The sequence below is a fragment of the Corapipo altera genome, unplaced genomic scaffold (assembly GCF_003945725.1).
Source record: "Corapipo altera isolate COAL_440 unplaced genomic scaffold, ASM394572v1 23, whole genome shotgun sequence".
In the NCBI taxonomy this organism is placed as follows: Eukaryota; Metazoa; Chordata; class Aves; order Passeriformes; family Pipridae; genus Corapipo; species Corapipo altera.
In genome coordinates, this window is record NW_020884878.1 from 12,018,121 (window position 1) to 12,162,299 (window position 144,179).

Here is a 144,179-nt window from a genome sequence, read left to right on the forward strand (position 1 = left end):
GCTCCATTGTAATTGTTGTTGTTAGCACAGAATCAGGTGTATTCTTGCCAGTGCACCACAGCAGCGTGTCATGGATACTTCATTGCAGAGAAACCTCTGGTGCATAGAGACTTGATACCAGAGCAGGGTTGTTGATAGTTGTTGCTTGTAGCAGTGGTAGCAACTATGTTGTCCAAGAGATGTGTTTGTGTTGTACCTTTCAAGTACTTCCTTGTGGTGGAAAAATACACTGAAAACAATAATTGTCAGACCCTTAAAAAAATTACTTTTTCTGCATTAATATTAGGAACACTTCAGAAACCACATAGATGGCAGTCATGATCTAGACAAACTTCAGTATTTTGTCTTGTTTTTATCTGAGACTGTTGAGCCACCACAGGAAAAGTAATACTTCAGCAGAGCAGTTATTTGGTGCCCTACAGAAGAACAGGTAGCAAGCAGGTTCATTAGTTCTATTGAGACCACATCATCATTCACTATGAACGTATCCTGGTGTACTCTGGAATTGAATAAACTTTTAAAGCCATCTCTTGGGGAGAGACTCTGAAGGCAAGAGGCAGAGCTTCTAACCTGTATTGAGCTAGGCTTTTTTTTTTCTTACTTTTAGAAAGGAATTTAGAGATAGATATTCCTCTCACCTAGCCTGCTAACAACCCCTGGGTTCTTCAGCAAGTGCCTGGAGGTTGTGGTGCCATTCATCACAAAGGTGACTGTTTTGCATTTTAGCATGTGATTCAGTGATGTTTCAAGATGGACTATGGTTTTAAGCTAATAGTAATAAGTATTCTTCATCATTCTTGACAAAGGATAAATGAAGATTAATCCTCTGTTTCAGTTTTGTTTTTCTGTGAGCAGCTGCTTCAGATTCCAATGGTATGGTAAAGAATTTGCTTCAAAAAGCGGATGTTACAAATAACATAGCAAAGCAGCTTTCATTATATTTTTAAAGTCTATATTACAAAGACATGTCATCATGTGTGGGTTTTTTCTCTACCCTGTGTTTATGCCAGCCTGTATTCTCATTTTGAAGATGTTTATTATTGATTGATATTGCAAAGAGGGATAGTCATATCTGCACAAGGTTGTTCTCAAGACATTTTGTATGAGTGTGTCTAAGCTTTCTCTAAGCTGAAAGAAAGCAGTTTGCATGTCTGGGTTTTTTGCTTTCTCTTTCAGTGCTAAGAGAGATGGGCATTTCACCTAAAGCATCCTTCAGTTTGTCTTGCAGTTCCAAGCTGCTCAGAGTTACCTTTGATTATAGGCAGAGGGCATCCTATTAGTGAGGTGGATTATTTCAGTGATACTGTGATGTTGCAGAAACAGGTGGGCAAGCGAGGCTGTTTCCAGTTAGGAAGTGGTTCTGCAATACAATTGTGATAAAAGTCATCAGCCCCCTAATTCTACCAAGTAATTGCTGTTGATGAACTCTTCAGCAGAGAAATATATGAATAAGAAGGAGTCTTTCCTTTAATCGAGAGTTTTATAGTGATCCATAACTGTCTTCATTTTCTATAAGAGGGCTACTGGTTTTCATGGTACCTAAACTGTTTTCAAACAGGTTTGCTGTTCTTCTGAAGCATCTATTTAGACTGGCTGAAAGAACACTAGACTTCAGGGTATCAACTTTACGCAGTTTAATTCTGTCTCTATGAAGTATCTCATAGAAGAATGTAATCTAGTTCACTCATACTGTACTGGGAGAAAAACAATTTCTTCTCAAACAATAGTTACATTATTTCAGGATGATGAAAACCTCTGCCAGAGCTATAGTTTCATAAATAGTTTCCTTCAGAAATGTCCATGTAATTGGCATTTTGTTATAAGCACAACTGAGTCTCGTTCCTACTGGCACAGAATGGTTGACACACCTCAAGCCAATGCTTTGTTAATAAAGTACTTGCTCAGTAATAATTTGATTTAAAAGTTTGTTGCCGATGTCTGGCCCTGACTGACTGACTTAGCAGATGAGTGACTCAGGAAATAAGAAAATTCTGCTTTGCAGTGGCTTTTATGGCTTGCAGTCTGTGACCTGTTGTCTTCAAGTGTTAGTCACCAGCAGCTGTGCAAGTGCAGCACTTCTGTGATGAAAGCCAGTAACTCTTTCTCTTGTGGTGCTGTGTCTCATGATCTGCAGCAGTGGTACAGGAAAAGTATGAGTTGTACTGTGGATGGATGACCTAGAAGAACATCTTTTGTTTTGATGCTTAATTGGATCTGTAAGTTGCAGCTACTTTTTTTCTCTCCCACCTTTCCTCTGAAGGAAAGTATGTGCACTACATGTTGCTGCACTGTGACTATCTCTGGCTAGTGTATGGATCCTTAGCTTCTCTAACTTGCATCAGTGATGGGAACAAAATATCTGGGTGTATAGACTACTTTGATTCTCATCTTAAGGTGTCTGGGTAGTTCCAGAGTGTGTGCCAGCTTGCCCTTAACACTTTGTTCTTACTTGTGTCCTGTCTTCAGAGACAACATCATAATTTTTCAAGTAGTTGTCAGAGGGAAGAAACTTATCTTAAGGTGAAGGGAGGGAGAGTGACAGAGGGAAGAGGGAGAGAGGTTAAATTAAATTTTCAAGAGGTGGCTTCATGTTTGTCTCCTCTTACTTTCCCCAGTGGGAAAAAATCTGTGTACAAGAGAGGAATAATCTTTCCAACTTTATGCAGAGTGCTATATGTGTGCCTATCCCTACCTTGTTCTTCTGCACAAATGGGTGAGAATTGGTCTTATAAAGCTGGTCTTCCTCTTTCTGTGGTGCAGCTGGAATGGCTGCACTTCGCTCTTGCATATGCCAATGCTGTTGTTTGGTTATAGGCAAAGTGATTATTTCCCCTTTAGTAATAGGAATGATTTCAGCACTTTGTTTTATGAATCCTCATGCCTCAGGGCATGCATTTTCACACCTAGCAGTGCAAGGTTTATTTTCTTTAGTGTCTGACCTGTTCTTCAGCTAATCCGGTGTGAGAATCCAGAATTAGTTGTTTCACATGGTTCCTTGACAATTTTGCAGTTTGTGTAAACAAAACATATCTGGCAGCTGGTCCACAGTATCACTGTTCTTACCTGTCTTTCCATAAAGAAAGATCTACTGTATTTAACTTAACTAAAGAAGTGCTTGTTACAGGAGTGTGGGCCAGAAGAATTTTTGACTTACTTGAAGGAATGCATATGAGAGGGAAAGGCACATGTGACACTTTCTTCATTGGCACTTCTGAAGTTCTGCTATGTGAAGTGTTGAAGAATGTAACTGATAGACCTCACTCTTTTAATTGTAAACAGCCTTGATGATATTACTCTCGAACCAAAGTGCTTGTCTTAGGGTGTCATTTGGCTTCCTTGCTATTTTTTGACGTTTGATGTTCATGTTTCCTCAACCTTCTTTGGAAATGGAGCTTGCTCAGCAAAGCATTAAACTGAATAAAAGGAAAGAGGAATGTTACTTGTTAAATGGAATACTTTGGTTTTGATGAGTACACATCAGAGAGGAAGTATCAACTTGCACATCCCTTAAAACTTGGAGTAACCAGTTTGACATATTTTCACCCTATTTTAAATTGCCACTTAGCTTTAAAAGCACAATTAGCAAAATTAATCTTCACTGTTCTCCTGTGTGGGACATTACTATACTGGCCTCAAGTATTATTTTCAAGAGGTTCATAAACAAAAAATTGTGTACTCAGATCACACACACTGCAGTCTTTTGAATATTTTGGGTAAAATACCTGTCCTGAAAGGACCTGTCAGTGACTTATTCTTTGCAAGGCAAATAATTGCATACAGTGAACTGAAGTACAGTTTTGTAGCTTTGGAATGGGCCTCTGATCTCTGAGAGCCTTTCACACAACATGTTAAACTGTGCACCAAACTAACCAGCCTTGCATTGGTGTACAAAACCATCTGTCTTTTCTGTGTATGCAGCTTATACACTTTGATTTCCAGAGAGATGGAGTGGTGCATGCAGCTTACACTCTTTGATTTCCAGAGAGATGGAACAGTTGCAGAAAGTGCAGTCCTATGGAGTGTTGTGCTAAAGCTATCTTTGAGAAGGGTAATTTTGGTCATAATATCTGACTTTACTATGAATTTATAATGATACTGTGGCTATGGTAATAAAGTGTGGGATTTGGAGTAAGTCTGTAACAAAGGAGGTTTGGGCTGAAATATCATGTTTATATTTGGTCAGTTTAGTTTCTTGTTTAGTTTGTAGCTTGAAACTGAAGCTGCACAAGCCCAGCCTTCAGACAGGCTCTGAGCCTTCCAGAATCCGGACCTGTGGCTGGGGTAGGAGGCAGTCTGGGATTTCTGGTTTGGGCCCTTTCCTGGGGGGATGCAGCTGACCATGACTGTTGAACCAGGTGGCTGCTCTTGCTACAAAGTGTTTGAGCAATGGAGGCTGTGGACAAAGAATTTCAAAGCCTGGTGTTGGTCCCTCCAGGTGCTTATGCTGAGAGCATGTACTGCCCCTTTCCCTGCTTTTTGCTGTACTCTGATATAATGTGTGCATGAAATTCACGCTGTAGCAAGGAACTTATCCTTGCTTACGAAACACGGGAAAGACTCTGCAAGCCATATTAAGTCATAAATGTGCTCAGCCCTGATAGACTCATTTGTTTCCTGCTGCAGCTAACAGTGGAGTTTCTTGTGCATGACCAAAATATTTCTTACCTACCGTAAAACCTTCTCATTCTAGTTCTGTTCAGAAACGTTACATTCCAGAGTGCCAGATTAGCCAGCTTTCCATGCAGTATATCCTAGGCTGTACCAAAAATATTATAGTGTACAAACTTTGAACCTTTATATTTTTGGGACTTAAGTTTAAGTTCTCTTATTTTGGTTTTTTAAACTGTACATCAGATGTTTAAGATGAAAACATTTCAGTCAAACTTTATAAACTGATCAGCTTCATTTTTAAGGGATGTGAAAATTTTATGATGGACTTTCTGATGCATGTCAAACTGTGCCATTTGCCATATGGTCATTGAATAGCTAAATAAAAGTATTTTTTGGTTGGCAAATAGTGAGTAATAAGGTTTCATTATTATACTGTAGCTGTATTATTGAGAGGTAGTAGTATTTTTTTTTAACTGGGAATTGTATGCCTTTAATATATGTATTTGGAAGATGGGATTGTCATTGTTTTTTCAAATACCTCTAAAGCAATGGTGCATCAGGGAGATAAAAAACCAAACCAGAGGTTTGTTTTCTCCTTTGTTATGTTTCAAGGAACCAGCATATTTGGCTAGCATGTGTCAAAGCTATATCTAGAGTTGTGAGGATAAATTGAGCGGAAGGTGCACAGTTTAGGCAAAACCAAAGGCGTGTGAAGAGGCATAAAGGTGCTCTTAAGAGAAGATGCATTCAGAAAGTGACACTTTAAATTGTTGTCTGATCTGAAGATGAGTATACCTGAAGTATCAGGAGAAGCTTTAGTGGTCTCCTTTTGGTGGACTTTGGGAATGGAACTGACACTACAAATTTAAGATCAATGAATTTGACAACTATGATCAGATGAAAATTAAGCGGGCTGGTAACCAGGTGGCGTCTCTGGTGTGATTTGTCTCCATCAGGATGCTAAGAACTTTTCCAGTAGTGCTTAAACAGTAAAACAAAAGTGAATGGTAGTTGAGAACAAATAAATGTCGAGCACACTCCCAGCACACTGTATAAAAAACATAAATAGAAAAATAAGTGCTCCCTTGATGCTTCTGTTATTTTGTCTGGTCTCTTAACTTTCTCTTGAAGAAGTTGTAGTTTAAGAATCAGCAGTTAACTGGAAGTTTCAAGGAGAAAAAAAGTTCTAAGTTTTCGTCTTTCTACTTGGTAGGACATGTTATAGGACAGTATTGGTCCTTATAGCTTACTGTAGAATGGCATTGTACTGAAATTTGCTATAATTAAAAGATAATGCTGATACATTTATACTTCCTGAAATATATATATTTCCTGAGGGAAAGCTTTTCCTCTACAGTAGCACTGACTTCTGCATGCCCTGGTTTTTCTGTCCCTTTTCATTACCTCTAGGGACAGTGCTAAAGGTGATGAGCGCTTTTCTGACTGGTAACTTTTTACCTTTCTTCTTTCTAAAAGTCTATTTTATTTATTGATATTATATGTTTGGATTATTCAGACATTGTTTGCAAGGCATGACCAGGTCTTTTCAAGTCCAAGATTTTTACAGCACTCTTCTCACTAGAGGAAGAACTAATACATTTCAGTAAAATAAGTTTAGTGGCCCTGGGTAGAGTAAAGGATGACCAGTTTCTTAGGTTAGCCCTAAGAAACTGGGAGAGTGATGAAAATGGACTTTCATACCTGGGATACTTTCAGACTTGGGATGGCTGGAGCCTTAACAAGGTCTGAGTGAAATCTACAGACAAAATGCGAATGGTGATCAAAGACATCATGAAGGACATGTAACTTCAAACAAATAAATTAATCCAATATCAGTATTCATATTTGAAACCAGTTTTTTGGTAAAGTGAGTATCAGAAGTATATCTTGTCATGTTCAGAAAGCTACATAAAGCTTTGGAATCAAGTGCTGCTTATTAAGGAGGAAGGCGAGAATACTGACTTCAGGTTGGTGTTTTAATTCTTTATATCTTAAAACACATGAGACTTGATTCTACAATGAACCAGGCTGGAAAAACATAAATTGAAAAGTAAAAAAAAGTACTACATGACTTATGATAAACTTGAGTACTGGATGCTGTGTTTGCTTTGATTAGTTTCTATTTAAAATTCAGGCAGTGGCTGTCTCCACTGAAACGGTACTGAAATAAAATGATTTCTAATATTTCCTGTCTTTGGTTTTATTTACAGATGACATGGCAGAGCTTCTCCTTGGGGAGTCCAAACTAGAACAATTTTTGAAGGAAAATACTCTTAAACAGAGTAGTAGTCCACGGGGCCCCCAGCCAAAACTGACCGAGGTCAGGAAACATCTCACGGCAGCTCTTGATAGGGGAAATCTAAAGGTATGTAAATCAGCCTGAGCAAGAATTAGAAAAGTTAAAATTGTAGTATTGAGGAAAGGTTCCTTAAATTGTATTTGGAGGTGCAGAAATTGAGGTTAATATCTGAGAGCATTTTCTGTCAGAACCTTTTGATGCTCTTAACCATTCTGGCCCTTCTTTTACTTAACTATTGTTGTAGCTGCTACATCAACTTATCTCTTCTGTACTCAACATCCATCGTTTGAGAGATTAAAAGAAGCTTGTTTTACAGTCATCTATAACATTTTGTTTCCTGTGGTTTCTGGGAGTATGAATTTCTCTTCCTTTTCTGTCTTTATTCATCCATTAATCTTCTTTTTCATGACATTTATTCTGCCCTGATACTTTGAAATCGTGTGAATTAAATATGTAGACTGTGGAACATATATCATTAAGTTTTGATGCCATGTTGATTTTCAACTGTGCTTATGGTGTTAGAGAAAACATTGGAGGGGTTGTAATGATAGGCTACCTTTAAATAGTTTTTTGTGGATTCCCCCCTACCTCAAGCTTCTCAAATATTAGAGGGGACAGAATTTTGTTGGTTTGTTGCTCTGTTAAAAGAAATATCCTACATGAATATATGCAGAAAACACATCTAATAATTATTGGAAGGAATTAGGTGTGTTTTCTGAGGAAAAACCCTTTCTTATTTCTCTTCTTTCTAGCCAGAATTCCTACAGGAAGCTAACCTAATTATGGCCAAATTAAACTATGTGGAAGGTGATTACAAAGAAGCTCTGAATACATATGCCAGAGTTGGCATTGATGACTTGCAGCTCACTGCAGTGCCACCGTACAGGCTACGGATGATTGCTGAAGCATATTCTACAAAAGGTGAGATTGCTCTTTCCAGTATCATAATGTGTTTTAAAACTTAATTTATATCTTGTCTGAAGTTGAATTTTTTTAGTGTGAATATCATCAACACAGTAGTGGAGTACCATATTCACAGATGAAATAAGAGGATGGCTTGGGTCCTTTAATTTATTCAGAGTTTGTGCTAGGTTGACAGGACATGTACCTCAGTTAGTATTCTGACTGTGCTGTCACCTGATCAAGTTTTTTGAGTGTGTGTGTATTTAAAATTCCTTCCATATATAAATGTCACAGTAACTGTTGCTAAATACTAAAAGCATTATAACTGTTGCTGAAAGTTAAGAGTTACAAAAAGCAGTGCAGTTTTGTGGTTGCTGTGGGCAAAATGGAGAACCTTAATTCCCTGTCATGCCTTTTACTGAATGTTAAAATACTCAGCCTAAGCTATGTCACATAACTAAATTGCCACTTAATTGAGAAAAGTAGTAATGCATGACTTGGAAGTTTTATTTTTGAAATTTTCTTACATGGATATAGTTTTTTAAAAACAGAGGTGAAGTTAATTAAAAAGTATTTTGTTTTTTACTGGTCTAGTATAATTGTAATGCTGGCCTTGTGTCTTAAGGTGGCAGTGCCACTTCAATTTAGAAAACTGTAATAGGCTTCAAGCTGGGTCAGTGTGTTGAGGAAAGTGTCAGTTTGTATGCCAGAGGTTTATTAAAATTTACTGAGCTAAATGTTTGCTTTGGTCTGTTGTGTTTAAGCTTGGGTTGGGTTGCACATGTACTTTTTGTTAAGGCAAGAGGAGTGTCAAAGGCAGCAAACAATTTGTGAGAGACTTCAATAGTGTTAGCTGACAACTGATCAAGGATTGTTTCTAATGTTAGTCTTGGAAGAGAGTGACTGATTTCCACCAACACAGTCCTCTAGTAAACGTTAGACAAGCATGAATCACGCTCTGTAGAGGTGTCAAGGAAATAAGGGAAGTAACTGGTAGCAGAGACAAAAGGATGCTTCATAAGGTCTGGTCACTATTTAGATCACAGTGGGAAGAGAGTATATGGGGAGTTCTTCTACATGATGTGAGTCTGCCCAGTTTTCTCACACAACATCTGTGTGGGCTTCTGAGCAATGTCTGGTTTGGGTACACTTCCACTCAGCCTTGTGGATTTTGGCTGGTTTTTTTTGTCTTGTATTGTTTTTTAAGTGTGTGAGGATGTCTGTTGAATTTGTCATGTTCTTTCCAGGAAAATGCAATCTTGGACTTGATCAACTTTAAGTACCTAAATTTGCTTATATCTCCAAGGAATCCCAGTAATTCAACTGAATCTTTTCCCAGAGCTCAACTCTCTGTTTTATTTGACCTCATAAGGATATAAAATGGTTGAAACATAGTGGCATAAATTTTGCAGAAAATATTAATATTAATATTAATAATTTTACTTAATTTAAATATAATGTATGCAAAAATAGAAAAATATGTATCTTTTCTACTCTGGAATATTTTGTTGGTTCAGATTTAGAGATTAAAAAAAGAGAGAAGAAAACCAGCATATGAAGCCTTATTTATCTTGATTGGATTTTGCTAGTTTGGTCACTTCTACTGGGTGACTCGCTACCAGTTTACCTGAGCAAAGCAAGCAAACTGTTGGGGTTTTGTTGTTGTTTTGTTTGTGTTCAGAAACATCCTTTTCTGTTTCCAGTTTAAATGGAATTGAAAGAGATCTTAAAGATCATCTAGTTCCAAACCCCCTACCATGGGTAGGGGCACCTTTCACTAGACCAAGTTGTTCAGAGCCCCATCCAACCTGGCCTTGAACACTTCAGGGATGGGGCATCCACAGCTTCTCTGGGCAACCTAACCTGTTCCAGTGTCTCACCACCTGCCATAGAGAATTTTCTTCCTGATATGCAACATAAACCTGCGCCTTCTTTCAGTTTAAAGCCATTTCCCCTTGTCCTATCCCTACCTGCCTGTATAAGAAGTCCCTCTCCAGCTTTCTTGTAGGCCAGTTTAGGTACTGGAAGGAGCTCTAAGGCTCCGTTGAGCCTTCTCTTTTCCAGGCCAAGCAACTCCAACTCTCTCAGAAGATTCATAAGTTTTAATTTCCCTTATTCCCACGGTAGAAGATTGCAAGAATATAGTCCTTTGTATGTTCTAGAATGAGGTGGTAATCGCAGAGCAGTCTTTAATTTAGTATTCAAAGTCTAGACAGGTTTAGAGTACTTAACAACTAAATAACATATGCTTCTACCCAATAGTGTGCATTTATTTCTCACTCTCTTTCCTCCTTCTGGCTGGATTTTCATCTTTCTCCTTGTAAGAGTGGACTATAAACTTTACAGTCTGAATTTGGAGTCTCTTCAGAGGTGATTGAGGTTTGTAGCTATTACGAGTTATTCTTACAGGGATTTTGTGCTTCACTGGGATTTGTATTTCTTCTTGTAGGTTCAAGGATAACTGGATTATATAAAGATAAAACTCTTCAGGCTACGTAGATTTATTTCTTTGGCAGTCATAGCACCATGATATTTAGCAGTGAGGGACTATCTGCAGCTGTTTGCAGTGGCCCAGCTGCACTATGCAGTGCTGCAGCCTGCAGACAGTGAAAGATACCTGATGGATTTGCCCCATTTCAGTCCAGTTCCAGTGGATTTGCAGTCTCATATGCTGTTGTGTAGTGGTCTGATACTGCTGTTTTTACCATTGATAAAAGCATAGGGCAGATAACTAATGGTAGTTTTTAATTGCCTTAAGGGTTTTTTTCCTTATTTAAGGTGGGACCACTTCCAGGTGCTTACCTTCTCACTCAGGTTTCATTCTGTAACCTCAGAGATCGAGTGGGATGCTTGAGTTGACACGCTCCCTCTTCTACAGTTCTTACAGGATACTTAAATGAGCATGTTGCACTGTAACCGTTGACAGTTCCATAGCTCTTGCATGAGGAACATACAAACTATGTCTTTCTGTTGTTCACAGCACAGGAAGATTCAGCATTTGTGTATGGATGCAGTGAAGGGCAAAATGTGTTCAGGGGCAGGTTCAAGCTAAATTTTGCTGGAGTTTTATCTAGTGATGGCTAGAAAGAAGGGGAGGAGGAACAGCACTAGTGACAATGATAGGGAGAAAGAATGGAATTGTATCGTGGACGGGAAAGAGAGATCCCTAAAGATACGCTCAACTCTTGGGGAGATGTGTGTGTTTATGTATGTGTATATATATGTGCTCATATATAAATATATGTTTGTATGTATTTATGTTGTTAGAAAGTAAGTTGTGAGAAAAATCCAAAGAGGGGAATTCTACCTCTTCAGACTCTCCAGAGTTGAGTGTGTGTGAATGCATTACCCATCAGGGTTGTTTGTATACTTCACTGCAAAATCTTCATTAAATTACAATAGTCTGCTTTACAAAAGTCTTTGTTAGGATAGTCCAGGAAATTTAGTGTCATTGCACTCCTGAAATCTTCAACTTGGAATAACTGTGAAACCAAAGAACTAAAGCTATCTGCTGCCTGCAGCACACTCACAAAGAAGTCCTCAGATTTTTTATTGCATAAATGAGTTAAATGCATATATGTCTTTCAAAGAATGCTTTTAATTTGCTGTGCTGTCTATAGCTTTAGTTGTGGACAACCTGGTTATAAGACTATATGTGAGAAGAGGCATAATATGGAGTGATAATAAGTTAAGCTAAAGATTCAAAGACTCTAAAGCCCAGCAAGGAAGATAGTTATTATTTTCTTGGAAATGTGTAGGTAGAGAAATGCTGCTTCAAATCTTCCAAAGAAGGTTTCTCAATAGATTTGTCAAAATGCAACGTTGTAGAATTTCAACAAAATTTCAAGAAAAAACTATCAAATTACCTTTGAAATATTTTCTGTTTCCTTTACCTGTGACTCTTTGTCAGCCTGTGATGTGAAGGGAATCGGAGGGTCTCAGTGCCTGAGCGATGTTGGAAAGTGGTTCCTGTCTGTTGCTCCTCCTAGAGAAAGTGTTCAAAATTGTTAATGTGGTGATAAAGGCATGGCTGTATTTTATCGGGCTGAAGAGCTTATAGATAGGTTGTTTGCTTTTAGTTTTTTCCTGGCTTCTGGCAACAAAAAGTGCTGCTAGTGGTGATGCATTGTGTTTGATCCTGAATTAGAAGAAGATGTAAGATGGTGTGATGAAAAGTTATCTGCTACTGTGTCTGTTAAAACAGCAGGGAGTAGACTGGCCATGTGAATGCACAACACAAAGCCTCAGATACTTGGTTAGAATAGGCCGGGACAGCACTGTTTACATATCCCTCATTTAAAAATTGTGAGGAGATAGCTACCTTACAGTACACTGAATGTGATATTTTTGTGCCTTTCTTCACCATTTCCTGAAATTCACAGGTTAAAAACAGAGTTGTAGGAGAGGATAATTTTCTTTTATGTAGTTAACTTTATGGACTAACATACTTTTTTGACCTCACACTGACTTTTTTATGTGTGTGTGTTTGTGCTCATAAAATACAGTTCTGATTAGACCTGGTGATTCCTTTACTTTAAGAAAAGATCTAATTTGATGCTGTGCTTCTGAGTAATGGCTCTGTATGGGTATGTAGAAGGTGTTATGTGGGATAGAATATTAATAAAATCACAGGGTTTATATTAAATAAATAATTTTCAAAGATTCAGAGCCTTACTTGGAGACATTCAGGGGGACATTTAAAAAATATAATACAAAACATAAATTGAAAAGATGGAGCTTTTCAAATCAGTGGTCCACTTAGTATTTGCAAAAACATGAGAATGCTTGTTTGGATCTGTTGGTGAGCTTTTCCCCCATCTGCTTGTAAATTCATTTGACACAAAAGCAAAGGAGAAGCATCCGATAAAACAATTTGCTGTAGCAAAATGCCTGTGGTTGGAAGTGCCAGCTTATTTCAAGAGTGTGTGATGAGGGAGAGAAAAATAGGCATAGAAGGATGACATTGCTGAGGAAATGGGCAGGTTTGCATGACTCTGTTGTTCCAAAGTGTTAGCCTGAGGGCAGGTGTATGAACATTGCTGGAGCTGGCTCCCTGAAGCTGTTGCCTGTTAGTCACAGGAGCACATCATACCTTTTAGTATGAAGTTTTAAGGAGCAGTACAATAAAAAAACCCAGATTTTTTTCCTTCTGCCACAAAAATAACTTGATCGTCAGTACTGGTTATTAGAGCTGTGTTATCCAGTTGGAGCTGAGCTAAGAAACGAGGCTGGGCAGGGGGAGGAGAAAGGCAGGACAGTCTTGAGATTGTGGTGGCAAGTCTTGGTTCAAAGTAAAATGTGGATTTTGCACATTTCTGGCTGTATTATATACTTGATATTTGAGTATCTATGTAGGAAGGACTACCTTCTGATAGATGGAGAAGGTTCCCTTGCTCAAGAGGTTAATTTTGCCTCTTTAGGGTCTATTTGTTTACTTTCTTCACTAGATCAGCTTAATTGGCAATGCTGAATTCAGAGACTGAGGAAGATCATGAAGAATTGAAATAAGAGAAGTTATAAATCCCTAAAGAAGTAATGAAAGAGTGCATTTGTCTTTTTTTTTTTTTTTCACATTAAGCATGTGTAAGTAGCTCCAACTTTTCCTACTTCCTTTTCTTACAAGACCAATCAGAAAAAAATTCTGTATATACTGTTACCATACGGAAGCATATATTTAGAATCCATTTTAATGATGGCTGAAGTTAATATTCCCGTAGGGATGTGGCCTCTGGGAACAGGACAATTAAGTTTCTACAAGTTTTCAGCAGTATATGAATGAGGTAATATACTGGAAAGCACACATAGGCATTATTCAAATACTGTACATGGCAGTGTCTCTCCTATGTTTCTAAGCAATTTTGTTTGCTTGTGGAAGCAGGGATGAGATGCATGCACAGTGGGATATTGAGTTGTTAATTTGGGGAGGTGCAACTTGTCAGGAACTCTTAAATAGCAAGTTTATATTTAAATAGGAAATAAGCTGATCGAAATTTTAGGTAACATAACTCTGATACTGCTGTGTAAGTCAAAAGACATAATTGAAAAAATGAATTTATAATACTTGGCTTTACAAATTGGTGTCTCTTTGTAAAAATGCTTATAGAGGAATATAGCAATATACAAATCTGACATTTCTTAAAGTCTGCAACTTTGTAGTCTTGATTTTAGTAAAGAGAATGTGTTTATAATTAATACAGTGTATAGATTAGTAGACTACTCCAGATATGTCAAGATGGCTGTGTTGTATTACAGTAACAAATTAAGTATGTGAGGGACGTTGTCTGTAAGTTAGACTGTGTTATTACAGAATTGTAGCCTTATTGCTGCAGACTGTTTTACATCTCATATTGCCTGTTTGAATAACTGTGTTTACATTTAGATGGTGTGTGTTGAGAAAGGTGAGACTATCTTTACTGCTGCTGACCCATATTCAAATTTAATGTTGCATTTACCAAGTTAAATGATTGGCTATTAATTAGTTCTGTTTACAGAAACATGGAAATACTCATTAGGTTCAGTGGAAGTGTCAGGTGCATGTGAATTGCTAATCTGCAGTTAGGAAAAGATGCTGTGCTTAACTTTAATCATATACAATTGTAATGGGATCTTGTGCGTTGCTAGCCTGTGTCAGCAGACACCAAGCAGCTCTTCATGGAAGAATGCTAAATGAAAGCTGGTTTAGTAATTATGCTGGGGATCTCTAGCCTCATTAGGCAATGGGTCAAGAACTCAGCTTGGGTTCCCTCCTCCTGTCTTGCTGTGCAAACGTTGCAGGCAGTTTCCAGACCATGGCTGGGAACCCTGTGCCATGGATTCTTCAGCCTTTCTCCATTAAAGCTTGTCTTTCCCCAGTCTGTGTTTATGACTTCTGCTCTGCTGGAGCAGGGACTAGGGGGAACCCAGACATTTATCCCACTTTCCTCAGTGCTGCTTTTAGCTGTGGTATTTGAAATACAAACACTGAATTAAAATAATATGCTTCTTATTAAAATAGAATTCTTTAGGACTTGAGCAGTTTGGTGGTATCTTTTTCTTATTCTTAGTTTCTTCCAAATCTTTAGAATTTCTTCAGAATCCTTCCTTTGGCAGAGTGAGGGGAGGGAAAAAATGTTGTGCACAAATTAAAAATTAGTGATACTGGCCTTTTTTTTCTCATGGCACAGGAAGAATGGGTATCATAGTGGAGCCAGAAATGCTTGTAGGAGCAATCCTGAACATTTACAGCAAAACTGTAAATTCCATAGTTAAATCATCTCCTTTCTCCTGAGTGAACAGCTTCCTTAGCTGTGCTAATGTAATGACATTGCAGTATGAGCATGTGGGACAAAAAGCTGTGTTCAGCTCTGGAAAGTTTTGCCTATGTTGCTCTGTGTATCATCTAGAATGGAATTTAATTCTCTGTGAGTGGTCTGTGTTTAAAAGAGTGGCTAGCTAGAGGAACTTCCCTTAAATTCAGATATGCTGGAGAAGAGGATATTGACCATTTTCCTGATGCCTTTTCTGGAAAATATGTATGGAACTAGCCACAGAGATCCTGCATTCTGCCAGTTTTTGGGAGAGCTTCCCACCCGAGTCTTGGCATAAGGGGATGGGCAGTTGAAGGTACTTGAAAAATCAGAGAAATTAATTGTTTGTATTTCCTTGGATAATCTGTAGCAATAGGCAATTCCTACTAAGATAGTGCATCTGCAGTAATTATGAAAGTAAGAGGTAGTATATTTGCCTATTATCTATTATTTTTCTCTTTTCCTTTATAATAATTACTTTGCAAATATCAGTAGGGAATTGAAGAGGGAAAAAGACATACTTTGCTTTCTAAAAAAATTCTCTGCAAGCAAGTCACAATCTTTGATTGAAGACTTCTAGAAATAAGTCCTTCCCTGCAGTGAAATTAGCGGTGTTTGTTTTAAGTTCAGAAATAAACCGTGGGAGTTCCTTGACAGCAATAACTTAGATTGTTCCAGTTTCTCTTTTAAAATTACTAATAAGTGTTTGCCATAGTCTGTATAATTGTTTGTTCTAAATACATAGGCTAAACATGAAGTTCTTTAAAAGGAGATGAAAGGGTTTTTTGTGTTACAGCATTTGGAACACTTTGCATATCATATGGGGAAGACTAAGTTCTGTGTACTCCAATACACTTGGATTTTACATGTCCAGGTAAGGAAACCAGGAAGCAAACCCAGGAATCTGTATCTATTGAAGCAACTCTCTCTCTTGAGAAAATGTGTTTATTGACTTAAGTATAAAACAGTAGTTCACTGTTTTTCATCTGTCCTTGGACTTGCCTACTGGAAACAGTAGATAAACCATGGAGTCCATTATTACTTGTGGGCTCTAAAATTTATACAGGCAAGGTACTGGCTGGCATCGTGGATAATCCTCAGATATACAATGCTATCAATGTGATAGACCTTAGCCTTGTGGTTTTGTTGTGTTTTTTAAGTTATCTCAGTAATGGTCTGTGTGGTAAGAGTACTTAATAAAGATCTGAACTGTACCGTTGATTCCCTTTTGACCTTAGAGTAATTTTTAGTTTACTCTGTATGGTGAAATGGGAGTGCTGATTGGTTTTACTGGGAACTTTCTACAGAAGACTGGTTTTCTGTTTGTTTTTTAACATAAAAATGGTTGATTAGCTACGTGTGTAGGACTTCTTAAGTATAGTTAGTTACCTGTTGTTACTGAGGCATCATGTTTTTGGGCAGTGGTCAGTTTGTGCATATGTGGTGGTAGGGCCAGCCTGGTCTTCTATTTGTGAAAAATGAAATAGTTTATTTGGCATAACCTTGGCCACTGATTTGGGGCTATAGACACAAGAATGCCACTTGGAATAAGTGATAAAACTGTCTAGTGTTTACTTTCTCAATATTTTACAAAATATGGGTAATTTATAAAGTTTTTGAAAATTTGAAGAAAACCTTTACAAGTTATCATGTAATTTAAATGTCAGGAATATTCTTTTCTTGTCCAAATGTTGTTTGTTACTCTTCTGCTCTTTTGACAAACAATTTTAGAGTTACCTTGCAAAACATGTAAGCTTAACTAGTATGGACTCGTATTCATTTCACTGCTTCTCACTTTCTTTTCCCTCAGGAGTCATCTTGCTTGATATCAGGACTAGTATGTATGAGATAAGTGTCCTCCCAGATTAAAACTGACCCAGTTTGTTGGAAGCTTTTATTTGAAGGTGGTTTTAACTGAAAGGGCTTAAACTTAAGTCATGAATATCCAAGTCATCTTGTGATGCCAATTGTTGTTATATTCTTGAATGCAGAATAAAACAAAATAATGAATAAAAATTAAATAAATCAGTAGCTATGACCTTTACAACAAATGCAATAATATTTTGTAGCAGTAATGTGTACCTATTTTCTGAATATCTCAAAGCAGTTTGTAAACAGTTAAAGAAATGCCTGTCTTTTGGGGGGAGAGTAGCAGAGATTCCTGCCTGGCAGGTGGGGGAAGAAACAGAAAGGTGAGAACTGACTTGTCTGATTCAATGAGAAGTCTTCAGCAAGTAATTTAGGGCAATATGTGGAGTTTTTTTAAGTTCATGTATTCTCAATTCTATTATATTACCATGTGCTTTTTCTTTTTCTGGGGGGGCTAATGTAATGATCCCTATTTTAATTAACTTCTATCATCTCTCAGTATTCTTATGAAATGGGCATTATTATGTGGTTGTTATTCCTGTGTTGCTTTGTATATCTGTTTAAAATTAAATGGTACTTTTATGTACTTTAATACATTATTTGTTAAATTTCGTCTGTTTTTAGGAAAAAAATTAAACGAGTAGTCTGGAGTGACTCAAATTTTAACCTGTTACAGAATCAGAATTTATTCAGGATTTTTCATCTAGTTAATATGTTTTCATTTTTAATACAGTATTGAACTGCAATTATTCCTTGAGTCATCAAAAGAAATACAGTGTGCAAACCATTCTGTTAAGTGGTCATTTCAGGATAGTTCACCAAATAAAATTCCTCCTCTAAAGCATTGCATGCTTAAACTATGCTTTCCTGGGTTGTAATAAACATACCAGAAAAATATAGTGAATAGTAATTATATGATAGAGTTTCTCTAAGAAAGAGTATTCTGTACTTCATCAAAGAACATTTAGAATTTAGTACTTCCCTGCTGCATTACTTAAAATTTCTGGCAGAGCACTGAGATATTTTCATATCTTAAAGAAAATTCTCAGCTAAAATGAGAGAATGTCCTTATAGTGAGTCTTTCAGATTTAAAAGATTATGGTTGTGGCCATAAAATATAAAAATAGAAAGAATAAATCTGAATCAAATCAACAAATAGTCAGTTGAGTTATATGTTTCATATAGGGGATGGTACCTCTGGGGCATGGGCTCTCAGTGTCATGGGAAGGGAGGAGTGGGGAGGAGTGATCTGTGTGCCAGCTATCTGGTGCTTTCGGTCATTTGACGTTTTTACTGCAGCTCATTTATTGTATTCTGTGGTCAGCTCTGAGATTGAAGGTGTTTGTGTAGGACACTGCAAACTTTCTATCCAGTATCAACCTTACATTTAGATCTTCTTATCAGAGGGTCTGTTCAAGACTACTGTAGTAGCAGGATAACTGACTTTTTTCTATAGTGTAATCTTGCTGTTTTGGGAGCTCTGACTTACTGTTAGTAAAATAACCTCTCAGATATTTGTGATTTGATTGAAAAATTGAACAAAAAAAAGCAAATCAGTGTTAGCTACTTTAGACTATTTGCAAATATATTAAATTTTTAGAAGTATGTTAGGTGAAAACTATGACATGTGAGAAAAATCTGTTGTAAAACTCAGGATTTGCAGGTTTTTAAGAGACAGACTACTTGTGTATTTGCCACGCTTTAGGGATATGTAGGTTTTGAAAAGTATACTGGATGTTGTTTTTTCTTTAGCAGAGGGGTTAGCTGGAGTCAGAATTTTGTCTTAATTGGATGTATAGCTAGCAAATAGAGCTGTAGGTTATATGTTGTTTGTACTGGTAAAGGGGTAAATTGGAGAGTAAAGGTGGCCAACAAACTCTGATACAGACTTAAGGCATCCTCTCAAGCCAGAAATCTCTTTTTTTATACAAATGATATATACTTTTACAGACTAGTATTGAAACTTAATAGATGTTCTGAAATAATCTGGAGGCAACAGATATTGTGTAGTTTTGAGTTTATCAATAAAACCCCTCAAAATTACATATCTTCTGAAGCTAGGTTTTTCTTTTGTAATTGCAATGAAACATAGTGTCCCCACCTTGTATTGATTGACAGAAATCCTGTGATAAACTATTCTCCAAATTGGATTTGTGCTACCTGGCATTCTACAGACTTCTGCCCAGTGTATAACCATGTGTTTTGTTGGTTTTTTTTAGTTTCTTCAGCAATGGATTCTCAAAACTTTCAACAATGAATTGAGAATACAGTCATTTAAATTGTGCATTATATTAATGTGGGAGCAGTTGAAGGCACTTTATGACCAGCATTTACTGCTGACAAGCTAAAAGAATGACCTGAAATACATCTCTTAACATGTGGAAAGTGCTAGTTCAAACACAATTCATTATTCAAATAAATGTTAAATGAGATAGTTGACTTGCAGAATATGAACTGGTGATCTGTTGCAGATCATAAACAGAAGAGAATTTTTACTTACATGTAAGGGAAAACACCAAAGTTTTTTTTTTAAGGTATCTTATATGAAAACCAGTAAATCTTTAATCTTCCCTGCTGAGTGCTATTGAGGCCTCAAGTGGAGCCGTGTATCCAGTTTTGCACAGTGAGTCAAGATAGAGGGAACCAGTATGAGAGTGTCAAGAGGAGATAAAAATGATTAGCTGTCAAGGAAGCATGAAAAAAGAAATGAGTGAGAATTGACATTCTTTATTACAAGCATGTCTCTCTCTCTAGATGAATACTGAAAAAATGTTTTGTAAAGAACAGAATAATCTCTCTTTGAGGATGAATCGAAATAATAGTCTAGAGAGGGAGATCTAGACATGAGGAGAAAATACTAATTGGGAGAATAGTTGAGCTCTATAATAATTTGCATATCAAGGTCAAGGCATCCCTATTGTCAGAAGGTTTTAAGAACAGGTTAGGCAAGTATCAGAGGTTGGTTGATTCTTCGATCAGATGAATGGATTAATATTCTTGAAGTTCTTTCCAGCTCTTTAATTATCTTGAAAATAACTGTAATAGAAGTGACTTGTGTAGGATATATGATTAATTAGTAAGAGCTGTAGGGTTTATATTTTAGACAAGCAAAGATTTTTTTTTTCCTTCAAAGCACCACATAATGTGTTTGTTCAATAAGACCTGAGCAGAAAAGACGTACATGGCCTTGATGAGAGTGAGCTACCTCTTCTAAATTTAAGTACAAGAATTACACTTCCTAACACCTTGATTTCTTAAAATGTATTTGTTTTTATAGATGCTTTTGCCTTGCACAGTAAATAAGTTGATATTACCTTGAGTGCCTTTATTCACTGTGCATTGGTTTGTATGATCATTCTGGAAAAATGAAGACAAATCCAGTGATGTAAAACTGGAATAGAAAGACACTAGGTACTTTTGTGGTCGATTGTCATAATGTCTTCTAAATAAAAATTGCTTTAAAAAAATTACTACTTCTTGATTTATAACTATTAATTGTTATTACATGTTATTTACATAGTTATTAGTGTCTGTATCAGGGGACCATACCTTCATTTCCTTTGTTTCTTCTCCTGGCTAAAGAGGCTTAACCTGGACTATGTTTTGTGCATAATATTATATGACATTAGCTTATAATACTTCATTTGAATTTTTTTTTTTGCCTCCCAGGTCTCTGTCTTGAGAAGTTGCCAATTTCTTCCTCAGCTAGCAATCTCCATGTGGACCGTGAACAAGAAATTGTTACATGCTACGAGAAGGCTGGGGATATTGCTCTCCTGTACCTTCAGGAGATAGAAAGGGTAAGCTGGAGTGGTTTTCTTAATTGAAGAATTGTGTGGCTCATCTTTGTGGGGTGAAGTCACAGCCCCACAATTGAAGCTTGAGGGGTTTGGAATATTACAAAGTGTTGGGCCGTTTTCTATGAGAGCAGTAAAGCTAATTAGATAGTTCCCATGGACACAGCCTTGAGTTATAAAGAGTACAAGGTTAAAGCTGTTTGGCTGAGTGCAGGTGCTGCGTGCCTAAATGTTTTTGCAAGAATATGTTTATATTGTATGCGTGAGAAAGCTGAAGGGAGCGTTCTCAATAAAAAGCTGCTGCTACGCTGAGCAGGCAGACATCTCTCTGTCTCATCACCCTATTATTGTATGTTGTGTGTCTTTCTTCTCCCACGGACCAAGACCTACCGACAGATACCCAACGACAATCTTTGATTGATGTGGTGTTACCAACAACTTGGTAACTCAACAAAAACATGTCTGATATTTCTTTTCATAGGACTTCAGTGCACACCTACAATTGGACAATAAATCAGTGTGCCTTAATGGCTGTCTGGTAGCTATCCTTCTAACTGTTATCTCATTCTGACCTCTTGGAAGACAGTACCAGTAGGCTAAAAAGGCACAGAGCTCTGAGTTACTGTGTATATTCAAGATACTGATCTGAGGCCTCTTGTTACCCGGTGGTAGTTCATTCATGCACATGGGATTATGGTGTCTTTCAAACACACATGTTGGAATATGTGTATTGCATTTATATACTTACTAGATTTTCAGGTAATTCGTAAAAAGAATTTAATTAAAAATGAAGCTGTGAAGATTGAAAATTAGTCTTGTTGATGCTTATTTGAAACCAATAACATAATTGCACCTAAATTCTCTTTTATATACTACTTGAAGGTAAAATTCAGACCTAACATTGTACCTGTCAGCAGGTACAATGACGTATCAGTGTGGTTTCCAGAACAGTAACTGACAGTGTTTGCTTCACCTAATAGGCACAATCCCTGGGCAATGGAAAAATCGTGATCTGATAGCCAGATAAACATAGGATTTTAAAATGTAGATGAACTTCAGATAAGTCTTAATAGTTCTATAAATTGAGTCAGGACAGTGTTCTTGGATTTGATAGCACATTTGTCAGTTTATCTCAGTAATATATTCCTTACTGTACATATGTATGGCACTACAGTTACTGTCAAAATCCAACGTACTAGATATGTAGGAGACTTGAATTTCATTGATGAAAGCTGTTATATTTGAGCTTCTTAATGTTGTAGACAAGATATAACTTCTGGACAGTTCTGCAGAATATTAGGCAAGTTACTGCACCTCCCTTCCCTTTTACAAGTTATGGATTATGAATTATGGAAAGTTAAGCTTAGGCTCTTCATTTGGTGTTATTTTAAGTGTTTTTTTAGAGAAAAGAGAATTTGTGTTACTCTTTATTTCTAGTAGTTACACACTGCTGCTTTTTATTTAGGCTTAAAGAGACCTTTGAAAAAAAGCAATACACTTGGGGCTCTGTTCTTTGTGTTGTGAATGGTGTTAGAATGAAGTGAGCTGGCAATATCCATCTGACCCTCTTTTTTAGACCTATTGCTTATGAGCCTCAGGGCCTGTCACTTGACATCTGTCTTTGAAGGGGTTATAGGACACAGTTAGGATCATGCAAACAAAAGAAATGGGAAAGAAAACTTTGATGTGATGGGGAGAGCAGTAATTCGCACTGTTATTTTAAAATAGATACAGGTTTGTATTGTTTTGTTATTGGCTTTTAGTATCTGGTACAGTGAATATGAAGGCAGACAAAAGCTGATAGCTCTCCATTTTGACAGCATTCTTAATGCTGATGTCATCCAGTTAAGTTATTTCTAAATTGTTTTTTGGAAGTCACTCTGGAGATAGCTTTTAATCTTACTGCTCTCTGCAGTAGTCTTTTTTAACCTGTTTTAAATTTTTGAATATCATCACCTCCTGCTAACTGAATAAGGTTGCAAATATGCTTTTTTTTATTCTTCTCTTTGTTTACCATTCTTCACAACAATTTTTGAAAAACTATAATAAAATCTTGCTTAGCAGTATTTCTGCTTGGTGAATAAATTGACTTTAAGGGTATATCCAGGAATGAAAAGGGTGGCAATGGAGGTAAGGATAGAAACAGTCCACTAGCCACTAAAGTATACATAGCTTGATTTTTGTTGTTTTGGGGTTTTTTTCTAAATACATTTTTTCCCTTTTTCTTTTGTTTTATTAGGTAATTAATGCCAATATACAAAACAGAAGCCCTAAGCCAGGGCCCACTGCACATGAACAAGAACTTGGTTTTTTCATGGAAACAGGACTGCAAAGAGCACATGTTTTATATTTCAAGAATGGGTAAGATTTGATTCTTCTTTTATTGTTTGCTTTTTTTTGAGGTTTTGTATTTGTGATTTACTGGTCATCATTGTTTGTAGCAATTGTGGATTCTGTAATCATGAGGTCTCTTATTAATATAAGTAGTAACATTTTGATTGAAATAGTAAGGCTGTTCATATTGTATTTATTTACATGTTGTAAAATTATTTAATCAAAATGTATTAAGCAGAAAGCATTTTATAGTTTAACTTACTAAATGTAAGAATTTAAAATACCTTATCTTTAACTATTTGAAATTTGTTATTGAACACTGTTAGAAAGTAATTGACAACATATTGAAACTCTTGATTTTTATAATTTTGATTTTATAATTTTTTTCCAAATCTCTTCAGTTATGACTTATTTTAACATTATGCTGCAGGATAAATGTACATGAAGATCAACAGTATGTATATGAGTATACAATCTCCATTGTATCTGCTCTATAGATCCCTTTAGAGTCTGCATGGGAATTCCTTTATAATTTATTTTAAATAAGGCTTTCCTTAAAAGCCTAAAAATAAATGCAGTTACCACACAAAATGAGAAACGGAGTACAACTCTCCATTTTTAATAACTTCAAAACTTGGCACAAATGGTTTTTAAGTACATTTCTGACATTTGTTGAAATTACATAGTTAAAAAATTTGTTTGTGGGACTTCTTATTCCATTAGGAAAATGTGGTTGGATTGAAATATTGGAACTCTTGGTAGTACTGTTTTGCACCAAAAATGTTTTTTATTCTTTGAAATACATAAACCAGAGGTGAAGGAAATCAAGCAGTGTCTGTAAAGAGTTCGAGATTTTAATGTACTGATGGTAGGGTGAAAAAAGACTATCCAAGTTTTCAAAGTGTTCAGGGGGGCTTTCAGCATGGAAATGAAGTAGTGCTGCAATAACACATGATATGAGAGTTACACTTTAGTTCTCTTTTCATAATTTAATCGCAGGAGGAATGGAATGTTCTGAAAGATAATTTTTTTCATTTACCAGAGCTAAAAATAAGATCTCTGTTTTCATGCCTGCACAAAAAATAAATAAAATACATGTATTGAAAAAATCCCTCTGGCAGTCATGGTTAAGAATAAGCTAAAACTTCCACAGTTTGAAGAATTTTGATGGAAGGCCAGGAATGGAAATGGTGCATTTAATCTGACATGTTGTATATAAAAGCAATCAGCAACAGACATAGCAGATTGCTATTAATGAGGAAAACAAAAATTAACTGCACAAAAAAAGTCATGCAGTGGGTTGCTAAGGAACATCCAGCCCATAGTAGTGTTTTTCCTAGACCATAATCAGTTGGTCTAGTGTGAATTTGAAAGGTGATTGTAAAGGTGATGTGCATTTTAATCTTTCACAGTGAAGCTGCTAAATCTTGTGAACTCCTACATAAGCATATAGTCTTTTTTGCAGTCTTTAGTACAATGATTCCTTGCAGTTTATAAGCTAGTTACACATTATATATAAAATTTTTAATTCTTCTTCCAGTTTCATTGGCCAGTGGTACTTTTTTTGTGGTATGAGAGGGAGCAATGTGTTAGGAAAAATACCTCTGTGACAATCATTATTTTATATATTCCTACCATTATATCCTTTAGTTTCCTTCTTTAATTCAAAGGCAATCACAATTCTTTCAATATTTCCTAATATGGTCATTGTTCCAGGCTACTTTTTATGTTGCTTTTAGGGATCCCTTTTTTATTTTTTTAGTTTTAAACTTGGGTTTACCAGAACTGAAAAGAACTTTAAATAGATTTCTGCTGATAAGGACAAATTTAATTTATAGCCTGCTTTTTAACACATCTATTTTAAGGATGTTTTGTTTTGGTTTTGAATGTGTTATCCCTCCTGATGTTAGGTTTGTAGAAAGTAGATTTGAGATCTTCCCATTGCAATGTACTTCAATTTTGATCTAAAATTGTAAAGATTATGTAAACATTTTCAAGGAGAGGGAAGGTAGACATCTTTAATATAGGTAGTTTAGAAATGGAAGCGCTTCTTTTAAGTAAACTGATTTTTGCAATTGAAGCTGGAGATGTTGAAAGGGCAGGAGGAGACAGGGAACCACTAGAATTTTGACTGCTTATGAATGTTAAGGGAGAAGAAGAAAATTGTGCCAGTCTGTTTCTACGGACAGACTAAACTGCTCTTTGTATTGCAGTGCAGTGGAATCTCTGATTTGTGAAGGGAACCTGACAGAGGATCTGAGTCTGAAGTAAAAGCTCCTGTCACCAAACATTAACCTGGCATTGGTGTGAGTCAGTTCAGATGTTACCCTGTTACCAGCACAGTGGCTGTAGTACTTCATTCATTGGAGCATGATGAAGGATCTGAGCAGATGTTTACAGATCTTTTGCTGTTTTTTTGGACTTCGGTTCCACTCCAATGAGTGCTAATGAATCTCTCAAAATCTACTGGAGGATTTAATTTGTCTGACATCCTTTTGTTATGGAGTGGGTTTTTGTTTTTGTTGCGTGTCTAGCAGTCAGTTGGCTAATCAACTCTTTTAATTACATTTCTTCCATTAGACATGGAATCATAATTTTTGTGGGGGTATGTCAGTCACACACAAGAAAAGAAAACAAGATAACTTTTATTCCTATCTGGAAGACCATAATTTCAGCAGTAACATAGGGAGTATTGCTGCCCGCCAAGAAAGCTGGTTGAACCACTTCAGCTTTCCCCTTTGTTTGCTAACTGTACAGAGATTTTATTTTAAGTCAAGTTATCAAGCTTTTTAGATGATTAAATGATTATCTTTCAGGTATGCATTATCTTGTATGAAAAACTAGGAAGTGTTTGAAACTTAACTTAGCCTTACTGCTAAGTGGTGATATTTTGAAAATACATGGAAATGCAATTAGTTTAAAAAAAAAAAAAAAAAAGAAATGGAATTATTCTGAAGCAAAAGAGTGTTATTTTAGTGCTCTGTTAGAACACAAAACTGAAATTAATGGTTTCTTCTGAAGTGTACAGAATTTTATTAAAGAATCAAACTACATACTCATTTTTCACTTGAGAGATGAGGAACATTTCAACTTGGAAATGAGAAACAAAGAAGTTCTGGAAGCTGTTCTAAAACTTAAAGTAGGGTTTATGTGTTTTTTAAAAAAAATTTTGAAATATATAAATTTACATGTCTTTCAGGCTGATTACATGACTTGTCTAGTAATTGCTTTGTAATTTCATATTGAAGGAGCTCAAAGTCGTGATGTTTTTCTCAGAAAACCTATGAGCACAGGAACTTTGACATTAGCATTTAGCATAGCTGTTTTCAAGTACAGTGCCCCTGAGGAAGAAAGGACAGCCGTTTATGTGCCCAGTGATTCCTCTATCCTAGTATTTGTTTTGTATTCATGTTATGAGATTTTGTCTTGTTTATGGTTTTTATTTTTGAGGTAGTAGTAATAGTCACAAATGTACTGGAAGTGTATGCTCCTAAAGCAAAATTGCATTCTGTTTGAATTCTAAAATCAGATGTCTCTTATGTGAAAACCAGACTTTCCTGGCTTTCAGAGATATTTTTCGTGGCTTCTCCTTTATTTCACACCCCCTCCAAGGATATTGCTCTGTCAGAGTCCAGGATCTAGACTGCAATTTGGTCTAGTCTCCATGTATTTCACATGCTGAATCAAAGGCTGAGGAACCTGGAGCAGATCTGTACTCCTCATGGTGCTGTTAACCTGTGCTGACACAACTGCAGTGAAGGAAGACCTTCCAAGCCTTCTCCAGGAAGTTGTTTGTCATAGATGGGCTTTTGCTCAATTAACCCAGGAAAAAAATCAAAAAATCAACCAATTTTCCTTCATATAATTGCTGTAGTTGATTTGTATTGACTTACAAAATGTTTGACAAGCACAACAAAAAGCCTTCCTTAGAGTTTAAGACTTGTCTATGTAGAATTTCTTTTATCTATTTTTCTTTTTTCACTTTAGCATATAATAGAAATAGCATAGGAATATAGCTCTCATGCTAGTAAGTGAGGAACACTGGATGGAAGGCAATCCAAAAATCCATATATTCCTATACAGTGCTCACAGCCAGGGATTTTACAGTGAAGAAATGCATGAGAGAAGGATTTATGTAAATGCTTGACATAAATGCACATCAAGACACTGTATGATCAACTCTCTACTGTATTAGAATACAGTGCTAGCTACCTGTCACTCTCTGAATCTCTTGAGATCTTGTTGCATATCCTACATCAGTCTCAAAACAAGTTGGTGATTAAGTAAAGAATAGAAAGTAAGATTAAATTCAAAAACATTGAAATCCCATGAAGTATCACATTCCTTATATATGAGATATCACTGCTGTATTGGAAAGCAAACAAAATCATTTCCGTTGCAGTTTTCAAAACAGGTTTATTCTGGATGTACCTGCTTTCGTGTTTGTGTGGTGGTGTCAAGAGAAACAGTAAACAAAATGGTTAGTGTCCAGACATTGTAAAGTGGAGTTACCTGCTCTCATCTTCTTCATACCTACACTCCTAACATGCATTTTTCTTGTTTGCCTTTTGCTGGTTCAGGTACTTGTTTGGTTCTTCTGTGGAGTCTTTTCATTCTCCAAACCAGCAGAAACCAAAGAGCAAAGAGATCATAGTGTTCTGTCATATTAGTGAGAAGAACTGATTCACTGCAAGGTGTGATAATGGCTGGTGTGGCTGTCAGAAAACAGATAGGACCATGCAAGTGAGAGTAGGAAGATATCAAGAAGGAAGAATGGTGGAAAAAGAGAACACTAAGAGAACGGGGAGGATGAGATCTTCCTCTTTAGGCGGTGAACCATTAAGTCGACTAAGTACGAGTGAAACTGCAGTCTAGGCAGTGTGTGTTTTCATTTTGAATGCATGAATGGAAGAATTGCTGCTTGATTGGACTGTTTCAAGTACTTAGGCTTGTGTAGCTCTAATGGCACACTGAAGATGTTTCATTTATAAGCCCAAACGTCAACTGAGAACTTTTAAGCATCAAGCAAACATGATCTTCTGTAGTGAATTTGAGATACCTGGGATTTTTCTTTCTGCATGAGTTAACAATAAAATGAGAAGTGTGTCACAATGATTTTTTTTTGAAGTAGGCTTTAAAAAAAAAAAAGAAGAGTAGTTTAGATTCTGGCAGATAATTAGGTGTTTTCTACATTTTATTCGAAAAGTAATGTCCAGTGATAATTAATGTTTAGTGGAAATTATGTGATATTGTGGGAATATTGAAACTGTAAGTATGAAACAAAGAGAGGGAAAACAGAACTGTCTGAAATTGCAACTGTATTGCCTCTGGGAGATGATATCTAAATGTTTACCAGGATGTTTTTCTAGTTGTGGAGTAAATTATGCTTCCCTTCCACCCTCTTAAAGCTGAGGGAAACCAGACATAGACATTAGTCACAACTATCTGAAGCGTCTCTGTTGTGCATAGTACTTAGTCTTGTCCATTTTGTCAGCCTTTAATAAAGTTATTGCAGAGAGCCATAGAATGTCAGTCCTTTTCATTTTTCTTGTAGCTCTTCTTTTGAGACTGTATAAAGCAGAGGGTAAGTGACAGGCCTTGATATTAGGATGTTCTGTTGCTACAGAGTTAGTCTCTTGATTTGTCACATTTCTTGCTTTTTAAAGTAACTTGTTTCAATGTAAAATCATTTCTTCTCTTAATACTGTGTAAATTACTCTTAATTACCTTAAAATAATTAGCTAGAGTGTCTGGATTTAAATAATTATTTTTTGTAAACATGTCAATCATACTGAAGTTACTGAAATGTCATTGTTCTGATTGGCATGCGTACTAAGAGTTTTGTCTGCTCTTACTCCTTGCCTTTAAAACAATTCCTTTTTTTAATTTCCTTTTTGAATCCTTGGAAGAAATACACGAACTTTAAATCTTACAGTATCAATGAGTTTGCAACCATTGCATTTCTTTTTCTTTATATAAATATAGAGAGGAAGACAGAGAGAACAAAAGAGAAGGTGCATTTAGAACATGAGCTCAATTCCAAAATGCAGTTTCCATTTTACTGCTTTGATCAAGCCCTGTAGATCTCATCGTTCTTGGTTTTTCTCTTTTTAAAGGATGAATATTTTAAAAATGTGATATAGTAAGCCTCAGCAATGAGATAATAATATAATTAGCTTAGCCTATTCAATGGTGTGGCTGCATGGCTCTGGATATACTTTTCTCTCTTAAATGGGAGAAGTACGTACAATTTAGCCACCAAATTGCAGAGCAGGTGAGGTTGGTCTAAGATCGCTTACCAAAATTTATTCTAATTGCGTGTTTAATCTTTAAAAGGCAATGGTAGACTAAATATTTGGGCTTTTTGATTGATAAGCATAAGGAAAATGCCTCACAAACAAAGCCCTTCTCACACTAATGGAGGACATACTACCAAAATACACTGTAAGTACAGAGTAAATTAGTCTTATCAACCTTTCTGAGGTTAAATTTAAAACATTTCTTTTGTAGCCTGTTTTGAATATGTTGTGATTAGATCTCACTACCTTTGTTATAAGGAATAGCATTTGGTTTTTTTGTTCTAACATCACTCAAATGTAGATTGCTTCTTGTTAGCAGTTTCTTTCATTTTTTTCTACTTTTTGGGTGTGTGTTTAAAACTACAAAAATAATAAGTTGTTTCTAGGGTATGAGGTTTTTCTGGACCACTAATGCCAAACCCCTGTGTTGTCTGATGCCAAACATGCTTTTTAAAACCAATAGTCTTCTTGGTGGTGATGGTGACACGTATGTTTGTGCCTAAAGTTTTCTACTGCTGGCCTTCTGATTCTGTGTTGGAAGTTGGTGCCCCTTAATTTTCTTCCTGCACTTGACTTCTATCATATCTACAGTTACTAACTTCTGTCCCTGTTTAGGAGTGAGCACCTTTGCATGGGTGCAGTTAAAATATTTTCATTATTCTCAACAGAAATAGTGTTTGAAATTTTCAAAGGAGCATAAAAGTTGATCTTGTATCACAGTAATTAATTAGGTTCTAACATGAATTGTTGGGGTTTAGGGTGCAAATACGTAGACACAAGCATGCAAACATGCCCTAAGGGCATCAATCTGCCTAGGCTTTCAATAGATCTTGGTTCTCAACCTAACTGGCAAATTGCTACTGAAAGAGTCAAAGAAGATTTAATGCAGCAAACATTCTAATTGTCTTTAAAACCGAGGAAGGTGCAATTCTGACCGGAGGCAGTCATATAAACCCATGCGTGTAACTTGCAGTGTCCATCTGTGGATTGTCTTTGTCTTGACTGAAAATGTGTCAACTCTGAGTGATCTCAAAGTCGTTTACAGACACTGTGGAACTATGTTTTGTAAGTTAATGTGCCCTTTTGCTCTGGCATTCAGTCAGCACGGCGGAACTGCTAACATGAAGGCACATCGTAGTGAAAAGCAGGTAAAAGCTGTGTGTGTCCTGGGCTAGGCAGGAAAAGTATGTGCCGGAATAGCCGCCACTCTTCTCCCCAATGTTACAGACTGTTAACAAATACAGGAAATGTACTTTGCTAAAAGCAGCGTGTGGAGACCTACCATATTGTCGTGGTATATTTTGCTTCATTTCTTGTCTCTCAAAGCATTTAACTCAATTTTGGGCTGATTTTAGATTGTAGTTTTGAAGTCTGTTTTTTAGTATATTTCACGTAGAAGATGCTTGACAAATCTGTATTGTGTTTGTGTTGACTTGTGCAGTGGATCAATGTTAAATGCTTTATGAAGCAAAAACTAATTCTATATTTTAACTGCTTTTTTTCTTGTACAATCTTACTGCTTCTTCCATGATACAGTAGAACTTCAGTCACAAATTTTAGTTCCTTGTAGATGCTTATGAAAATGTAATAGGCAACTAATAACAACCTGTCATGAAGTTTTTAAGGGCTTGTGAAAGTTGCATATTTTTTCATGAAGTATTTTTTTGTTGTTCTTGTAACACATCAAAAGGCATAAACTTCATATGGAAAAAAATACCAGTTCCTAGAATTTGATAAAGGCATTGTGGTTTGAAGTTCTACTACATAGTGTATGTTTCATCTGCACTGGGAAGATAAAGTTTCAAGCTGACAAATTCTTGCTCATAACTCTTTTTTGACAATTTAGCAGAGATCATTTCAGGTTTTTGGCAAGTCTCTTTTGGTTTTTGTTTTTGTTTGGTTTTTTTAAAATCTTGTTTTGAGGACACATCTGTCACTTTGAAATACGGTCTTTGAGAGAGAACTCTGTTCATGGGAAATATGCACTTAAGGCAGAGGACTTAAAACCGGGATTCCAGTGATCTGCTGTTGGCTCTCCAAAATATTTGACATGTGGTATTAGTGAATGATATGTATTTTGGCTTTCCAAAGGTGCCAAATGTATGAGGCTTTCAATGAGTTTGGGGGATTTCTTAAAATTTGGGCTACTGACTTTCTGTACTTCATTAGTATATGAAGTTGGTGTATTATACATTAGCTGTTGTGGCCTGCCCGTGTGAAATATATAAATAAACATTATCTTTCAAACAGTCATTTCCATGCTAGATATTTACACAAGATGAATTTTCTTTAGTATATACTGACTGGTCACTCTGTGGTCAAGCTCTGCTTTAGCATGTGGGCTTTTTACAAACAGTTACTATTTCTTGTGTGACTGGTGATTATTTCTTTTTAGTCAACTGGTGATATAACTTTCAACCTGTACACACAGTTTTTGTTATTTGGAAATGCTAGTTCTTTTTAAACGAGCTTTTATATAAAAGTATTTTAGAAGGTGAACTTGTGCTAATGAAAGATGACATCTGTGCTAGTGAAAGATGTGGTGGACACTAAAGTTTCTGAGATACACTGATAATTATGTAAAACAGAACAGAGATGAATGCTGTCATGTAATATGAAGAGTAAAATAAATGAGTAGGTCTCTAGGTAAAGTGATAGGAGTTCTGCAGTTCTATAGCAAGATCTCTTGCATCAGCACTGGTTTCAGGTATTCTGCAACTAAATTTAAAGAAAGTATTTGTATAAAAATGCTGTCTTTTTTGAATTTGTACAGAGTTGCAATTCAGAAGATCAGTATTTTAAATATATTTATAAATAAAGACAACAGAGTATGGAAGGCAATTTCAACATCAAGTTTATAGTACAGTGCTGTAGAGCTTTTAATTACAGAAAGTTTACACAATATGTAATATTTCTTTTTTGAGCTTGTCTTGGGTAAATGTTATGTAGCTTGCACATAACATCACACCTTAAGATAATACAACTATATGACGTAGCAGCAATGATTTAACACAAAATATACTTTTGATAAAATGATTTTGTTTTGTAACTAAACTTCAAGTACTGAAATGGCTGTCCTGTATTTTGTGTTGAGGTGGCAGAATTCAGTTTTTCAGCTCAGCAAAAAGCCAACCCAGTTCTTCACCAGTTCAAAGACAAATGGTATTAATATAAAATAAAATATTATCAACTGCTTTTATGTGCAATAAAAAACCCACAACTGATCTAGAGATGAGAAAAAGATAAAGCTGGAAGACCATTCAAAATAATCCATTTTTTTATAAGAAAGTTCAGGTCTGCTAAAATTATTAGTATGAATGATGCCTCTGAGGGTCTTGAATCTTTGTAAAAGGTGTTTAGGCAGCAGAAGTGGAAGAAGCATAGACAAACTTGAGTTGCAGAAGCTACATCAAAAGACAGCTAGAGTCAAAAACAGAACACTGATCCCCCAGTCCTTGTCTGGCCACACAGGGCACCTTAATGTGTTTGTGCTGTTTCCCTTCTGAAAAGGAGCTCAAAATTTTACATTACTTTCACTGACAGTTACAAGATCTACTTCTTTTTTATCTCCCTATTTTAAGGTGTCAGGAGGCAGCTAAAATGGATTTTTTTCCCCCAAAGTTTCTACTTTGCAATCCAATGTCATTGAAAATTAAAAACTATTGTAGTAGTGAGACCAACTTCAGTTTTGTTTTTTTTCTCTTTTTGAGGTGGTTGCTTCTTACTTTTTTCCTTGCTTTCCCTTGAACTATCTACTGATCATGAAAATGTTTCTCTTTTCAATAAACTGGCAGGGAATGTTGTAGTAATCAGTAGTGGGGTTCCCAGATGAATACAGCTATCTGTCTATCTCACAGAAAGGCAATGAGGCTATGCAGGGGGGAAAAAAAGAGAGCATGTATTTTAACAATTTTATCAAATATTATATTACGGTGTTACTACATCCAAGTTGGAATGCTGTCAAATTCTATGTTTATATACAGGAACTTGACAAGAGGAGTTGGTAGATTTAGAGAGTTACTAAGAGCTGTTGAAACAAGAACTACACAAAACCTGCGAATGGTAAGTTATAGTAAACCATATTCCTATTGCAGCATCTGAATTTTGGTAGGCAGGTAAAGCATAAGTAAATATAGTGGATGAGTTAGAGATGAATGGACAGATACATACCATATTGATAAGGACCTGTTACCCACCAGTTTGTAAGGTTACATATCCTGGCTTAAGTGAATGCAGCCCCAGTCAGCACACAAACTATAACTGTCTGTACTGGGTTGACCTTCTCTGGCTGCCAGATGCCCACTCAGCTGCCCTTGGACTCCCCTTCCTTAACATGACAGGGAAGAAATAAGCTAGAAAAGCTTGTAGGTTGAGGCAGAGCCAGGCCGTTTGCTTACTAATTACTGTCACAGGCAAAACAGACTCTTCTTGGGGGACATTAACTTCATTTAGTTGTCAATTAAGAGAGAATGGGATGGTGAGAAACAAAGACAAAAACTAAAACGCCTTCCTCCCACCCCGTTTTCCCAGGTTCAACTTCAATCCTTGACTCCTGACTCTTCTACCTCCTCTCCCTACCCTCCCATTCCCTGAGTGGTGCATGGGGGGTGGAGGGTTGTGGTGAGTTCCTCTCTGCTGCTCCTTAGTCCTCACACTTTTCCCATGCTCCAGTATGGGATCCCTCCATTGGGCTGCAGTTCCTTCAAGGAATATCACCCTGCTCCACCATGGTCCTCTTAGCAGGCTGCAGTGTGGACCATCTGCTCCACTGTGGTCTCTCCCCTGCAAACAACTGCTCCAGGCCTAGCGAGAAAGTAGAGGTTATTGAGAACAAAATGTCTGAAAATATACCTGCATGTGCTCTGCTCGTAGGAGCAGCAGTTTGTGTTGTTGATACTTCAGAAGTATCTGGATTTAACTGATATAATTGAAAAGTTGTTTGGTTTTGCCATTATTTTCTTTGTGTTTAGAGAATTAAACTGGGAACTTTCACTTCTTAAATAGCAGTATACCTGTTTTTTTGGATGTTGTAAAATAACAGAAAATATATTCTACATAACTAACCTTCATTAAAAAAAATCTGAGCATTTTTTAAGAGTTTGTATTCAGCATTTCTAAAGAAAATATTTATCCTTCACTTTTACAGACAATAGCGAGACAACTCGCGGAAATTTTGTTAAGAGGTATGTGTGAACAGAGTTATTGGAATCCACTGGAAGATCCTCCTCACCAATCACCCCTAGATGATCCACTTCGAAAAGGTTCAAATACTAAGAATTATGCACTCAGTAGAAGACCACGTGTATACACTGGAGAAAAGTATGGCTGAGTTTATACCTCTTTTGTTTCTATAATTGCAGTTGTAACTCAGTGCACCGGTTAATTTAGTTTTTCTTTTTCAATATGTAGAAGGAATTTAGCAATATGAATGGGAATGTTTCCCATGCTATCTTGTGTATATATGTATATACATATATATTCTCTGAAGAGAACTAGGGAAGGAAAATGTTTCTGTAAGCAGAAGTTTGTGCTGTATACATGAGACTGTTTGTTCTCAGTTGTAAAATTTTTTATTCTTCTGTCATGATGTATATGGTAAAGTCATTATTTTTATTATACCTGGGCTATAAAAGAAAACATTAATTGGATGGCAAATCAGAGACTGCACAATTTAAAAGTTGTGTGATGCTTGTAGACCCTTATTCTAGGAAAGATTTAGAAATTCAAAGAATCAAGTTGGTCCATGAAGCATTTTGAAAAAACAAAACATATCTAGAAATTTATCTAGCAGTTTCAAAGGTAGTTTATTTCCCAAGGCAGATACTTTTAATCATCTTAGATTAGTTTTGGCACTTCTTTGTGATACCACCTTTTTGTTGAGTTTTAATCTTTCAATGATTCAGATAAGTGATGCATTATTTATGGATCATTTTTGTGTGATATATCTGATGTTGTATTCTAGAGTAGTTTTGTGTATTTCTTCCTTCTTGGAAATGTAACCTTTTTTTTCAAAACCTATCACCATTAGGGTTAGTATTAAATGTAGATAGCCATTTTCTTGAATTTTAAATTTTTCTTAGAAGTTAATGACTCTGATTCCCCAGACACCCCTTCCAGCCTCAGCTCCTCTGAGATTTTGCAAAATCATTGTGATGTAGGGATGTCTTTTGAGGACACTATTCTCTGTTCCATAGGACATTTTTGACTGTTTTTCTTCAAAGAATTTATTATTGTTACTGGTTTTATTTATATTGTTGTCCAACTGGATTAAAAACCAGGCATTGTGTATTTTATAATTTCAATTTTGCCTGACTACGTCTAGGATGTGAAGTCATTAAAAGCAGTCTGTTGAGCTTTAGGAAAAGATGCAGGCATGGAGTTGAACAATCAATCTGCTGAAACAGCTACTGTGTTTCTCTCCGAGTACATATTTAACAAACTGCACGTACAGACAACCTTTTTGGTAAAAAGGAAATACCTATTTTTATGAATGCACCTTGATCACTGCACACAGAAAGCATGCATTTATTGCCCAAACAGGAGGAAATCTCTTTTATGCAGGATCATGTATTCTCTTTTTCAAACGACTTGGTATCATGCAGCAAATCCTAAAGAACACTGTTCCTCTCTTACAATATATATGTCTTGTTAGTTAATATGAAAGTTTTTTTCCATAAAGCGACCTTGTTATGTGCAAAAGAGTTTGCTTCTGTGGCAGATTGATTAGAGAAGTAGTCGTACCTTAAATAATGGAAAGATGTTTTTAGTGTTCGCAGGATCTTTATATCGTAACAGAATTGTCTGCAGTATGACACTATTTTGAGTTGGTTACTGTATTTATTGCAGATTTCCATTAATGGATACTTAACACAGCAACAAGCCCACATAATTATGTTGCTTTTATTACTATCAGTAGAATGACCTTTATCTTCAAAGACTTGAGGCAATTCTCCTTTCTTGATCCAGAATACTTACAGCAGGTTTCTCAGACTCAGTCTTTCAAACTTGTGATCTCCATTCTCCACTCATCCTTTGTAGCATCATGCCTCCTGGCAAAAGTGGGGCTTTGTTCAGTTTAATTTTCTCGTTCGTGGGTCATGCAGGCGAGGAGTTCCGCAATTTCAATGGAGCATGTAATTAAGTCCTTTTCTTTTGTCACATCAGACTGGCTAACACTATATCATATAAAACACGGCTAGCCAACTATCTCATCTCCAGTAGTGATTGAAAGTAAGTACTAAAGACAGTGAATAGCAAGATAGATATCTAGGAAGCTTCTTCCTAGGTATTCTTCTGACCATCAGCTCTGAGTCCACGATGCACTTTTTTTTCTAAATATGTTGCCTGATATATTAAATAACTGCCTTGTGTTCTTTTGAGGATGGTGAATGTGATTTGACTAATAGCATTTATGGTTTTGTAGATCTCTGTGTTAGCTGCCTCTTCAGTTTTGTTTAACCAGTTCTTCAACTGAGGATAAATTTCATGCTTTGCCTTTGGTTGATAGGCATTTCATGCTTGTGATTCCTCTTTTGTTCTACCCCGTTACATTGAAATTACTTTACTCATATGCCTGCATCTGTCAGGAGACACAAAAAGTGCCCAAGTTCAGTCAACTAAACTTAGATAGGTCAAAGAAATTTCTCAGTAATTTCTTCATGGAGAGGATGTTCACTGTTTGAGACAAACAACAACTTATTTTCAAAAATATGTTTTAAAATTGTAGGTGAAAATAATGTTTGCTTTTATTTTGATAAGTCACTTTTTAGGAACTTCTCTTGGGGGCAACTTCCCTTTTTTTCTGATAAAGTAATTTCTCCAGCAGCTCTTTCCAATCATTATTCTGCTTTCTGGGAACCATTATCAGTCAGTCAGGTAAAATCTTCTTCCAGGTTATTAAATTCTGCAGAGAAGACTGGATAGTTAAATGAGGAGCTCTGATGCCACCTCATCACTCCTCATTTCATTTATCCTAGGTGGTTCTTATTCATGAGTAACTGTGTTTTGAAATGTCTTTGTTATGTAAAAATAAAAACGTCTTCTAAGATTTAGAATATTCGTCAAAATCTGACAAGCAATTGCATTGATTAAAAAATAAAAATACAACAACAAAACAACTGCCCTGGGGTCTTAGATGTTGTATATTACCACAATACATTCACAATGTTGCTTTCAAACTGTCTGGAGTTCAGATGTCTTTTAGTTTCCATTTCCTTTCAGACATTTAATTACTGCTTATATTTCTAGTGCTTAAAAAAAATGAAGAAATCAAAAGATGTTTAATGTTGGACAAGTTTTGTTTCCCTTCCATAATGTATTGTAGTTTAAACACCCTTGGGACTATAGGAATTGCTTATTCACAACAACAAATTATTTTCTACATTTAAACAGTTAATTGTGGAATTAATGGTCTGGATTAACAGGAAATAGTACTTGTGCTAATTCAGAAATACTTTAGAGGAAGAAATCTGAAGAGATGAAACACAGTCACTGATTTGTGTGGGTTTTTTTCTATATATGTGAGAAAGGGTGGATGAATTCCTACCAGACAGGTATCCAGTGCAGATTCCTGTTGTTTGTCCACCACCTTAGAAGAGCATTCAGAAAGCATCCAGTGTTGAGAGAAAGCAGTGAAGTTTGCAAACTAGTCCTATGCAAACCTTCAGTATTATGTCATAAGGAAGCGTACTTCATTAAAAACAAATAATTGAACTTCTTGGAAGTAACAATGGTTATGCCAAGTGGGCGAAGATTGTCATGGCTCTATTGAAAAATATTCATAGCTGTCGAATGCATCAGGAAGAAAAATCTCAAGCATACCTGATGAAAGACCAATAGAAATATTTTTCCACATATTGTCTGAAATATAAAAGTTATCCTGTTCTTTTATGAGAGTTTTCTCTTGCTAACCTCTGAATCAGTGATGTAGATTCAGATCAGATAAATTAGGTACCAGAGGCTAATTAAAGGATGGGTTTATTTTTTACAGTTGTCAAATTATGTTCAATTTTGAGATATTTGAATATGTTCAACTCTGACAGCTCTGGTAGTTTTATTCTTTTACTGTGTTTGGCTAACTGTTCTGAAATGCAAAATTAGAACGTTGCAAAGAAATGCATTTTAACCAATTGTTTTTTCTATGCAAACTATTTTCTCTTTGCTTTTCTGGAAGTTTTCCAGTTTTTACATTGCTTTTAATATATGTGTATGAACTACTCCTGAAAGTAATGTGTTCTGATTAAATAATTAAATTCTTGTTTTGAACAGCATCTTCTGTCCTCAAGAAAATACAGAGGAAGCCTTACTGTTGCTGCTTATTAGTGAATCTATGGTAGGTAAAATAGAGGGACTGTGTGTGTTTTCCTTGGGATTTTTTTAAATGAAAATAAAACTCTTTTTTTTTTTTTTTTTTTTTTTTTTTTTACCATGCCTTTCTTTGCCTTGTCTTTCATTTTCTGTTAGGAAAGCAGGCAGTTACTTCTGAAACTCAGGCTTCTGTTCCTCTGAGCCAGCAAGATGAGGTCTGCAAGTGTTATGGAGTTTTTCTCCTTTGGAGTGGCTGTACTTAGCCTCCTTCTAAGCATGGGCAAGTGAATAAGCCAGGTCTTTCATTTGGCACTACTGTTACACCAGCTGGTTACTATTCAGACAGAATCAAAATCTAAGTTATTTTTGTTGTTAAAAGCAAATCAAAGACTACTAGATGAGCATAATAAACGTTGTCAAAAATACTTTCTATTGTGCATAAAACTTCAGTCACTTAAATTTGTAAACGATTTTTAATGATAACGACATTCAGTCTTTGCTATTGGATTTTTTTTTAAGTCCTCATAAGTGATTCCTTTCAATGGCCTGCTTGTGACCTTAATCAGTCTTCCATACTTTCTTCTAGTATGATTTTGCTAGTCATCAATCAACTGCCACATACTGGCATTTTCATACCATGTCAGTTTTGTTCTCTGATAAAATTAAATGAAGGCTGAAGCTGAAGCTTTTGCGGTTTTTTAACCGGAGGTGTGAAACCTCTACAGTCTCAGGCATCATGCAGTCTGTCTCACTGCACATCAATGAGATGTAGTCTTTTAAGTTCTATAGGTGATTCAAATGCCTACGTGCTTTGGCATAATTTCTGATTTGCTACAGTTAAATAGGATCAGAGCATTTTAGTGAACATTGTCCTAGTTGAACTATTTTGAAGTGGCACACATTTACATTGTAGTGCTAACTACTTTTCTTATTCCTAGTGATGTGCCTTGCAATATTCATGACAGAATCTAGAAATTCTGTCTAGATTTTGATTCTCAGAGTACAGAAAAATAGACTGAGCAAACATTTCCACATATCATACGTTGATTTTATTACAGTATATACTTAGCACTGAGAGGTGCCTCTGTAATGTGCCTGAGCAGCTTGTGGAGATGTACAGAATTCTGATGTGAATTATGGTCATGGTGTGAAGTCAAAGCAGTCCTGGTTCTGCAAGATCTGACTGCTTATTACTATGTTCGAATGTGTAGTTCCTTACATATCATCATTAAGAAACCAAAAACTAAATTAAAAGTACTGCCTTGTTAAGTTTCATTTCAGATTACTTACAACTTTTCCTTTTTGAATCAGATCTGCCTGATTATGTCAAGTGCTGTCACTGTAGAGCATAACCCTTAGCAAGCTTTCAAATTTATTTTTTTTGATTATTGCAGGTTATCTCAGGTAAAAGAGTTTGTTTCAGGGGAGTATAAAATCTTTGACACGACTGACTTACTTTGGCTAAGTCATTTGTTCAAATTAGTTTTGGAGGGGGGAAAGGGGAAGATTGAGCATAAAAATATTCATCATTACAAACTTACCTTTCTGAGAGTTGAGACCTGTTACTTCAGCTTCCATGCATGCTAACTTTCTAGGTGTAGTAGTTGTGAAGTAGTATGTGATTTATGATTTTGAAACCACTACTTGGGAAAGAAATAAGAACACTTACAGAAGATTGAGTAATCGCTGGTGTTTTGAGATGCTCTTGTGTTATTAAACTAATATGATCCCTTCCTTTCATTGTCTGTGAATTAGTGAAGAAAAAGCCCCATTCAAGGCCAGGTTGGATGGGGCTCTGAGCAACCTGGTCTGGTGGAAAGTGTCCTTGCCCATGACAGGATGATCTTTTAGGTCCCTTCCAACCCAAACCATTCTGTGATCTGAAGGACTGATACGTTCATGTTACAGTGCATGTGTGTATTGCATGTCAGCTGAGTTGTGGTAACAGAATCACAGAATGATTAAGGTTGGAAGGGACTTCTGGAAATTATTTTATTTGAACCCCTTGCTCAAGCCAGCCCACCTGGAGCAGCCTGCATCTCTGTCCAGACATCTTTTGAATATCTCCAAGGAGAGAGACTCTACAACCTCCCTGGGCAGCCTGTGCCAGTGCTCATTCACCCTCACAGTAAAAAAACTGGTTCCTGATGTTCAAAGGGAACCTCCAGTGTTTCACTGCCTCTGGTCCTGTCACTGGGCACCACTGGAAAGAGCCTGGCTCCCTCTTCCTTGTATCCTTCCTTCAGATATTTCTACAGATAAGGTTCCCCTTCTGAGCATTGTCTTCTCCAGGCTGAAGAGTCACAGCTCTTTCAGCCTTTCCTCATAGAAGGAAAGCCTTTCCTCCAGTCACTTATTCATACTAGTGGGCATTTGTTGGACTGTCTCCAGTAGCTCCATGTCTCTTGTACTGGGCAGTCCAGAGCTGGAGGTGTGGCCTCACCAGTGCTAAACAGAGGGGAGGCTCTCCCTTGACCTGCTGACAATACTCCTTAGTGCAGCCTGGGCTATCAATAGCCTTCTTTCCAGCTGGGGCGCATTGCTGGCTCCAACTCAACTTGGTGTCCACCAAGGACCCCCAGATGCTTTCCTGTCATGCTGCTTTTGAGCTGGGGAGCCCCCAGCATATACTGGTGCCTGGGGTTTTTCCTTCCCAGGTGCAGGACTTAGCACTTCCAAGTCTTTGTTGAAGCCTTTGATGAGGTTCCTCTCAGGTTCCTCCAGCCTGTTGAGGTTCCTCTGGATGGCAGCACAGCCCTTTGGTGTATCAGTTCTTCGTCCTAGTTCTGTATTATCTGCAAACGTGCTTGAGGCTACATCCAGATCAGGAACAGGACCAGGCCCAGCATCAGTCTCTGGAATACATCACTAGTTACTGGGCTCCAACTAGACTTTGTGTCACTGATCACTACGATGTGTAATTCTTAACCAGTGGTAAAATGGCTGAGCATATCCTTTCTTCTGCTGTCGTTGAACTAAGTTGTACTGCTCAGATGTGTTACAGGCTTAAAGTGTGTGTGGTAACTGGCAAAGTGACTCATTGCAGTTTAACTAATTGTCCCTTGATTGTGTCTGAGACTGTGGCAGTTCTGAAATACTGATGACTGAAGTTTGTATGTACATTCTCTATTATAATTATGAAGAAAATGATTGTTCAAATATATAAGATATCTTTAATAATTACAAGACATCCTCTCCTATAATACTGCTTTGGGATTGGCAGCCATTTTTTCACAAGAAGTACTAGTTCATAGCTTGTTCTGTACTTGCAAGGAATTGAGTCAAATAGTGATTAAATGTGGAGTTAAAAAGAAGTTCTTGAAGCTCATTAAACATTATGCAGCATAGAAAGGAAAAGCAAAAGACCTCTTGATCAAAAGAAAGCAAAATTTCTGATTTGGGGTGTGTCTGCAGGGGGGTGTGTTTTCAAACAAAACTGTGGATTGATTATTCAGTTGATAATTCCTGAAATGTCTGTGCATTTTAGGCTCCATGTATCTCTTTTAAAATTTTTTCAGTATTTAATTATTCTGATTTTAATGATATATTGAGGATGTTCAGAGCTTAAAATGTTATCCTGTTAAAGCAGAAAAAAATTTATTATCCCTTATTGTGTGTCATTCCTTGCATTTGGAAAAGGGGGAAATAAGATGCATAATGTATTTAAGTAAATGTATTAAGGGGGCCATGCCCTGTGTAATTAAAAATAAAGAAAAGGTGCGATGAGGAGAGAGAAGGATCTTTAACTTCTGACTTCAAATTACCAGATATACTAACATTTGTACCAATGGGAATATTAAACACCAAGAAAACTAGAAAAAGGTGAAATAACAAGATAAGGTATTTTCAGAGGCTTGATGGTGTAGTGGGAGAAATACTGGATATTTCAGTATAGGTACTAGCTATTGGGAGACCTGAATTTTAGTCTTTGCTCTTTAACAAGATTTCTCTGTGAACATGGTAAATTCGTTTAATCCATTTCTATCTCAGCTGTCTTCCTTCACAAAAGGCACAGTTTAATTAAGGAATCAGATTTACAATGTACCTTTCACAAAACAGGATTGAAAGTACAAAGCCTTACTGCAAACATGGCCTGATTCCAAACCTGTTTTCAGAACCAGGGTCAGTTTTCACTTCTCAGTAGTAAGCCCTGAAGGTGATTGTGGGTTATCCTGGACAGGTTATCTTCCACAAGTGAGAGGCCAGTGTCATAATGTTGTGAAGAGAAAAGAAATTTATTGCCTTATTTTACAAAAGCTGGAGTACAGGATTTGAAGATTCTTCTAATATGTTTTACTAGCATACAAAAATAAAAATAAATTTTAGAAGATGAATATACATTATATTAAAACCCCCACCTTATTGTGTTTTTGACAACTCTTCAATAATTTAAATACATTACTTAATTTATGTAATTAGAATGAAGTTAATAAAAATAGATTCAGGTAAAAACATCAGTCTTTCCACTAATGTATAAAATTGGTGATTCTTTTTATCTATAAATTAGTAGCAGATACTGTCTCTCTGTATCACTTATATCAACTGGTGGCTGTCAGTTTGAATAGAGTGGTAGTTACTTGAGTGAAAATATAACTTGAATTAGAGTGGCTGACTTTGTTTCTTTATTTGTGGTATGTTTAAGGCTAACCGTGATGCTGTACTAAGCAGAATACCTGAACACAAAAATGATCGTATCATCAGTTTGCAAAGTGCGTCTGTCGTCTACGATTTACTTACTATAGCCTTGGGAAGACGAGGCCAGTATGAAATGCTCTCAGAGGTTTGTCAGTAATATTCAACTGTGTTGTCATTGCTGTTTTCTGTTAATCATGTTAATTGTGGTAGTAATGAAGGGATAAACAACTACGGACACTGTAATTTAACTACTCTGTTAATACTGGAGGTAGTTTCAACCACAGAATGCTTACTGTCTAAATTTACACAAGTGACTTGAGGTGGTCAAGCACAGAAGTTGTGTGGAAGATGTGGTAAATGTTTAATGCTGCGGAAATTCGCATGATTTTTAGGTGGGGATGCATGGATCTACTTAAAAGGGTACACATTAAATGGAGACAGCAAGAATGAACAGCAAAAAATAAAAGCTGTTGTGGCTATAAAAATGATAGATATAATTACCTAGAAAAAAGATTTGTGATGTTTTATTTCAGAAAAAAACTTTCTTTTACAACTCTTAATATTTGGGGTGATCCATAGTCCTCATAGTTTATAAAATGGTTTTGAAGTTAATCAAAAGGAAATGTATTCTTTTTCAGGCATGTGGGAAATGTGTTCTCACTCTCGGATGTCTTATGTTTAATTATGTAACTTGCATGTGTTTTGTTAGATTGTGGCAGCTTACTTCTTCGGGGAATGGTCAAGTACTGTTAACAGTTTTATACCTGAGAAACAACTACAGCTTTTTGGGCAGAACAGATCTTTCTGCTGCTCAAACAGTGCTCACCCAGCAGCAGGGTACTGTTGCTGACCACAGTTAATTATTGGTATACAGAAAGAATACTTCAGCATATGTGCTAGGAAGGCATATCCAGGGATTAATTTGCTGGGACATGGTTTCTCTCTACCATAATAGAGAACTTCTATTGAGGTAAAAGTGAAAAGAAAGTGCTCCAGTTCTTTTCTGATCTATGTTGATAGTCACCCATTAACCTGTGTCTCCTGTGATGTTAAGCTCTCAATTTGAGTGTTCTTATTCTTGAAAGCACTTCATAGCTGCAAGTCACCATACAAGTCAGTTTTAATTAGTACAATGGAAGTTTGTTTCACAGGACAAAGGAGTACTAAATCTCATACAGGACTGCAACCCTACAACATAATCTAATTAGGAATATTTCCATTTACTTGCCGCAACAGACACTATCACCTTCCGGTGATTTTAGGTGGTAGCACCAAAGCTGCAAGAGTTGACACTTCATATATATTTCAGTCTAGAACTTCTGAAAGGATAGACATCAAAAAATATTGTAATAAAACCCAAACTTGATAACTCTGATTTCTTTTTTCTTCAAGCAACTAGCAGCCATTCCATTTTATATAGTAGCTTAGCAACTGGGCAAGGGTAGTGCAGCCCTGGGTTCCAATTCTGATTCTTTTATTTTGTCTGGTGTCAAGATGGCTTTATGTAGGGATTTTTTGCTATGGATTTTTTGTGTTTAATTTTAGAATGTAAAACAACCATTGTATTCATGGGAACATCACAGGTTCCTGGGATTCCTCCACTGTCTCCTTTGGGAACATTTTGGGTAGTATTTGTGTTACAATAGATGCCGCTTCTTGCTGACAGTTCTTTGTACCTTTCTTAAGAGAGAGGTTTTTGGCTTCATCAGGAGAGCCAGTGGTATCTCTGTTCTTAGCCATGTGTCTTGAAGTCCAGGACAATATCCTGAAGGGTGGGAAGAAAGTCTCATAGTCCCCTCACATGGAGAAAAGCACAGAGCTTGCTTCCCTCACTGGTTGTGTGATTGGTTTAGCCCCTGTAGCTAACAGATGAGTACTGCCTGTTCCTTTTCCTTCTGTGTTTTGAGCACAGTTGAATGTTCTAAATAGTGGACTTTGATTTCAGTGCCTTTTAGGAGTTGCTTGTGCTAGTGGTGATCTTGGTTACAGACAAAAGCAGATCCACAAGTACATGGAAAATAAGACTCCATATTTGCCAAACTGCTTAGTTGAGGGTTTTTAGCCATGGCTTAGACTTTGACACCAGAAGTCTAGCTAAGGCTTGTTTTAAGGTGTTTTCTTGTTCTTTTTTTTAAATCTTTGTCTAGCATCTTTGTAGTTATATTCAATCAAAATTGTATGTATGTTCTTTTAACATGTTCTCTTTAAAAAAGAAAAAATAATTCCATTATGTTGGAAAAATACTTTCAGTTCAGTATAATTAAAACATATTTGTTATATGTCCATTAAGTATCTTTTCTGAACATGAAAAAAATCATCTTATGAAGATCTGGTGTAATAGACAATACTTATTTTAGCATACAGATATTCTAGATATACAGCTGCAGCAGGGTCTTACCGGGAAATGGTTAGAATATCTCATTTGTTGTTTTCTTGTCATCCAAAGCACAGCAGAAAACATAGACTTCAAGAAACTCTTACATTTTAGTGAGTAGAGGATATCTACCTTCAAATCCTGCAGCCCATAGTCTGTAACCTTTATAATCTAAAGTATTGCAATAAACACAAATTCAGAAATGTAGAACATTCTGTTTGGTTATGTAATAGGCATTTAACTTTTTATTGCTTCATTCTCTGTGAGCTGATTATGGTTGCTCTAAAGGAGCTGTTGTAGCTTCGAATTAGAAATCAGGAAGTTATTCTAACTGTAGAAATGGAATTCACCCACCAGTTCCAATATCTTATTGTCATCTTCTGGTTTAGCTATAGCTGATTACTTATGGAAGTAGACAGCTGTTATATAAAAACATTAAATGATAAAAAAATCTGTCCTATCCTTGTTAAACTGTTCTAATGCTGAGTTATGTTCTTAATTGAAAAAGTCTCATTTTTTTGTTGAGTTTGCATACAGTGGGCTTTCAGTATCTTAGGGTGGCTTCAACTAGATGAAAGAGCTTTATATGGTCGTAATTCTTTCCTAAACCAAAGTTCTCTGTTTGTCATCAAGTTGGTTTTTAAGCTTTGAAGGATACAGCATATTGAGCTTATAAATATCCTATCAGAAGAGATGCTTTCCAGACCAGAAATTTTCCTAGATTTTTGTCCTTTCGTCTTTCAACTCTCTAACTTCAAGCATATTCTTTTCAGGATACCATAGTGCTAAGCAACAAAATTCTGTAATGTGTTCAATGTTATCTGTTCATGGAGTGATTTGTGGTTATTTACAAGGCAATATCAACAGTTGTGTTTTCCTCAGAAGAGGGATTGTGCTGAATATATTTTCAATTAGTTAAGTCAGTTGCTATTATCCTGAACATTATCTTACAATCTCCTTAGGTACTATTGCTTGATGTGGATTTCTTGATAGAGCCTTTAGCTCTTTGAAATTACTTGTTGTTACTTTGTTCAGAAGAATCCAGTTTATGAGGTGTTCATGTTGTTGTGTAGGTCACAAACATCTACATGTATCCCTTACCCCCCCCCCCCCACATAACTGCCATTTCTGTCATCTTACAAAGAAAAGAAAAATCCTGTAACTTGTCACATTTCTTACTGAACAAAGCCAGGTAAATAGACCTTGAAGTCGAGCAAAAAGAATGGTAGCTAGATCGTTAGTACATGAAAATCAAGCCTTTTAGAATAATCTAACCCCTAAACTATCAATTTCTTCAACCTCATTGTCTTCTAGTTAGAATTGGTAATTAGTTTTTAATTAGGCAAGGCCAAGAAAACAAAATTTTTATTTTTCTGAGTTTAATCCAGAAAAGTGTTTTACCTTTCTACTCTCTGGAACTGCCCTGATTAGTAAAAATGGACATAGCAAAATGAAATAATTCTTATTGACAACAGCAGATATAAACCATCCAAAATTAGCATATAATGCTAATTTAATGTATTTAGTCTCAGTATAGTAATAATGAATTTCCTTTTGGCATTCAGTTATTTAGTTTAAAATCTCAGCAGAATATGGAGTGTGAAGTTAAACTTTTTAAAAACAGAAATAATACTGCAAGGTGAACCTTTATACACCACCTCTCCTTTTAAATATTACTTATAAGTACTCTGCTTGTTAAGTTTAGGAAGAGGCTGTGTACTTTTTTTCCTTTTCACTTAAGACTTATCTCCTGCCTTTTACAGATGGTATCTTTAGTAAGCTAATATTTATCATTCCTTGTTTCAGACTACATAATACAATACCAGCAGGAGTATTTAAACAAACATAATAACCAGGAAAACAGTTTTCTGTTAAGTTTTTTTTTTCATATAGAATCTGGCAGCTGTTTTCATGTATTTGGATGATTTAAATTTTTAATTACATGTACATTAGATACGAGTCTATAAGAAAATCTTTATACTATATCTTATTAATAATTGAAGAATGTACCCTTAAATAACAATTTTCCCCCCCATAATTAGTGTTTAGAAAGAGCCATGAAGTTTGCATTTGAGGAGTTCCATCTCTGGTATCAATTTGCATTGTCCTTGATGGCAGCAGGAAAAGTAAGTTTAAATTTTTTTATGTAATTCTTGTATTGATGATGTTTGATAACAACATTTGACACTTCCATCATTTTCATCTGTAGTGTTTTTGAAAATAATTTTAATCCTTAAATCACCTAAGTACACTGTGCTCCTGAATTTATACCTAGTGCTGTACAAAGAATGTTGTTATTTCAATAGTTTCTAACTAAGGAAGACTGAAAAGTGGTGATAACAACTGTCTTGCCAACAATCTTAAGATCAGCTGATTGAATGGAAGCAGTGAATTATATGAGATCCTATTATACATTGAAACCTGTTTAAATATGGTTTTGATGAACGAATTTTATACCACGGTACAAATTAATGCTAACTCTTGATGCTCTTGCTTTTTTTTTGTCCTTTGAAAATTTCTATCTGTCTTTTAATGTTGCTGTCTTTGAGACTGTATTCTGGGCAACTGATGGATATTTTTAAAATTTTATATAACCTAGGAACTTATGTTATCAGATGCAATCCTCTATTTTCAGTTATTTTTGCTTTTCCCTGTCATGTTAAAGAAAATAAATCACATTAATTATGTAATGTAAACAACTAATTTTCTAAAAGATCATTCTCAATGGGGATAATTTGCTTATTTTCAGTATAGGGGAAAGGAATGTATTTTCCTTAGAAAATATTTTAGCAGGACATCGGTTCTGAAGAGGCTTGGTTCTTCCTCCTATTCTCTATATACTTTGAGTTATCTTCTAAATTGTGATTAGATAGAGGCAAATAAATTAAAAAAAAAAAAAGGAGGAACAGTGCCAGTCTATCTTAGAGCTATTCCTAATTGCTGTCGTAACTCCCAAAGAACACCAAAACCCTGCTTGTCGTCAGGGCTCTGTCTTGTTCCTTCTCTTTTGTTTGCCTGGCTCAAAGGCTGTGAGGTTACAAGCCTAGCAAAGTTTTAAGTGCATCTCAACTGTTTCCTGAATTTGTACCATTGGAATTACATTCTCGGCAAATGTTTCTCTGGGGATGCTTAATGATAGTTCATAGGGGTTAAATAACAAAAGCAATGCCTAAAGTCTTGTGTTGCACTGGCATGAGGAGTTGTGACAGATTCTCAACAAAATGGGTAGTAATGTCTCCTTCACATAGGAAAAATAAAGTAAATTGTGTTTCACAGATAGAAGATTCCTATTTATGCTTTCAGTAATTTCAATGGAAAATGTTTTTAACAGTCTGCTCGAGCTGTTAAAGTCTTGAAGGAATGTATACGTTTGAAACCAGATGATGCAACTATTCCACTCCTTGCTGCAAAACTCTGTATGGGATCTCTCCACTGGGTAAGCTTTGCCACTCTGTCTTTTCATCAAGAGCTGTATTAAAATCTTGGTTTAGGGACATAGCAAATACTTTCTCACATACATCTCTCTCTGCATACACTTGGGCATCTCTAAAAGTATAGCACTTATATGTATATGCACATGTACATCCCTGTTTGAATGGCTAATTTGAAATATTTGACAGCGATGGTTATGTTTATCAAGGTAGCATATTTTGATACTGATCTATGACCTAGCTTAAAATGTATAAAAATTGAAGTGTTCTTTGAAGACAGGTTATAAATGCAACTTAGACTTCTCTTTCCTCTGTGCAAAAGGAAAATAACTTTTTGGAAGATAATGAGACAAATCTCATAATCAAGAAACTCTTCTGTTGGTACCATGTTTGCAGGCAGCTGATGTTCATGAATTCATAGTAGAGACAGTGTCTTTAAAAAAAATGTTACTTGAGTTGTATTTTAGATGACTTTGAAATTAGTGTCTCTGAACAAAAACATTAAGGTGATTGAACATCATCATGTGGTTTTCAAGATATATGTGTAATTTTTAGAAGAATATATTTAAAATATTTAAAAAAGGAGGAAAAAAGGAGGGAAAGGTCACAATCAGAAACTGAGAAAATAGAGTAGTAGCAGAAGCATGACTTGTTGAGGCTGACAAAAATACAGTCTTAATTAAAGTGGATCCTAGTTCTGTAAATTGTTCCCTATGGATTGAGTCCATATGGAGTAGTTTACTGTACTTAGCATTTACATTTACTGGAATGGATTCAGATGTTATTTTTTTCTTTCTAGATTGTTAAATAGTGTGCTAGGATGGATGTGCTATTAAACCTTAATTTTTTTACATTTCTCTGTTTATGAGTTTGCATGCATTCAGCAATAAAGTATTCAAAACAGAGTTCTGCATGGATATGCTGTTTTTTACAGGAGACATAGTTCTTGTGATGGATTTTCCTAAAGAAATTGTTTATGGGCCAAGAACTCTTATTTATAAAAAATGCAGAAATGGTAGATGGCATATATGGACCAGAAATACTTTTTTTTTAATTTAAAAAAAAAGAAAAAAAAGAAAAAAGGTAAAAACACTGTGACAGAGTTTCTCTCTACCATAAGAATGAGTGTTTCAGCTTAAAATCTGTTTTCTTTACTCACTATTTAGTAGGACAACTAAGTCTAATGAGAAGTGAAATGGTCCTTGAAAGCAATCATGGCTGAGATTTTAACAGACTCAGTGTGCATAAAATACATTTTGTGCATTCTTCACATTCTAATGTAATATTTAGCTAGTTTTAGACTTACATGGATGTTTTATAATGTTTTCAGTTGGAAGAAGCTGAAAGATTTGCCAAGGCAGTTGTTGATCTTGGGGACAAAACATCGGAGTTCAAAGCAAAAGGCTACTTGGCACTAGGATTGACTTACAGTCTGCAGGCCACTGATGGTAAGATAAGAATAAACATTCACAACTGGAAATTCCCATGTTCTCTAAAAACATTCTGCTAGTTACCTAGCAGAATGCTAGACATAAAATTGAAGCTTCTATGTGCAACCAATTTTTCAGTCAATGTGTTAAAGCTTCTTCAATTAGTGTGTGGAATGAATTATCTTCATCATTCATATCACTGATTCAATATATCCTTTTTAGCATCTTTGCGAGGGATGCAAGAGGTCTTGCAGAGAAAGGCTCTTCTTGCATTTCAGAGGTGAGTGGGTGTTGATCTTTTCATTTTGTTCTGCTGTATGTAGTGAAAAACTTTTGTTGGGTGTTAAAAAGAGAGACTTGTAGAAGATCATGTAATGACAACTTCACCTCTGGGAGTCTCCCTTCCTCAGTACAGAATGTATTTCTTTAGCATTTATTTCCATCGTCTTCTGTCAGAATTACCTAAATTGATTTCCTTTTCTTTAATTTTAAAGACACTTGTGTTGCTCTCTAGTGTAAAATATTTGCTCAAATATTCTGTTCTGATCTAGAAGGAAAAATCATGTGATGTAAGGTTTCAAGTCATGGTTCAATGTTATAATGTTTCTAAGAGCCAGCCGCTGATCAGGTTGTATAGCAGGCTTTTGCACTTACCTCCATAGTGGCAGAGCAATAATTGAGGCCCTGCTGCTGTGGGTGAGGGCCAAATTGCAGGTAGTAAGGTAGTAAACTAGGGATACATTAAAAATTCTATCTGGACATGTAACAGTGTAGGCAGTGACAGCGCAAATGCCCTGTCTTCCAAGTATCTTACATGGAAGTAGTGCCCTTGGGGATGACAGTAGTTCATTTCAAGGATTTGACTCTGCAAACGAAATGAGGATGAACAGGTGAATGAGAACTCTCTACCCTAATTATAGAAGAAACAAATCTTGATGGAAAAGCTGACAAAAGTGCTACAGCATCTAAATATGTCTCTTTTATGTTTATATACCCTTGAAAACCCTCCTTTGGTGAGATAAGCCTAAACGGAGGGAAACAGATTTGTGCATTAATGTGAAATGAAGTCCTGGTTTTTTAGTGGTGATTTTGTATCTGAAGGAATAGGATTGAAAAAGTATTTTACAGGTAACTTTAAAGCAAGGTTGGTATATATTGGTCCTTCTTTCTTCTGTCTTGTCTTAGCTATTCTTCTGTATGTAAATATATTTTAACATGTCTATGCTCTTCTTGTTCCTTAGTGACTCTAATTAGTTTTTTTAGTACTTCAGCATTCTTTCTCCATGTTGTAACTGAACTTTCTACCTCCTGGTTTGTACCTCAGTTCTTCTCCCATCCCTCTCACCACTACTGACTTAATCATCATTGTTTCAAAACTATCAGAATATAAATTTATACACAGAAGATCTTAGAACATGAGGATTAGTGGCATCTGCTTTCAGTTGATTTAATATCCTAGAAACAATGTTTTGTATTTTTAACTGCATGTTCCAGGATATTGATGTTAAGTTATGCTTAGTCATCCTTTCAGTCATGTAGTCATCCTTTCAGCTGTCCTTTCTCATAATGAACTTGTACATAGACTTCTGATTAAATTATCTTTCAGAGGTTTTACCCATGTGCAGGGTATATGTTTTGAAATTTCTAGTGAATGGCTTGGACTCCGTACAGAATCTTGAGTAGAATCGTTTGGTCCTCCAAAATAACAGACTTTTGGCATCTCAAAAACCCCATAGCTACCTTCTAAGAAAATGGGAAAAAGTATATTTTAAAGGAATTTGTTCTCCATATTAACATATTTCCCCACTTGTGTTCGTAGAGAGACTTATATCTGATAGATCAGCTGTACTGGAAATACACTCCAATATAATTGATAATATTTCTGGTTCCTTGCTTTGATAACATAAGTATAGGATGGTACTGAAAATTTGCTACCACAGAGACTATGTTATGTTCAACATATGAGAGTCATGCCCACTTTCTCTTCCCGTATCTGAAAAATAAATGTCTTTTAGGAGATGGAAGTTCAAATTCTCCATTCATCTCCTACATAAAGCGAGCAGCCTATACTGGACTGAATATTTTGATGTGCCATTTGTTTTTTTTGTTTTGTGTTGGTTTTTGTTTGGTTGGTTGGTTGGTTGGTTTGGTTTGGTTTTTGTTTGTTTGTTTTTGTGGGTTTTTTTGTGGGGGTTTTTTGTTTTTTTTAATCACTTACCTTGAGGACCAATTCCTGAAGACATATTTACCCTGAAGAAATACGGACCCTTGTCTGAGCCAAATTTCAAGGCTTACCAGTTTGTGATAGTGGTCAGTCAAGAAGGTGCTTGTTACTGTCTTCACACAGTACTGAGTGGGTGTTTGACTGACTTCTTTTTAAATTTGGAAGACTTTCAGTGCTTTTCCTATGGTTGGTGTGAATTGAAGTTTCACAGAACTCACCAAATGGTAGATAGGTAGCAACAGCTTTATTCTTTCACTGTCTGGAGCTTGGGTGACTGAACAAGTACCCTCTAAGTTAAAGTCTCTTGTTCTCTCTCAGTATTGCTTAATTTGTGAACTTAAATTTTAAAAAGGGCTAGTCCTGGACAGGCTTTACCTGTGCCTCTAATCTCCAATTTAGAGGTGAAATTACCAAATATAAAACTGTCCCTTAATAACTTAAAACTACTTTAAAGCGTGCTGGGTGTAGTTGCTAAACTGAAGAAGCTGTTCAGCTCTTTGGATTCGGGAAGACAGAAATGCACAGGTCAGAAGCAGAAGGATCTCTTTGTGATTGTAATGATTTGAAGGTCAATTTTGTTACTTCATCCCAATGGGTGTGACGCATTAGATATTCCAAAAATGATTATTACACATCCTGTTTCTAAATGAGCATTCTGGAAGATTGAAACAAATATAAATAAAAAAATAGTTCCAGGCTAGCTGCCCATTACTTACTACACATCATTTTGGGGTACAGCCATAATTTTTTTTGTTCTTATACTCAAACATTGCCCTGCTAAAAAGCAGAAAGATTGTATTACAGGAGAAAATAGTAGAGTGTATTACAAGAACAACTTCTGTAGGATAATAAAATAAATAAGACTCAGAGTGTGCATTTGACCAAAACATTAAAAACAAGAAAACAAACAAAATTTTTAAAAAGATGGGAAAAAGTTATTTTGTGTTTCAATAACTGAGATTACTTGCAACAGCAGTAGTTAGAAATATTTTGAGAGTGCATAATCATAAAACCACTTCTGCAGTTGAGCATCTCAATGCTTTTGTCAATGGAAGGTCTACTTGTAAAAAGATCATCACCATAAACTTCTTCATCTGAACTTCAAACATAGGTTCATGATGAATCAGATCTTATGCAGCCTTTTACTGTAATGCTGTGATAAAGAAGCTGTCCGGCCTGGATTTCTTTTACATTGCAACACAACAAGTAAATCCAGCTGAAGCTGGTCACAAGTGGTCTTCCCCCTCAGTATTGAGGCCAACCCTGTTTAATATCTTTATCAATGATCCAGATGAGAAGATCAAGTGCACCCTCAGTCTTTCACAGATGACACCAAGTTGGGTGGGAGTATTGATCTGCTGGAGGGTAGGAAGACTCTGGAGCGGGATTTGGACAGGCTGGATTGATGGGCTGATCCCGATAGTATGGGATTCAACAAGGCCAAGTGCTGGGTCCTACACCTGGGTCACAACAACCCCCTGCAGTGCTATAGGCTGGGGAAGAGTGGCTGGAAAACTACTCAGTGGAAAAGGACTCGGGGGTGCTGCTCAACAGCTGACTGAACGTGAGCCAGCAGTGTGCCCAGGTGTCCAAGAAGGCCAATGGCATCCTGGCCGGTATCAGGAATAGTGTGGCCAGCAGGACCAGGCAGTGATTGTCCCTCCGTATTTGGTGCTGAGGAGGCCACACCTTGAATTCTGTGTTCATGTTTGGGTCCCTCAGGACAAGAAGGACATTCAGGTGAGAAGTGGCTGAGGGAGCTGGGGTTGTTTAGCATGGAGAAGAGGAGGCTCATGGGGGACCTTATTGCTCTCTACAACGACCTGGAAGGAGATTGTAGACTGGTGGAGGTCGGTTTTTTCTCCCAATTAACAAGTGACAGAATGAGAGAAAATGGCCTCAAGTTGCACCAGGGGAGATTTAGATTGGATATTAGGGAAAATTTCTTCACAGAAAGAGTTGTCAGGCATTGGAACAGGATGACCAGGGAAGTGTTGGAGTTATCATCCCTGGAAGTGTTCAAAATACATATGGATGTGGCACTTGAAGATACGGTTTAGTGGTGAACACAATGATTGTGCTGGTTGATGGTTGGACTTGATGATCTGAGAGGTGTTTTCCAACTTTAATGATTCTGTGATAACAAGATGTTCTACTACTTAGTCTTAAAGCAACTTAAAGCCAAGAATTAACTGGCTTCCTAGGAGGCTTACTGTGCTGGACTGAAAATATATTTGAACTTTATGAGTCTGGGAATTAACAAAACTCTGTCCTACTGTGCTACTACTCTTCCTTTTTGAGTTCTGTGTTTCAGAACCATCCGACCACATTCAGTGTGATTGCTTGGGTACTTGTGCAGATGATATAATTCTTCTCTTTGAAGGCATGTTGTTTTGGGGGATTTGTATTTGGATTTTTTGTTCCTTTTTCTGTTAGAAAACGTCATTTAATTAATTTTTATTATAACTATATATTATTCTTAAGTAATTACATCTAGTGTTTGCTTTGGAGTACAATATATTTGAAGAATCATTTTGTATTGCTCATTTTACAGATTTATACTGAAATTGCACAATTAATTTCTATTAAAAATTACTTTTAATGTCCCAAAGTGCTTCCTTTAAATCATGGATGATTAAGAAGTATGTGAAAAGTTGCTGAATGAACACCGCTTTTATCAAAATATGAGCATACGGGTAGTTAAGAGATCTGAATATGAATAAATGAATATATATGCATTTGTAGGTATGTCTAACCTGTCTGAACAGGGGTAAAACTCACTTTTGTTTGTTTTGTTTCTTTATTTGTAAGGGCTCACAGTTTGTCTCCAACGGATCATCTGGCAGCATTTTACTTGGCACTCCAGCTTGCCATATCCAGACAGGTTAGTTTTGTTTTAAAAGTGCAGCATCATGCTGTCATATGAGGATTAGAATTTCTATCCGTTGATGGATACAGGTGAAAATTTCTTCAATAAAAACCTGTTTTTCCTTGTGCCTATATGCATATATGAGAGAAAAACCCTGAAATACTCTCTCCAAACACCTTCAGTCTTATCTATAGATTTCTCCGGAGTTCTACCTGTATTTCCAGCTCTAGGATCAGAAATAAGACATAAGTAAATCCACTTACTTCAGCATTTATGTTGCTAGATGGAGAGAAAAAAAAAAGTCAGTTTTTACCATGTTTCTACCTATTATGTGTAATCTCTGCTCAGATCCTGTAGAGTGGGACTCCTGAATCTAGTCTTTAATGATGTTGATAGTGCTTAAATCTTGAGTATCTGCTAAGATCTGTGCCCTTTTTGAGTACCTTTAGGAGATTAGATTATTGTGAACAAAATTACAAAAAAAGTGTTTAAGAAAACTGGAAAATATTTTAACTCTATAAAAGAGATCAGAGTTTAGTCCAATTTGTGCAGCCGTTATGTTTGAGGCATTCTACCATATATCACATGGATTTGTATATTGTGGAACTGCTTTGTATCTATCATGATAAACCTTTTCCTGTGTTGTCTTTTATTTTAATTTTGAGCACAGTTGTTTATTTTTGAACACAATCTAGGTGACTACTTGTCATTGCTATTGACACAGGAGCGCAAACCTTGGTCTGTGTCACATTAATGTGGAATGGACTGTCACTTAATTAGCACAAAACAGTTTTCAGTAGCAGGCTATGACTCTGTACTTCTGAATTCCAAAATTTGCATGCTACTTAACTAAATGTTCCATTTTTAGCACCTAATGTGCTTATTTTGAAAAAAAGCACATGCTGCTGAGGAGGTAATGAAATTCTACGTAAAGAAAAGTTACTGTTCCTGTCTAACTATACATTTTAGTTAATACATTACAATTAAAGTATTTTCAAAATCATTTAGAAGTACAACCAATACTTCAAAGAGAATAGTAAGTGAATATTTTAAGGGGTTGAAGGGAACTGTTTTATATATCTTACTTAATTTTTACTGTTAACTGTAGAGCATCAGGTCCATTTTAAACTTCTCAGTAGTGTCTTACAGGAGTATATAGAATTCTACATGTTATGTGTATTTTGAAAATTTTATGGATGTGCAATCAAGTCATAGGCAATACTTCTAATAGTGGCGCTTTCTTTTTTTTTTTTCAAATCAGATACCAGAAGCTTTGGGTTATGTTCGTCAGGCTCTGCAACTACAAGGAGATGATGCCAACTCTCTTCATCTCCTTGCACTCTTACTATCAGCCCAGAAACATTATCATGATGCTTTGAATATCATTGATATGGCCTTGAGTGAATATCCAGAAAATTTTATGTGAGTGAATGTCATGTTTGCTTTCTGCGCTTTCTCTCATAGTTATTTTTTCTAGATTCTCATCTCATTCATTTCAAGAGGGGATGGATTTGAAGTTTAGGCTATTTTTTGTTTACAGTAGTCTTCCCTCCTACCCATTTAATGCAACTCTCTTTATTAAACACTTGTTAAATAGTGATTAAGGATTTGGTTTGGAAGGGAGGATAGACCTGTATAGTCGATCTTATTTTAGTTTTTTTTCTACACTCTGTATAGATAATTTCTCCCTGTTGCATGCTTTATAGTATGTTTGCGTCTTCTGTTTTTATGCAATATTCGAAGAAGGATAAACAGGATTTTACTATTAGCTTGCATAGATTTATTCCATCCTACAGATAACTCTATGCATATTGTATGGAATCTGTTCTGTAAAATACATCATAACAGAGAATCTCCTGTTTTGCCTGGATAATAACCACTCATCTGAAGCTGGCTGATGGATAACTAAACAAGTGAACAGGGAAGAAGCATGTTTGGTAAATGTTCTCTTGTTTAAGAAAGAAATTATTCTTTCTGTTTATTTTTCATGTTGAGAACATCTTAAAATACACTTGGGTTCTGTACCTTTTTAGTTTTTTGGGGTTTTTTAAATTTATTTTCTTAGTGAAAGTCTCATTAAATGCTTTACAGTGAAATATCTCAGGGACAGCTTCCATTAACTTCCAGTCTTCCAACTTTCCAGTCTTTATCAACTGTCAGTAAGGTTGTAATCCATAGTATTACAAATATCCTACATACTTATTTAGACAGTTTTTTTGAAGTATCTCATTATTAACTTATAAATTACTGACCTGTGTCATAAATTGTTATTATGTCAACATACAAAAAAAATAGGATTTTTTAAGGAATTATTAGTTTGAAAATAGAGATTGCGGTGGTTTTCCTTCCTGTTCTTGACATTTCAGATCTCCTTTTGATTGTCTGTGTAAGGTACTGTTACCTTTTTCCTCATAAATCTGAGCAGGACTTCTGTTGATATCACCTCTCCTCAGAACTTCTGTGGCTTGCAGCCAGTTCTGTGTAAATGCTTTTGTGACCTTTTGCTGTTTCTCACTTCCTAGTTTATCCACACACCTATGACTTGTCTCGGTTCTTATCAGGGGCTTCTACACATGCTTCATGATTTCAGAACTGTCTGGCAGTTCCTCTCTCAAACCTGTCTGTGCTTTCCTCAGGACCAAACGACATGTCAGCAAGTCATGGTTTGAGATGCAGTTGAAGTATCAGCAACCTAATTCTGTACCCTGTTATTGTTAAAGAGATATGCTCAAAGAACTATGAGTGTCATCTTCAGTCCTTGTTTCATTTTCTGCGGCTTAGTGACAGTGTAAATAACAGACAAAGCTGCTTTATTTCTCAGAGTAATAATTGTCTAGAAGTATGTCTGAAACTGTAGTTTCAGAATTCTCAATTGTTGTAAGAGAGCTCCCTATTACATTAATCTCTGTTGTAATGCAAAAACAAAGGTTCATTCGGTAAAACGTTTAAAATTGCTCTTGAGCATTCAGAAGGTATTTATGGGTTTTTCAAATGTGGTTCATGGCCTTTACAGACTTGTTTATACTGCAGCTCTGGTTAAACAAGTTGCCCAAGTTGTTGATGATAGTACTGATCTTTGCATTAATGCATGTATGTATTATTAATCATATGAGTCATAATAGTGATTCTAAATCATTAGTCCTGTTGTATAATGCAAACACTCTGTCCGTACAGTGTACTCTGTTACAGTCTACTGGTGCAGATCAGGGAATTTGAGAGGAATATCTTGGCATTAGGAATCACCATCAAATGTGGCAGCAATTGCTGAAGAATCCAAGGTGCAACACAGCTATATATATCTCTAGAAAGTCTTTCAGAGTCTGGTTTCTAGTGCCGTCAAGTTCCCAGAGAAGTAAAAAATATGATTGAGATTTCTTGGATACTCTCTGCAATTGATACTGACAGCTAGACAGACATATCTGGTCAATAATATAAATTTAGATTGATTGCTTCGTGTAACTGGGTAATTTTTGCAAGGATTTATCAGCAGAACCTCAGTTTTACAGTCTATTCTTGAACACTGTATCTGGTGCTCTGTGTATGTGCATATACACAAGTGCTTAGTGTATCACTGAGTCCATTTTCTTATTTTGCAAATTCTATAAACACTATAATGGTATTTCCTAGCAGATTGGGAAGAGATCCTCTTGTGTTCCCCTACAGCTTGCTAGGTTTTAAATACGCTGAAACATTTGATTATTCAACTGTGGTGCTTTATTGGCTTTTGTAAACACTTATCTTTATGCTTTATCTTTCAGTTATGTCTGCAATCCTAATAAGTAAATACTACAAGAGTTTTCTTGGTATTCTCTGTATTTCCTGTTAGACTCCTGTGCTGGTTTAAAAGTAAACCGATGGGAGAAACGAACCCACCTCAAGAGAGATTACAAGTCAGAGTTACTATTTATTAAAAGGATTACAATAAATACAGTGATACAGTACAGAGAAAAAACTGGTTTTAACCCCCAAAGACAAACGTGTAACCCTGCACCCTCGGACAAGAACAGAATGGTGTTCATCAAACCCAGTGCTGAGCACCACATGGCTCCCTGGGTGCAAAGTAAAAGGAAAGGAAACCTGTTGGTCCGGATGATGGTTGCAGTTCTGTCGAAGTAATGATCACAGTCTTGCCGAGAGTGGCAGTCGCAGTCCTGTTTAAGTTCTGGTTCTCCTCAGGATCTTATGAGTGGTACCAGCAGTCCCAACATATGCTTAGGTTCAGGTGGGAATGCCCAGTACCTCCCTACAGGACAGAGAGTTTCACAATGGGTGATTTAGCTCTGTGAGTCATGGGATGGTTTTGGAATCTTTGATGGTCTAGGTCGTTGTAGCTGCGTATTACACCAGTCCAGTATGGCCCATTTGCAGAGATGACCCCCCAGGCTGAGTGTGAACGTGCTCATGCCTCCCCAGAGAGGAGTTATCACAGCTGAGTCATTGGTGTGAAGACAAGAAACACTCCCCTGCCTCGAAGGGTTTCTTTAACACCCAGCTTGTAGCCTGAGGTGTTAGGTGTGGCCTGCTCAGCTGCTGCATATGATCCATTTATTAACACAGACCATCAGAAATGACATAGAGGGTGTAGAATACACAATTTTAGTTATACTCACATAGTGATAAACTGATCCCCGGCCCCTATAACTAGGACATCTCCATTACCTCACCCTTATGCAAATCGATACTTTAGTGGCTTTGCAGCATAATAAACCTCTGTATTTGGAAGTATTAAAATAAAACATAGAACTTGTGATTTATGTTATTTCTTATTTCTTCCATTGTTATTTCTATCTGCATATCGCTGTATGCTGTAATTGCATTACTGCACTGCACATTGCTGTCCTGCCCTCTTCACAGCTTTTCTTTTATTTTGCTTTTCTTTAAAAAGTATCTGCATTTTCAGAAATTTGTAATACAGCATCTTCGTAAAATTCCTGAGGTTGAAAGGAAGTTATAGGATATGCAGTGAGTCATGCTGGGAAGTGGATACTTTCCAGCACTTTTTTGTAATCACTTAGTAAATATGTTGTCTGTCCGTTTTTTATATCTGAAAGCCTGATGCATTCCTAGAATTCGTGTTCAATAGTTGAGGCGTACAGCAAACATACCTTTGTATCTTAATTTAGCCTTAACCTTCCTGCGTTATAAAGCTGATAGTTGGCCAGTCAGATAATGGTTTTGCCATAGATGCCTCAAGGTCAATAAGTAGAAAGAAACTCCTCAGAGCCAAAGAATTATGTCTCATCATTATCTAAAGGAGTGGAAGGAATTAGCAGACACATTGGGCTGTTAGCAGCAAGGTATAGCTTTTTCTTTGAATAGTGTTGATTGTTCTTCCTTTATTCATTAATTTGGGAACGTAAATACACAATCTACTCTGAGACCTTAAGAGGTATTGGGAAAAATACTGGTGAAAATCTAAGAAACCACTAGAAGTGAAACAGATATGTAGTAATGTTTTTCAGAGATAATAAAAATTCAAGGTATTTGCTAAATATCTGCAGCACTATTGGTTCAAACTTTTTGTCAGCTTAAGTTGCTAGGTTGTAGCCACTCTACTTACAAACAAGTTAGCTGTATTTTTCAGAGTAATACTATCAATCTCCTTTTAAATGCTACCTCTGAAGCCTCTGGAAATCTGAGCATGCTTTGATCCAGAGACAAAAAAATCTCTAAATAAAAGACTGCTGTACAAAGTACAAATACTGTACTTTGCTGAGATGGGTGGGAGTAAGGTGCCAGCACCAAAAATCCTGAATACTTAGTCCTAGTCAGGTGCTACTGCGTTTGAATTCACTTCAAGTTATACATTTAGCCCCCTTTCATTAGACAACTTGTCCCAGTAGTAGAAATGTGAAGTTCAGTTCTTCTCCAGCTTGACAATGGTGCCGCTCCGAGTCCTAGCTGTTAAAATATGTGGGAAGCTGGGTGAGATGATCCATTTCTCTTCCTGAAACAGAAGCAGGGACGTGCTACCCTGAATGCGAGGAGAGTAGGCAGGAAGGAGCCATGGTATATCCTAAATTACTAAAGTACTTAACTGGGAGGGGTGATTGAGGTCTTGGTTGCTTGGGATTTCCTTGTTTTATCTTTATTATTCCACTGATTTCCTCCTCTGAATGTATAGGCATTCCTAGAGGTGTGCATTACAGTCTGAGGGTGTTCAAGGATATGCAAGGTAATGGTGGTTGTGTTGCATCGGTTCATATTCGACTTGTAAACCTTGTGCAATATATATAGTATATATGTGATTACCTGAGGAGCATTATTTACAAACTCCTTTGTATGACTCTTCTCTGTTTTTATCTGCTTGTTACAAGGAATTTATACCTTAGTGGTCTTTTGAATGATGTGAAATCTTGAAACAACACTTCTCTCTGTTTCTAATTCATGGTTAGTCAAAATTAGATTCTCAGTCAAGGGAGACAGGGTTAGGTTTCTTAATTAAATACTAGAGATATTGTTTTCTTAATCTTCACTGGGGTTCCCTCATTATTTCAAGTGTTGGGGCACTTAAATATGAATATAGTGCCTGAAATTAGTGTAATTAGGCAAAATAAATAGTAAATTGCTAATTTTATGCTGAAAATTTGAACTGTAATGGAGAGCATCTGACAAGCTTTTAAAGTAGCAGAAGTAGGGAACAACAGATGGGTTATTTCAGAAGTGCAAGCATGTTATTTTAATGTTAAGTACACTCAAAAAGGAAAGACATATGGTAACAGGTTTGAAGACAACTGAAGACTAAGTTCACAGTTTAAACATTTACATTTCTTGAAGTGTGATGGCAGTTTTTTTGCTCTGAGAATATTTCACAGAATCATCAGGCCAATATGTCATTCCTCTGAAAACTATTAAATCCTTTCCTTCCTGACCCTCAAGGGCTCTATTGAGCTACATTAGATTTCCTAGAATCAAAGGACCTTTTAACATCTCTCTCAGTTCATTGAATAACAAACCTGTTTCCCTCTGGGAGCTGTTCAGGTGGGCATAAAAGAAGAGCTGATTGGTAGAGGCGATATAGGATGATACATACACTGATGTTTTGTGGGACACAAGGATATTTATCAACTAAAGGGAATAGTATGGTATTCTGCTTTCCCAAGGTGGGTTATAGTTGCACTGCAGTGTGTGGTGCTAGTAAAACTTAAAGTTTTGTGTTTTGGGTGTTTTTCTTGATAAATAGATCACTGGGAATTATTTGAGGAAAGGATGGTAATGTAAGATTGGATAAGAAGTAGTGATGTGCTGTGCTTGCCAAAATCATGTCTTTCAGGTTGCATATACAGTCTTGTCAACATTTGACAACATGCTTTTTCAAATCGATTCCATTTTGATCCTGTTTATCTTGGGAGTTATATGAATTAGATCTCAGGAGTTATTTTTTTGTAAGTCATGAAAGATAGTATGGTTTGCTTATGTTTTTTCTTTTTATTCTAGGCTCTTCTAACTCCCCTTCCCCTATGGTTATTGTTATATGCTTTTACTGAATGGTCCATTAAAAAGACATTGTTTGTTGGTAGATACTACTTTATATAACAAATTGGTCATTGGCCTCAGGGCCTTATCCCTGAATTAAAGTTGCTAGGCTGTAGATTCTTCTTTGAAACTTGATTGAAAGAGTCCCAGTTTGGGTCATGAGCTGGCTGCTGCAGGGTATTCAAGGCAGGAAAACAAAAAGTTTTCAAGTATAACTAATTTGTTCTGGCTTTAGTCAGAAACTATCTTTATTATAGTTTACAGATTTACATTTTCTTAAGGACTCTGAGTTCATAATATGGAATACTGTTTACATACACTACACCAAAATCACAAGATGAACTGCTTTATGAACAAATATATGGGGAATAATATTTCAAAGGGTGCAGGAAAGGCCATCACATGCACACCGAGTGTACCTATTCATGATTTTCACAAAATTGTCTTATTTTGGGGCTTGAGGGCTGGTTTCTTTTCCTTCTTTTGCTTGTTTGAGAGTCATGCTTCAGTTAGCAATCCGAACAGTCCATTTTTACTTCATCCATTTTTCTGTATGTGTATGGACTTCCCAGTACTTGGGATCTGTGCAGCCAAATTTGGAGAAGGTTTGGTGTCTGATTGAGAAACAGTTTAGGAGTTCTTTTTTTGAGTTGAATGATTTTCTGGAGTTTTTACAAAAGCTAGATTTGTTTGCATGACCTCTTGTTGCCTGTGCTGGGCATACAGTGATTTTAAGTACTTTAAAATGATGATTTTTGATGTTTTATAATGAACTACTTGTATCTTTCCTGATAATAAAACTTTTCTTGAATGCTCAAAGTGGAGTAGACTGTGCAGCAGTTCAGTTTGCAATTGCAGCAGACACCTCCATAAGTTTCTTTCTGTGCTTTGATTATCATGGTGATAGAAGTGTTGCATCTAAGATCACTCACCATGTAAATAAATCCTTTATAAAACTGTATTCTTTCATATTCTATTTAGTTTCATGTTGTTGTTTTCCCTGTAAGTTAGATTTCTGCAATTGTGTCATTTTGTGTTTTGGTGATCAAGCAGATGTTTGGGAGTTGAGTAATGTGAAGCTGTAAGCTTTCTACAGCAGGTGTTAAAGGGACAGCTGTCAAAACTGAATGTTTGAATTCATAGTTTGAAGCCAGGAAGATCAATTTTTAAAACACCTGACTGTCTATATATTAGAAGTCCCTAAATTTACTTAACTTTACTTTTTCTGTTAATAAAGGTTGAGCTAAAGCCTGCCTTCCAGAGGACATTCGATTGTGATAAGAACACAGCAAAACCTGGAGTGCAGCATGTGGTAGCTTGTTTCAGTTGCACTCTTCATTAAGACTGCAATTTTTTTTTTAATTTGAAATGGTCCCGTATTGGTTTCCAGCCATTGATTTTTATATCATTCTTTACCGAGCCCTTGTAATACTGGTAATGTCATACACTTGATGCTGGCTTCTGTAATAAGACCACCTCCAAACGTCCTTTCTGATAAGAACGTCACCATACTTGCTGACAGTAAAGGCATGTGCCCTGGCCTTTCAGTGACACTGTAGCCAGTTTTCATCACATGTGAACAAGTGCAAAAAATATTCACTATCATTTATTACTACATAGAGAGAATCACCTGCATCGTGTCTTTTGGAAAGGATTGTGTTAATTATTTTGAGCATAATGGCTTCATTGGGGACTTATATTCTACTACCTGTCTTTTGACAGTCTTCTTTGCTTCTTGGTTAGTTATTTCTAGGATGTGTTTCCACATATAGATTGCAAAGGCTGTATTTGTTCCAATAGCTATATATTGTGATTTTAAAAAGAAATGTGGCTTGACAGCTATTAAGCCGTGCTGCTGAACAATTTGTTTGCAAAGTTTCCTGCTGTGCTTTATAAGGATCTTTTCATTAGGAGGATATATTGCATGTAAATTAAGAGTCCTTTTGCATTCAATTGAAATTCCCATGTGAAGGATCTTAAAACAGTCAGCCCTAGCTCCTCCTTCTAAAAGAAGCTACTAACTTGCAGACAGTAAACTGTTAAAATCTGAACTGTGGATGAAATAAACACTGGGAACTTTAGGATTTTCTTCTAATTTTAGCTTTTTTTCTTCTGAGCCATTTTTTTATGAGTAATTACAAGATTTTTAAAAGGGCAGTTGCTGATAGAATGTACTGACATAGCAAAACTGAACTTGCCAAGGTTTGGCTTCTTCCTACTTCCTCATTCGTTTTCTGTTTCCTGTAAGAGTCATCAGAGGTTTTTCCTATATATGTAATTGTTGAGTGCAAGAAATGACTTGCTAACACTTTATTTAGGAAAGGTGAATAGATTTAGATTCTTACGGATAATCACTACTGAATAGTATTTGTTCCAGCTTAATTCATTTTGTGCGTTCTGTGTACTGCTTTCCCACTTCAGTTACTCTGTGGGGTCCCAGCATTAACCTGATTTAATTTGCACAAACAATTGACTCTATGACAATTTGTTACAGAAATGAGATTAAACTGTATGAAATATGCACATAAATGTAAGTTTTACGTCACCATAATTATTTTTTCCTTTAAATTCAGATCTTATGAAAGGAAGCCTATGTTGTCTGTTAAAAAAGGTTTATTTGTCAAACTAGTTAGTCTAAGATTTGACAAGTCATATGATTAGACTTGATGAGGGTTTTTTTTGTGTGGTTTATTGGGGGGGGGAGTTGTTTTTGTTTGGTTTTTGTTTCCTTTTTTTTTTCCATGAACTAATCAGCTGTATTTTAAGAAGTTAGGTTATTTGCTCCACCTCTTCTACAGTCTATCCAAAACAAACTGTGAAGAAGCAGTCTTTTCTACAATTTTATTTATAATCTTGAGACCTAATTTCCACTCTTAATGTTTTAATAGTCTGAATGGCCTTTATATATACTCATTTTTGTGGAAACATTATCCTCTAGATAAATTATTCTTTTCCCTTCATGGTGCTTGTCTCATCTATAGTTATAGATAGAATTTGTACCTCTTCTTGGCTTTTATTTTGCTAGACTAACTAAATGAAGTATTTTTCCTACTGTGCAGTTTCCAGTCAATAGGTCACCCTTGCAGCCTTTCTTTGCAGCTGCTCTAATTTGAAATTCCTCATGTGTGTGGTTTTGACTCTTACAGTGAGAATTACATATAACATTCCAGATGTGGTCTCACTGAGGTATTGTACAATGGCACTGTGTCTTTCTCTTTCTGCTCCAACGAGTGCATTCCTGAATTCCTTGATGAACCCAGCTGTTAAGCAGCTCTGGTTTGGAATAACTGTTACAAGGGTTGTTGGTACAATCTCTTTATTAAACTTGAACAATAACCCTTTTTTCATTAATGATGTTATCTAATACTCCTTTCCTCTTGACAAAAGCATTGGCAATATAGTTGCTGTTCCGCAGTCATTACAGAAGTGGTACTTTCTTTAAAGTTTTTACTTTAGAAAAGACAATCTTATCTGTCACTGTTTCCATAATTCTGAGAAATGGATTATTTTTGACTGCTTTAACTTCAGTCAGTCTTTAATCATTCTTATTCTCCATTTGTTATAGTTTTCATATCTGAGACAACATAGGTAAGGATTGTGGTGGAGGTTGAGGATTAATTCCTGAATATTCTTAATTTTCATCCCCTTGTCCCTGTTTAGTATGCACATTTTCTTTTTTTTCTTACTTAAATACAAAAAAGCCTTAAAAGACTGTAACTTTTGTATATAATAATAACGTGTTCAGATGTGGTTTAGCTTTGCTTTTTACTAGGTACCTAAGATGTGGCTTTCTGTGCTGATTTTTTTTCTCCCTTCCCTGTCCCATGCTATTCTTGATAGGATCTCTGCATGTTTCTGTGTCTTACTTGCTCACTGTTAATCAGTGATTGGCTTGTCACACAGGGAGTTTTACTCCTTCAACTTGAGATACAGATCCCTAAATGTTTTAGCATCTTTGTGTTAAACACCAGGCTTCTGCTGCATTCTGGATATCTTTGCTAAACTTTGCTATCAAATAATTTGGGTGTATGACAGTGAAATTCAAAGACCTAGTTATAAACCCCTTTGGTATTTTTCATTCTTTATTTAAATAAATATCCAGTAATATATGGATTAGATTATCAGCAGCTGTTTTATAATGTCCTCATTAGTTAGTGAGAACAGTCTTGAAGTAATGGAGTCATTTGCTGCTTCAGTAGCTATTTCATAAATTTATCAGATATTAGCTCCAAGAATAACCAAGCCTTTCCACTTAAGAGTTTGATTTGTTCTCCATTTTGTGTCTGGGTAATTAGTCTCCTAAAATGATACAATTCACTTTATTTTTAGCTGATGATAAAAATCTGCATCCATATCAGATACTGATGCTGGCACAAATGCCTGATTAGCAGGTCTTTAAAAGAACCTGTTTTACCTACTTCCTAACCCAGAGGATTTGACCCAAGCAAATTTCTGTTCTTATTTGTTACATTTATTCCAGTTTGACACATCTCTGACACACATTGTCCTACTCTTCATTTCTTTTTTGAATATTGTCTTTTCCTCAGTACTTGCATTCTTAGTCAACTGCTGTTCCACTATGTCAAGGTTACTCTGTCACCATGTGCCAGTAACTTAAACCTCTAACTCTCACAAACTGACACGAACAGATAATTCATGATACTCATTAAATATACAGCTTAATTTTCATCATCCTATCACTTTGTAGATTTTATCCATTCTTCGTAATTTTTAACAGTGTATCAAAACCTGGTGTGAAGAGCTCCTTGTAAAGTTTAAAATTCTCTGTGTTACTAATGTGGGCTGTATTCCAGAAGAGCTGTTTCCACAGATGCTTGAAGCTGATCTTTCAGAAAAGCTTTTTTCAAATGTTCTACCTCTTAGTTTCTAAAACCTTCCTGGTAATACTTGTCCCTGAGGTGCTCATATCTCCAACCATGTTTCAGGGGAACTTGAAAAAATTGAGTTAATTTGGGAGACCAGTTTGTCAGATGGTATTCCTCCTTTCCATTGCTTCTTTCCCCTTCCCTTCCTTCCCCCATTTGTTAAGTTGGCAGGTTTTCATTTTGTTATTAACATCCCATTTCAGTTTTCTGAAGTGTCTTAGTTCTTTTAAGATTTATAGTCCAAATATTTTTTGGATCCAGGAAAATTTTCTGTGTGGCTTTATAAACGCAACCTTTTCTATTCAAAAGATTATTTTTGGTTTAATCCCACACCAGTGTACTTCATTTTTTCCTTACTAGATACAATTCCCTAGCATTTCTTTATTAAAATTGTGAGTATTTTTTCATCATACTTTGTTTATTGTTTGCATTTTGGGAAATGTGCAACGATCCAGTATGTTTACTGTAATAATGCACAAGAAACAGGGATGATGTTGCATGTGTACTAAGTGCATCTGGAAGCACCAAACTCCTGTGTTGCTTTAATTCTTACAAGTGTATTTGTCTTCTGCGATCTTGACATTGAATCTGCACTAGTAGCCCAACTTCCAACATTTTTGTTGCACAGACTCCTGCTATTTTTTACATGTGGTTTTAAGTCATTTCTCAATAATAAAATCCCCTCCCTTTCTGTCTCCTGCTTCATTTTTGCTTTTATATCTTGCATGCTAAATCTTAGTGTATTACTGATCCTGTGCCTTCTCTCTGCTACAAGATTCCTGAACATCTTAAATGCTTGAAGACTGTTAATGTAAATTCAGTCTATCTGTAAACTGTACATAATAAGGTATATATTATGATTATTGACTCTAGAATGACTTGCAAACTCAGTGCTTCTGAATTGATTGTGTTCCATAACTTTTGTAAAGTGCTTTATGATCACAGACTTTAAAAAATTAAACTTCTCTAGGCTCTTCAAAACGTAAAAAGTACTGTCTTTTACATACAGAGAAACAGGAGAGGGATTGTATAAGGTAGATTCCTGTGATTTTGAGTTTGGATTTGGATGCAAAGGTCTTCTTTGGTGAGGGAGCTGTGTGCGTGTGTTAAGGGTAAAATAAGGAGCATGAGGGAAGTAGGATGTTATTTGTCATTTTTCTTCTCTCTTCAGTAAAGTCATGGACAGACCTTGACTTTTTTTCTTGCAGTGATATAGTCACAGTTAAACTAATATCTAGAGAGTACATCTCTACCAAATGAAATATGACTTTAAATTATCTATATAGATCCCTGTATGCTCAAATCCAATTTACTAATAGGAAGAAAGCTAAACTATTGTAACTGATTACTTTGTTCTGCATTCTTTCAAGACATCAAGTGAGACTACATATTGACTGTATTTACCTGGCTTATCTACAGGTGCTCATTTTCTTAAACTAACTCAGTGACCTGCCTTTTGGTTCCTCCCCAGTCCCACAACACACATATTGCACACTTAAGGTAGTGTGATTCATTTTTAGGTTTACACACTGGGTAGTTTCTGCAGAGGATGTTCAGTGCAAAGCTAAAGCTTTAGCTACTGTAAGGCTAAAGGCACTTGATGTAATTTCTTATTCTTGAGAAAACTCTCCGGCAGTTTGCAATTACTATTAGCAACCTCAAAGTTGGTATTTGGGATAAGAAACTTCTGAGCTTTCACACATGCCCACCCTCTACGCCCTTCTCAGTCTTCCCACACAAACCATATGAGCAATCATATAAATTTTTCACTTGGTATGATTAAGGTTGCACTGGAACAAAATGCCAAAGTACACCTAGGTTTAAAAAGGGAAAGTAGGCTAACAGTTTTATATCCATACTCTCCTCCTGCTTTGTGCTCTTTAATCCTGCAATTTACTAAAAATTGCTTTTAAATTAGTATTTTTCTAGTGTATTCTCTGTTCCCAGATGCTGGGACTCCTATAAATGTGCATACCAATTGACTAGCTCCTTTATTATCACATTGCATTTATATTCTTTAAATATCCAGGAAGGTGTCTAAGTTAGCCTCTGTGGAGAACCTTAAACGGAATACATGGAACATAAGAGGAATATGCAGTTGTCATCTTATGAGGCTGTGCACTTTATTTGTCTTGCTGCCATTAGAAACATCAACTTTGAAATCAGAATTAATTTATAGTGACTTCTGGCAAGCATGTTTGCTTCCATTATGAGTGGTTTGCTGCATATTTGATGAATGCTGTGCTGTCTTCAGACTCTCACTTGTAAATGTTCAATTTTTGTGTCTGCTGATGTCAACATAATGTAGAGTGGAGCTATGTTTTCTGGTTGACTTTGCCAATGCTGACTACCTCTCTTGAATCTTACCTGGTCTAGTGGTATCTTCTTCAGTATAGCCTCTTCCATTTTCCTGTAAGAGAACTTGATAACATAGGGAAGTAACTTGCATTAGTACCAAGTTATTTTCTTATGTGGGTTATATGTTATTTTGCTATCATTTGAGGCCAGTTAATGCAAAATACTGTCCTTTCTCATGAAAGCAGTAAAGATTTTTTTTTATTTTTTTTTTTAGTGAAGAGATAGAATCATAGAATGGCCTGGGTTGGAAGGACTTTGACGATCATCTAGTTCCAATCCTTCCTTCCCCACCACTGCCCCTGGGCAGGGATGGATGTCACAGTTTAGAGTGTGACATACTGTTCTTAGTGGTCTTGCTAATTTCACTAAGCTACATTGTCTTCTCAACTATTCTTTCTGTCCAGTTGAAAAGGCCATCATGTAAAAAGCACTGTTACTTTGGTGACATTACATATTTGACTTTATGTAATTACTTCATTAAACTATTACTTAAGTTATGACTATATTTGAAATTATATTTCCTCCAGTTTAGTGTGATGTTGACTATCTTTAAAAATGTTTTGCTTGAATGGGAATCTCCTTTCTATTTTAATTTCCTTTTCTTTTTCACTAGATTACTGTTTACAAAAGTCAAATTGGAGTCTCTGTGCAGAGGCCCAGATGAAGCACTCCTAACGTGTAAACACATGCTCCAGATTTGGAAATCCTGCTACAATCTTACTAACCCAAGGTAAGATGCTGTAGAATTCTAGGCTGCTCACTACCCTGCTCAGCAGGGCAATATTAGGTTAGCAGTCCTGCATTTGCTTGGTCTGGCATTTCATATGAACAAACTAATCCTCTGGGAATCTGGGGGATGAAGTGCAAAGACATCAGTTGATGGTCATGTAGAAGTACCCAGGGTTCTATGAAGTAAGGTATGCCAAAGCTAGTAAATTCTGCAGAGGTGAGCACTGCTTAGAGAGATTGGGTAACTCATCCATTCTCAATGTACTTGTATGGTCTTGGTTTTTTTCCTGATTTGGAGTTTTAGAATCTTTTATATTGGTAAGTGGAGAGATTGCTATAGTGGAAATATAGTTCAAGAATTTTCATTAAATAATATGAAAGAGGACTAGACATGAATTAAAACTAAAGCATCAGAGGTCATATGGATATGATATGCTTGCAAAGTTAGCATGGCTTTTTTTTTTTAAAGGAGGTCTTGCTTATGAACCTATTTAGGTCTTCAAAGGCATTACCAATAGATAAGTTTTTATAGTCCTGTTTGGGTTTCCAGAATGTTTTTGTGAAGGTCCTTTGCCATATATATTTATCAAGCTGTGAAATAAATGGAAAGGCCACTTAGCAGAAATCCATGCTGGTACTATTCAACATGTTTATCAAGCACCTGAAGAAGAGGGCAGGCAGAATTTTCTGCTATTTGGTTGTTTGAAGGGTTGACAGTTTCTGAAGAAGAGATGCTACAGCAGAAGAACCTTGTACCAGGTGGCATCAGTGTAGCGGTACCTGTGTAGCAGTATGATGAACATTGGCTGTTCAGTTTTTCCTCTAAATTGATCTCAGTTATGTAAATACGTGAAACTCTTTAAGAAGATTGAGAGAGCTGACTTAATGGCTGAAGAGGGAAAATTGCTTCTCTCCTTAGTGAGCTAGTGAGCAGTTGGGAGCAGGAAAGTTTGGAAGGTGTGGCAGGAAAAGCCTGGGAAGGGATTCGAGTCACTCAGAGCACATTGAGAGAGACTGATACTGCCTTGTGGAACAGGGAGCATCCCTCAGGGTACAGAAAGCAAGTATGTCAGCAAACCAGGAAGGTTTGAGCTCAATCGTTTTCAAGTCAAAGTCACTGAACGAGCAGCAGGGACCTGGGAGAAAATTTTTCTTTTACCTTGGTGGGTGGTGGTTTATTTTAGTTAGCTGGTTGTGTGTGTGGGCAGTGGGGGTTAAGAGTTTAGTATCAGAGTGCTGTGCTTTGCAGAATGGTTAAAATTTCCGTGTAATTTCAGAGAGGCTTTGCATGTACTCTGGCACAACTTTTCACCTTCCTTCTCTGCTGTGACATCTTCTACAGAGATCAGGGCTCTAATCATAGCTTGTCATTACTTTGTAGTTGTTGTTGTCTTTGTGCTAAAAGCTACTGTGCCATGTTAAACACACTTTTAATGCCTCCTTCAGACATCAGCAGTGACTGTGAAAATTTACTCTTGGCTGTGTCAGCTTCAAACAGCAGTGATTGCTAATTCTCATCACCATTCTTCTTCAAGAACATCTAAGTGGAAAAATTAACAAGGACTACTTTGCATCTGATAGTTTTTCTCCTTTTTTATCTTAACATTTAAATCTTTTCTTGAAGCTCTGGTGATGCATTAAAATCAAGTTAGGAATGGAATGGACAGGAGCTGTGGATAAGTGTCATGATGGAAGGAGACGGGTTTTCTAAATGACACATTCAGAGTTATATCAAACAGTGAATGAAGATACCGAATTGTAATCTTGCTTTGGCTCATCTGTGTGAAATTTAAAGGCTGAATAACTTCATATGGTATTACAGTGATCCAGATCGGTCGCACTGGGATAACAATTCTCACTGAGATCTGAAATGTGACTGAGAAGTTCTGTTCACCCGACTGCACTCCTGATATACTGAAGAATGATGATGCAGGATTGTTGTGAAAAGTTAAATTTTCCAAATTCTGCAATTTTAACATACACTTCATTTTGCTGCAAAGCACCATTTGAAAATGTCTCCCACTGGAAATAAGTGAAATTTTTTTTTTAATAGTTCTTTAAGCCAATAATAAAAGGTCTTTTAATAATTTTCAACCTTTTTGAATGTTGTTTGTCAAAGATTTAAATATTCTTTATGCTTTTTGAAGTATCTTCTTCTATTCTGATTTGGACTGAAAACTAATTTTGATGTCTTGTTTTCCCAATGAGATAAGAAGTCACTTTTTTGATAAGCTGTGGTTTATATTAAATATTTCTTCTTCAATTCATCTGATTTAGTGCAATAAACTTGGGTTCAATGCCCTCAATAATATTTCAATAATAAAAATAAATTACAAATAACTAGATGTACCACACAAAGCGAGGGCCAAATGCCACAGTGTGCCTAAGATTTAGAACATTTTTTATTTTGTCTTCAGTTGACATACAAAATTTTTTCTCATGAGATGCTTAATATGAATTTAAAACTTACTTTGTGCTGCAAGGCTTGGAAGGTTTAAATGTGTACCTCCAGCCTGCTGCTTGAAGTGCATTAGAAAATAATTGAGTACTTTTCCACTTTTTAGTTTGCATTAGGGAAATACAACAAACCACAATGACAGAGTTGGTCTTAGAAGATACTTAGCCTAAGTGTGGATTTCCTCATCAGCAGCAATGTGGCACGTTGCTGCTTCTGGATTGAAGAAATAATTAAGACAGCGATTACCAGAAAATTTATACCAACTGATGTAACAACTACAGCTGATAGTGTGTGTCCCAGAAAGTTCCCTTCTGTTTCATGTGGATTGCTATAATAACATAATTTTGTAAGGAAATATTGCAGTACTGTTAGGTAATACAAAATTGTATTTATACCCTTTAATAACAGCGGTAGAAAGAGGGGATGTTGTTTCACTGTCTTTTGAAGTGTGCAACTCTGAGGAATTATTGAGGGGCTTCTTGACCTTCTCTCAGTTCAGATTTGTAAGGAGGGTGTTGTTAAATTAAGGCAGATGAAGAGATGTGCTGAATTCCAGTCTTACAGTTTAGATTAAAGTTTATCAGGCTTTACTTTAAACTAGGAGTTTTGTACAGGTTTTTCTCTTCAGTGAGAATCAGACAAAAGTTTGCACTCTGCAAAGCTGGGCTAACAGTTCAGTTGCTTTAAAGCTTAATTAATGTTTGTGGGGTGCTTTGTTCCCTATTTTTTTTAAATGAGACTTTTAAAATATATTCATTGATAGTGAGTAGTACCAGACTTACAATCCTAAAAATGAAATTACTTTATTAAGCATAGAATATTAAAGAAGGAATGCCCATATGTGCTTCCTCACACTTTGCTGACAACGTGTCTCAGTACTCGCCTCATCTTGAGGAGAAAGAGCACTTAGTTCTTCAGTCCCTGTTCTTCTGCTGAATCTTTAATAATAGTTTTTGGAGCTATTAGTTTTCCAGGAAGCATATCAACAAGAAACCTGAGGGGCAGATACTGACTTACAGCTAATATAGAAATTAAGTGCATTTGTCCACAGGTGCAGTGAGTGAAAATCACTGCTACTGCATAGGCTGTTAGATGTTAGAAGATTTCAAAATGTTCGTACTATGCTGTTAGAATCAAATTCAACATTAGGCAGTTAATATGCAAATGTGCATATATTAAAAAAAAAATATCAAAAAACAGGCAGCCCGCCCCACAACTCTGGAGATAATTGTGATGCTTTTTTATGTGAAGTGAAGTTATGGCACCTTACTAACATCTTTACCAAAAATTAGATGTCCTGAGTTTAGTTTTTCTCTTCAAGCTGAGAGAGATATGGATTTTCAAACTTACATCTGCCTTCTCAGCTTTCTGTGATAGCTGTACTTCATATTATATAAATATTTAAGGCACTGTAGATCCTTTCTGTAGAGGTGTTAGCTATGAATGAAATTAAAAGCCATATTTCCTTTGTGGTTGTATTAATTATGAAGACAAAATTGCTGAAGTAAATACGGGTTTAGTTTTACTCAGCTTAATTCTATTTCAGTGCAACTGGCTTAATGCACTGTGAGTGGTTAGTGGTGCTTGGTACTAAATTTGGTCATAGCCAGAACTTTTATAGCAAGAACCTTTGTGGGAGTAGGGCAGCGTGCAACTTGTATATCAGTATAAAATTTTATATTTTATTAGCTCACAATTTCTGTACTTCACTGCAGTGACTCCGGCCGTGGGAGCAGCCTGTTAGACAGAGCTATTGCTGACAGACGACAGCTTAATACAATTACATTACCAGATTTCAGTGATCCTGAAACAGGTAAGAACTACATTTGAACAATGAAATAGGTAAAATGGTATGGCCATAGCTAGATTTTGCAGTAGGTTTTTTAGTTTATTTTGCAAAATGAAGTTATATCTTCACTGTTATCATGTAAGTAGAAATAGACATTGTGTGATATATGATTTTTTCTTTTTTTATTTATGAAGTATTTGCTGACCACGTTCTCCGTAAATATCTGTAGTATGGATCTTGCTGAACTTAGTGGTATTTTGTTCCACAAGGGTTAAAAACTAGTGTTCTGAACTAGCCTATTTACCAAAGTCCTGTGCTTTTCAGTCTGTTTGGTACTTGCATATTTTTGTTTAAAAGGTAAATCAAAAAAATTTCAGAAATTTTAATCTCAAAAAAATTGAAGACCTTGTTGCTGATTAAATTAATTAAATTCTAAAATATATGTTAAAATATAATTACATGGGTGGGTAGGCTTACTGTAGACATAGTTGACATTATAAGGAAAATCTATTTATTATAAATTGTATATACTGTATTATTTTTATATACATATAAAAATTGTAGTACACAGGTGCACTACATAAAAATTAAGATTGTTACATGTCAGTAAATACAATATGTCATTTCCTATATTAATATATTCAGTTATCATAATGCAAACTAATATACCTTAAAAGTTATACAATCAGAAAGCATGTGAGACATGCATTCTGTGAAGATTGCAGAAGGAATTGTGTAACTTTTACAGTATCTTGCTTGTGTTCTAAATTTTGAGAGTTTTCTCTTTTCTGGGTTTTATATGAAAACCATAGGATGTTTTTCCTGACACCTTTCAGGGGTGTATTTCTGTTTAATCACACTTTGACACAAACAGCTTATAGAAAAGTTTGCCAAACTATGAATGTGAGTATATTTGACCCACAAGTTAGGATACGTTGAAATGTGTAATGTGTATCTTTGTTTAGTATCAGAATTCTGCATTACATAAAAATCCAATTTAGATATTTAACTTCTGAAAGTTAAAATCGGATTGAATGATCACTCAGTTTTGAATTTAAAATAAAGTAAAAGTGTTCTGTTCTCACTATAGTGCAAACAGTTATGATTACAAAGATCAGGTCACCTGATTTCAAAGAATTGCAATATGTTATGGCATAATGTACCTTGGTGCCCCTAATGTGGAATTTTATGTCTCCTTCTATTTATGTAGTTAAAATGGGGAAGATGACATTATATAATTTTGTGGTGATCATTCTATATTCTAGTCTAGTTCACTGTTTCATTTTTAAGAACATATCTAGATTTTATAGGTTTCATTTACATATATAGATAGACATAACTATAGATAAAATTTTATGCCTTAAAAAATTGCTTTTTGGGGAGGAGTGTTGTAAAAGGGCTTTTTGTGGTTAGTTGTGATTTTTTGTTTATTATTTTTCCAATGGGGACATACAGCTTTTGATCTGTTTTACATCTGCCACACTTGAGAGCATAGTGAATTGGTGCATTTTAAAGAGTGCAGATTCCTCGATGCTTTTAAGGAAAGATGAACCCTCATCCAAAATGGGGAGCTTTTCAAGAAACTTGCCCCAGATTCAAGTCCTGCAGACAATATCTTGATTGGAAAACAGGATCTCTGCATACATTCTGATTTTTCTGGCAGGTCCAAGTTGTCTTTTTTCTGAATCTCAGCTGTGTTGCTAGAACTTCAATGTCAAGGACAACAAGATGGGAAATTAAAATTATGGGGTCCCTTTTTGTTTATCTTATAAAAGGTAATTGTGAAGGATGGGGGGGGGTTCCCTTTTTTTTAAATTTGGAGTTGGAGTTGGTTTTGTTTGTTGGTGGTTTTTTTCAGTTGTTCATTTTAGCAGAAGAAGCCTTGTTGCAATACCAATACTCTGGTATATTGCAATACCAGTTTCTGGCAAGGACTAGAGCTCTGTTATGTACTCTCTCTATATAATAATATATATAAAAAAACTTCACATCCAGGATTTGCCCAGAATTCTTCATCCAGAATATTATATAAAAATTTTGCAGGAATTAAAAGGTTATAAATAAGAATGTAAGAAGTGAAGCTTGTCATAGTGTTCGAGAAAGCTTAAGTAGACTCTCAATAACATAGTTCACAATAGGTAGATGATAAAAACAATAGGTGATCAGGATGTTAGATCTTTATAGGGTTGAAAGAGCTTATCTGCAAATTCTGTGGATCCACAGTGTTTAGAAATGCAGAAGGAATTTGACAAATAAATAAACGAATGTTGAAATGCAAGAAAGTTATTGCTGAAAATCCTCTTAGAATGAAAATGTTTGCTCCCTTCCTCGTTACAGTGTAGTGCTACCTTGTGTATGTGTGTATACATGCAAACATTTAGAAGTTTTCCCCTTCCTAACTTTGCTTGTCATCTATGGTGATGATGCCATTTGCCTGTCTAGCCCTGAATTCATTCAGTCTAAATACCAAGAAATGAGAGCTAAAATTCAAATCTGAACTCTTATGTACTTGAAATTTAATTTTTAAAATCCTTCAAAAAATCTAGGTTTGATGGGTGTAAATTCTTTTTTTTAGGTGTATCAATTAAGCAGAAGTTGACATCTAAAAAAAAAGTTATTAAAAAACTGCTTTATGTTGAGGTCTTACCAATACCATAATGATTAAGTGATTCAAGTTTAAATTTGTGTAACCCTTGAATATCAAAAGAGTGTATTGTGAGTTTCCTACAATGCAAGACTGTTGATTCTAGTGCTCTGGTCAATAACTGTGCCAAATTTACTTTAAGTTTGCCCTCTGTTTCAGCTGACTTGCTATGAGTGGCACACACCCATGTTTGTATATGTTGATGAAGGAAATAAATATAGGGGAGGCAAAAAAAGAGTTTTGATGAATCAATCACTGAAGTAAAATCTCATAGGGAGACAGACACATTTCATATCCAAAAGTAGATATGCGTATGGAAATCACTAGAGACTCATGGCTATTTGGTTAAGAGAAGTTGCATTCAATCTTTTAAAAAACAGAGTTGGAGTCCACTGAGTTTATTATAGGAAGAAACAATATTACTTTAGACTTTGGTCTTTATTTCCCCTTTAATTTATTTTTAAAATTTATGCATTAGAACATAGTGAAAAAAAGTCTTTATTTTACTTTTGTACTCTAGTTCAGTATGGAAGGAGAGTACATATAAGTAAAGGGGTATTTTTCGTTGTTGTTGCTCTCAGAAGTGATATTTATTTTATGTAGAAGCCATTTCCATCTTACTGAATCGTGACACAAATGCTTTGCATTTTTGGCATCTATTAGTCCATTAAACCCTGTTGAATCATTTTTCTTTCCTGCCCTCCCCACACCCCTTTATCATTCTCTTTGTTTCGCTTTTTAGCCTCTGATACTTCCTCATCTTCTCTCTCAAGAACAGAGTCTCCTCTCCAACTGTTTGTATCTTCTCATCTTCCTCATCCTCATCCTAAACCAGATATCTTTATCTGGCCCCATGCAGCCTCTCCATACTGTGACCAAGTTCCTGAGCCCCGTACACCTACTCACTGTAAATTGGCTTTCTATTCCTGATGGGCATGTTTGTGCTGTATTTTTCTGATAATCTTCACAACTGATAAACTGTGTTTAAATAGATTATGTTTCAACAGAATGTCAGTGAAATCCAGCTTTTCAACTACTTTTCATACAAACTTTCCAGCAATGCTGCTGGAGTAGTTCAGGTGGCAGGTTAAAATCCACATAGGTTTTCAGTCATTTCTTTTTAACTCCTTTTAACTTCTGTTAAATTGTCCTTCACTGATACCTTTATAAATAGCACTTTTTTGTCACTGAATTTACTGTAATCCAATCTTAAGAATTCGTTTTGACACCTAGTCTTTAAACTGATGTCATATCAAAGGTATTAATTCCTAACAAAACATAGAAAATAAATCTTTGCATATTAGCAAAATTTACTTGTGAAAATAGCTGACATAAGACCAGAGTTTTGAAAACACTAGCTCGCTCATATGTAAGCCTGTAACTGGAAGTTAAGGAAAACACTTCCTTCAGACTCGGGGAAATCCGTGTCCTACAGAAGTTAAGTCTGACTTTCTTGAAGTATTTGAATACTGATTGACTGCTACTGCAGGTTTGGGCATCGTTGAGTTGAACTTGCTCAGAGCTACTCTGTATATAAACAGTACATCCCAGTTAGCATTAATTGGCTTGTTCTTGTTCTTTCAAAGCTACAAGTTAACAAGAACCTACTCAAGAATGAAGGCAAACTGAAAGAACACTGAAGCCAACGCACAGATTACATTATGTGAAGCCCAAATTTTCCACTTCCAAGCTACTGTATCCTCAGGGAAAGGAGTTTCCACCATATGCATGAGACGTAGCAGAACTATGAAAAAAAAAAAATATTGGAGTCCTTTGTACAGTGTCAAAAATTATTGAAAGTTAAAGCTGTCTATGAGTAAGGAGCGGTTTCCCTAGATGCTTATATGTTAGTATAGTTTCCAGGGCTGAAAAATCTCATGTTCTTTATCTTGCTCAATTCTTTTTTTTTTTTCCCTAGTGAAAGAAGCCTAAGGCATTTTCTGTCATCAACTTGACTTCCAATTTCTGTTGAACAGGAACATGACTTTAGAGGTGTAGCATCTTACCTAATTTTTTATTTCTTGAAATTCTGTAAACCCGATTTACAGTTTGAAGATTATCAGAAATCCTCTGGCTTTCTTGGAGTTTTTGGCTTATATATACATATAACATTTTTTTTTTCTTATTATTTTGTATTTTAATTTGTGGTTTGATCTGTCCAAAGGCAGTCCATCAGATGCTTACTTTGATGGTTTTTACTCCCTTTTGTCAGTTTGTAAGTAGTATTCACTGTGCATTTCTATTAATTACTCAAGGACTAAAATCACCTTTTCCTTTACCACAAAACGTACATGTTTTGTCCATCAGTAGTGGAAGCTTGATAGTGTGTAAAACAAGGCTGATGCTCTTTGCCCATTCAGTACCCTGAGGGCTGTAATCTTATGAGATCCAAATGCACTCAACTAACACTTGCATTTAATAATTAAAGAGGCAGTATTCATTTCTAGAGGACTGCAAATAAAGATATATTAGAAAGGTCTTGTGTACCATAATGGCCAGCTGCCAGTATGTTGTATTAGAGAAGATTTTATGCCACTGCTGTTCCTAAAGGAGTATGTTGCAACTACTGTCATGAGTTATAATAAACTATTGCTTTATTTTGTGGTGCGAATTTTACTTGTAGAATAAAGGAAGAGTACACTTTGAAATAATGAAATTATGAAAGCAAGCTCAATAAGAGAGAATGAAGAATATGGATCAATAAAAATAACTGCTGCTTTAATCAGGACGTTAAATAATATTCTTTTTCTTCAACCAGTTACCTTATAAAGCTGTGTGCTTAGCCTTGAATAGTAGATTTTTTTTTTTCATTGATTACTTTACCTTTTCATAAATTTTTATGGCGTAGTACAGGACCAGTTTGGTGAAGGAGAGAAAAGTAAGAAGATACATAAACCAACATGTTTGACAGTGACTAAGCACAGAAAATCTTTTTCAAAGTGCTGAAAGGATGCTTTATCAATGATGCTGTCTGTACTTGACTACTATCATCTCCACGCATAACTTTGCAGCAAAACATAAGCTAGCTTTGTAATTTGTGATTGTGATTGTGTCTCAGACTCTTAATGAATTTTAAAGGAAAAAATTTTTAATTTTGGCTAAACCTACCAGTCTGTCTTATTAAAGGCATCACTTGGGTGATGTATTAGTCCTGCAGAAGGTACTGCCTCTTTGTATCAAGCAATTGCTTTTCTTAGCATAGAGTTGTTTGTGTGTCACATCACTAAATGTTCTTACTGCCAACTGTGTGCATGTAAAGTTGAAAGTTGTGGGGTTTTTCCTCTTTTCTCCTGCATGAGCATTGCAGTTAAAGTATTTTTTTCTAAATGTAAATGTTGAAATGTTGAAAACATGATGAATGTAAAACTGTTGAGTAATGTTCTCTTTTACGGCATAAAAAGAAAACTTGCCATAGTGCTTTTATCAGTTGGTATGAACATGTTCCATGAAAGGTGACGGTCCAGTCTTTTACTCATTTTCAGAAGGAAAATTGGATGTTCATAACAAAATGATTTTGTTTTTCTCCAAGCTTGCATTCCAGATAGGTGCTGTTAGAGTCCACATATTAGTTTATGTCCATCAGGCTACATTGTGAAGAATTTATGAGGAAATGACCAAGAAAAGAACTGAAGAAGTCATAACACGTTCATTTACACAGGATGACTTATAAATGGTATTTAATAGATGGGTTCATGTAGACTCTCCTGTAATATTTAAGAAAAGCCTGAAGAGAGTAAATTGAATGCTTTATTCACAAAAGTTGTACTGTAGGTGTGACTTGGAAGAGAAAGGTTTCTGTGAGATGACTTAACTTCTTGGTTAAATTGTGTTTGTTCAAGGCTGTTCGTAGGTTTCCTATTTGAGATTTAGTTGAAACACAGAATCTGCAACATGGTTACTGCAGACCGTATGTTAGTATGGTGAGTAGAAACTGTAAATTCTAGACCAGTGCCATTATAGGAAACCTGAGTGGGAGGTTATTGGATTTTTATTTAGGAACATTTTGACATGGTTAAGACCTTCTGTCACACTTTGCAGTGTGCAATGTGATTGAGATTCCAGATGTTAACCAATAAGTTAGCTCGGTTGGTTAGAGCATAGTGCTAATAACACCAAGATCGTGAGATTGATCCCTGTATGGGCCATTCACTTAAGAGTTGGACTCAATGATTCATGTGGGTCCCTTCCAACTCAGAATATTCTGTGATTTAAAGTAATTTAAGTAGTGAATTCTAGATCTTGCAAAGACAGTTCCTGTTTCACACTTGGCCTTTTGTAGTATAAACAAGCTTCAGAGCAAAACTAAATAAATAAAAGTGAGTAGCCGAAATCTGTTCGGTGATATAATACTTTTCCAGACCTCATGCTTTTCTATCTCAAAATAAACACTTTTTGCTGCTTGTGGTATTTTGAGGGAATTTTTTCTTGATTCTTAAGTGTCATGCTCTAACAGCAGGTATAGAAGTTGTCTAGAAGAGGAAGGATATTTGTGTGCGTGAAAGATGCGGTAAAATTTTAAATCAGAAATTGCTGCTACTCTATCTGAGAATTTGAAGGAAGCTACAACAGTGAATTGTAACACTGAAAGTGAGGCTATGGTTGTGTTTGGCTGTTGGGTGCTGAACTCAGACCAGTGAAAGCAAAGTGCAGATAAGACTGGGAAGAGAGAGCAGAGCTTACAGTGAAACTGTCAGGGAGCCACCAAATAAGTAACTGGCTGTGTAGGATCTGTGAGGCCTCAAGCAGACTTTAAGATGACTTCAGGACCTATACCTTACCCTCAGTTTCTCACAAACCACTTTGTATCTTTAGCAGTTGTAGTTGAAATTACTGTATGTTTTAGAATTGTAATGTAAATATAAAAATCTGAACCTGAGCATCCTGGGCTAGAACAAGGAACAAAGAATTCAGATAAGTTAGTTCTAGTAAGAAAAGGCAGGAATAAAATTTGAAGGAAGGCAGGAAAAAGCTTTTTAGTACAGAAGATCCTTAAATGATTTTTAGTTGTCTGCAAAATGTGTTTTAACAGAAGGAGGCAGAAATGAGTCAGATGACAGCTAATTGTGGCTATACTGAAGAAGTATTTACGGTTTTATGAGTTACAGCTATCAACATGAGTGCAATGTACCTGAAAGAAGCTTGACTGGACAGTGTCAAAAAAAAAAAAATAAAGAAAAAGGGTTATAGCAAAGATGTAAATGTATGGTAAAGTATACAGTGGCTGTGCTGATTAGATAATGCAAGGCTGTACTAGAGGTCATCCTTCCTTCTTTTGAAAACTGTAGCCCTGTCCTTGATATCTCTCTTAACCAATGCAAAGAGGGTTATTAAAGAAACAAAACCAAGTTAAAAAAGCACAATTATCAATGGTCTTCGCTGTTTTGTGACATCCTTAAGTTCACTACATTTTAAATAAGACTGCAGTGTGAAGGATTTCAAGGACTGGAATTCCCAAACAAAAAGTTTACACCAAGTTTCTTTGTATGCTGCTTAACATTGATCTTCAAACTTGAACCCCAAGAATCCACTTGTTTGCAATATTGTTTAAATTTAGTTGATTATATTGAATAATCTACAGCCTGAGTTTCTAAAAGTCTAGAGGACTTGCTGTGTATATGTGTATCTTATCTTCAGAGAACTAATTGCTGCAATATGTTAAGGATTACCTCTTTCCTAAGCAGGAAATATAAACAATTTGAATAATACCACTTAAAAAAATTTTTTTTCTAAGAAGATATTTTATGGTTTTTTCCTCTTTTTTCTGCCACTTAGTATAAAATCCAGGGTAGGAAGCGCTCAGTATCCACTCTGTTTTAATTTTAATATAGGTGGCACTGAAGCTCATAAGAATTTTATCACAGTATAGGGGCTTTTTATGAATAAATTGATGTACAAAAAGTTTTAATAATATATTACCATATGTGCTTTGTGGTTAAGTACTAGAGGCTTAAAATCTAACAGCACATTTTTGACATGAAATTACTTGTGACCTGGCTAGCACCCAGAGTCCTTGCTTTACACAATAGAAAGTATAGGCACTTTTTAATACTAAATTGCATACTTGCTTTTCAGAAGGAAGGGATTAGATAATCTCCTTTGTGTCAATGAATCGCACCTTTTCTTTACAAATTGTTCTGGAGAGACAAGAAGCCTCTTTCACTGTTAGTCCCCTGAAGGGTAAGAAGTGACAGTCTTCAGTGAGGTACATTTAGAGAAACGGCTGTCAGACAAGAAAAGGGTTGCTGATGACTAATACTTATTTATGATACCCTTGCTAGTATTTTTCTTGGAATACACTTCATGTGCTTCTTACTTAGACATTTTTATTTCTTCAGAAGTCAAGCCTTAAAATAAGATACGCAAAAACTTTAGTGAATGCTCAGCTGTGAAGGCTGGAGTTTGAGTTGTTTCATCAGCCAGTATAGGAGAGCAAGCTCCACTGCCACATACTGTTTCAGATCTCCCAGGCAAATCCTTTTCATAATGATATGAAATGCTAATTATGTCCTGTGCTGCTTTTCCCTTGTTTTTGTCACTTAAAGGAAATATGATGCACACTTTCAGACAAACTTCCTCCTAATCTATATACTGGGAGTTTCTCATGCTTTCTGGTTTTCTGATTTATCTTGTCACACTTAAGAACGTATGTTTTATGTGGCAGATCTCGTCTTTAAAATTCCCATGATACTGAGCATAAAGGTTTTGTTTATTTCATAACTTCTAGTGATGAGGACAAACTTTTGGGGTGCAGTTCAACTTTTACAGGAATCAGTTCTTTCTTTTGTAGTATCTGCAGAACATTTTACTGTCATTATTTATTAATCAGGTCTAGTGAGTCTGAGATTTTGTAATTTGTAATTATAAAACAATTAGAAATATGTTGAGACTTAGATGACAAGAAGGGGTGTCGCTTAAAATATTCATGTTTTTGATTTTTAAAAAAAATCACTACTGGATACGCTGGCTGTAAGTAGCAGTAAGTACAATTGCCATTAGGTATTCTCTAGCCATGGCAGCTTTTATCCTTAGTGTACCTTGGGAATGTTCTTTAAGCAAGGGACTTTTTTGCCACAAGGCATTTTAACTCAGACTTCTTGATTAGTTGTGTTTTACATTCAGTGCAGTTTAGTTGTGCATTTGTGATGGGGTATGTTGTGATTGTCTTGTGTATTTTAGTTCTCTTTTTTTTTACTCTGTTATTAGTCTTAAAATAATCCTCTAATTGCACTCTATGGAAAGACATAGCAAATACTAACATCAAAGTGCATGCAGGAACCTGAAGACTGTAGTGTACAATACCATCACAAACCTTTTTTGGATTGTACATTGCCAGAAAAGAAGTGTCAAGTTTAATAGAGAGTATTCATAGTAGCAACCCAAAAAAGCATCAGGTATAGTTACCGATGTCCAGTGTGTTTTTTATATAGTCTTTCAGACCAGAATAAAAACTTTCATAAGAAGGAAAATTAACTTGACATTTAAAAAAACTTCTCTAAAATGGTAAATGCAAATTAAATATGAGGAATTTGGGGTAAACCCTCTTATGAAAAGAGTCACTTTTAAATGTTTTATGCAATGTACATGGCCTTTGTTCTTTCTATGATGGTAAATTTTTTTTTATTGCTTCTGCAGGTTCAGTCCATGCCACATCAATAGCAGCTTCCAGAGTGGAGCAAGCATTGTCCGAGGTTGCTTCATCTCTGCAAAGCAGTGCCCCTAAACAAGGTCCCCTGCATCCTTGGATGACTCTGGCTCAAATATGGCTTCATGCAGGTATTATGAAAGTAAAATTTATTTTTCTTTGCCTTCCCCTTCCTTGCTAGCCTAAGGACTTGCAAAAATCTGTTCATTTCATTCAGAATCTGTTATCACTTATCAGATCAAATATTTTCCATGTATGTGGCACTGAAGCAAGCCAAGAAATAAAAAGCACACTAGAGTTGTTCTGTATGTAAGTCAGTTTATAAAAGGTAAGACAGTATTTTTAGAATGCAGTTGTTATCAGTGGAGTCATATCTTCTGTAGAACAAAAGGAACACTCTCTCCCTTACCCCTGAAGAATTTAATTTCTGAAGTACCTAGAAAAATCATAGTATATGGAAATTTAGGTGTCCTGATTCCATTGAATGTGAAGAGATGTTTCCAAGATTATTAAATAGAGTTCTTGTAACTACAGATCTTTATAATTGGAAATAAATAACTCTGCATATGTGGGGAAAAAAACAGTAGTAGTTGAACAACCTGTCCCTTGAAGCTGTGATAATGAGCTCTCATTCAGTTCTCTTCCTTCTGACTTCATTAATGTAAGATACCCAGGATTTTTTGTCTAAATGTGGAGTCATCTTGAGTATTGTTATGCTGCTCCAAGCCTCAAGCTAAATGTAATATCACAAGTGACAGTTACATAAAATTTTAACCAGAAAATGATAATGCAGTGTATTTTTACACAGTTAAAACTGTATAACTTGCAATTGTTTTTAATGATATTTGCATCAGAAAGGCGTAATTTAGAAATCAACCAGCAATTGTTCTGCTTTGGTCTGCTCTCAGAGCATTTTTCAGTGATACACTTTTTTTTTCCCCCTTCATGTTTATATTTAACAAAACCATCCTTTATTTCTTAGCATTTTAATTTACCTATTTGCTTTAACAGTTTTATTGTGTGAAAGTCATTGCAGGGCAATGGCTCCCAGTTATTAATGGTTTAGTGGTTTAGAGTAAAAGCTCGGAAGATTGGAAAGAAAGAGCAGTTACAGTGATTAATAATAGTGATCTCATTTGGGGGTGGAAAGACTCCTTGAAAACAACACAGATTAGAACAACGTAGGGTCCAACAGAGCATAGTGTAGTCTCCTGCCCTGCCTCATGGCATCATGGATTTTAAATATTTATAAACTGTCACAGACAGCCATCCTCAGTAACTCTTAGCATCTGTAATGCTGATAATTTCTCAGCCTTCCTCGGCAGCTTGTTGAACTGCTAATTTTCTGTTTGGCTTTTTTTAGTTTTTGTTGGTCATGTCCTGTTGCTGATTTTTCGATTCATGCAAGTGACTGCTGCTGTTTTGCCCACAAAGGAGGGGTCTGGACACACTTTTCTAATTCCTTTTTAGTTCACAACTTAATCAGATTTGCATACACATTGGTGGTTGGCTGCTGCAATCCACTACACAGGCCACTTTTCACTCTTAAAAATATCTCTCTTGGCACACGTGGTCTGTAGGCCATATTCTTGACTCCCAGCAGAAGGAAGCATGGGTGGGAAGTAGAAGAGAGCTGGGTTGGACAATGAGCTGAAGTGTTAAAGATCCAGTAGAAGGACACAGCAGAGCATGAAGAGTGCTCTGCCTGTTTGTGTATGGGAAGCAATGAAAACAAAAAAAACCCCAAGAGATTAAAGAGAGCTGCTGTCTACCTTCAGAGAAGGTTCTGCAACCTGAAGTCTGCTTCCTTTCTTTTTGAAATGATCCTGTTCTTGGTGCTTCTGTTGGTAATTTGTGCTGTGTTTCAGAGTCTTTAGGTATCCTGCTGTTTAGCTGCTTGTCCTGCTACAGTAAATATGCTGAGCCTCGAGAAAGGCTCTTTACTGTAGGAACACTGAGAATAAAGTTTTTCCCAGAAGCACAATACAAAACAGATATTCTGGAAGGTGTCTTCATCACTGTATATATAGGTTACTTGCACAAAAAACAGCGATAAAATTACTTAACAAATTACTTAACACCTTACAGCACATATTCTTTAAATAAAAGTGAAGATTTACTGTTGGGAAATTGCTTCCTTTTTGAGACTCATGCCACATTTAACTGTTTGAGTCCCTGTATGATCGTGCAGGGTTTTACTTCTTAGTGGGGGAGAGAAAAATCTTTAATAAGCTTTAAATCTTAGAATACAAAAATTAAGAATAATTCTTCACGTAAGATTATAGAGACATGGAAAAGTTATGTAAATAAGTTCTAATACATGCAAAACTTAGTGGAAGGTATTTACCCAAACTAATACAGGTGGTGTAAAAAAATAGAAAAATGCTTGTTCTTATGGGTGGATATACAGTGTAATTTCAGCTGACATTAGTGTAAATGAGCATGGCATTCAGTCCAAAGAAGTTGATTTTGTACACGGTAACTGGCTTTTAATTTTTCATCTTGTTTTTATTAATGGACTGTTTCAACCTTTCATTTTTGGACGTATCATGTAAAGGTGGAAAATCAGGCTTATTTTAAATGTGAAACTAAGTGACTTCTGCAGTTAGTCCATTCTTCAGTAGCTCACTGTTAAAAACCTGACCTGTCCCTAAGTGATCAATGACTGTGATAGTCCTTTGAGAAATGCATCAAGACTGAACTCATTATTGCTATGGTGCTTGAATGGAAAATAGATTGATTCCTCAATAAAATGCACATGTAAGTGTTGGAAGTGTTTGAGCCAGAAGGCATTCTTGGTGTTCCCCAGGTGGAGTTACTGGAAAGAGCACATCAGATTGGCACCTGGTTTCTTTTTAAACGGCTGCTCCTCTGAGATGTTCCTACGAAGATGTTCCTGCTGGCACTTGCCAGTTTTCCACAACTGATTTGTTTGAATTTGTCATGTTAATTTTTAACATTTTTATTCAGTTTGAAGTCATTATCTCAGAATGAACAGCTCTCCTTTGAATTCAGAAATTTCCTGAATGAACTTTCATGCTTAACACTTAGCTACAGCTTCCATTTTCTAGTCATTCACTCATGCACAGTTTTTCAAAAAGCCTGCTGTATATTCTGTTGGGGTGGCATAACTTCTGGTAGAGGAAAGGAGAAAATTGTTTAAAGTTATTACAGAGTTACTTTAAAAACAAAAGGAATTATTTTGTTTAAATTTAATACTTTTAGGAAGGTGTGTTAATAACTCAAATTTCTCTGCTGCAGTTCATGAGCAGGACAGCAAGATTTATTATCTCTTACATTAACAGAAGATGAATTTATAAGCAGTATTGCAGCCTAGTGTTAAAAGCTATTACTACCGTAATTGTTTCTTCTCAAGAAATACAGAATTTCAACTGTATTCTGTTAAAATAGACAATCTCTGCTTATATTTCAGTCTAAAATTATTGTGATAGCAGACAATCACCAATGGGAGTAATTTTTAGTTACTGAGTATTAATATCTAATAATTATCTTATTAATTGCTTAATTAATAATTAGCTTTACATATTACCTTTTACAGTCTGTGTAAATTATATTTTTCTGAACTTGTCTTTTCACCAAGCAACTTGGGAGTGTGTATTTCAAATTATGTTTCAAATCTGGTGATGCTGGAGAAGAGACAGCAAGACCTGTAGACCTCAAATTGTTAGCATTTAAATAATGTAATGTATTTTGTACTCACTAAAATGTTGTTTCTCACATAGTACCTTTTCAAAAAGCACTCAAGAGTAACAGTACCCAAAGCTTTTCAAAAATATTGCAGAGGTTTTTTAAAAAAACACCTCTCAGTAAAATTCACATTTTCTGCTCTATGTACAGCTCACAAATTAGGCTACCACTTGCTCTTTGGAGTCTACTAACAGTAAAAGTAAAATCCTAGAAAAATTATATTCTCCTAAATTTTGATTTTGATTGCAAAATTTTAGCTGTTCATTGTCTTCCAGAAGAAAGAACTTTGCTGTTCTTTAGTTATACAGTACCATCTCTGACTGTGTGAGATGGTTCTTTTAGGGTTGGGGGAAAGTGTGACTGGATCTGCAATTTCATGTGTTAGTTCTTCATGTGGGTGAGACTTTTTCCATCAAATAACATTTCGGTAGTTTCTAAAAATATACTGGATTAATCAATACATCCATGTGGACATGCTGCGTTTGGTAGAATGTGTTCTGTGAAATCACCGAGTGATGAGAAGCAAAATAATGCTCCTCTGGTAGAAAAAGATCTGTTGTCCCACCAGTAGGATCAGGTCTTAGAGGAAGAAAATAACTGTGTTTGCCCATCTACTGCTACTGAAAGTCAGTGTTTTGTTAGTCATTGTTATAAATTAATTTTGATGAAAATAATAATTGTGAATTAATTGTGAAATAATAGCAGGTATCACCTGTAAATTACAGTTTATACACCCTACTGTACTGAAGTTAACTAGTTAAAGATGCTGTCAAGTCTGTTTGATGCAATTGTCTCAGAGAAAAGCTCCTTTAAAGGCACTCAAACATCAGTCTCATTCAGAGTTTTAGGCATAATCCCAAATCCACTGTTGTAGTGTGAGTTCCTGATCTTTGAGACTTTAAACCAAGATGGGTGGCCTGCACAGTACAGTGAGAGGCATATCTTGAGCAGTGATAGATCACTTTGCTGTTTCGATGCAACACCTTGATTTAAACCTTAATCTGTAAAACTCTTGTACAGTGCAATACAATAGAATGCAGTTATACAATTACCTTGAGGCTTCATTTTTATTGGGTTTGTACCAACATAAAGGGAAAGATGACCCTTTATGGGTCAGAATTTTTAATAGTTTTTTCTTGCATTTAGGATCTCTTTATTCCTCTCTTCTCCCACTCTTTCAGCAAGAGATTAGGATAATCCAGCAGGGTGGAGAAATAGCAGTGTTGAAGAGTGTCATAAGAGCTGCTGAAGGCAAATACTTGTTCTGTTGTTAGTTGTTAATTGCTTACTGAATGAACCCTTTTTTTTTCCCCCTATAGTCAATCTGATTTATAGAAGTGTATGTCTGGCTACTCAATTGTTTTAAATAGTACTGGAATACTGGCATGCTCACATCTCAAAAATAAAACTAAAATTAAAAAATCCCAGACTTAAGTTATAAATAACAAACTATAAAGAGAATTCTGGGGTTTAAAAAAGCCATTTAGAGGCTGTAACTCCTTTTATAGCTAGAAAAGCAACTTTTCTAGAAGAATAATTAATTTAAAGTAATTTAGATAATAATTTCTCTTAAAATGCAAATTTTTGGGGAGAATGTAGCCTTTGTTCAGAATGAAGCTATTTACAAATAGAGCACATGTGACAACGTCTAATGTGAGAATCTAATGATGAAGCAGGAATCATTAATTGGTCCTCCCATTCCTTCCACAGCTGAAGTCTACATAGGGATTGGGAAGCCTGCTGAGGCCACAGCGTGTACCCAGGAAGCAGCTAACCTCTTTCCCATGTCCCACTACGTTCTCTACATGAGAGGTCAGGTGTCTGAACTTCGTGGAAATATTGATGAAGCCAAACGCTGGTATGAAGAGGCCTTATCTATTAGTCCTACACATGTGAAAAGCATGCAGAGGCTGGTAAGTCTGGAGTCTACCTTCATAAGTACTGTCATCTCAACTGATGATATTGTATTGTGAAATTGTGAGCCATAGCTTATGAGTTTTGGATCTGTATTCTTATTAAGAAAATGCTTTGGAAACAGTCTTTTCTGGAATTTATTCTGTTGGGACATAAAAAGGATCTGCAGGCAATAAGACTATTTCAGTCCTAATAGAGACTACAGAAAATCATTTGCATCTGCCTAATATTCAACACCATTAGGATATAAAGATGGCTTGTGGTAAGATACTGTAGTCTAGAGGAAAGACCGGTGATTCTGCTATTCCAAACTAAAAGTTGAATTCATAAAATCATAGAATATCCTGAGTTGGAAAGGACCCACAAGGATCATCGAATCCAACTTCTGGCCCTGCACAGGACCATCCCCAAGAATCACACCATGTGACTGAGAATGTTGACAAAATGCTTCTTGAACTCTGTCAGGCTTGGCACTGTGACCACTTCCCTGGGGACCCTGTTCCAGTGCCCCACTACCGTCTGGGTGAAGAACCTTTTTCTAATATCCAGCCTAAACCTCCCCTGACACAACTTCAGGCCATTCCCTCAGGTTCTGTCACTGGTCACCACAGAGAAGAGATCAGTGCCTGCCCCTCCTCTTCCCCTCACAAGGAAGTTGTAACTGCAATGAGGTCTCCCCTCAGTCTGCTCTTCTCCAGGCTGAACAAGTGCCCTCAGCCACCATCTGTATTGCCCTCCTTTGGACACTCTCTAATAGCTTAATATTTTTCTTATATTGTAGCACTCAAAACTGCACACAGGACTTGGGGTGAGGCCACATCAGCACAGAGTAGGGCTGATCTCTACATTCTGCACGTTTATTCGTTACCTTCATGCTACGTGGTTTCTTGAATTTTTGAAAGGTAGAGAATCAGTCTTGCCCTCAAATGAATGTAGCTTTAAGTACAAAGGTGCCTCCCCCAGCATAAATGTATGTTTTTTATATACTTCATAGATACATACATGTATATATTCTGTGCTTACTATGTTAGGAAGATTACTTTCTCTCTTTTAATCCAGTTTTCTTCCAGATAGAGCAGAATATAACAGCTGAAATCAGCTTGTTACCAAATCTTTTTGTTCAGAAGTGGAAGCTGGTTCCTGCCTAGGTACTTATGAATTATTCAGAGAAATTTCTTGTGCATCCCCGAGGCAAACATATGAGACAAAAGATCAGATAGAAAGGCAGCACAGGGAAAATTTTTTGTTTCGCCTTTTCAGCATTTCAGGATATTTGAGCCTGCTGACAAATGCCAAAAGGTTCCTTTTTCTGAAGGAGCAGACAGTCAACCTAAAGCAGTGCAACTCAGTGAAAATAAAACCTTATTTTTCTAGGTATCTTTTTGTCCCTCCTCTGAATCCACTTTTGAATAAATAGTGTGTAAACACACAATGCTCTTCAGAATAACTGAGAAATTAGCTGTCTTAAGAGATATGTGAGATGAAAATTACTGGGCTTCCAATGAAAGTTTCCTTTTTATGAGCTTTTCTGAGTCCAAGCTTGGAGGTAACTGTTCATTTCATCGGATTGGCCAGTCCTTTGCAAGAATTCTTATAATTTTAAATTTTGTTTCTAAAAGCTTTCTCTACTATTCTAGACGTTTTCTGTACTAAGATATTGTATTGAGTAGATTCTGAGAAATTTATGCTGTTTAAATACAAATATTAAAGATGTATGCTATAGAAATACTTGTCTATGTAATTTCATGTAGGGAAAAAGTACAAGATTGTGTTTACTTCTTGATCTTTTGACTATTGCAAGAAGTATTTTAAGGAGGAAGTTTGCAATATTTAGTCTTTCCTGTGCGTATAGATTAATATCTGCACATCCCAACACTTAGTGTGTATTTACCTATTTGTTATAAAGGAATAAGATCTCAGTGGCAGAGGAGCTATAGCCACAGCACTGTGGAGGTACCAGCCTCTATAAAAACAGCTGAAACATTAACTTCTGATATTTGTGTTCTCAATTCTAAGCTGACAGTTGGTTTATGAACAAAATATCTGTGTAAAAAACCCCTTATTTTCTGTGATGAATTTAATATTTTAAAATTATTTGATATGGCTTTCTAGCAATGCTTGGAAGGTAATATAAAATGCTACTGTTTCCTTGTAAAAATTACCTTAGAGCTTAGATTTATTTAATAAGCTCTGGTGAATTTCTTTTTAGAGGAGAAAATACCAAGTACAGATCATAATAACTTTGTGTATAAAATGCAGCAAAAAGGCAATAAGATGTAAGGATGACACAAGTTCTAGCATGTAGCATATGTACACACCTCTGCCTCTTCAAGTAAATTTACTGGAAATAGTTGAACCTGCAGTTGGTTTTAAGGACTTTTTTTCTTTTGATTAAAATTTTAGAGTGAGTGACATCTGACACTCAGTAACATTTCCTGGTGCTAATCTTTGATTTGAGATAGTCTTTGTAGTTGTCCAGAGAAAAACAAAAGCTAAATAAAATATTTGTTTAAATTTGTATGAACGACAGTGGCATATTGGGAATACGTAAGTTTTCTCCTTTTATAATCCATCCTTTTAATGATGTTACAAAACTCTGGTAAGAAGGATGAAAAATTAAATTTTGAAGCTTTACTATTTTTCATTTTGGCCATAAGTCTTTTTAAGTATTTGTTCCTGAATATGATCTACTCTTTCTACACAGAAACAACCTTATTAATCTAAATTATTGAATAAATGTTTGAGTAAAGACCAGAAAGGTTGTTTTTATGGCTTCAGAACTGTTGTACTTCCTCCTGTGACTTGCAGCATGTGCTGTGCTTTGGAGTTCCTGCATAGAGACTCTTGCATTTGTCTCTCATGTAGACTCCACATTCTGTTTATGTAACCATGAAGGCATGCTCTCTGCAGAAGTCTAATGTATTATCTGAATGAAGTCACTTTTTATTTGCTGATATCAGCTGTTAAAAGATTATATTTTTCCAAAATTACAGTTTTCTAAAGAAACAAGTACTTACTCATTTTGCTGCTTTTTCTAGGGTCTTCACTGATTTACTCCTGTTCCAAGAGATTTACTAAAATGAAAAACAGGAGGTCTTTGCGATGGTGTCAAAACTGGAGCAGTTAAGAGTGATGAAAGAGATCTGTTTGCCAGCAAAATGATAATCATACATGTGAGGGCTTGGGGGGAGGTTTTTGCCTTATTAATGAAAGCCTTAGGACAGTTTAACACCAAATGTTGGTGACTTGATCCATGAGTAGATGAAAAATTGTTTAGCTGTGTTCTGCTTACCTGAACTTGAGAAATTGAACTAACTGGGTCATACTTCTGCATTACCTAAGATGTGAGCTATTCTAACAGAGAGCTGGCTGCAGGGGGCAGCGTGTTTGTGTTCATGCTCACTGCTATCTTTACCCCTTGTAAAATGTTGGGGGGGTTATTAATTAAATCAGCTGAACAACAAAACTAATTCTTTAAAATTCTCTTTGTTTCCTTGTGCAACTGAATTATTCCTCATACAGTTAATGTTTAAATCCATACAGTTATTCACTCTGTTCTGTTGAGCAATGCTCATTTTAAGATCTGCCTTGTTCTCAGGTGCTATTTTTTTACTGTTTGTCACTAACTGAAATTTTCTCCAAGCCAGAGGTTATCCTGGCTTGCTATTTGGCTAGCTCTGACTGTTCACAAGATGTCAAGAGGGAAGCAATAACATGTCAGTATTAATTAGGTGTACTTCAGAGAGTGCAGCAGCAAGGCTTTGAACAAATGCAGTGTCCTTTCTTTTTTTTAGGAGTTGTGTAGTGCACTCAGGAAGAACAACGCGAAATTGTGTTCTAAAGGTTTGAAATACTTCAGTTTGTGTTCTGTATTTCAAATATTTTTTTCTCACCCCTAATGAAATTTAATTTTTTCTTTAATTACTTAATTTTGAAATTATGATTCGCACTTCAATTCAGTGTCATATACACGTGGTTGTCACCTGTCTGATTTTGACCAGAATGGATTTATTTGAACAACTTTCTCCATTCTCCCTCCCCTTTATCAGCGCCTCCAGATTTCTGCATTGCTGCTGCCTTCCTGCTTTTGTCATTGTTTTCCTCCCCTGTGAAAAAAGAATAAACACACTTTTATCTCCTGCAGTCAGAGTGCTGTTGTGGAAAGTAGCCCTTACTGCTGACGTCCAAAAAGTCCTGAAACAGGCCATCATTCAGTAATGCCTGAAATGGCACTGAATATTTCAATCCATTGTCCAGGAAACAAATCTGTGTATTCTCTCTCAGGCTGAAAACTTCTTAGCTAAATGTAGCTTTGACATGAAATGGTCATCCAGCATTTGTATGTTGTTACAATGCCAGAAGACTGTAGTATTTTTTTAATATTAAGTAATTCATCATAGCACTTACCAGTTAATCCTATTAGTAGCTTAGTTTCTAAGAGTAGAAAACTAAAACAGAAAGGGAGAAATTACTTAACCAAATTACTCATGTAGAAATTAGTTTTCAAAAAGCATTATCTTAGAGAGTTACATTCCCTACACCACACTGTGGGATATCTGTCAAAGTTTCTATAATCATGCAGAACTAAGGCAGATCTCTTAAGGCTTAGATTAACTATGTGTACTTTATCTCTCTGTCATAAATATGTTATTATTTATTTCTAACTGTACTGACAGAGTAGTCTTTAGAAATGTGAATTCAGACCCTGTTTGAAGGGATTGTGGGAGTTAAAGAGTAAGTCTAAACATAGTCACCCCAACTAACTTTTTTTTCTTTCAGTGAGGCAGTGTTCTCATCTGGAGAATATTTGTTAACTCATTTGATTTTCATTGTCAGGCCCCTGCATGGTAAAATTGTTGGTTTAGGCCACATAGGTTTGTCCTAAGCACATTATTCTGGTTCTTGTGGGTGGTTTGGGTTGTAACTGATTACCACAGAGCTAAATGCTAATGCCAAATCTTAGTCCTCATTTGACTTGCTCTCCAAGTGCATCCATATGCACATGGTGATTGAAGAGGAATGGAGAAATAACAGTCATTGGGTTTGTTAGATTTGTTAGTAGAATGTTGGGGTTTGCCCTTCAGAAACTTCAAGGTTGTTTCACAGAATAGAGAAAACAAAACATGTATTGGGCCAAAAACTCACTGCACCTTACAGAAGGTGTTTTGCTGTGATTTGACCACTGTCACATCTAAATGTTTCAAGTGGTTGCATTCTGTACTCTGAGGAAACAATAGCCATTCTGCTTGTACTTTAACCTGGAACCCATTGAGTTTAAGTGACTCAAGGACCATTTAAATACACTTTAAATACCTCATCTGCCATGTGACACTCACAGACCGTATTCTTTTCTATCTTGAAAATATTATTTCCCATTTTAGCCTTACAACACAAAACCATCCGTGTTTAGTGCAATAAAAAGTACATAAAATCAACTTGCATAGTCATTAGCTCTTGAAATATAACAAAGTGAAAATCAAGGTGAAAAATCAAGGAAGTTTTTTTCCCATTTGTTTCAAAGCTATCTCCTTTTATTTTTAAAGCTGTTGAGCTCAATACAGCAGTTAACCACTTAACACTGATTCATATATCTTAAAAATTACCATCGGAGGAAGATCAGTAGAATTTCTTGATTCCTGAAAGCTTTATCTGAATTTTACAGTTCTCTTTTAAAATAGATCTATTTTTGTTCAGTTTTTGACAACAATAACTGCTACAAGTTTGAGTTTAAACTAGAATTTAGTTGCTGTTTTAGAAAGAGAGAGTGACTACAGGAATTTACAGCACTAATTTTGTTTATAACTTGAAGCAGTGAACTCCCATTTACTCAGGCAATTGTAGATTCCCCGAGAACTGTTGTTCTGAAAGTGGTATTTGGGGGCTGATGAAACATAGGTCCTGCTTCCTAACAGACCTTGTTTTCACACTGCTCTGTATTTATGCCAAATGGCTTAAAGCAGCTGTGACAGGAGCATATCTTTCAACAAGAAAATACCCCCACTCTTAGATGCAACTTGTCTGTGCTGTCCTCAGCTGTCATCCGTTATAAGAGCTATACTGGAGGTGGGTTTAAATTAGTTGCTTGGTGTATGCAATCTCTGAAAATGCAAAGGTAGTCTGCTTTTGTGCAGCATGCATAGTTGCTGCATTGAAGGGAACTGAACTAAGATGGAGAATCTAGTTGGGAGTCTAGTAGCATTGGTTAAGGCAACTTTCAAAATACAGAGAAGAAACTCTTTCAATTAGAAATCCTAGGAAAGTTAATTCAAAAGTAGATAAAAAGCCCAAAGCACTTAAAAGAAAATTTCAGAAAGCTGCAGTGGTTTTTTGTTTTGAGGGTTTTTTTGAGGGGGGGGAGGTGGTATTTGGGGTTTTTGTGGGTTTCTTTGGGGGTCTTTAGGGTTTTTTCTTTGTTTTAGTTTTTTTTACAGAAGGATTTTTGCCTGGTATGCTCAGCTTTAACTTTCTGTTTTCATCTGTTTTCATGTTATCTGTGTGATAGATTTTTCCACAGTTTATCAATTTAGGCTCAACTTGGCAGAAACCATTTTATCACTTGTATTTGTTCCCATGTAAAAAAATGGAAAATTAATTAGTGGTAGATGCTGGCAGAAGGAAGGGATGCTTTGGCTAGAATTACTCCTCTTTATTTTGCACGTCACAAATCATTCCATGTTTTTATTGTATTGTGTGGAGCTGATAAAATTCCACCCATCAGATAATTCATCACAATTCGCTGTTGCAGCAGGTCATTCTGCAATGTGCAGTATTACTCCAAAGCTACTTCTCTTTGCTTGGAAGATTTTAAAAATCTTTGTTTTAAGTTTTTGTAATACAAGTAGTGTTCATCTCAAGCTTTTCATGTTTTATAGCATAAGGTCTTTGAATTGGATTCTGTTATCAAAACTGAGATATTATCAATTAATTTAATATACAGCAACTATGGATGAAATATCATCATTTGTTAAGTAGCAACCAGGTATCATTTCAAGTTCAGGGAGGAAAAATCCAAAGATCACAGTGGCCCAGTCTGGAACAGGGCTTTGTTTTTGCTGGTCATCATAACAAAGCATCTGAGGAGGGATTCCCTGCTCTGCAGTGTTTCAAGTAATTTGACAGGCAAAGAACTGGGGAACGAGAGGATGATCACATACCCTTTGTACAATGGTAACAGTTTTTCAGATACACATGTAAGATACATCCACTTGCCAAAGAGTTTGTGGGTATCTCACATCATTGGAGATATTCAAAATCTGACAGGTCACAGCCCTTGGCAACTCACTGTAGGTGACTCTACTTCAAGTTTGGATGTAGACAATCTCCAGAGTTCCCTTCCTACTTCAGTCATCCTATGATTCTAGGAATACCAGCAAGACAAGCTTTGTAGATAGAGGTAATGATTTCTGTTAAAAAACACACTGAAAACACTTGTCTGTGGGCAAAATCTTGTTACAGTTTTCCTGTTATGCAAGATTTTCTTATTTTTATGAGTGGTAAAAATCTATAAAGCACAGATTTTATTCTTTCTTCTCTCATTTCCATGATACATTACCCATAGCAATCATGGAAGGAAGGGGCAAGAAATTAGTATTTTTCTCAACTGTATTGACATGTGTGCATGTAAAATATACACATATGTATGTATACATGTATTCTCTGCTATGAATCTTCCTTAATATTTTGAGTACATCTATGTCTTTGCATACAGAAATGTCAGTGGCAAAACAATGCAAGATCCTCAGTTGGGATCTTCACAAATAAAGTTTTTGGGCTTCTGTCTCTCTCAATGGTTTTCTCATGGGAGGTTCAACTGTATCTTGGTGATCTGCACTGAGGCTTCTGTAGACAGAGATGTCTAATATTATTTAAGGAAAACAAAATATTTATGACTCTTTACCGTTGTTTATGTGGAATCTCCTTGTTTCATAGTACTAAGTAGAGATGATGAACAAACCAGCAAGCTACTAAAAGCATCTGACCACAACATAATGAAAAATTTACTTTTTCAAGCTTTTTTTTTTTGTAGGTTTTAGAAATGGGCAATTCCTATTAAAAGTCCTTCCATCTCCTTATGCATTTTACCTTCTACAGGTAACATTACAGGTGACATTAAAGTCATTGACAGGTGGGTTTTGTTGATATCCCTTTTCCTCCATGCCTTTTGCTGGATAGCTGGCCACCTAAAATAGGATGGAGAGGGAAAAACATGCAGATTTATACTAATGGAAAAATACTAACAAGGAAGACTAATTTAATAAAATCAAAATGTCAGTAGTCTTTGTCCCACTCATTCAGGATATGACCAGGAGGCCTCATGTCAGTAAAGTGCTAATAGTTGCTCTTGATATTTAAGTTCTCCTTGTTAAAAAAACAAAAAAACAGAGCAGGCATGGGAAAAAATTGAAAATGTGTGCTCTTCCCTACTATCCTCTGTAATCTCTTACATCCCTTTTCATGGATACTTGCCGGTGCTTTTTTGCATGGATCTCAAAAATGCTATTTTTATTTTGCTCTGTGTAATTGCCTTTCAATATGAGAATTGCTTTGCAAAACACTTTTTAAATTAGGTCATTCAGCTGAAGTATGCACTGAGCTAATTATGATTATTTTGCTTCCCTGGGCATTTCTGTGCTTATTGAATTTATTGAAGTATTACTTTATAGCTGGAGCTGAGAACTTACACAGCAATAAAAACTGTGTAGCACCTGGTATGGTTTTGCTTGTAGGTAACATCTGACATCTAATAATTTATAATTGAATTTCATATAATTAATGAAGAAACATTTTTAGGGATTTGTTTGGGGGTAAATATAAAGAATGTGAAAAAGGCTTTGAGACAGCAGCCATCCTCAACTTTAAATGAGCAAGAGGGATTTTATTTTCCTTTTCCTGAGAAAGGTTCTGTTGTAGAATTCTGTAGGTGAGAACTCTCTAGCTACAGAAAAACATTTGGGGTGTGAAGTCATCTACACATATTGTGTCTTAGTTTTTCTTTTCTTGTGCTGCATAACTTTTCATACTATTGAAATGTAACTAGGTGCTACTAGGTGCTATAGAATTAGGCACAAGCCATTCTGTATGGCTTAGTTGAGGTGTTTAGTAAATGTGTGAGCAACTTGCAGCTCTGTTGCCAAGTGTCTGAGCCCTGGCTCTTTATCGACCTGTTTTAGAATAACGTATTTTTGCAAAATTACACAGAAGTTATCAGTGCATGTATTTTGCTATAAATCTCATGCAGTTCTGAGGTACTTTCCTGGTGCTGTGGCAAAATTACCTTTTGCTTTTTGCTTTACATCTAGAGGAGCTTTACTTGCTTTGGCAAGAAGCTGTTTACCGAGACAACAGACTGCTCAGGAGAGGACCAGAAGTTACCTAATCAACTTCGGCTCTTTTTTTTCTGACTAGGAACTATAAACAACTTGCTTTTTAAAATTGTGCTTTATCTTACCCTTATCAAGCAGAAAGAGGCCTACCTTAATGCAAAACTAGAGATCTGGAAGCAACTGTCCCTCAGGGAATTATTTTAATGCTCGCTTTTGCCAGGGTTATGTCAAGCAGCTGCATTCCCCAGATAAGTTGTCTACTCTGGTTCAGTGTTTTTTTGCAAATCCCCAGTCTGGAACAGTCTTTTCATGTCTCTCTCTCACTCTTTAACTGATCTCATTTTAAATTTTATTGGAAGACCTCTTTTGCATGTACTGAAGTTTAGCTTCTCTGCTAGCTGGTTTTGTACTTAGCAGTCCTTCCCCTGCTCATGAGTCTACAGTTTAAAGATGAGTTGCACCTTGCATTTTGGAAGAATTCAACGAACTCACTACATGTGAATAGCATAATATATTTTCTTCAAGATTAGTTTTCTTCTAACATAGACTGTTTTCTGGTAGCTAACTTATGTTAGATGGAGTTAAAGAATTGACCTTTAAGGCTAGTGACAGGCTATTTTTGATGTCAAGTTATTTTTTTAATCTAGTTGAACAAATTAATTACAGAGAAAGCAATTATTTCAGTGAGCTTTAATTCATGGCAAAATCTGAAGTGTGTTTTCTCCAACTCTGAATACTGTATTCCTTTCTAAGGTGTGATAGTTATTTTTCCATTATTATGCCTATTAGAATATTTTCTATTCAACAAGTAGCAACAAATGGTATGAAGAAAAATATGTGGTGGTACTATTCTGCAGAAAGCTGCTGTCTCAGGATTTCTTAGCAGGGGAGAGGAAACATGGTGCTTGGCCACCCCGTGTGCTGAATCTCACTGAAAAAGGCCAATGTTTTTCTGGAATTAAACCAACTGCTGCCTTCTGCAACTAGAGTTAGGGAATAGGAGATGAGAATGATTTTTTAAGTGAAACTATTGAGGCCCAAACTGTGGACTGGCGGAGCGCTTTACTAAAAGCCTTTGGATGACCTGCTTCTCTACTATAACTTCATTGCAATCAATTTTCATCAGTACCCTTGATACCTATGTACTAAGACAATAAATGAAACTAAGATATGGCCTGAGGTCAAACCTTGAATTCTGCTCACCATCATCCATTCCTATTAGATGAATAGACTGGCAGAAACTAGTTCTTTACTCATTTTTGTATTCTTGTGCTGCTCTATGCCATCTCTCATTTGTTTTCCTATATCCAGCTGTATTGAAACTTTACTAAAATTCAGACAAATTAGTTCTCCAACTTTTCTGGTTTTTATTTTTTTTTCACTGGAATTAATCTCAAATACTGTAAAAGATAGCTTAATGTCTCAGCAGTGATAAACACATACTGTGTTTTATTTTACTTTTCCATCTTACCATACTACTGACTATTGCTTTCTTCAACATTTGTTCTAACGCCTTGCATGTAATTTAAGAAAACTGAAATAATAATTTTCTTTCTGAAATAAAAACATTATACTACTTTTAGGTAGTAAAAATGCTTCAACTATTAACTTGCAAGGTAGTCTTTGAGTTTCTTTTTTCTTTTCTGTCCTTTTCTAGGATGGAGATACCCAGTTATCACAACTTGATTATCTGGATCTCTCTGGTTTAAATTTTCTATTGGCTTGGAAAATTCTTTTACTTTTACTTTGAAAGTCTGGATGCCTTTTCAATCTGATTTTCTGCTGAGCATAGAGGATCTTTTCATGCTGCTGCTATGATGTGGTGTAGTATTAACATCAACACTAAAGTTATGAGCCAGCATCTTGGTAAACTGGTAAACTGTACATTTGGCATTGAGAAACAATGGTCAGAGTTTCAATTTATGTTGCCTTAATTGGGTAATGATTGAAAAATCTGGTCAACTCTGCAGGGTTACTGCAGCCATAGTAAGCTTACCATGTTTAACCTGGGTACTAGTTACCACTGTTAGAAGCTACGTTGTACAGTTTCTTTGCTTGAGCAAAGAAACTTTCGTATGTGAAAGCACATGAAAGGTTTTCTAAAACTAGACTCTTAGCAATACTCTGCCATTTGTGAATAAACACTGTGTGTTTAATCCAAGTTCACTCTGCATGAAACATTGTGAATGCAGATTTAGAGTTGTTACTGCTTTTGATGCTACTTCTGTCATGGTAAACTACCTGGTTAAGCTGATATGGGTGGAAAAATATATCATGAGTGAAACTAAATAATGCTAAACTTGAAAACAGAAAGCTGTTTTGAGCTTTCGTCGCTCTTTGAACCAGCAGTGTGGTGTTGATCTGTACCTTTTAAATTCTACATGGAGTTTATAGAGAGCAAAAAGGTAATAGCTTTTTAGTTTCAACAGTTAATCATGACTCTAGTCTGTACATTTTGTTATAACACTGATTTTGCCAAAAACTCTTGGCGTTTGGAAAAAAAATGGCATTAGTTATAGTTATTAATTAAGGCATGAATACTTAAACATCTGAGGAAGTTCAGAAGAAGAAAAAGTAAGCTGAGCGGCTGCAGATGTTATGGAAACTAAGGGAGTTGGGATGGCAGAGAGTAAGACAATAACTCAAATATTTTTTACTCTTTTTCTAAAAATCTAGATATTTTAAAAAGGTTAAAATATTTGTTTCTCTAACAGTTTTGAGTGGTCAGTATGTGAAGTTTCAAATATATTTGGCCCTGAAGTATGTATTCCCAGTCAAGGAATGGGGAAACCGAGGCATAGGTGCTGTGACATACCTAGCTTTCAATACAGTACAAGCCTTCTGATTTCTCTTTCTGAGCATCACATTCATGGGACACACATTTAATTCGTATGCTTATTCTTTCTAGTGCCTTTGAACTCTGAAGAAACAGTTTTCCCCACAGGCATCTCCAATGTCAATCTTGTTAGGGCAGTGTTGTGGTTTATCCCCAGCCAGCAACCAAGCCCCACACGGCCACTCGCTCACTGCCCCACCAGCAGGATCAGGGAGAGAGTTGTAAGCATAAAAGCATAAAAGCTCATTGAAAATGAGGCCTTTATCTCAAACTCACTGCAGAACTTTCAATACTTTTAAATAATAAATCACTTCATTTTACCTACATCTCTCTTCCCCCAGCTCTCTTCCTTTCTGAAAGATTTTGTCAATATTGCCTTGGATTTGCTCAATGAATATATTATTTCATTACAACTAGGCAAAGGAGATGGCTGTTTGGACAGCAGACTGGTTCAGAAGTATCTGTGGCATCAGTACTTTAATTCTGTGATTACTTTTGAGAGCTCAGTTAAACTTAGGACTGTTTTATAGTAATGTACTTTTATAGGTACTTACTACTTCTGTAAGTCTTCATTTCTTGTCTTATATTTGTCCTTGATAGTAAGTTCAAAATTCAAAAAAGTTAACTTCAAACCAGCACTAAATATGAAGTCTACGGATATAGAGATCTGAAGGAAAAAGGATTGCTGCTTTTATATAATGGGTGGTTAGTTTTTCTCAGATCTGCTCAGGTCTATGGTTTGGTGCATCCTTCTGTCCTACAAATCAGACTCCTACCTGGGTTTGAACAAAAAAGGAATAAGTCTTGTTCTGTGTCCTTGGGGGAAGTTGAAGACTATTACAGCCCCTAACAGGAATTGCTGAGCACATATGTAACTCTTGCATGTTTATTTGTGTGTAACCAGAGTCAGGTGTGGAGAACTAATGTCATAAATCTCCTTTTGCTGTTACATTGTGTACTTATGCAATTACCATTACCTGCAATAAATATAGTTTTGAGTAAGACTTCTCAGACCAGATTGTTCCTGAAGAGAGTAGTATCCTCTGGGGAAGATCAGTTTGGTAAGATGCGGCAAAACAGAAATCTGTGCTCTCACTGTGATTAGCAAGAGGTAAACAAAAGAGGGCAGTTTAATACCCAGAAATGTGTCAGAATGGTTATAAATATTTATTATTGTCCAGATGCTGATGTTGAATGTAGTTTTTTACTTAGATGCACTTATCAGAGTCTCGGGAAACTAAAAAAACTTTCTACATAACTCTGCATTACAACTTCTTTCTGCTGATCTCTGATGTGTAGTTAATACATGTGTGGCTTTTTCTCACAAATATAAGAAATCCTGCATTATGATAGATGCTGTTGTGATGCTTCAAGAAAGCTGGCTTTCAAGAAACAGCCCTTGCATTGGATTTGAAGTTGCTTTTAGAAACAGCTTTTCTTTCTTAAGACCTGGCATAGAATTAAAGGAAAAAGAAGTATTTAGCAAAACACTGAGATGTTAAAATGGAGTGCTCATATTCCAGTCACATATCTATACATAAAGCAGCTGACCTGGAAAAAAATCTTCAGTCTTTTAGAACTGTGCAGATGAACTAAGCGAAGCAGTTCATTAGCAAAGCACTTACTTGGCAGAAATATCAAAACATGAACATTGTTCACAGTGTTAAAAGCTAAGCACTGCAAGGAAAGACACTACCCAAAACCACTTGAGCAATATAGCTTGCTTCTGTAGGCCCATTAAGATGCAGACATTTGATTCTTTCAATTTTTTTTCTAAATACTTTGATGGAAAATCCTGAAGTTTTTAGATGCTTTTGTCTTATTGCAGGAACTAAACTTTCTAAGTAAAAGTTACAAATGTTTCTTTTATGGATGTATCTGAAATTAACATGTGAGTTTCATTTTTTTTCTGGGTTCTAATTCATTAATTAGTCTTTAATCAGTAATGCTGGTGAAATGATTTGTTACAGCTTAGTGTATTCAATCTTCCTCAGTCACTGCCAATACACTGTTTATATCTCACACATCGAACTTACTCTTTAAGTTGAATATCCTTAGGAAATCAGACATACTAAATCATTATTTAATTCTTTAATCAGTTTCATCTGGACAGAAGAGAGAATGATGTAAAAAAAAAAGGCTTGTGCAAGTTATTACAAAAATAGAGGCGGGGGAAAGACTAAGGCTTTTTCATTATTTCAAATTTTTAATTAAGTAACATCAGGTGCGTATGAGAGTGAGCGTTTGTAAATTCTTCTTGCAGCAATATAAGGCACAGTCATTAAAAACCAAACCAGCCTTCACTGTGGTTAGTGCTCATGGAGATAGCTCTTAAAGGTTTAACTTTTTAAAATTATTCCAGAACATAACATTGTGCTACATTAGCTTAGCTATATTAATTGATAGCATAATATGTTTAGATGAAATAGTGAATTGTGAGTGATATAAAGACCTTAGCAGTAAAGGGCTATAAAAATAATAAAAAAATCATGCAGATTCAAAATTTCTTCTGTGCAATACACAGTGTGAAAAAGGTTTCAGAGCTCTAAATCTGCATGGGCAAAGGTTGTGTTAGGTAGCACTTAGGAAAAATACTTGCCATCTATTAAAGGTGATCTGACCTACTAAAAGAAAGGACTGCTTTTGCCTTGCTTTCTGAATTAAAATGTCTCTGCTGGTAAGTGTTTTTTTCTTAAAATAAGTAATTTAAAATAAATACATAGTTTTAAAAGTACATTCTCTCATTTAAAAACAACACCACTTATTTTCTAAATGGGTGCAAGTAATAAATTAAGTCACATATTGTCCTGTGGTTACAAATGTTGAAAAGACAAGCAAGTGAACGTCTATCAGTTGCAGAGCCATTTCAATTTCCATTTTTTTTCATGGTCCTTTTTACAGTTTGTCCTGACAGCTGACAATAGCTTCTTTGGGATTCTGTCTGGTTTTTAATTTATGACCATTTGAAGAAGTGATAGCCACAATAGCATCAGAACAGATGGTATTATGAGGGTCATAGACCCAAAGACTTACCAGAGGGCCATGAAATGCTGTGACACAAATGCAGTCTGTGATGATGCTTTGTCATATTAATTCGATGCCTAGCCACAAGTTGGTAGGTTACAGCTGCCAGAAATAACTGTTCTTGATATAAAGTCTAAAACAGTATGAAATGCTGTCAGATCTATTAAAGTAATTGATGCATCAAACTTAATTTCCTTTAAAATTGTGATATGATAGTATAAGCAGCTGGTGATCTCTTGAAAATAAATGAGGTAGCTTCAGCCTAGGCATCCAAACTCATCTCATTTGCTGCAGAATCAAACCCTAAGCTTCCTAAAATTTAAGGAAGTTTTATTAGTAGGTGCAGTCTTTCTGCCATGTACATTACATTCAAGTTAATGTAACATTTATGTCTGAATATTTTTGTGAAGATAAAATCCATGGATGTTTAACACAATAGCTAGTAGGAAATGTTTGTATCTCACCTCAGACTCAGCAGCTCATTTAAGTTCCAGAATTCCCACCTTCCCCACCAAACCCATGCTGCTGCTGTAGTTCTTATTCCTTGAAAATTCCTTCCTTGAAAAGTGGAAGTTGCCACTCTGCATTTCAGCTCTTCACTCAGCATTAGCTTCCCGGTTTGCTTACTCTGATTAAATCCTAGCTTTGTGTGGGAGTGCCTTTTCTACCATTCTTGTGTTCTTGCTGCCAACTGTGCTCCAGTGAACTAGAAAAGTGACTCAAATGGACAAGGTTCTGACACTTTGGGAAACAGGGCTCAAATTTATTCCAGCTGCCTGTCAGCTGAGAATAGTAAACCAAAGGAAAGGACTGAGGGAGAAACAGCATTTGGAATTACATTTCTCTGCAGATTCCAGCCTTGTACACTAATTTATTATACAGTTTGGAAAATGGATTTCAAGAGCCATAAACCAACCACAGCATATGATTTAAAACGTCAGTCAGTGTCAATCAGTGCAGTGATGGATATCCACTTATAAAAAGTCCATAACTACAGTTCATATTTTGCCTCAATCTTTAACAGGAATGTTGATATTTATCATGGATGGCAAAGATAAAATTAGTAGAGGAAATGAAAGTATAGAAATTGTGGCAAGTATTTGCTGGTGGAAGAGTATGGAGGAGTTGACCAGAATTCTGGAAGAACTAGTTAGTGAAATAACCTAGGCTTCTCTAAATATTATTGGATTAATCATTTGTTAACAGAAGATTTTAGAATAGTTAATATAGTACCTCTACTTGGGAAGAACAGTTGCAGGAAAAAGACCTAAGTTTTATTAAAAGTGAGACTTGGAGACCCTTTAATTTAAGAAATATGATAACTTGCACAAACATGCAAGAGCAAGATGGAGTATGGAAATGACAGGGGAGAACAAAGAGCTGGGTAGTAGTTGGTCATCTCAATTGTTCTACAAGAGCTGCATCTTCATTGTTCATGAGTAACAATGAACCCAACATGAGACATCATGTTGTCCCAGTTATCAGTGTCATCATCTTGTCAACAGTGTAGTGTCACCATTAATTTTGTAAGCTTACAGATTTCTCCTTCCCTTGTAGAAGGGGCTGGTGTTCATGCTCCACTGGTTTCTTCATATTCCCAAAACAGGGAGACTGCCATGCCCAGTAAAAACAGGGCATGGTCAATAGGGCAAGTGAACCCTCAGTGTGAACTAAAGCATAGGTTTCACATGGGTTTTCCTCACAGGTCTGTGATACTCTTGTAATCCCAAGTAATGTGGCTGGATGGCAAATCCAACCTGTAGCTTTGCGTCAGTGTTGTCCTTATACACAGTGGGCACTGAGGGGACTGCACTGTACCTCTGGTAAGTCTCTGAAACATTTCCTGGAAATTTTAATAATACTATATACTCCTTGTAAACATGAGAGGAATATGCATAATCCAAGTAAGGCTAAGTGGCATTGGCACTGGAACAAATGAAAACAAACCAGCTAGTGAAAAATTTGGGAAGATGATTGGGCGAGGACTCCTTGCTGTGGAATTCCACACTGTGGAACAAGAAATCCTGTACTAAGGTTATGTGTAACAACAGGGGATACAAATGTTTGACATAGGAGGGCTCTTCTGATCTAATGGTAACTAAGTGGAAAATACCTTATTTTTGGCAAGTTTTCAGTAAAAAATTAACAAAGATCCACAAAAAGATTTGAGAAAATGTGATAGGCTTATACAGACTAGAACTATAAAACACAGGTGATACTTCAGTTATATTAATCTGTTTGCTTCCAGATCAGTATTAGCAAAGGCTTATATGTTGAGGTGCATTGATGTTATTCTTAGGTTCCCCCCCAAAAAATACTGCTGTTTGGGTTTCTCTCTTTAGTTGTCTGAAGCTTTTTTCTTTAGTTTTCAGTATGTTCAACTTATTCAGGTTTTGTGAAATGTAAGTCAGTATATAGAGAAGTGTTTGTTTTATTTTTCTGAAAGTGTTAAAAGCCCTTTCTTAGCCAATGGTAGGCTTTGGCTCTTCTGCTCTCTGCCTGATGGTGCACAGATGGGAGGGTGCATGCCTTCCCTTCACACTGAAAATAGCCATCCCTTAAAGATGGGTCTGCTGGCAGCTGTCCTGTCAGACAGGCAGGTTAGCAGGCTACCTACAACTTCTGCCTTTCCTTTCAGAATCTGAGGGGAGAAAGGGGTGCATTCCCTCTCATGATGGAAGGTTTTTTCAAACTACCATGAAAATGGCTCTTCCAGTGTAGTGTGTTGAGCCTGATGAGCAGATGGCAGTTCACATCTGCTTGGTAGGGAAGGAAATGGTCTGTTTCCTGGGAATGCTTTAAAAAATATATTTATTAATGCTGTATTAAAAATAATCTCTTTTTCTTAGAGGTTACTGCAATGCCAGTATAGTATGTGCTGCTGTGATGTCATACACTTTTGAAATGGTGACATTGGTCATAGTTATAACATATGTATGTACATATTTTTATGTGCAAAAGTCTCTTTGGCTAAAGGCAAAAGGCATGAAAATGTGAATAATGTGCTTTAATCTTTGAATTCCTGTTTTATTTCAGTAATGGAAGGACTGGTCATCTTTTATCTAATACTGCAGTTCTGACTTTGAATATTTAATACAGCATTTTTCAGAATATTTGAGAGAAATGCACATGCATAAATGCAAAAAGGTTCTTCAGAAGAATATAATTCACTTGTGATTCCTTTTCCATAGTCTCAAAAGTTCAGACAAGTAAGTGCTAGTTTCTGTAGTATTGAGTGTGTACAAGCATGGACTGGCAGTGCTGGCTTTCAATATAGTGGCAATCTAGCTAAAGATCTCCAAAGTGCTCGTTTTGAACTCTGACAGTTCTATTAATTATAAGTTTTACCCACAGAGCCTAGTACTGCATCTGCAGCTCTGGTTTTTCTTAGATACATAAACTATTCCCCTAACTTCAGATTGATTTCTCCATTAAAACATTTGATCAATTTTTCTAATTACTATTTCCAGAAGCCACATGTAACCAGTATGTTTAATGTGATTTTATAGAAAAACTGTCATTAATGAAAAACAGCTTCTTAAAAAGTCATTGTTTGCTCTTTCTAATTACTTATTCTTTAATTCTGTCAGTGGTTGACTGATGGACAGAAAACCATGAATTTCTTAACATGATGATAGATTTGCATGGAGCACAAGCTTTCAGCACCAGGAACCTTCAGATGTACTACGTTAGAATCCAGTATTAGGCAGTGGAGGTAGGACACTGAATTCCTAGTATCCTCCATTCTTGTGAAAAATCCAGCTTTTTTTCAAATACTTGAATATTGACTCCATGGGCTGACTTTGAGGCTCCTAATTTGAAAAATCTTAGTCTGAGGTTTTCTGTTTCTCTAACCTGTTCTGCACTGAATAATTTTTGGAGGAGTTGGTGGTTTTTTTCCTGTTTTGGATATTGAAAACACTTTTATGTTAGTTCTAAGTTTTGAATAACAGAAATATAGTTTTCTGTGCTTCCAATCCTTTGACTCAAAACTGAGCAGATAATGGCATCAATAACAGACAGTACTTAGGAGTCTCTGTATGAACCACAATGATCCAGTGGTAAACTTGGCCTTACTTTGAACCCAAGTAGTGTTGAAATACAGCTACAGATTAGACTGATAAAATGGTAGGATTTCTGTTGTGAATATACTGTGATGCACGTACATCTATAAATTGTCTACATATGGGAAAGGGGTGAATGTATCCATGACAATATACAAGGACATACTGAATTAAGGAAAGCATTGTGGGCCCATTCATAAACAGCACTGTCTGTAGCTGTGGTCTCCAGCACCAGTTTTCATCACAGGTGCATGTACTTGAAGGATTTTATACATCTGGGAAATCCTCTTTTCTTGTTTGTGGGAACTGACGTGGCTTCAGTGCTTGGAGGGAGGGAAGGGAAGATAGAGTGCTACCAAGCTTTCACACTGAGGGAGGTGATCAAGAGACCTACATACACTTCATTGTTGTCTCATGGTGTCACACCTGGGACAAAATGTAAAACTTTTGTACCAAATGACAAGTAACCAAATTTAGGACTGGCCATAATCTGAGGACTAAGGTTGTACTTAATTATTCCCTGATGCGAGTGGTGATGCAGCACTTCCCAGAACCATAGTCATCTGACTTCTGAAGGGAGAATCCTTGAGGGTTTACTGTGTTGGTAAACAGAGCATATGAAATAAACCCCTCTGTTTAATATTCAGATGGAGTTAAAAAAAAAGTTAAATAATCTTTGGAGTCCTTAGCTAGTTCACTGTATCCCTAAGATGTTTTATTTGTTTCCAATGTGCTTGCTATAGTCAAATTAGTTCTTGCAGTGTAGCCTGGTAGTCATGCTATGTTTTTATAAACTGATAGGACATTCACATAGAGTGTAAATCAAAAGTACAGCAGGCTACTGCAAGATCATGTTGTCTTAACAGGAAAAGATGTCCTCCAAGAGCTTCCATGTCAAGGAGGGCTGTGATCAGCAACTTTAAAAAACAAACTTCAGTTGTGAACCTTTCTGCATTCTGGACTGTGAGCAGTAAGGAACTAAAAGGCAAGCACCTCCCTGCTGGAAGGAGTCAGTGATTTTCAAGGCAGTTATAAGTACACAGATGCACGACCGACCACGCACGTTCGTTATTTCATGCTGGCGATGGGAAGTTCAGTGTAACAAAGCCAAAGTTGTTGTTTTAAAAATCTGTTGCCAAGCAGTAGGTTTTCTCCTAGCAACAAGTGTTTTGCAGCAGAGGAAGCAATTGGATACCGTAGGGGGTATGTTAGCACTGGGGGAAGGGTAGAGAAATAACAAACTGGGCCTTCAGCGATGACACAGAGCACACAGAGCAGCTTCTATGTGTGCTGGGCATGGGGGAAGGCAAGGGAGGGGGACAAGGCAGAAAAGGACACGTAGGCAGTGTTCTGGGATAGACTGTGAACAAAATGTTGCCTGCAGGCATGGGTTCGTATTTGTTCATCAGTTGCTTTGTTTGGTTTAATGAGTGATCGACTGTAGTATTATTAGCTGGTTGTTCTCATTTTAAAAAGAAAATCCATACTGAGCTGCTAGGAAGTTTTATTTTGAGCATATTTGAAGAAATACACTTATTATCTTTACCTGTAAGTATTGGTGGTCAATCCAGTTGCTGTTAAACCTTATAATATGGCCTCCCTTCAAAATCCCTGCATTAAAATGCATCTATGTCTGCAGACATAGAACTATGTTTATTCATTGTTTTTCTGATGGAATGGCTTATTTCAAACTGATGCAATATGTCACAATTTTTTTGCACTTGCAGAAAATAGTTACTTACAGTGACTAGACATGTATGTGCCTTCAAAAGGAGTGTACACATGATTTCTTATGCAAAGTCATACTTCCATTAGATGGACATGTTTCAACACAAATTCATCAACTAGAAGGAAAATAAGAGAGGATAGTGTATAAATAATGTGCTATTTCACTCTATGTAAGTGTAAAATATTGATTACAGAATACATTTAAAAAATGTATTTTTATCACAGAGGTTGGAAAGTACCAGCTGCAGAATTTTACTTATTTTTCCATGTATCATGACAAATTCTTCTCATTTTGCCTCACTAACACTTATTATTTTAGCATAACACTGTCAAGTCTCTGGTAAACCTTGAAGTTTGATAGATTTGTTTAAAAATAGCAACCACCTTAACACTTGCAAAATAGGCTGAAAAAGCAGCATGTAACGAGGGGCAGTTTTGTGATGCTAAAATTACAGTGCATATGGATTTCCACACATTGCACAGTGTGTTTTGTAACTGTTTATTGTCATAATCCCTGACTTTTAAGGTTTTTAGATAAGATGGGGATGTTACTAGCATGTCCTTCTGAAAACCACAGTGGAAAGTTGATTCTCTCTTAGACTGGGACTTGTTTAAAAACAATAAGATAGTGGACTGGGAAAATTACTGGAAAGTTAGATGTAGTGAGTTCTCTAAGTCTTTTGTAGCTTTTAAAAATCATTTTCCGCATCTGAATAGCTCTATATCTGCTTACACATTTGCAGCTGCTAGTTTACTCAGCTTCAGCAGGTCATCAGCAAAACAGGCAAGTAGTATTCCCACTGTTCTTCTGTCTCCCTCCTCTCATCATTAAAAGCAAAATCAGTCTATATTTTTATTTTCATATGCTTGTAATGTGTTCTTATAGCTGTTGTTTTAACAAGGGAAATTTTTAGCTCTGAGGGCTATTTTTTACCTAAATAAGGTCTGTATCATACAAATTTAGAAGCTTTTTAGCAAACAACTCATGTAACAGGCCTGCTAGAGATGAGTTAATATAAATGTCATATCTAGTAGAACTCAAATCTCCATAGTTGAGGCTTCCATAGGTCAGCAGGCTGCAGTTCTTAAACACAGTGAGAATCTCTGGCACTCTTTTGCGTGTTAGGTCAGCCACGTTTCTTGTTCTCATACTGTCCATTTCTCTCAGTTACCAGTTTCTCTCTCTGCAGAGAGAGTTTAGTGCTGATACTTCAGCATCCCTCCTAAAACAGACAAAAGTGCGAATGGACTCATGGTCAAAGCTTTTTGGTTTGTTGGGGTTTTTTTCCACTTTGAAATAAATTTCATTGCTTTTGAGAACATCTCCCACCTGTAGCCTATATTTTTCTCAGAGAAAATAAAATTGTTCTTCTTGATAGCAAATGAATAAAGGTGAAAATCTCAAGCGGTGCTTCTGTCAAGACTGAGAACTGTTTATTTTTAGACAGGGTGGAGAAATAGTCAGACATTAAAACTTAAGGAAACCTCCAGCTCTCTCGAGATGAAAATTTTAGTTACATTGAAGAAACGACAGTGATCTTTGTAGTGTTACCTTTTTATTTTTATTTTTTTTTCAGTTATTGCAGATATAGTTTAGCACGTTATGATCAAGCTCTGGTTTGATGAGGCATATGATGAGTGATAATTATGACTAATTTTTTTTAAGTTAGTTCCATGGAAAAAATTTGAATGTTACTAGACTAGACTAGTTACTAGACTGTTCTAAATGGCTAGTTTTAATCATGTTTCCAAAATCATAAATTAGTTATTTAAGTATTTTTCCATTTCTGTCCTGTGTTTATTTTTCTAGGTGTGTGTTTTCCATTGACTGTTTGGTTAATCATTATGACAGTTTAATTTGCAAGAGAGAAAGCCTCTTTGCAGAAAAAATTGTACCTTTGCAGTGAAGACTACACTACATGCTTATTTAAGTAATTATGACTTTATAGATTTGGTTATTATATCATATTGTCAGATTCTGAGGGATGATATTTTATTAATAGGTGATAGTAATGCATTTTCTAACTGAAGACTTGGAGACTGTAACACTCCACTTGGAAAATCAGATTCATTTGAATGTGTTCCTTTTAAAAATGCTTACATTTAGCTAATGAAAAATAACCTTAATATGTTGAACTGCAAGGGGAAAAATAACTATGCCAAAATATAACTTTGACATGTCCAGTATATATCAAAGTATAATTCTGGCTTATTGAATTGTAATTATTTGTTTTGTTGTGCCATCACCAGAGACCAGTTTTTAAAAGTATCTTGTTTATCTAGGATATAGATAGATATGTAATGACAAACTGAAAGTTATCTAGGCAGAGTAAGGATTTAGGTCCTGTTGAAGTGAATGCTGATTAAACATGCATTTGTAATTCCCATTATGCATCTTTCTGTGCCCAAAAGATTGTGTTGTGGTGTAGGGTCCATGATTGTTTAAAAAAAAAAAAAAAAGCCTCATGATTTGAAGATTTGAGAGTCAAATAATTTTGTCCTACTAGGTTTCTTCTTTTTTTCATTTTTGCATTCATTAGTTGGACATTTCTCTGCACCTGCTTCTTCAGTGTTACCCAAAGAATGAAGAGAAAGTTGTTCTTGCAACAGAAGCATCAAGTACTAATATTATATAGGCATGACAATGTTATCACTCTCTTTCCTGACAGTGCAGGAGAGGGAGAACCTGATATCAGAACAGGAGTAGTGGAAGCTTCCTGGGCCCTCTAGACAAGTCTCCTCTCATAACCTTCAAAGCATGCAAGCTTTTTCTGTAGGACTGTAGAACTTAACACTGGTTTGCACCCTACGACTGCAAGTAGAATACTGTTCCAAAACCTCTCTGCTCCAATTACCAGGAATGTTTTGGTAAACTTACTGCAAATTTATACACATGTATTCTTGTACCAACTTTATTCTCTAACTAAAAAGGTTTTTCTCTATTCTGTTCTTGCTACTGTTTTTATAACAAGTTCCTTCATTTCTTCTCAGGTTTTGATTTTCTAGGTCTGTTAGTCTGTTAGTCTGCTAACAACCAAGTCTGTTAGTCTCCTCTTGTAAATTCAGATTTTTATTGGTCATTTCAATAGTCATTTTTCTGTGTCTGTTCCAGTTTGAATGACCTTTGTTGAATAGAAGAGATTGCACAAGGTGCCAGAGGAGGCCCTAGTGTAGCTGTGTGTTGCACAGCTGCTGAACTCTTATTCTCTTTCTAGTGGAAACCTTTCCTGATGTCAGTTGAGGTTCTCTTTCTTTTGAACTGGCATATTTTCACACTGTTATCCTGTGGTTACCTGATAAAACCAGGTCCATCTCCCAAGCTGTTTGATTGACAGGCTTCCACCATGCTGCAGAACTTGTGTTACTGTTGTGTTATTTTTGCTGCTTTGTTTTACTGACTCTTGCAATATTTCTGTTATCCTAGTTCTCATGATCATCCTGTTGCTTTCTATATTGTATCCTCTTAGCTTTTGCTTATCTAATTGTATCATGATTCCTGTGATGTGTCATTAATTAAAACACAAAACATGATTAGTCCCAAGAGAGTATTCAGAATACAGAAGATATAATCCTCGTTCCTTAATGCAAGTAAGATAAGTATAAATGAAGGTTATTCAGCCAAATGTTTTGAATGATACATTAAGATATTTCTGTCTATTCAGACTCAATAGCTGTTTTTCTGGGCTTTATCTGTGTAGGTGTCTAGGAGATATTGAGTAATAAATAACAAATTACTCCTGTTTTGACAACAGCGTCAAGGGCCTTCAGTCAGGGCTTGGGCCTTGTTTGACTGAGCATTGTAAAAACAGTCCTTGAACAGATGCTTGGGTGAAAGAAGCAAAGAGTGGCAGTTTTGTATGTGGGGCAATGTAAAATGAAGTGTAAAGGGGATGATTGGGGGAGGAAAGACACATAAAATTGTTGACCAACGAGAGGGAGACTTTGTGACTCCAAACTTGGTGAGGAAACAATTGGTAAGATCTTGAAAATAACCTGTGGCAGAAATTGGAAGCACTTTTCCCCCCATTTTGATTAATTCCTAAGGGATTTTGTTCTGTTGGGATGTGAAATTTGTGTAGAACCTTGTTTATAGTGACTGGAGTACCTCCCTGTTTCAGGCAGCACGCAGTGATACTCTTTTAGAAAGCCCCTTCTGAGAGCCCCTGGAGGCTCTTGGAGTTGCAAAGTCCCTGTTACTCCCAGCTCTAATCCCCAGTGGTGGCCTGGGCATTGTAAAGGGCTGTTGACCTTTCCTTGAGCAGAGAGCATCTGAACTCCACAAATCTTTGAGCACTGCTGATTATTCAAAGTGACTGGTATAAATATCAGCGGATTGGAGACATGAAGCACTTCTTTCACTTCTTGTAATGATGGCACAAAAAAGTCTCTTCGTTTCTTCAGAGATTCCCTTCACTTTCTGCCTGTGCCATTTCTGATTAGACTTTTCTCTTGGAGTTTTTTTTGAGTTACGAAATCAATCTCTACGATGTAGAACTGGCTTAGAGAGTTTACAACATAAAGACAGAGAGAAAGTGGAGGCCTTAACACACTAAGAGATCAGTGATTTGACAAAACAAAACAAAGAACCTCAAAATTCTCAGCAAACCAAACATGGAGTGAAGTAATAAGCAACATTTGTACTGAGCTGCAAAATGAAGAAGCCCACACACATTACAGGCTTTTATAGCTGTGTTAGAAGCAAATGTCATAAATTTCTTTTCTTCCGTGTGAAAGAGATGCAATAATAGGAAAGATTCTGCTTTCTCTTAGCAGGATGCCAACAGATGTCTTAAACATATCTGTCAAATACTGCAGCATTCTAAAATGTAGAAAGAACAACTAGATTACCTTAGATTTCTGTAATACCTTAGGAACTTACTGTATTTAGCATATTTTGTAGAATGGATGTTTCTTACTATTTATATTTCTTTTTATTTACACAGATTATTGTATAGCACTTTTTCTAATTGATTCAAGTTCCAAAATCCCTATCATATTATTTTTTCAAAGATTATGTCTCTGTTTTTAAAGAGGATGTAGGGAGATGGCATTCTGCTTAGGTTTTAAACTAACTTGCAAAGGCTGAAGGTGTGAGCCATGTCTCTTAGGTATCCCTCTGTGTTTCTGCAGACCTGATGTGTTGCTTAAGCCCATCTCCAGCCATAAAGCAAGAGACCTAACATTAGTCTGCAGATAAATGTTGTCTGTACATCTGCTGCTGAATAGGTAAAGGCCAGAACTGGTAACTTGGAGATTTTGTTTCCAGTTGGAAAGCAGAGGAAAATACACAGTGAAGGACTAGGATAATTTGTATTGATTTTTGGGAAGTCTCCTCTAAGAGAGGAGTTTGGTTTTTGGGGGGAAGGAGAGGGAGGGTTAGTTGGGTGGTATTGTTGGTTTTAGTGGTTTGTTTTTTTCCTGAAGGGTTTGGTACCAAAAGCAAGCATATGCTGACAGCTGGTAAACTGGAAGTCTGTTTTCTTGCACAGTTGATGGTGTGGGGTCACAAAAGGATATTGCTGTGTGATAGACATGCCTCCTTCTCCCTGTGATCTGTACTGTAATGCTTATTACAGCAAAGTCAGGCAAGGACTGCAAACAATTTGAAATGTTCTGTGCCTCAATATTTTTAAAGAAGTCATCCAGGAAGGGGATGTACAAGCTGGACACTTACAATGTATGACATCTGACCATCATTCTGAGAGAGAGTTAATGAATCAGAGGGTATTTTGCATTCTTTCTCTAGATCGCTTCTTTGAGCTTAGCCACAGCTACAGTGACCAAATGTCACTGTCCTTTTGATGCTCTGCGTGGAACAAGTCTAAATTTCTCTCTACTGGTTCTTTGGAAGCAAAGCTCATTGTCCCAGGGCTGCTACCTGAGGCAGGAATCTTCATACCATCCCAGCCTGAGACACCAGTGAAAGACTGACTTTCGGGAGTTGCTCCCTTGAGAAAGGTGTGCCCTCAAAACATGAGGGTACAGGATGCAACCTCATTGCCCATGCAAGAGTGGTTCCTTCATTAATGCTAATTTGCTAATTTCAACACTAATATTCTTAGAAAAGTGTAACAGCAGGCAAGCAGCTAGTATTTGCCCTAGTTCTGTCACCTGGAAAACCTCAGCTATACTTTTTGGTGTACAGAATAGGGCAGATGTGATGTAACGTGTCTCTTCCTATGAACAGGCTTATAACTGTAAAATTTGCTTGCTTTCTTTGGCCTTGAAAAGAGCAGCTTGTATCCTTAGCAAGGAGGGAAACTAGTCTGGCATATTTAAGAAAAAAAGTATTACCAATATTCAAAGATCTCACATGTTTAATTAGTATAAAATATACATATCTGCACACAAAAAAAGCAAGATTTTTGAAAATACAGAATCTTGAAGAACACTTAAATTTTATTAAGGTTAGGTTAATTGCAGCCAAAGCAGCTTTATATATTCCATCTCTTTGCTTCATTTTTTGTACTTTACATCTGATACCTGACAGTCACTGACAGTCACTTCACTGACCCTGAGAGTTATCTGATTTTTGAACTGGAAGTACAAAAGTACTGTTTACTTCCTCTGTAAATGCTGACTCAACTGATAGCTCAAAAAAATTCCAAAACCAGAAAATCCCTCTAGCACCTTTATGTGAGAACATCTGCCAGGCTGATAGAAATTAGCCTGCATTGCACTTATTTGTTTACTTACCAATATTATACAGCACTCTTTATATTGTTCTTCAGAGCACAGCCTGCTCGGATGTTCTCTAGGATGGAGTTAGCAGTCTTAAAGTCAGCCTAGTGGGCACAATTCCAAAAATGTGTGGTGGATAATTCAGAGGCTGCATAGAATGTCAGTACTTTCTAATCATCAGTGCTTGGGTTAATAAGGATTTGAGGGACATATGTATAGAGAGAGATAAAAGAAACTGTAGTCCAGGAAGTAGGGGCTTGGAGGGGGGAAGTCACAAGGACTCTGTAAGCACGTAATCAGGATGCCTCTCTGGAAAACAAAGATTTGTGTTCCATATGCATTTTGCAATACAGAATCACAGTGTAAAAATGCGTAATATCTTTAGGATTATTATAATCCCAGAACAAAGCTCTCTTACTGGGTCATTCCATGACTTTTCTGGCACAGTAACATAGCTGAATGTGATGGATGGAGATTTCCACTGCCTCATTCAGCACATATCCTAGTGGGTTTGGACATGCTCTGGGATCATGTGCTGGTGAGTTGGATTCCATCTCACAGAGAAAGATAAATAATCTGTGACAGGGAAGCTCCCATGGAAGTTATGTGCCTGCTGGTCCTTTCTACGTTACTGGTGCAATATTTGTCTGAGAACACTTCCTGTTTCACAGGTACCATGTGCATTCAAAGTACCGTGGCTGTTGCTCATTGGGTTGAACTGTCCTGTTACTGCCATCCCTGAGGGCGATGGTGCTGTGTGTGTGGTCTCAGATGTTATCAAACATGAGCTGGTTGCTGAGATGCACAGGTAGGATAGGAACATTTCAGGGCACACATCTTAGCAGGACTTTAGATAACAGGAGCTTGCTGCAAAAGCTCTGGTTCTTACTGATTTTTTGCGGTTGGTGGAGTTTTTGTTATTCAGTTTTGTTTCCTGTTTAAAGCCACTTGACTCCTTGTTTGTGTGGAGTAGCTTGCTCCAGTCCTGCATCAAGTAATTTCTTTTCTTTAATATAAATAAATAAATAACATAGGCTCTAACACTTTGAGCCACAGAGCTGCTTACTCTTACTTCACTGTTGTGACAAATCATTTGAGCTTCATGAAAGCCCTACTGGCCAATCTCAACTCTTTTCCCTCTGTTTTCTTACAGGCTCTGATACTTCACCAGCTTGGGCGCTATAGCTTGGCGGAGAAGATTCTCAGAGATGCCGTCCAGGTCAACTCTACAGCCCACGAGGTCTGGAACAGCCTGGGAGAGGTGCTACAGGCTCAAGGCAATGATGATGCTGCAACCGAATGCTTCCTGACGGCACTGGAGCTTGAAGCGAGCAGTCCTGTGGTTCCTTTTACCATCATTCCCAGAGTCCTTTGACAGGGCATCCTGATCAACCGATTTTTGGTCTGACTTCTGGATGAGGAGACCCAGTGTATCAGACTGCCTGGTAACTGGTGTAGTTTGAGAACCTTTAGAGCGACAGCTCTTTGGCAGGCAAGCGGCCAAAACAGTGAGGTGACACAACACATTAATGTTGGACTGAGAGGACAGAATGGTGAAGCCAGAGCCAAATCACTCATATCGCCTGCGGTTTTGCCCTGGTAGTTTTAAAACATCATTATATTATTCATGGATGATGTGCCATATTTTGTTAGTGATACTTGAGTGTTACATAAAATTATAATGGAATCAACTACCAATTGTAGAATAAGTTAAAATTCAGTGGCAGAGCAGACTATTTTTAACAAGGCTGTTAATAAAACTGTTCTCCTCCTGCCTCTCAACCTCTTTTGGCCCAAAGTCAAAATGTGAATTTTCTGCTTCCATCTCTATTTTAGTCCAGGCCAGAAAATCAGTTGAGTTCTTGGTTTTAGTTGTTAATAACTGTGATGTGTGGCTAACTGTTATCTAGAGCAAAGGCTGAGTACAAGAATATTTATATTTTACGATGTATGCCTGTTACAAAAAAATATATTAGTTATTTAAGTTTAACTTTTTTATGTGAATTCAGAGTTTATTTATCAATGGAAATATGTAAAAAGAAGCCTCAAATGGAATATTTACTGACATTCCTTATACATGACCCACACTTGGCTAAATGGGAAGATTATGTTAATAATAAAATGATTTTTAAATGGAACCTTTCTCGTGTCCTGGTTAAGAATCAGGGGGAAAAGATGGCTTGTGAACATATTATTATGATGGGGCTGGCTGGTCTCGAAGATGAACAACACCAAAATTAAATGTATGAGGCTGGTCTAGAGAAGAGAAGCTGCTATACTTTTTGCCAGTGGTATTGTTATCTTAGATTTCAGGTTTCCTTAAATCCTCACTACTCCGTTTTTATTCCTTCCCCTTCAGCTCTCAGTGAAGCCAGATTACCCTGCCTCTACATAATACATAGACATTTACATATAGCTTGGTAGTGCTTGGGAAGAGCATGTTAAATATTTACACAATATTGTTTGGTTTTCCTTATTGTCTTCATAGTTCTTTCTCAACATCTCCTGTATTTTGTATCCCTTGAAGGGAAAGTTGGCTGGTTTAGTAGACAAATACTTGCCAGAGATTCTCTGGGATGTGTGTGGAGAAGAATCACTGTTTCAATGAATTTTCAGAGTGTGTGAGCTGTGGTTTTCTGGTGTCTGCCCATTTACAGTGTTGGGCACACTTGGAGCCTGGGAAGAGTTCCAGGTTCCCCATTAGACTGGGTGCTCCTTGATAACTTGCCTGATTTGTCACAAGAAGTGGTTTTAAAGTGCTTAGTACAAGATAGCAGATGATTCAGAGAATAACAGCAAATGTTTTTCTTTGTCACTGACCTGAGAGCTTACTCACCTCAAATGCATGGAGGATCCTCACTGTGACACAGACTCCATGTAATCCAGTGAGCATCTTCAAATGGCAGAAGACTTAAACCTGGGGGAGCTCTTCCGTTTTTCCCCTTGGCATTTCATGTGCCTGTTATGCTGAGGCTACTTTCAAATTGTATCTGCGTAGTGCTTGGACTATGTGTTCTCTGTAAAATGGATCAAACCCTGTAAATAGGTAGTGTTTTCAAATCTATTTAAAAGGCAGTAGAAATTGTGTCATCTTGCTTACTGCGAAAAACATCAGTTTTGTTTCCCATTTTTGAATCCCTGTTTGGCATGTTTTCTTCCTACTGTCCTTGGCTTTCTTTTTCACTTTTCTATTTGCCAACTGTTCTTGCTTTTCTAATCCCAGCTCGTAATTTGTGCTCTGGCCCTGCTGTCTTTTAGCACCCACTACATGATACCAGAAGATAGTGCAAACCTCTATTTGTTTAATTCAGTTCCTCCTGAGCCTTTTTCCTGTCCCACTTCAGTTAGTTACATTTGTGATACCTTTCACAGGTATGCTTCTTCACATTATTCACTCACCTTTTATTATAATAACAAAGCTTTTCTAACAAGGCAACTTGCACCTAGGTCTGAGGTGGGTGGTCTTTCTCAAGAGAGCTTCAGACAAAAGTAGAGATAGGAGAATTCTGTAATAGAATTTAGCTCTGATTCCTCTCATTTAATTTCAAGTCCTGGCCTCTTGATAAACTCCCAAAGTGGAAAGGTTAGCAATCTAATTGCATCATGTCTTTTATTAGTGGAGAAATTGTTACTGCTGTTGTGCATATCAGGTGAACCTGAATATCTGTTTCCTTTTTCTTGCACTGGAATCAGTTTCACTGTAAATCCACAAGCTTCTGCCTCTGGGGAATAGCCTCAGCTACCTATTTTTAAAAATGGATTATCGCTGTAAGACTGTACATTTAGGAATTTTCAGGCAGAAGTGGAAATCCTTGCAGCATATGAATTAAACAGCAATGATTGTTTAAACACGGGTTTCAAGTTAAAAAAACAAGTTGCTAGGTTTTACAGCTGCATTTTTTCCTTTTTTTTTTTAAATCAAGTAAGAAGGCCAAGAATATTTTTGTATCTGTTTTAGTTGCTATACAGAAAGATCTGTCTTTTGCAATCTCTTCTCAGACAACCATGGTTTCTCAGTCACAGGACTGAAGGAAGAAATGCTGAGGTGCACAGCCAGTCCCAGGAAGTGTTCCCTTGGTGCCAGTGGGTCATCCACATGAGGGTTGTTCCTGGACTTTGTGGCTGACAAAATCTCTACGTGGATACACAGTCTATGTGTGCTTTTGCTCCCCCAGCCTGTGTCAGGAATAAGAGCTGTTCAGATGAACGGTGAGATAAATCAGGGGCTGATCCTGCTGAAAACTACACCAACCCCTTGCTCCCTTTCCCCAGGGTTTTACTAAGCTTTGGGTAGGAGCTTTGTAAAGGCTTCAGGCAGTTCTTTGGTCTGATTTGCTGCACCAGTAGTAATACACACAGAAGAGAAGATGACTTCCCCTCCACAGGGCAGCCCCTACTTAGACCAGTTTAAAACAGGTATTAAGTTGCATTGTCAAGCACTCGAACTGTATCTTGATAGTGACAAGCTGTACAAGCCTGAGATCTCCAGCCTTTCAACAGGGATTAAAAGCACTTTTCTCTCATCCATGACTGGAATAGCAGGTTGCAGAGGAGAATTCCCTTACTCTGCAGTGTGCTTGTGCTACTCAAAATGATTAACATTTGGTGTACTAAGCATGTGCATAAGTGCAATGTCTGTTGCACTTGGTAAAAGGTCTGGCTCCACAGTGCCTGCAATAAGAAAACTGATCATTCAAGTAATTGGTAAAAGTTCATCTCTAATTTTGGTTTTTACTCTATGAATTATTTCTTCTTTTGCTTTCATGATTGATAGAGAATCACAGGAATAAGAACCAATCCAAGCAGAACTAATCCAACTGTATCTTTGAAAACTTTTGTCATTAATTGTATGCATTTTAAACATCAAAGGCTATTTTAAAAATTGTTTTAATTTTCCTTGAAAATCTTTTTTTTTCTGAGTAACCTGTTCTATTCTGGAATGATAGCATAAGCCTGGGTATATCAGAGTTCCAGATTTACCTTGCTAATTCTTTGTTTGTTCAGTTGTCAGTTATAATGATATTTTTCTTAACTGTCAATCTGGCAATCATCCTTTCTCTAGCATCAAGTTAAAAAACTTATATGCTAAAATATGCTTTCAGTAAGTACACTTCTCTAGCATTTCATCTATTTAACCTCATCATTTCCAAACTACCTTTTCCAGTCCCACTGGAGGGCTATGCTGGAATGTGTGGCACTCCCACATGGGTCTCTGTTATCACAAAAAAAAAGTAGCTGGTAAGGATCCTATTCATGGACAATAGGAAAGACAGAGTATTCAGCTTTTGTCATGTGTGGCTGTCATAACTGATTGTGTGAAATTTGCTGGGAATCTTTCAAACTTGCAAAGCCATCAAGTGGGCTAAAAGAAATGGGACAGTGAAATTAAACCTAAAGAAAATGGGAAAGAAATGCATGCCCAGGCTTTTTTTTGGAAAGAGGAATGTGTGTGGGGTGGATGTTGGTCAGACTTTGTTCTTTGCCATTGCAGGTCCTGATTGCCACCACCTTGGTCACCTGGCCTTTCTAGTTCCCAGTTTAAAGCACCTTTGTAGCCCAGGTGTCTGGGCTCCCCAGTTTTTATTTCAAAGAGAGAAAACTCTACCTATTAATTTCTAAATCCTTTGAAAAGAAGTGACCAATTCTGTCCAGCTCCTGTTCCATACCAGGTTATGGGGCAGACAAGCACTAGACGCCACCGCACTGTCATTTCTGCCCAGCCATTTCCAGAGTACAGCAGCTGACAGCTTCTGAAGGGAGGAAAGAGTGCTTTTGCCTTTCTAAATCTGCCTTCACTTGGAAAACTTACTTGGAGGAACTCAGTGAAAAAACCTATTTTGGACACTAAAGGGTCAATGAAATGTGTCGTTGCTGTACTGAGTTCTTCTCCTTTGTGTCCTTACATGAGGCAGACATCTCTGTGGGAGAGATTACCCTTGTCTGCTTCATCCAGGTATAAATCTCTACAGCCTGCTCCCCTTGCCCAAATTGGGAGTAGCATGACTAGCTCTTGGCTCCCTCTCTGCCTCTAGAACTGCCTCTTAGGAAGTGACACTCTTCAATATGAAATTACTGAAGGTACCCTGTCTATCTGACTTGAAAAAATAATCAGTAGACAATTAAATAAGGTAATTATAGTATTTGTCGGTTATTACCACAGTGACATGGCTTTAAAAACATGCAGGTTTAGTGCTTTTCTGTTTGTTTCTATAGCTGAGCCCACTCCTCCACGAGGACAGTAAAGCTGAGGGTCTCTCTGATGGGTACAACTAAAGAACAAACATCTGATCAGCATGTGTGCCCCTGGGTTTGCTACCAAAGAGAAAAAAGGACTTGCTTACCAATTCTTAAGTGTAATTTTTTTCTACACACATGCATGTGCTCACAGGTTACAGGTGCATTTTATACTTTAAGCAGAAAGTTCTGAAAGTAAGTTCCTGTGCGAGTTCACTCCAGCTCCTGTAAAGCAAACTCCTCTTATAAACAGGCTTTGCTTTTTTGATAGAAAATTGGTTGTGCCAGAAAAGGAAATTCTGGCCCCAATTTTCACTTCCAATGGATGTCAGATGTATATCAAATGATGACCCTGAGACATTGTTATTATTAAAGTGCAGGTTTTCCTAGGATTGTTGTTTTCCAAATAGCACCAGCTACTAACGTAGGACTGGAGGGGGCAACAGAGGCCATAAAACATGACAAGTTACTTTCCTTTTGACCACCTTGCAAAAATAGCTCTTTATCTGAAGTGAAACAGCAGTCTTCTGACAGAAAAATTATCGTTTTAGGTGTCCGTTCAGGAAGGGTTTTTCCTTTCCTTTCTTCCTAATTTTGCAAGCATTTAGGGTAACTAACTCCTAGGTGCTGAAATGAGAACCTGCAAACTTCAGGGCAGGTCCTGTGGCCAAAGCACGGAGCAACTGCCCTCACTGACAAAGGATCTACACGCTCTTAGGCTATAATCACTTCTTCCCACACCTGTGCTTCAGGAATAAATGGGGATGATCCTATTGCTCTGCTTCTGCGGAAGTTGCCCGTGCTGGTGGTCAACCTGTAGGAAGCCAGGTTTCTAGGACAAGTGCTCCTGCCCATTGATCCTGCCTTGCCACACGGGAGTTGCATGGGGTGGCAGCACTACATGAAGCAGTAAATCACAACAGAGTTGTTTGGGAGCAATTGCTTCGCAGCATGTGCTGAGTCAGCCAGCTTTGGCATCTGAGAGATTAAAAATAAAAAAAACCAGGAGCAGGCACGAGTTCCTCCGGTTATGAAAAGCGACCGAGAAGGCCCACCAGCAGATGCAAACAAATCTTTGTACTGGGTCCATCTTGTACTGTCAGGGAACTCTGGCATGTTGTTCATCATCTTTTTTGGGTTAGAGGCTTCACCTGAAGGATCATGTACCATAAAGCTGAGCTTCAGCAAGAGAAAGGGTTAACCAAAACATGTATCAGATGCCAGGTTACAGCGCAACTTCATCTTATGCCTCACCCAAACCAAGAGGCAGCTGCTGTTGAACAGGAGACTTTGTCCCTGCCTTTGCTTTGCTCCTGTTACATCTAGTGAGTGTGAGGCTACAGGATGAGTCAGACCAGCTCACTGTGCTCAAGGCCTTTAGTTTTGGGGTTGTTTTTTCACTGCAGAGGAGGCAGTGGAAGTGAGGAGGCTTTCAGAAATAAACAGCAGTTAGGTAGGTTGGATTATGCCTATTGAGAACCTGCACTGTTTTTTCCCTCACTGTTTTCATCACAGCAAAGGCTGAGGTAGGGTGGCAGAGCACAAGTTTGTTGGTCTGGCATTTCCCAGCTGGGTCTCACCCACATGTAAGGTAATTTTCCCATCCTGGCCACAGAGCACCACACTTGCCCTAAGAAACACAATAGGAAAGAGCATGGTAGGTTTCTGTTCCCAGCTGAGATGCCCTTGCTGTGAGTAGTAGCCTGAGGTATTATGCTAATGCTGTCTCTTGTTACATTACGGTTTGAAAAATAGAGACCGGGTGATAATAGAGATGCTCAGGAAAGTTAAATTGCATTCATTACAACTGCGATGCTGATAATCTGTAAGATAAAAATATACTACATGCTTATGTGATGATTTTAGTTCAGAAATAATGTGGACTTTGCTCACTGTAGCTTACAAATGTACCACGAGAATTCATAAATAGGTGTCTAACAGTAGCCTGGACCAATAGCTCCCAACCTTCCCATAAGGGTCGGAGGAAAGGAGGCACAGATCATATAGGTCACAACTGAAAAGACGCAAAACAACTCTCATGGCCAACATACCTCAGAGTGTATCAGCCTCACCCTGTGATTCTTATCTTGGACCTTGATTCCATCTCTGTAGAGAATCTGAATAGGAAGTGATGCTATTGCACAACTATTTCCTTTCCTGGACTCAAAATGGACCTAATTTGTAATTCTTGGCCATTATCACAACCAAACATTCAGTGCTGTATATAGTGGGTTGCAGTTTTTGAATCATTCTCTTGCCATAGGCCCAAATTAGGCCAATGTTAACAAAGGGCTCTGGCACACGATGGAGGAACTGTCCCAGCAGTCTGGCCGTGCTTGTGAGATAGCTCTGTCAGCATCCAGCCTTCACAGACATTTCTAACAGGATTTTCACTGGGTGTAATGCACTGTGATATTGAGGATGCAGCCTTAGCTACATTTAGAGTACAAGGCAACCCATGGTTCCTACTCTTCCTTAAAAGAGCCTTGCCTATGCCAGAGGCGTTCTGCAGGTGATAATCCTGGTGCACAAGCCTGCACTGTAATAACATCCATACATCCAGCAGCATTGAGATGGCCTTGCGGCACAGCTATAGGAACACATGGCAAGCAAAGGCTTTGCCCAAACAGCCTCACACTATCTGGAAAATGAGGCACCAAATACACTTACCCACCCAGCAGCTAAATGCCTAAAAGGCTCTAGCCAAAGGTGAGAAGATAATACATTTTCAGAAGTATTCAGTGTCAACTCAGATCTGTTCCCACTAATTCAGCAGGGACAATCAAAAGACAGCTAACGAGTGCTCCTGAAGGCTGGCATGTGCTCCAGGAAAGCTGGATGTACGACCATCTTGGAGGAAGTGTGTATTAGCTTTTTTGTCGGCGTTTCACAAGCAGGCATAGATTCTGCCTCTGTTTGATTTTACTCTCCACTATGCTGATATTGGTGCTCTTCTCATGTTCTGATGCTTCAGCCTCCTTTCCGTGCAAGGAGCACGGTGGATCAGTGACAAGCGCTGCCTCCATCCTGCTTACTGTACCCAATTCCCATTTCACTGGGAGATGCTGAACAATATGCTCCAACGGCTTTTGTGTCCTGATTCCTAGAAGAAAGCATCCTCCTAAGAGCAGCTCACTCAGCCTGAGATCCTCAGGCACAGCAGCAGCTGCAGCCTACATGAAGCAGGCGTGGTATAAATAGCTTGCAAGAAGAGAGGCAGGAAGAATTACATGGTATGGCACTACGGCCAGAGCTGCAGCATTCAGGTTCAGCCTAGTTCTGCAATAAGTTTTGTTTGAGCCAGCATCAGAGTTATACTTGGGGGTCCTAAAATTTCCAGTTTTCCTCATTTGGTAAAATTTATGTTTTCTGAATATTTTGCAGAAGTTTTACGTGGTATCAGTGACCATGAGTTTTTTGAGGTTTATCTCAGTCACTGACTAACAAAAAAGAAATAAGCCTATGTATTCCGCAAGTCAGGGACTCTGCTTGCCCAGCTTCAACCACTAGGCTGCTGGCAAGGGCCTTACTCCGTATGCCATGCAGTCTTTCGGAACCTTGTCCTCCTCCTTGCAGGACAGGTAGCTTCAAAAGGGGGGTATTTTCTCCTTAATTCCCTTTCTTACCCTGCTGATTGACTGCCTGCCTTTGTGCTGGGGGAGCTGTGGGTCCAAAAGCTCCCAGCCCAGATGAGACAAGACAAGACCTGAACTATTGACTGGGTGAAGGCTGTAATTTCTGGGCTGTAGCTTGGCTGGCATGGTCTGGGCACATTTGCACACCAAGCCCAAGGGGACTGCAGCAAAACAGTGCTGAAGTTTCCAGGGTAGGAGTCAGATGTCTAATGGACCAAACCTGAGCATCCCTAGCTGTATGTGGTACTTGGTTTATATGACACACAAACTTCCCTACTGACCAGAAGATACTTGGTGATTTTTAGTGCTTTAAGCCTGGTGGCCTGTGAAAGTACAGGTTCCTCTTCTGAATGGTCACCTATATTTACTGAGTGTTCCTGATGGGTTCAGCTGGGTGGCACCACTGATGCCTGCATTAATGCCAGATTACCATCCAGGGGAGATGAGGATTTGTTAACTAAACCCTAAACCTTGCGTGGGGAGTGGAAGTTGCACTGGAGGTCACAGTCTGCCTGTAGCAAAACCGCAGGCTGACGGACTTGAGAGGTTTTATAAGTTAATGCTAAATATGAACACTAGTAACCTTCCTCCATCAGCCCAGCATGAAAATGGCAGCAAACACTTGGCTGAGACCTCACTTGTGCCTCCAAAGGGAGGTACCTGCTAAGCTGAACCACATCACTCACCACCACCACTAGCTTGCTCTCCAGGACAAGCTGCTGGGGAGTTGCAACCCACTGGTAGCCACAGCTGGTGATGACTTGTGCCTGTCACTGCTCTGTACAGATCACTGTGTCAGAGAGACACACAGCTTTCACAGTGAAAGCTCATGCTGAGGCCATCCCTTAGCAACAAAGCTTTACAGTGCTTTTACTGGTGCAATGGCTGGAGATTGGGTACCTTCTCTACCACTAGAGCTGCAAAGTGGTGTGTAGCCAAGCTGTCCCACAGAGGCAACCTGTAGCAAGGCACTGCACCAGGAATACTGCTTAATGTGAGCTGACCCTGGTGTTGTGAAAGACTTTTCTAGGTGTTACTCTATACATACGCTTATCCTCAATGTTCTACAAGACACGTCTGTGGCCTTCTTGGTTGGCACATTCTAGCTGCTGGCTGACCCCTCCCTTGGAAAAGCAAGCTTGGTAATCTTCAGAAGCATCGTAACTAGTCAGCATCCTACAGAAAGCATTGTGCCACAGTGAAGCCCTTCAACCTCCTAGACTTAAGGAATTAAATACCCATAAATTAATATAATCTCAAGCAGGAATAAACAGCTCATGTTTTGCCCAGGTCTTAGTTGAAAGCCCCAGCAAAACTGGCAAACGGGGTGAAGAACATGTTATGATGGTTCCAGTAACTGTCTTCTGATAGTTTCTGATATGCTCAAGTCTGGAGCAGCCTGAGAGAATACCACTACAGTGATTCCAGTTATTCTCCTCCAGCAGACTGAGAAAGTCTTCACCCATGAGATGCCACAAGCATCTAGATTTTATATAGTGAGTACAAACATGCTCCTGGTTGCTTAGTGCAGTTTACTCCAACATCACAGGCCTCTACCACTTGGCGAAATACTAGGAAGCCTGAGAAATTAAAAAAATGACAAGTATGGTTCTGCAGGCACAGGCACTTTCTGCAATGGCTGTCCTTGCAGGAGGCCCTGAATATGCATGTTGCCCTCTCTGCTGACAGCTGAGTATCCCATGTAGCAAAACGCAGAACATCTGCCAGAGGAGCAAGCCCTCCTGAATAAATTAGCATCCACCAGGGATATGAGCTTTGACCACTTGACAGGCTGAGACCACCTAAGGGACCAGCAAAGGGCCACAGGGCATCAATGCCTCACTTCACAAGTCTACAAAAGGCTGGTGAAAGTCAAAACCCTGCTGCACACAGGAAGTGCAGGGGAGTCCCAGGGCCTTACCCATGTTCAGATCTTTTGTGGCAGCCTAGGACTTGTTTATGGCAATTCTCAGGCAACCACAGGAAGGAAAAGACACGCCCAGGGAAGGAAGGAAGGAAGGAAACAGGGAAGGAGGGAGGGATGGAGGGAAGGAAGGAAGGGAAAAAAAGCTGGATAGTCATTTCCTAGGCTGAAAAACACAATTTCTGCTGCTAATCAAGGAAAGCCAATAGGTATTAGCAGGCACACTCCTCTGCATCATTGGAGGATGAGAATAACTGAGAAACAAGCACCCCCTACCCATGGTTTTTACTGAAGAGCTGAGCAACTCCTCCTGGCCCCACAGGTGATCAGCAGAAGCCTTTATGCACACAATGAAGGTGTTTCAAGAGAGTGCAGTCAGGATCAGCAGAGGCATAGCTGCTTCTTTTCCAGCCTGTCCTCTCTTGAGGTTGAGAATCTGCTGCTGGAAGAGACGTCGGGATATTGCATCACTTTTGTCCATTGTGGGGCAGCACTGCCTTTTCCTTGCTGAAGTAATGCAGTGGGGTCCTCTGAGCAACAGTCTCCGCAGACCTTCCAAAGAAACCAGCCCTTCCCACAGGTTTGCATCTTCCTTTGCAGAATTCATTGCCTAGGCTATGGCTTGGGTCGCAGCTGTGGCCACTGGCTGCCTCTGCTGGCTCAGTGGGAGTGCTCTCTGCCAGGGAGAGGAGGGAACTCTCTGAATTTTAATCACATTTTGGCTGCCAGTGCCGTGGTCAGGAAAATACTTGTTTACATGATTAGAAACGAGATGTATTACATACACATGGTCTTATCAGCAATTAGTGCCTGAGGCAATAACCTTCTGGCTGAACACAATGCTAATCCCTTGGTTGTGACCTCCTGGAATGACTTTGCCTCTAGGATCCTGATATTCCCAGAGCTTGCAGGAGGGAATGGCACCTCAGCCAGGTTCCAGATGTACTGGGGCGCTAACAAGCCCTTAGCAATAAATGCAGCTGGCAGGAAGAGGGAGCCTATGTGCACCGGGAATAGCTGTATTTGGGTTCAAGGGACAGTTTTGGGTCTCCATCAGGAGCAACTCAGTGGCAATCAGACAGCCATGGAGGTTCAGAGGAAAGCAAAAGTGAGTCCTTCATGTCTGTGCAGTAAGTCAGAGAAAAGAGACTCGGGGCACTCACAATCTGGGGTTAAATCACCGTTCCTCTTCTCAGGGGGCCGGACATCAAATAAAGGTGGGAGCTTAGTGAAAGCTTCAGAATTGCTCTCTGAGGAGCTCAGACTGCAGCTCACTGATGGGTCAGGCCAGAGAAAGGAACAGTGCTTAACGGGGTCAGGAAAGGAGTTGGTCCTGGGCAATATTTTTACCTGACTGCCTGTAACACAGGCAAATGCTCAGTGGCCAGACTCCTGCTGCCAAATCCTCACTAGAACTGTGGGGATCTTTGCAAAGGATTGAGTACAACCTCCCTCTTATGGGAGGGTTTGGAAGTGCAAAACACCTATACAGCTGTGGCCCAGTTCATTAATGTCTGAGCAGTTACACAACCTGTGACCCCATCCATGCAACCACACGTGTTGGGTCTCTGTCTCGCTCTCTGTGTGTCTCTCTTTAACATCAGGGAGACAAATGCTTCACCTTTTACTTGAAAAATCTTTAATGCACCCATCTAAAAACAGCCTCCCTTAAGGATGCTGCCTATTTAGGTATCTTTTGCAGCTCATCATCTGTCAAAAGAAATGCAGTACATTTGGGGTTTTATACAGCAAGAACTGGCAACACCCTCTGCTTCCTAAATCTTCCAAAATAAGTTGCATGCATCTCCGGATAACTTGCAGAAAAGCTAAAAATAGGAAAAGCTAACCTCTGTAGTTAATTTTTTGCTTTTCATTTTTTTTCTTGGATGTGTTCCCCTATTTTGAGCAGTTATACTTCCCGTTAGGTCAGGCACAAGACAATAGTTTTCCAAGAGCCTGGAAATGAGAGAAACCCATGAAACAATTCCATATCCAGCAGCACAGAACTGCTGGCACTCACAGAAAGGTCTGCCCTGGAAATGGCCTGGTTTGTCTCTCTCCTGTCTGCCTTCTTTATACTGATATTTCTCTTCCAAAAAAATCTTCCAAGCTGTCTGCTTTTATCTGCTCCTGCTACTTACTAAGCCTCCTTTTTTTTCAGGATGCGCATCCTTCAGTGTCTTGCTCCCACTCACTGCTGAGATTAATGCTGCGTAATATTCCAGAGCTATCACATTCTGGTACTTGGAGCTCATCTCGTTCTTTCTCAAAATCAGATTTAACTCAAAATTAAAAAGCCCCACACAATTGAAAGTCTGTATATCTAAGTGGATATGCAGATCTAGGAGCAAGTAGTGGTTGGGGGTGATGAAGGGGAGGCCATGTTAGACAAAATGTGTGGTCTTTTTGATGTGAAGAAGGTTTTTCACTTTATTTAGGTATAAGTATGCAATCTGTGTGAGCCAACACTCTCTAGCATGCAGTGAAAAGCCTGTCAAATTTGGAGCACACAGGAGGTTTGGATAGTCCTCTGCAGGTTTTCTGACCAGATCAGCAGCAGAGCAGGCACTGTACCAGCCCAAAGTCTGAGGGATTTTAGGAGGCAGAGTGGAGGAGCCATCCTGCTTCATGGACTCGCTGTTGGCAATGAGTGATTGGCTGAGGGCAAGCCTGGCTGCAGGACAGTGGTACTGTGATTCACCCCCTCGGGCTGGAAGCCAGCTAGGAAACAGTCAGGAAATCAGATTTTCGCACTTTTCAGGACATAGGCAGGAGGTGGGTGAGAAACTAGGCAAATCTCAGCAGTGCAGAGTCAACTGCAGAATCCCTTGGCCCATCTGTCTCCAGCACTGGCAGAGCCATGTCAGAAAATGGGCACCCTGCTCTTGTCTGTTCTCAAAGGGGCTGGATCTACACGTTCTGTGCCCCACAAGTGAACTGGAGGATTCGCCTCCCTCTGACCAAATCAAGGGCCAGCTTCAGAGCACAGCAGCTGACTTCAGCACACATGGACAGAGGAGGGAGAGAGGAGGCACTTTCTACCCACATTTGCACTTCCCTTTGAAACAGATGTTGCTCCTTTGCCTTTCAATGGAATAAATGTCATGAAGCACTACAATGGTAGTTAAAAATGTACTTGCATACTACGTCATGGAAGAGTGGGCTAATAAGGTAATGATGACTAACTCCAGTGTTTCAAACGGGAGGAATTGAGTTGGTGGCCTGTTGCTACTGAAAATTGCTACAGCAGCCTGTCTGGGTCCATGGCAGACAGGTCTCCTGACCCACACAGCAAAATGTCGATTTACGTGGTGCAGTATGATGTTTATCCTCCTAGGAAGAGTAGCCTCTGTGGGCTGGAGTTGGTGAAATCTGCTCTGCTTCATACCTTTTGTGGGATGTGCTTGGCTGGACAAAGCCTCTCTTCTGTGCCTTTCTGGAGAAAGAATAAACCACCTTATTCCTGCTTGTATCGAACTCAGCTGCCAGCCATTTTCAGTTCGTTGCAATAAACAGAGAGTTCTAAACTCTGGCTGCTGCTGAAGTCCAACAGCAATGAGGTCAAAAAGGAGAGAAGCATTCTGCGCCTTGAAGAGAGCTGGGATGTTTGCCAAGATCAAGCACAGTTTTTTCTCTAGCCAGTCAAGGGACACAGAAGCTTTTCCAGACACTGTTGTCCAATTCAGAGAAGTCTGGCCAAAAGCAATATTCTGGAGGAATCCACTCTCAGCTGAATTTGGACATTATTTTTAGACGAAAGGTCTGTCCTTCACTGCAAGGAGGAAAACACCATACAATCTATATTCAATCCACAAAAACACTGCTTTGAGACATACTGCAGTACGAGCAACCCCACCACTGATTCTCCTTCATGCTGGAGTGTAGTCATGGTGCCTTTCATTGACTTGATGGTGTGCAAGCCAGCCCAGGGTACAGAATTATCAGTGTCCTGTCAGTGGGGCTCACTCCCCAGCACTCTTTCCCCAACCCTAGCTCCTGCAGAAGGTCTTTTCTGTCACCAGGGCTTCAGGCCACGGGGAGGCAGCAGGAAGCAGCAGCTCTTTGCTGTCATGGTCCAGATGCCCAGCCTGGACCACTGGCTCCAGACTTCTCTGCAGAAACACCTCCTACTCGTTATGGCGAGCAGTTCTGCAGAAGGCCCCACCACCCATAACACACTGCAGTCATTTCTGCTGGGTGCCTGTGATTAAATTCTCCACAGTAGTGAATATAATGAATGGGCTCAGAGAAACAGTAAGGGGAAAACAGAAACACTTCTCAGTTTTCTATGTGAAGTCTTCTGGAACATGTCACATCATCCCAATAAAGTCTACAAACCCAGGACTCCTTGATGACCAAGAATTGACGCCAATGCAGCATCACATCCTGATGTGGATTCTGTTCTATTTCCACCTGCATTCACAAGTTTGGTCTTTCTCCTTCCTCCCCGCTGCCCTCAGTGCAGGCCTGTTCAAGGGTCACTAGACCCTGAGCTTATACCTCTCGAGAAACTATTAAGAAAATCATCTGCTGGCTGACAGGGATGTCTGGCTGCCCAAGGCTGCCCTGAAAGACTGGTGCGTTAGGCCAGCTCAGTGTCATTTGGCAACATAATGAGGTCTCCTCAGAAATGCAGTTTCAAAAGATTACCTGGGCTCGTAGATGAGCTGCCCTCTGGTCACAAACTAATCCTGCTTAGAGGACATCTGGGCACAACAGCAGTGTGCAGAGATATTTCTGCTTAAAACTGCAGTAAAATCTGGTCTGAAAATTTTGTCTTTGACACCTTTTCTAGATATTAGCTTGCTAATTGCTTTCTGATTATAGAAGATCCTATCATATGTAGACAGCATAGAGAATGACAAACTTTTTGTAATTCCCTTGCAGAGGCATCCATCTGACAGATGCAGAGTAGCCATTGCCCACACTTGGTAAAGCTCAGTGGCAGCTCTCTGTGCCCATTGCTCTCAGAGACACCATGTCTCACTTGGCAGAGCAGACCACATACAAATGAATAAAAGGTGAAGTTTCAGAAGTACTGCAAGTGTCCCCTGGATTTTTTTCCCAAAACCCAGGTTACACCCAATCCTTCAGAATGCAAAAGAGATATGGTTGATAATGATTTTAATTTTCCTTCAAAATAAGAATTTGGAGCCTTCTCTTTCATTCCTAATAATACACTAACTGCAGGAATGCACATTTGCAGACAATAGTAGTCTTTTCTTTTGCAATGCAATTGAAAAATATAAACATTTAGGTAGGGGGAGAGTTTGACTTCTCCACATAAGAGTTGTCACAGTGAAAATAAAAATGAATTCATCAAATGACACTGCTGAGCAAACTCACACTGCCTCAGTTGCAGAGGTGAGTTGCTTCACTGTGATGGCACTTGGGCACCAGTGCCACTGTGCGGGCAAACTGCCAGGAGCAGCCACAATGAGCCCAGATGATGTGCCACTGCCATGTGGACAGTAAGGAGCTGCCAGCATTTGCCAGAGCCACCCCATTTTCCTCAGCTGTCTGTTGTCCATGCTGTGCCTGAGAGGCTGGAGCACCAGGGCGGTCAGCTCACCATGTGTGAGGCTCAGCAGGATGGGAGGCACAAGGCCACCCATGACAAAGTAAGAACAAACATCTGCAGCTGGTGCTATCAAAGGTCTCCGCTAGCCTTGGATCAATGCGTCCCGCAAATAAAAGATGCAAAATCCAGTTTTGTACCCTTCCCACATCAGTTTAGAGAACCAGTGGTGTTTGAGTGTTGTCCTGGTTTTAGCTAGGGTAGAGTTAAATATGTCTAATATTTATATTTATTATTTTAAAATAATTGTTATATAATATTTATTATCATATTTGTAATATGGTGTAAAAAGTAACATATTTTTGTTTTTGTTTTTAAAAGAGCTATATGATCATATGAAACCCATTCCTTATTATTATCTGCATACTTCTGCAAGGCACCAGTTTAGTCAAGGACTGCAGACAGCTTTGGGAACCTTGTATGCAAGGTAACATACAAGGAATTGGGTCTGGCAACCAAAAAACTCACTGAGGGGTACTGACGTTCAAGGCAATGAAGACATGCGTTTCCAAAGTGGGGATCTCTCAGATGTGCAGGTCTCCTCTAAGTCAGCCAGAAAGCTCCCCCCTTCTGTCTTTCCACCCCGCCTCGACTAGGCAGTGCAGGCCCAGCAGTGGTTTTGTTATTACTGCAGCAGCTAAGCCCTTTGTCCTTGTTCAGGGTCTCTCCTCAGCCAGACATGGCATCCAAGCTGGGAGGCCCTCTCTCAGCTGGCACAGTGGTGATTGCCACTGGAAACTCCTCTGGCCTCCTCCAGTGACACATATGGAGTCACATCCTCCCTGTGACTGGTGAACCAGCACTACCTTCCACCCTCTGTTAACATTCCAGGGCTTCCTTCCTCCGTGCGCTGAAGGGAGGAAGCACAGCTGTTTATGAGGCATGCACACGTCCAGCTGTGCTAAGATGAAAGTATCCTCAGCCATTTTCTTCTTGGTAACCTAGAATTAGCTCACTTCTTCGTACAGCTCTTTGCCACATCCCTTTGTGGTGTCACAGGAGCAAGCCTAAACTTTCCTCATTTGCAAAATGGATTTAAATCATACTTGCTTAACTAGCAGCAGGCCTAGTAATAATTAAAGCTGAAAAAGTGCTTTGGTCAAGTGGCCATTGCTCAGGTATGGTGACTGAGTAGGAAGAGGTGCTAACGGCAGGGCAGGGCTGTGGAGAGCTCTGCACCACCCTCTGGGCTCTCAGCCCAGCCTCTCACAGCTGGAGCCACTTGATTTCTCCCCTCTCCAGGAGCCATGACACACACAGTAAGGGATGGGCATACAGCTGAGAGTAGCCAAGAGTTCACAAAAAATCTTACTGGTACCCTGCAGCTTCAACAAATGATGCAGCCAGTATGGTTTGGGAGAGGCCATTTTCAGGACCATTTTGCAGGTTCCTGAGGGAGCTGGGGAAGGTTTCTCTCCCCAGGCAGCTCAGTAACAGGAAGGCAGGAGGGAGAGGATTACCAAGATCTTCTGGAAAGAGGCAGGAAGGAAGTGGGAGTTCAACTTCCTACTCAGGACAGTGAGACTTGACCTCTGCTCAATTTTCCTATGACTCAAATGGTATTTCTTAAAGCAGCCCTCCTTCCAATGACTAAAAAATAGCAACTGCTGAAGCAGAGAAGACTGCTGACTGATACTGTACTAGACGATACATCTTTCTCTGGAGGATAAGTTGGTACAAGCACCAGTTTTTGGATGATCTAGGCAGAACTGCCAGGGTTACACTGTGACAGCTGACCTACAGTTCCCATGCAGACTGTCTTCTAAAATATAGGAAAGATGAATAAACAGGGCAACTTCAATAAAACAACTTCAATAACAAGTGCATTACACTCCACATAAATGACATTTCTAAGGGATCTACATATTCTGTGGCAAAAAATTAAGGAGTTCTCAGATGAAAAGGGCATGAAAACTACCACCAGAGACAAGAGGCCTTCCTTGAATAAATTGCAATTGAACATCAGTACATCATTTGGAAAAATGCCCTGTACTGATTTTGTGTGCCCAGTGACCATGACCTTTGGCAAGTTGTGGCAAGGAGAGGTTCCCCTGACTATGAAAAACCTGGACTTTATTTCCAGGCTGAATTTGTGGAGATGGGCCTTTCCCACTTTTGCTGTTCCTGTGCCCTCACATGCCAGACTGCAGAGCCCTGCAACGGTGTGTTTGTGATGGGAGTACCTGCAGAGAGGAAGCTTGATTTAACCAGAGGCAAGGCTCCCAGCAGCTCCCACAGTGGGGTACAGCTTTCCGTGTATTTGCCAAGCAGACATTTCCCATTGTGCCCATCCTGCTAAGCAGTCTCAGATGTACTGTATCAGTAAGCAGATCTCCTCCTTCTTCACCAGACTCCAACTCCTGTATTGCACAAAAATGCAATCACCGCAGGGTTCATATTGTTGCCCTTCAGACTATTGATAAAAGCCATTAAAGATGTGGGATCAAGGAACAGCCCCTGTAGACAGGTGCAAACTCACCAGAAAAAGCAATACATGCACACATACATGCATACACACAGAAGCACACACATGCAGATCACACGCCACACTTAATGCAGGAGAAGAAGCAAGATTCCTCCTCCTGCAGAGGACTCAACTGAAACAGGCCTGCTGAAACAATTCCCCAGTTATGATTACACAGGAGCTCTGGCAATGAGTCACTTTCCAACCCACTGAACATGCTCCACTTTGAATTATGCATAATTTTGGGGTTTTTAATCAAAACATTGTGTTTTCTCAAAGAAAATGCCTGGCTAAAAACTAAATTTAAACACATAAGTATTTTCTCAGCAAAGAAAGGGACTCCAGTTAGTTTGACAATGATTGGCATTTATTAGCCCCCTCTCCCTTCATTTTTCATTCAGCTTTTCCATTCTTTTACCTGGACTCAAAGGTCATGAAAGGACATCTCATTTATATTTCTTAAATATTAGTAAAAACATCACCCTTCTTCCACTTTGCTGTCATATCTGTAGTGCTCCCAGCAACACTGCAAATCAACATCTTCAGTAGTTTCTGCTCAAAAGGCTTTTGAGTGACTTTTAGACAAAACCCCCACATTTCCTTGTGCAACATTTCCTTTCATGCAACATTTGGATCTTCATCTAGCTTTCTCTGTAGTCCTTGCCCTGACCAGGTATTCTGTTGAGTATTGGGCTAGTACCAGTGATATAACTAGTTTTGTCTTGAAATATATTTTTTAAAAAATATCTTATTTTTTTATACTTGGGTCTTACAGAATCACAGAATAATTTAGGTTGGAAAAGACTCTTAAGAGCATTAAGTCCAACAGTTAACCTAACACCACCAAGTCCACCAATAAACCATGTCCCTAAGTGCCACATCTATGCCTCTTTTAAATGCCTCCAGTGATGGTGACACTACCACTTCCCTGGGCAGCCTGTTCTAGTGCTTGACAACTCTTTCTGTGAAGAAATCTTTCCCACTATCTACTCTAAACCTCCTCTGATGTAACTTGGGGCCATTTTCTCTTGTCTTATCACTTATTACCTGGGAGAGGAGGCCAACCCCCACCTCACCACAACCAAAACCTCCTTTTAGGTAGTTGTACAGAGTCCTTTTCTCCAAACTAACAGAATAATAGAATTAGAGCTCAGATTGGATTCTCTCTTTTGAATTTCCTTATTTGCCATCACGCTGTTGTTATAGGATGCCTCTACTTGCCACATTTCAGCTGTTGCAGGATACTCCAAGTGCCATCTGTGCATTGGTCTCTTCCCCAGTCCCCTACGCAGCCCTTCAGAGATCAACAGGCAAGGGAGATGTCTGTGCTGGGGTCATGCCAGGAAAGGGAGAAGCCCAAGGTAAGAAAAAGTCAGGCTGACTCAGCATCCCTCTGTGGAAAAACACTCTTCTGGTTAAAAAGAAGCAGATCTCCCCAGGGAGAGCAAATTAGCAACCCGTACCTGACACTGTTTGTCTTTCTCCTGATGGATGAGCCATTTTTTCCTCTCTTTCAGAGTAATACTTGGCTGTACTTTCCTTTTAATGAGCTTTTGGAGCAAAGCCTGAAACGGATCAAAGCTATCAGAGGGAGAGGCGGCAAACACATGACCCAAACCTTTGGCTTTTCTCTCTTTTTCTTTACAAACAGAAGTTGCACCTTTCATTATTAAAGTTAATGTAAGCAAGGGGGCTTGGTGCTTTGGTTCTGGAACAGCAGGTGACCCGTCTGCCAGTTTACCAGTGATGGACATCAAGCAGAAGGCTGTTGCAGCCTCCCCATGGGAAAAGCCCTCTGGAGAGGGGCAGAGAAAGGGTGTCCACTGCCAATGGGCAGCACTCTCGTTTCTATGTTCATCTCTAGCTGGGCAGGGCCCCTTTAGGGCAAACACAGCAGCTCCCGGGAGGAAAAATAGAAGGAGGATTAATGTATGATTTTCTACTTCTTGTGTGACACAAGGGCTCTAGTCTCAAGGTGGCAAGAAATTGCAGTTGTCGGGAGAGACAGGAACGAGGCAGGGCAGCCAGGAGATCATGTCATGTCTCAGTTCTTCCTTCCCTGTGTCCCTGAAGTGTGATTAGTGAGAGTCTACTGCTTTCAGCAGACAACTTTGAGATCGCTGGGGGGAAAGCACCCCCATGGCCAGGAACTGCTGCTGCTACAACAGCCCAGTACAGAGCCTAAAAATGGGAGACAAATTGTCCTGCATGCTTACAGCCATCAGGGCTTGGGTGCACTTTTTGAGCCATTTTCCCCCTTTCCCAATAGAAAGCTTTTCCAGAAGTCAAGAAATTTGCACATGCCTTCACATGCCTGCCATAAAAAAGAGCTGAGCACAATCAGGATGCTGGTGAAGCTATGAAAAGACAGGAAAGACAAGCCCCATATCATCCAGCAGACGTGGAAACAGCCACAGCCGTAAAGAGCCTGCATAGGCCCCCTACTACCCACCAAAAGACTTGTGGCTGCTGAAGAGTGGGAGGCAATGATGCTTGGATGTGGGGGATGGGCAGAGGTGGGGGAAATGCCATGGGGCTCTCCAGATGAGCTGCTGGGGCTCTACTAGCTGCCCTGCACCAGCACACAGGGAGATGGGGATGCCACGATGCTGCTGTCTGGGATGAGCAAGCAGTTGACAGAGACTGTGTGTGATGTGGAGCAATGTATACTGTGGGTGACGGCAGGGCAAGTAACAGGACAACCTCCAGCCCCTGGTTGCCACATAGGCTTTGCCTGGCCTTCAGATAGGAGAAAGGCCATTCCTAGTACAGTGAGGACCAAGCATCCTCTCATGATATTTCATCACTTTTTGCTTGCTGTGAATATTTCTCCAGCCCTCTGAAATGCTCCAAGACATAGGACACCAGTGGTGCTCCAAGCAGTGTGCTGAGGGCCACCCCGCTCCCAAACTGCATGAAGGAAATACTGCTGATACGACATAGGCTTTTATTTCCAGGAGACCTCTCACAAGAGGCAGTTGCCCTTCACTGAGTACATTTTGTGTATTAGGCTACAAGTGTGACTGAGCAAGAACAGCCCGTGGCTGCTGGCAGGCCCTCAGTGCACTGCCCGGCTTGTCGCAGACTTGCAACACCTCTGTTACACAGACCTGCTCATGGCATACTCCAGATGGCAACTCAGGACGAGGGGATTAGCTATATGCAGCACACTCCTACAGACTATGAAGATGCTGCCAGGCTTATTTGTTGGTGATTATGTGCAGAATTCTGGAACATACACGCTTTGTTCTCCCTGTTTCCTACCTCTGAAATGCCCCTTCGCAGCAGAAGACAGCCATTGTGCCTTGTTTGGTTTCAGTGCTCCTGTTGGAGGGGGCAGGGAGTCTCACATAGTCATATACATAATTGTCTTCCTCTTCATTTAGTTTTCTTTTTCTTAGGGCAAAATAAGAGCCATTTGAGCTGGAAGCATAGAACTGATTCTTATTTGCAAGTCTCCTCCTTCTACCCAAAACCACAGCAATTTAAGGGATTTTTAAAAAATGTTAAAACTTTATATCTGTCCTCCTCAAATACTAGCTATGTTGAGCATCTAAATACAAAAGAAGTGAGGTTCCATAAGATTCAGAGTGTGAAACGCACCCAAGAGAAACCCAGTGCACAGTAATGGGCATTCCCCAGAGTTTCTGACTCATGAATGTGTTTGGTACTATTTCTGCAGGGAAAGTAGCAAGAGGAGGAAGACAGCCACTAGCAGGGGTGTCTGCAAGCTGACTGCAGAAGTCAGTAATGCCAGAAGACTGGAGAGTGGCTAATGAAGCATCTCATTTCAGAAATGACAAGGGGAGACTTCAGGGAAGTGCAGTAGTGACCTACATAGAGCAGAAGGATACAACAGAAAAGCCTGGAGAGGTGAGGCAGAGGAATTGTCAGGGTAACACAGGAAGACTCTATATAAAATAAGATGTAATGAAGCAAAAGAAAGTATCTTTTCTGCTGTGAGATAAACACGTAAGATGTGCTCTGAGATGTGCTAATAACTGATGTTTTGATTCTTTTGTGTCAAAAAAATTAATAAAATTGAATCTATGCTGGGAATTCAGGTCAACCACAATAAAAAATCACAGAGATTTTGTGCAACCCAAAATGCGGGGGAATTTTTTTTATCAATCAAGAGAAACAGAAAAATGACCCAGAATGTTTTGTCTGAGCCTTCAAAACAGTAAGGAAAATTTCTAAATAAAGTATTGCTGCAAAGTAAAAGAATATTCAAAAGCATCTCAACAAAATACTTTCATGATTTGAAAGACTTTTCCAGGATTCTTTCTCACAGAAGAAATTTAGTAAAATTGAGATTCATTTACAAAATGTGCTGCTTTACCTTACTTTACATAGTCCAGAGGAGGGGAGAATGAAAAAAAATTAATTCAGCTGCAGCCAGTAGCTGTTTCTAGAGTTGATGTTGCCTATTGCAGCTCCCACAGCAAAACAAATGTCTCTTGTCTCTGTTGAGTTAATTATTGTGAAAAACAAAACAAAACAAAAAGTCACTTATTTCTCACCAAAGACCACATCTGTATATGTGATACTGTTTACTGATGAACATAGAAAACTGGAGAGAGATCTCATGGCAGACTTAGCACTTGATCTGTGGCAGAGACAGAAGGAGTACCTTTGTCAGTGTGACCACTGCCTCAATTTTCAGAGTTGGCTTAAGCTGATGAGGGGAATGAGAAGCGAGTTAAGGTGGGAGCAAGTACTTCTCTTCCGCTGTGAAATACCAAGTCCTAAAACAGAGGGAGCTGCAGATGGCAAAGTCTTAAAATGCCATGGTGAACTTTGCTGGAGCGTGTCTCTAGTCCCTTTAGATGGAGACTGTTTGCAGCTGATTCACAGAAGGTCACATTGGCTAGTCCTGCCCGATTCCCGAGTCTACTCATGTAGTCAGCACGGCTGACAGGGGTGAGAGAGTGGAGCTGGTTGAAAACATTTGATATGGCTCTAGACAGGCAGACTGATTTGCAAATTCAAAACACAGGAGAGACTGAAAGCTATTGCAATGGATTACAAATGAACTTGGAAACACAGGTGTGAGGCATGAGGAGGCAATGTGGCTAGAGCTAAGTGGGTGAATACCCTGACAAGTTTTCCAGCCCTCTCTGTCCCTTTGTCAGGCAGGTCTCTCCTTTCTGAAAAGCATATTTATTTGGCATGGAGCTGGGGAAGCCAGGGGACTGGGAGGGGTGCTGAATGAGGGGTCCCAACTGTTACAAAAACCAGTAAAGTGTGGGAAAGTAGGCCAGAAGCAATAGGGAATGCAAGAAAACTATCTTTTCACCGGTTTGAAATCCCTGCAATATGGTTACAAAACACATCAGCGTAGAGAGAAATCACAGTGAAATGTGGACTATGTGGTTCAGCTGTGACACTGTGCAGAAAACACAGCACGACCTTTG

The 144,179-nt window shown here is 37.6% G+C and overlaps 1 protein-coding gene across 2 annotated transcripts; it reads left to right on the forward strand.

The window, feature by feature from the left end:
- Positions 1-6,821: 6,821 nt before the first annotated feature.
- On the forward strand, positions 6,822-121,065 carry TTC7B (tetratricopeptide repeat domain 7B). 2 transcript variants are annotated; one of them, XM_027637994.1, is made up of 20 exons: positions 6,822-6,976; positions 7,663-7,831; positions 20,638-20,768; positions 23,005-23,126; positions 33,382-33,460; positions 34,545-34,717; positions 38,666-38,729; positions 43,347-43,484; positions 47,756-47,839; positions 49,045-49,149; positions 50,475-50,592; positions 50,797-50,854; positions 55,610-55,682; positions 56,929-57,089; positions 71,001-71,117; positions 75,290-75,387; positions 78,750-78,914; positions 85,640-85,780; positions 91,068-91,270; positions 120,081-121,065. In XM_027637994.1, the coding sequence occupies exons 1-20, from the start codon at positions 6,827-6,829 to the stop codon at positions 120,300-120,302; spliced, it is 2,571 nt and encodes an 856-aa protein (XP_027493795.1). In that variant the 5' UTR covers positions 6,822-6,826; the 3' UTR covers positions 120,303-121,065. The 2 variants fall into 2 exon arrangements, with proteins under 2 accessions (XP_027493795.1, XP_027493796.1); XM_027637995.1 differs by lacking the exon at positions 78,750-78,914.
- Positions 121,066-144,179: the final 23,114 nt, after the last annotated feature.

Excerpts from the sequence above, each read along its gene's own strand:
- TTC7B (XM_027637994.1), top strand. The coding sequence starts at position 6,827 with ATGGCAGAGCTTCTCCTTGGGGAGTCCAAACTAGAACAATTTTTGAAG. Across the intron at positions 20,769-23,004 it reads ACCTTCAGGAGATAGAAAGG|GTAATTAATGCCAATATACA; the intron begins GTAAGCTGGAGT and ends TTGTTTTATTAG. Across the intron at positions 55,683-56,928 it reads AGCTTGCCATATCCAGACAG|ATACCAGAAGCTTTGGGTTA; the intron begins GTTAGTTTTGTT and ends TTTTCAAATCAG.